This window comes from Nuphar pumila, chromosome 1 (assembly GCF_984573655.1).
Source record: "Nuphar pumila chromosome 1, dmNupPumi1.hap1.1, whole genome shotgun sequence".
Lineage (NCBI taxonomy): Eukaryota > Viridiplantae > Streptophyta > Magnoliopsida > Nymphaeales > Nymphaeaceae > Nuphar > Nuphar pumila.
This window is the reverse complement of record NC_143249.1, coordinates 39598823-39743001: the sequence shown is the minus strand read 5'-3', so window position 1 is coordinate 39743001 and position 144179 is coordinate 39598823. Positions and strand designations below refer to the sequence as shown.

The following is a 144179-nucleotide window of genomic DNA, read 5'->3' as shown; positions in this document are numbered from 1 at the left end:
AAAGAAATGCATACCATGAACCAAACTGTGGAAGTATACATAATTATGAACCAGTGCAGAGGCATGCATATATGCAAATTAGGATGCCGAGACATACGCGACTGTGAGGCTAATGTAGAAGTATGCATGAAAATGAGATGATGCAATGACTGTCTTAAGGGACATTAATGAACACATCTATGTACAAGGTTGAAATGTAATAAAAAGCAAACCATGCAACAAGGAATCATATTATGCTATGAATAGGTTACAGAATATTTTATTGCAAAACAAATGTACATATCTCCTGAAATGAGTGTGCAAGGCGCAGGCCAATTGATGACTATTGAACATGAATGAAGGTATAGCCGATGACAATGAATGCTATAGAAGATACAATCCTAATTTTGGATCGAATCCAATGGAGATGAAATCAAAGCTTGTTGTCAAATGTGAATGCATAGACGAACCATACTGCTGAAGTGCTAAGGTGACGTTACACAAGTGACGCTATGTGAGAATAGGGTGTAGCAGATTCAAAGTAAAAAAGGGAAATGCAGAAAATGCATAGGCAAATGAAGACACAGATGGCTAAAAAGAATTTCAAATGGATAGGATGTTATAAATACAGGGTGCATTGAATTGAGAAGAAAGAAAAATAGAAAAACAGTAAGCAAGATGGATCTACTATAATTACTGATAAAATATGGGATTAATGGAAGATTACCGCAGAGTTGACCCGATCTGATACTAGATCAGATCGGATGCTACTGTGAAGGTCATTTCTGAATTTTATATAGTTGATGCAGGATGGATGAGGGTGAAATTGAATTAGAACAGAGAGAAGAGTCGCATAAATGAAGAAATACAGAAAATAGTATGCTAGAATAAAATGAAAATACAACAAATAATGTAATGTCGCAATCTGCAGAGTATGCTCTTGCTGAAAGAAAATAGAATAATAAAAAAAAAAGGAAAGTGAAGGAAAAGGAGAGCAAACAACATTGTCAAAACAAAATTACAGAGAAAGAAAATAAAAAGAGAGAAGAGCTAACTCTTACCGTGAATCAGTTTGGATTAAGAGGAGAGCAAGACCCCTTCTGAATGATTGTTGTGTGAATTCAAAGGAGAGGGAGCCTCCACTTCTCTATTCACCCTGGGTTGAGTTTCTTCACTTGGTGAGGGAAGAAAGGAGAGCAAGAGGGAGAAAGGGGAATAGGGAAGAAAAGGGATGCGTGTGGATGAAAAATGGATGAAGGATCAGAGGCAAATGGAGAGGTGAAAAGTGGATCATGTGCAGTGGAGGGGTGAAGACGGATGAGTAGATGGCCTCTCGATGGTTGTTTAAATAGGAAGAAACCGTTAGAAAAATTTCAAAACGGGTCCCTCCTTGTTTTAAAAATTTTAAAAAAGAAGGCTCCAAGTTATGAAGATTTTCAAAAGACTAAAGCTTGCTTTTTCTGAAATTTTTTCTTTTATATTTTTGAGGAAAAAGACCTAAAGTACGAGGGAAATATGCGGGATTTTAAAAAAATGGGATCCAGATGAAGTTTTCAAGAAATTTTTGTACGATAGTTGTTTTAAAGATTGAGGTTTTTACAAAAGAAGATTTTGTGGAAATACATGTTTAAATTTCAGAAATTGAGTTTCAAAAAATGGACCTGGATCAAAAAAATGAGTAAATATTCGAGTTTGGATCTCGAATTAAAAAAAAGAGAGGAGTGGATCCAAATGGATGTTGAAATGTCTGAGCTATTTAGAAAATTGATTTTGTATTTTTAATTTTTGAAAACAAGGGAATCTAGCTCAGAATAGGATATTTGATCTGGATCCGAAATTGGATCAAGCTTAAAAGATGAAATTGGATTTTGGATCTTCAAATGAATCCGAGAAATGATTAGAAGTCGATTGGAAGTTGACCCAATTATTCAGAAGATGGGGGCTAGGAGCAAAAAGGGATTTTTTTGGAATTTTGAAAAATTTGGGGTGTTCACAATAGGGAGTATCTTTATAAGGTCCCATGTAAACCTTGTAATCACAAATTTGCACAAAAGAAGAATTGGGGATAAATTGCAACAGTTTAACACTGCAAGGTTTGACGAGTATAAAAGTTGGTTAGAGTATAGCAAATCTAAATATGAAACATTTTTCTTGTATTATCTTTTTAATCCAAATCAGGAACACCAAGAAAGTGGAGAAGCATTTATTTCTCAAGAGTTTGATAATTGAGAAGAGGAGAAGAAGATCTGCATGTTAGAGGTCCTGACAGTCATCATAATGGTACATAAACTAAGTGTGAAAACCTAATAAAGCAAGCACAACAAATTTAAATTGTATTTCACAAGCAATCATATCATCAAAGAAATGAATACCAAGTTCACCTCAATGCAACAATTATCATGATCAAATATGTATTGAGACAAAGATTGTCATTTTGTTAGCATGATGAATCTAAAAAAACTGTTAATAGAGAAAACTTTCTTGAGTTATTGAAGGTTTTTGAAGATATTAATTTTGATATAAAAAATAATGTACAGCAAAATGCTCCAAAAAATCTCAAGTTAATATCACTGACATACAAAAGGATGTTGTAAGAGTCATTGTTGTGAAAACAACAAATGTCGTTATTAAGAAAAGTAAAGATGCATTCTTTTCTATTTTAATTAATGAATCTCAAGATATATTAGTTAAAAAACAAATTACTAATGTTTTGTGATTTGTTAATCAATGATGTCAAGTAGTCGAACAATTTTTAGAGCTTGTACATGATTTGTTAAACATCTCTTAAAGTAGTAGTTGATGATGTATTATCTAAACATAGACTAAGCCTAGAAAATTGTGTGGACAAGGTTATGATAGAACAAGTAATATATAAGGAGAGTTTAATGAACTCAAGACACTTATATTGAGATAAAATAAATTAATTGGTTATATTTATTGTTTTCACATCAACTCTAATTAGCATTAGTTGCTTTCACAAGAAATCACTTGCAAATCGATTCATTTTTTATGCAACTTCTAGTGTATCAAATGTTTTTGCAGCCTCATGCAAACAACTTGATCATCTTCAAGATGAATAAGTGATTCAAATTTCAAAAGCAATTTAGTTAGGTGAACTTGAAAGTGGGCGATGATTAAATCAAGAGAAGACTCTCAAATGACCTGATGATACATGTTGGCGCACTCATTATGATGTATTAATCAATTTAATCAGTATGTATTTTACTATAATTGATGTATTAGAAATCACTTCATGTTTAAGAAAAGTGGGTAAGGCACTTACCTTATTAAGTATTTTGTAAGACTTTGACTATTAATTTTGTTTATATTTGATGTATGATATTTTGAGAATCACTCATAAGTTTTCACAAGTATTTCAGTGAAAAGATCAAGATATTGTTAATGTTATGAATTTAGTTGCAGTATAAAATGAACAACTTCAATAAATGAGAGATAATGGATGAGATTCTCTCTTGAATATAATCTTTATTTTTTTAGCAAGTTTGTGCAAACACCCCATTTAATAACACATTAATTTGTCATTAATAAAAAAAATATCGTTAACACAATTTGTCATAAGTAGATTCTGATCATTGTTTAGAAAGAATGTTGTATCCTCATTCACACGCATTAGCCTTTCAAATTTAAACCTAAATATCTTCTTTTCCAATTCCTAGTTATAAAAATAAAGCCTTTATTCAAGGCAACATGTCGTGGACAAATCCTAGTCTTTTATTTCAAATCCATTCAATAAGAACCATCCATCATCTTTGGATCCCAAATACGCAGAAAACATATCTAGATTCACCATAAAAACTATAAATATGGGGTCACTCCTTATTTTAGATATTGTCATTGGCATCCTAGTACACCCTTACTCTGTCAACATTCCTTCAAAACCTAGCCTAGTTCAAGCTCACATAGAGCCTAGTCTAGGATCTAGATCCCCAATCTCGCACCCATTTGAAGTTTGTGCCAAGCCAAAATGTTGCCTATGCTCCCACGCTCGTCAAACGTAGAAAGGGCTACCTAAGCTCAATGTGAGATTTTGTTTTTTTAATTAGTATTTCATTTATTTTATGTTGTTTTCTAAGTTTCAATAGCCCTAATGTTTCATATATTTTTTTGTTTTCATGTTTTTCTGGCTCCTGACACTGAGTTTATTTTTTTTATAGGATTGCATACAAGGTATGAGTTTTGCAACGCCGTCGTTCCCAAAATGAAGATCTGAGGTTTCGACTTAGACTGATCTCTGCTCATTGGAGGATAAAAAGTACATGACCTTAAAGAACAACCCTCATAATCATTTTAAGTTTAGATCTAGATTTAGATATATTTTATAAAAAAAAACTATATCTTTCATGAAAACCATGTTGTTTTTGTTTTAAAAAATCCAAAGGGGGATCCATAGTGTGATATTGTCATTCATAATATAATTGATTTATATTGACCTCGAGGATTATCAAGGCATAGTATTGAAGATATTACAGTGTTGCATCATTATTGTAATAAATTGTTTTATATAGTTATTGATATGCAACTTCAGGAGTTGAACAACAATTTTATAGAAGCAAATACAAAGATACTTCTTTCAATGACATGTTTAAGTCCAATGAAATCATTTTTTGTATTTGACAGAGACAAGTTGATAAGTCTTGCTAATTTTTATCCTAGGGACTTCTCTACATCAAATTTATTAATGCATAATAATCAATTACAAACATATATCATTGATGTGAGACATAATATGAAATTTTCAAATTTAAAATGTCTAATTGAGCTTGCAGAAATGATCATAAAGACCAGAAAACCTAATGTACTTTCTCTAGTTTATTTGCTTATCACGTTAACTTTGACTTTATTAGTTGTGATGACAAGTATTGAAAGGGCATTTTCAGTTATAAATATTATCAAGACTCGATTGCATACTCGAATGGGTAAATGATGCTTTGGTTATCTACATCGAGAGGGATATATTTGACACCATTAGCGATCATTCAATTATGAGTGGTTTTCAAAATATGAAAAAACTGATGAAGCCAATTGTAAAAGGTATGTGTTAGAGTAACTATATTTTTTTTAACATGTTAGTATATTCTAGTTTCCTATTAGTTTTATTATCTTTTGTTTGTTGGATTAATGCTTTCATTTATTGACCTTATGATAAAGATAAATTGATGAAAGACATAAAATCTATTAAATATGTTTGATGTTCCTAGGAACAACCTAGTTGGGGTCGTGGCTCAGTAGGTTACTGCCATGCAAACCATGGAATACAACCCACAATAGGTTGCCCAGGACCAGAAAGTTGTAGGTGGTGGTATCACCTACAAGAAATTCATGGATATGGATCCAACAACATTCACCAAGAAGACGGATCCAAAAATAACAGAAAACTAGGTACATAAGATTGAGACGATCTTTTGAGTGATGGAGGTTCTCGAGGACTGCAAGGTTAGTTTTGGGATGTACAGACTCAAAGAACATGTTGAAAAATGGTGGGAGACTATCTATGAGGTCAAATTCCAGAACAGACCCATGACCTGGGCCCAATTTCTTGAGGTCTTCAATGCTGCTTATTTCCCCAAGCACAAGCGAGCAAAGAAGATACAAGAGTTATTAGACCTGCAACAGGGGACAATGACATTGTTCGAGTATGTGATGAGGTTCCAAGCATTAAAACATTATTGTCTTAATGTGTATGTGACCGAGGAGAAGCGGGCGATGAAGTTTGCCAAGGGTTTGAAGCCAGTGCTGAGGGTCAAGTTATACACATGAGGGTCGAAGTCCCTAAACAAGACCATAGAGAAGGCAACACTCATTGAGGATGACTAAAACAATGGGTCGAAGCCATAGTGGCAGAAGTCAGGTTAGGGCAACAATGGCAACTCTTAGAAAAAGTTTAGCGAGAAAAAATTCACACCAGCCGCAAAGAGGCACAAGCAAAACAGCAAAAACAAGCCGTAACAACAATAGAACAAGCATTGCAAGAGATGCCAACAATTTCACCATGGATAGTCATGTCCATGTGAGATGGGTGCTTGTCTTCATTGCAAGAAGATGATGTACTATATTCGTGATTGCCGCAAGAAGAAGGCAGATGATGAGAGATGTGCAGCTAGGGGCCAACCCTAACAGTAACACCAACGCTAGCAGCAACAGAGACAAAAGAAGACCATTGATCGCATTTATACTACCATGACTTCTAAACTGGAGTAGAACACCAGCTTCATTGAAAGTACCCTCCCTATCGCAGGTTTTGATACTAGGGTTCTCTTTGATTTAGGAGTGACCCATTCTTTTGTGTTTATAAAATTTTCATGTATGTTAAATATAAATCTTGTAAACTTGAATTATGTTATTAAAATTATAATACCCTCGAGCGATAGGACCATCACTCGTAAGTATTTGCCTAAAGTAGAGGTCAGAATAGTAGAGCAGAACCTATCTGCCAACCTGATCATTTTAGATATGATTGGGTATGACATCATCTTAGGGATAGATTGGCTATACGAGCATTATGCTTATATAAATTGTCACGGTAGGTGAATCAGGCTTGTTCGGCCAGACCAACTTGTCCTATAGTACAAGGCAGAGAAGCTTATGGATAAGGTCAAGTTGATCTCAACCCTGAAGGCTCATAAATAGATTAAGAATAGTTGTGAAGCCTTTTTGGCTAGTGTTACACTATTAGAGCCTAAACCGACCAGCTTAGAAGACCTGGACGTGGTGAACGAGTTCAAGGATGTGCTTCCTGAATAATTACATGGATTACCTCCCACTCAGGAAGTTGACTTTACTATAGAGTTGGTACTTGGGATGACTCCAATCTCTAAAGCCCCTTATCGAATGGCGTCAGCCGAGTTAGAGGAGCCGAAGAGGCAGTTGCAGGAACTGCTTGACAGAGTATTCATACAACCTAGTATTTTGCCATGGAGATTACTAGTCATCTTCATAAAGATGAACAAGATGATGAGGATATACATCGACTATAGGATGCTTAACCAGGTTCATGGATCTCATGAATAGGGTGTTCAGACCCTATTTAGATTTCTCTGTAATCGTCTTTATAGAGGATATCTTAGTGTATTCAAAGGATCCAGAGCATCACAGAGATCACTCGAGGATAGTGTTATAAACCCTTATGGAACATCAGTTGTACGCTAAGCTCTCTAAGTGTGAGTTTTGACTCGAGGAGGTTATGTTCTTGGGCCATGTGATCTCGAAGGAGGAAGTATTTATGGATTCTTCGAAGGTAAGTGGTCTAATTTCAATTAAAATTAAGGATTTAGTTTGAATTTTTAATGATTATAATGAATTCTTAAGAATGATTTGTGGATTTTTGAAGGTGGCGACAGTTCTAAATTGGGAGCTACCTAAGAACATCAGTGAGATCCGTAATTTTCTAGGTTTAGCAGGGTACTACAGGCATTTTATACAAGATTTTTCATGGATTGCCCTACCCATGACCAAGTTGCTACGTAAAGGAACCAAGTTCATATGGGATGCCAAGTGTGAGGAGAGTTTCGGGACTCTAAAGGAGAAGCTAGCCTCAGCTCTAGTATTGACCTTGTCATTTGGGCAAGGAGGTTTCATAGTATACATGAATGCCTTAGTCACAGGACTAAGAGGAGTCTTTATGCAACACAGAAAAGTGATCACATAGGCCTCCCGACAGCTGAAGGTCCATAAGAGAAACTATCCTATTCATGACCTAGAGTTGGTAGCAGTGGTGTTCACCTTAAAATTTGGAGGCACTACTTGTACGGTGAGCAGTTTGAGGTATTCACCGATCAGAAGAATCTCAAGTACCTTTACACACAGAATAAACTTAATATAAGGCAGTGCATATGGCTTGAATTTATAAAAGATTATGAATTCATGATTTTCTACCACCTAGAAAAGGAAAATCTGGTGGCAGATGCTCTTATCCATAAAGCAAGTAGTGTTTTGGCTAGTCTATGAAACCTGACAGAAGATCTTATTAAATAGAGTCATTTCGAATCAAATCAGGGAAGGATTAGCATATCCAGTATGACAGTGAGGACCGACCTGGTGAATTGGATTATCGAGAAACAAAAAGAGGATCTACAGTTTACAAAGATGTTAGATGCATATAAGCAAGACGAGTCAGTCCTGCATCTGGAAGAAAATAGGAGCATATGGTTTGGGCACAGGCTATGGGTGCCCAATGACTTGCAAATTCATGAGGGGCTTCTTAATGAGGTGCATATGAGAAAGTACACCATCTACCCTGCTAGTACCAAGATGTACAAAGATCTGCAAATGAGTTATTGGTGGGCAAGTATAAAAAAAAAGCGGTTGTGTACGTATCTAGATGCTTGACCTACAAGCAAATCAAGATAGAACACCAGAGACCTAGTGAGTTAATGCGGTAAATTCAGATCCCTTAATATAAGTGGAAAGAAATTACAATAGACTTTGTGGTGAGCTTACCCAAGACCCATAGGGGTAAGGATGCTGTTTACGTGATAGTTGATTGACTCACCAAGTCAGCCCATTTTCTCCCTATCAGATTCAGTCAGTCCTTAAAAACTCTGACGGATTTATATGTGAAAGAGATAGTGTGGTTACATGATGTGTCACTATCAATCATCTCAGATAGGGATCCGAGATTCACATTCAAGCTTTGGGGTCACTTGCAAAAGGGCTTGGGTATGCAGTTAAAGTTCAACACGACCTTTCATCCTCAGACAGACAGACAATCGGAGCAGACAATCCATTTTGGTTCTTTTAAACTTGGATTGGATCCAGAAATGGATATGTCAAAATGGACCAGACTATATTAAGGACCAAACCTAGAGTCCTGGTGAGATGCCATGACTAGCAAGTGGGGCCCAGAGGATCACACTTAGCCTAGTGGGGCGTCACGTGTTCACGGGAGGGCCCACATGAGTTGTGGAGGTGGCTAGGGGTATAGTGGTCTTTTACACCCTCTCTATGCCAAGTGGTGAGTCTATAACTCGTAGAGATTTCATGAGTGGGTCCCATAACATTTGAAATTAAGAATAATTATCTAAATGAAGATACTTAGAAATTTTAGTTAAATAGAGAAGTTATTAGAGTTTGGTAATTCTCGCTTTTACCAAGTAGGTAAATATGATAATTTTCAAACCAATTAGGAAGTTAAAAATATTATCAAATAAATTAATATGTTAATTAGTTTATTGGAGGATTCTAGAAGAGGGTGGGATGCCCCCTAGTGGATCCCACATAATAAATTAGGTTAGTTACCTAAGTAACTAGGTTAATGGGGTAAAAAAAATAAAGCAATGAAATTCAAAAAAAATGAGGGATTAGGTGGGTCCACCTCCTTAGAGGGGCCCACATGGTGGGAAAGGAGGTGATTTGGGAAAAAGCACCTCTTTCCTATGTTTGGGGATCATAGTGGGTCGAGTTCCTTAGTGAGGCCCACAAGAGAGAGAGAGAGGTGGTTTGGAAAACCACCTCTCCACAAAAAAGGGAAGAAACCCCCCTTGGACCCCCCCCCCTAGTTGGCCCACATTAGAGAGAGGGAGGTGGTTGAGGAGCCACCTCTTATCAAAAAGTGGACATTTTCTTCTTTTTCCTCTTCTTTCCTTTTTTTTGGAGGAAATCCTCCTTGGACGCCCCCTATTTCTCTCTCTGAGATATCTCTCCTCTCTATCTCTTATATCTTCTCATTCCTTCTTCTTCAAGTCTGGTCAGGTGTTGTCAGTCATTAACATTGCTCCAAGGTATTGAAACGAGAGGCCAAGACGGGAGCTCATTCAGGAAAGTGATAACTATATGGGTTTTCTGACATTGGACCCATGTATGGCCTATCCTACATGATTCACGTGGGAGAATCTATTCCCTATGCATCCTATGGATTTTAAATGGTTCAAATCTAAGTTAAATCTAAGATTGGATGTTTTTCAATATATTTTCATGGTTTTAAAACTCAAAAATGGTTTCAAGAAATTGATTTTTGAAAGATATGTGTTTCTTATGATTTTTGAAGTATGTTATGATTGATTTTATGAAATAATGTTTGGATCTATGTTAGAATCATGTTATGATGTTATTATGCATGATCTAATATTGGTTTGATGATTCAAAGTCATTTTTATCATGTTTGAATGTCAGATCTTGTTAAATGATAGATTCTTGATATAGATCATAATAAAAGTGTTGTTTTCTTGTATTCTTGGATTCAACCCACGAAATTGTAAAATAGATCTAATCAAATCTAACTATTAGCTAAATTTGACATTTGAGGAAAATCTTTTACTCTCTGCGCTGAAGATTTTGGCCCAAATCTTGTATTGATCCATGATTGAATGAGGGAGTTATGTCCTCTGCAACCTAAAATAGTGATTATGTCTGGGACAACGCTCCTATTTTGATTAACCTATATTATAAAATTCATAAACCCATGAATACTATATGATTTTACCTCATTCTTGTTGTGAATAAAATCTGAAATAAAAGGCATATACATTGATTCAATATATTCTGTAAATTAAAAATCAGGCAACAGGCCTTAAGAAAAGTTTTGTCCTAAAACATGGATTATCTAGGGACAAAAACTGGTTATGGTACAAAATATTTAATTAAATATTGACAATAAATTTGGTTCCAATTTTTTATATACTTACTATAGATATGTTAAGCTATGTTGAAAATAATTCTTGAATTTTAGTTCTATATTTATGATACCGTAATGGAGTGTTCAGTGGACAGACAGATTGAATAGAACATGTTCGGTGACAAAAAAATAGGTTTCAGTATCTGATTTACTATAAATTCAATTTTAATTATTTTGATATGAGGTTTGATTATGTATTTAGCTAACACATAGGGATATATAATAAATTTGTATTATGTTCAAATTTGTTATATCTGATTTACTGCAAGTTTTACAAAACAAGAAAATTTTGTTCATGCAGTCCCAAAATTATGAACACTTACTTGTTTGTATGTTTGGGTACCAAAAGTGAGACCCAAGGTCATAAAACGGTTCCAAACTTGAACTAGACCTGTTATTGACATATTTTAGTACAGTGTGTGAACCTAATATGGGTCTTGAAGTTGGACATAGTTTGCTAGCACGTTAGATTGCTAAAGTACAAGCATTGCATGTTTTCTTGTAACATAGCATGAATGCATGTAAATGAATATGATGCATTTTGACTCGCATGAAGAAATTGTGTATAGTATGAATGGATGAATGCATCATGAATCAAATACATGCTATGATGGTGTTGTAAGACATAGGAAAGATGCATGCACATGTATTGGCAAATTCGTAAAACCCATATAGTGTTAGTAGACACAAATTATAAACGACGTTGTGCTGCATGTTTTGTGCTATAAGACATATGAAAGATGCATACACATGAATGCTCTTGCTAAGGGCAATGGGTGCCAAGTGCACTAAGTTAATGAAATATACACATGCATATAACATGAATAATTACCTCAAGGAAGGTTTACCTTAAATAAAGTATGGTGGACATCCGGTTTGAAGGTACCAGGGCATCAAGAATGGATTATTGTTTGTGAGCTTGTGTAAAACTTTCAAAGAGTAGATAGTTGGGCTCATACTAGTGGCATGGTACCATACAAAGGTATTTGGGCTAATACGCGCTCTCTTTTGGTGCCCAGTGATTAGGCACTTGTGTTTAAATGCACTCAACTTGTAATAACAACTCTCATAACTCATTCTGACATGTCTTACCTGGAGAGGGTAAGAGGTACAAACTCTGTGGGACATAATTGTAATCTTGAGAGTCGTGGGCATCTCATTGTTCTCAGTCCTCGGAGTTAAAAGATCGAAACTACCTTCAATGAATCCATGGTGGAATGTTCTAGGACACTACAGTGGTCATAGGTTCTACAACCGAGTTACCTCAATCGTACCAAGTGAGAATCTTCTTTTGACCGTAAGCCACCTACGATGGATCGTGTAACCATAAGTAGCATGAGGTATTAAAATACATAGCATAATAAACCCCCATATGATCTTCTTTGTTGTTAGGGCTTGTAGTACCCAACAAGTTGGTTAATTGAAAGAGAAATAAAAGCCTTAAACTTGCACAATTTGGTTGTTGAACATGTGTAGATACATGCCTTAATATGAAAAACAAATTAAAGGTCTTGTCATGTTCTAAATGTTTATGCATTGAGTTGTTTGCATGGTAGAATTAGTGTATATTATGGATTCACATGTTAGATTGCAATTGCTACACCAAAGTACATGTAGATTATTTCAATTTTTTTGAATATGATATTTTTCATGAATGACTTAATTAATTGTTTGTTGATAGAGTGTTGATTGTTTAAATGTAATGTTAACAAATGCATGTATCTTGTATGTTAAAGTGTATATGTGTTCTTTGTTAGCCTTAACTTACTCATGCCTCGAATGAGTTTGAACCCAATGTTTTTACACAAATGCAAAATAGTGTACTGACGAATGGTGGAATATCGTGGGGCGCTGACTGATCCTTATTCTTGGGGGTTATCGTTTGTTTATCCTGGACGTTTTGAACATTGATATAGTTAATTGTTAAATTTATTGTTAATGACTTATTAATTCAATTTATGAATGTTTGGTTAACTCTGATTCGGATTTGTAATAATAGATTCGTAGTTATTATAGACTTGGACCCAATATCCAGTACAGAAATCAGTGTCAGACAAGAGCCGGTTCAACTTATGTAAATCGCCCAAAGTTTTTATCCAAACTTTATGTCTTTAAATTTTGCTGTGATTTGACTTAGAAATAAAGGCATTTCATTATAAGTGATTTAAAAAAAATGGTCGTATTCTTAGGTTAGATTTTTGGGATGTTACAATTATGACTCTACAGTTTTTCAATAATTTTCTTTTATTACTGGAAACATGCTTAGTTTCAACAAAGGTTCCTAATTATGAACAATTTTCTTTGCACTTGTTAATATAGTTTATTTTTATAAAAATTATTTTTCCTTTTTAGAGTACATTTGTGCCCGCCTTAGTTTAAATTCCTAGCTTCACACATGGTTATAAACCTTCTTTGAAACAAAATCTCAATTAAGAAAATCTTTTAATAGATTAAAAATATATTGAAAAATATCAATATATAATAACAAATACATAAAGTCAGAAAATTTTTAAATTTTTATCACGCTAACCATTGGGATAAAACGTGATATTTCAAAATAAGGGATATTTTAAAACTATTGATTTGTTTTCAAGAATATTCGGTCTCTGACAATATCATGATAAAAGTGACAAGTTTGTGATGTTCTCGAAATATCACAAATATTTGTAACTATTGACTAAAGCTCTGACCAGGCCATTCCAAATAAAATTCAGAGCTAGCTACGTGGAATAATGTGGCAAAGAAGCCAGCTCCTACTCTCTTGTGTTCTGCAATTCCATTGTTTTGTTATAGTGAAAAATCCAGCTCATATATGCTTTTTATTCACATCATCGGTCTGTTTTAGTGGGGAGGTCACATGGGACCCATTTTCCAATGGGCCTAGGATTCCAGGCCCTTGTCCTGGGCTATGGGTCCGGATTGGGTAGGCTATCGATCACATTCTTTGCATCACTCTCATGGGGGCAAAAGATGGGCCAATATATTTCTAGTTTCAAACTCTAATGCATCCAACCGTACAGGCTTCCACTTTGATTGTGAAAAAAATGACCAATCCGAGAACCCTGACTCGAAATGGGCTGGGCCGGTTTGGGCCGTCTTGTGCAGCCGGAAGCTCGATCAACTCGGCTTGGCTCCTTAACTAGTCGGATTTTAAAGTGTCTGATCCAACCCGTTTAGATCGAGCCTGATGAGACAAGGATTTGCTACTAACCTGACAAAGAGTTGAATTGAGCTTTTATGAACTTGGGTCTGAGCCAAGCCGAGCTGGCCCTGCATTGGGCCGAGCCGAGCTGGCCCAACATCTATCTCTAGACTGACAAACTATATCAGAAAGATATGGGTACAACTAACTGGGGAAGGGGGGAGCAGTTAGTGAATGTCACCTTGTGTTGGGATGATGCAAGTTCGAACCCCAAATGGTATGGTTGTATAACTGCTAGGGGTCTGCCTAACCCCAGCTTTTTCCGTCGAAAAAAAAGATATGGGTACAACCCTAACACGTGACATGAGTTCGAGATCATGAGGAAGAGGGCCTGCAAATGTTGTCACAATTGTATCGTTGGCCAAAGATTCAGGTGAATCGGATCGGCCCATATCGATTATCAAGTAAATCATTTTGAATCAGCTAAAAAATAATTAAAAAAGATTTTGTGTCAAGCATAACATGATACGTGTTAAAATTATTAAAATAATGTTAAAAATTAATTTTAAATATTTTTATTTATTAAAAATAACCGATTCAAATTAGTACTATATTGATTTTCTAGGCCGATTCTCACTGATACTGACAACTAAGGGTGTCAACCGGTCGAGTTTGGTTCGGACCTAGGTGGAACCAGACTTGGACTCGATTTTCAGGTATGGCATCGGGTCCAGACTCAAGTTTAATTAGATCTATTATAATAAAAACCATACCCAGACCCGATAAAAACTACATGAATCAGACCTGGACCATACCTAATAAAGCCATATTTTTTTATCATTTTACATTGAAAATTTGTTGGTCTTAATGGGAACTCAGGTCGGGTCTGGGTATTGTATAAAATTTCACAAACTATACCCGGGTCTATGTATTAATCAGATCTTCATATCCAGACCCGGGTCTTAATCAGAACTCAGGGCGGGTCCTATGGTATAAAATTTCACAAACCATACCTGGGTCAATTTATTAATCGAATTTTCAACATACCTGGGTCTTCTTATTTATCACCATGCCTTGACCCTACAGGGTTTTAGTTCGGTTCGGGTTCTGAAAAACCCGACCGACTGACAACCCTAATGTGCGTGCAGTCACGTGCACACACACAAACTGCACTCTGACTCTCACAGATCACAAGACTGAACAAACTCCCTCAAAAGGGTACCTTTTTTGTTTTTATGGGAAAATTTCAATAAGGTGTCACCTTTTGCATGATATTTCAAAACGAATTTCACGTTTTTCTTTCTGAATCTATCGAATTGGAATTACTCGGGCAAAATTTAAGTTAATGTAGAACACGCCCCAATTTCATAATAAAATAAACATAAAACACATTTCCAAACTATTTAAAAATAATACTTTGCATGGATTTTAACCATGAATTTTAAATACTTCTTTTAAAAAAAACGTGCAATTAACTTCAAGTTTTATATTGACAGTTTGAGTTTTTAAATGTTTTTGAGAAAACATGTAGCCCTTTTTGAAGCATTATGCAAAAAGTAGGTCTCTAAATGAAAATTTTCTTCTTCTTTTTTTCTTTTATTAATGATTAGCTGACACTTGAAAATTTGCATGTCAAGGCAGATAGATTGGCCTTCCAATGCGTTTGATGGCAGGTGGCAACAACAGAGCCAAAAACAAAAAAACAAAAACGAAAAGTAAGGGAAAACGAGGTGACTTGAAAATATGGCTGTATTTGTTGACAGTAAAATTTCATACAAACTTTCTGACCAAGTTGTCTGGCAATCATGTACCTTTTTTTCTCAGGGTGAATAGCATTTTTGAAAAAAGTATTAATCTTTATACCCCAAATCATGATGGCGTATGTGTAGACACCACAGTACAATAACAGTCGCTGATCCTGTCAAACGCTGGACGAAATTAGCAATCCCACAAACCTCATCTCACTTTATTGCAGTACAAGTGGGACAGACAGAGGAGTAGTGTTTGTGCTTGTAAACTTTGGATGAGATTACTAATCTTACCCAGCGTTTGACAGGATCAGCTCACGTTATAATGGCAGTGAGAGCTATTGGTTGGTATAAGAGTAAAAGTCCAATGCTGCTAGTGAGATTAGCAGATTCCAGTTCAAGTGCAGCAACTGCTTGTCCCAAAGGAGTTTGACTTACTAGGACGAGGGCCTAAGCAGTTAGACAAGCAATCTAAGTTCGAATTTGATGCGAGTTTGCACAAGTCAAAGCGTGACGACTCTTTGGGGGCAAGGAATAAGTTCGCGAACTTTTACGTGGTGATCGTAAGTGCGGCAGGCAAAGCCAGCACGACTAGCTCTCTCAATCTGTGAGTGGTTTTTCCTTGTAAATATAAAAAAAAAAGTGCAGCCACTGCTCGAAATTGGAAAAGGCAAAAGATTGGATTCACTTCAAGCCTGCTTCTCCCCCAACACCTCGGACCTCTAGATTGATGTGTTTGCATGCAAATTGAAACTTTCTCCTAGATGCTGAGCCATCATAGTTGTTGCTGCAAATGGCCAATCTTATATAACACAGGCAAAAAGCAAATTTAATTACGGACCTGCAAATATTTTGAGCAAACTCCACATATTTTGTTTGTTTGGATGGTATATTTTAAGGGAGTTGAAATATAAACTATATGAAGTGTAATAGCTTTTACAATTATATCTGCTGTATGACCCATTGCCAACCAAACAAGCTTGTCAAGACAAGCTCATTGGTGTGAAAATCTTAAGACGATCAGCTATGCTTTTTTAGCAAACAAAGAATTATGAAAAAATGATAGAAAAATAAAGCAAACTCACTTTCATACAAATTCAAAATAAAAGAAACACTCAACCAGTGTTTTAAAACTCGCCGAGTCAACTCGTTGACTCGGCTCGGCTCGCCCCTCCAGCGAGTCAACCCGGCAAGGCAAACTCGGTTTGCCAAAACTCGGGCTTGACTCGGCCTGACTCGGCTTGACTCGGCCTGACTCGGGCGAGTTTTGGGATGTTTGAAATTTGTTTTTTGAGTTTCAAATTACAGTTTCGAAATATACAAGTACATATATTTTAACAAGGATTACCCTCAGATTTTGTATAAAAAAGAAAATAAAAAGCATTTAAAGATAAAAAAGCATTTAAATCCATAGAATAAAATCGCCATGTTGTTTGAACTACTGTTCACCCTGTGTTATCAACTTATTCTAGCAAAATATTTTAAAGAAATGATTCTCACTATATATGGTGGGTCAACTGTGCCTATGGGAAGTCACATTTAGGTTTCATCATCCATTTGTTATGTGAACAAGCATTGTACATATTCAAATATTAGTAGTCTTTTTATAGTTGTGCCATTAATATATTTCCTGCATAGTTTTATACATGAGAAAATTGCTTATTTATGTTGATTGGGCATTCTGTAAACTTTCAATATGCACATATATCCCTGTTTTACATTTATGGATTTGTTAGAGAGGGAATTAAAACTTTTAAAACAAGCTAGCATTTGTGATTGGCCATTTTAGGAACCTTAGGTAGTAGCAGACTGAACTCATGGTGACCGAATCCTCTAATTCAAGTCATGAATTAGTCAAAGTGCTTGTATAGATATCAAATTCAATTATTCAAGCAAACCTCTATAGCTCTTTGCAGTTGTTTTTATATTCTTACAGACATTTGGAGACTATGTTTACTCAAAAACATGGTTTCAGACAAATTATATATTGTTTTTCTTTTAAAATCAAAAGTTAACAAAACCCGTTCCGAGTCACCGAGTTGACCCGCCGAGTCACGAGTCAATAAAGAACAAGTGGAGTTCCGAGTCACGGGTTTTAAAACCTTCCACTCAACTCTTACTCTTAATTATGGTAAAATTAGATTATCAATACCACCATGGTGGTTACTCATGTGGTCTGTCGGATCTCATTAGTGCACGGGGGATGCCGATGCTTTATCATGGTTGCAGCGCATAAGGCTGGGTGGTTATGTTTAGTACTAGATTATTTACTGATAGTATAAAAAATATATCCTAACTAAATTATGTAAGTATCATTGGTAGTTTCAGTGTGCTCAGAATGGAACTAGAACAGACATGGCATTTAGCATAAGCAAAATTGAATAGTTAAAAATGTGACATTCAATAATTTAAAGAAAAACAGAGTTACAAATATCATTTAGGAGCTAACTAGAGTTAGGTGAAAAAAAGGGGTAACTTAGACCGTTACCTGAGTAATTTCTTAAACCTTACAAAGTTAAAGTGTTGATCATAAATATTTGAAACCTGAGGATGCTAAACATAAATTTACAGAACAATTGGGTAACCCACATAAATTACTGAAACTGTAAGTGTTTGAATTGAGGACTCGCGCGCGGACAGGAAGTGCCGGGACGTTCATGCATGTCTGCGAACAGGACAAGATGCACTGTCCTGCCCTGTTCGCGTGCAAAAAAAAAGTTTTTTTGTTTTGTTTTTTTTGTCTGAGAGTGTCCCTCCGCCACTGTTCTGTATGTGGGGTGGGGCACAGAGCAGTGACCACGGAACAGTGGTGGACGCCAAATAAGCATCGGCGGAACACACCAAAATTGTGTCCGTGCGTTCAGTGTTTGAGTGGGCGCGTGGACGTGCATGGGGCCAGTGCTTGGTGTGTCCGGCGGACGAGTGCGGACTGCGATTCAAACAGCCAAGAAGGGAACATGGTTGCTCCGGTTTTTTCCCGCACAAACCCATATTTCCTTCTCAATTCTCACGTCACATGGTTCGTCTAAGATTCTCAGGTAAATTCTGCGTTTGACATTCGCTCCTGTCAACTTGGCTTCCCTTTCCCCCCTCCCCCCGTCCTTCTTGCACCCTTCACTTTCTGCTCATTTTACTTCTTTTTCTGTGCTGACATTAATCTGGGAATGCTCCTCTCTCTCTGGTTTAAGGTTCTGTTTCCTCTCTTCTTTGAAGCCACTAATATTCCACTGAACTATTCTTCCATGTAGTTTTTGTTTCCTTCTTTTATCTGCTTGAGTGTTGTGATGGTATAGCTTTTCCCGGACATTTCTCCCTCTGTTGGGAGGATTTTTTTTTTGTGGCATCACTGCTTTTCTTCAGTGGAGTGCCTTTCTGTTTTCCGTTCATCTTTTCTCTTTAAGGTTCAATCTTGAGCTATGCCATGTTCGAGTCTTGTTTGGTTTGTTAGTTATTCCTGTCGATTCTTGCCTTCTTTGATGTTTACTTGACATGGATGATAATGCCACCGGATTACGTTCTCTCTGTTTGGGGGATTGTTGCAGGTAGCTTGTGGTACTTGATCGTGGTTGGATTCTATAGTTTGATGTTCTTATGGAGCGCCGTAGTCCGCCTCAGAGAAAAAAAGCCATGTAACAGGACTTCTGGAAATTCTGGGAGCTCAGTTTCACAGCCTTCTCAGTCTGATAATGCTTGAATGATCAGGTAATCTTGCTTTACCAACTAAGCATTTGCATGGACAAATCTTCCAACAAAGTTTTATGTTTTATAGATTCTATCCGTGTAAATTAGCACTTCCTGAATCTGATTTGTACTTGATTTCAGTGTGGTAATTGAATTTGTGGCAATGTATATATAGAGGGAGAAAGGATACCTATGGCAATGTATATGCTCACCTGGCAAGGGAAACTCTAGTTGTTTGAACACTGTGAACTTTATAGACAACTGCTGTCGGGAAAGATGCCACTGATGAACTTTTCGCATATAGACAATTGATTAGCAGGGCCCTTTCCTATCAAGTGAGCAAGATGAGGCAACCAAAAGGATTTATTTTCATTGCATGCCCTTCCAGGCAGGGCCCTTTCCTATCATAATGTTGTGGCTCGTGATCAGTCAAAACTTATATGTGATATGATGCAACATCTTACAATTATGGTTTTTATCTTTTTCAATGTTGATTTGCACTAACTTGCATATCTGCATAATCTGTTGATTTTCTCAGTGTCTTGCATAATCTCTGTTCTCATTTCTACTATCCTTTGCAAAATTTTCTGTAGTTTATATCCTTGTTTATATTTATCTGTCAGATGGAACAAGTACAAGTACGTGGTGTCATACAGGTGTGGCTGATTCAGCACGTTTGTTTTTCCAAATGAAGAGTTTGAGGCATTGAATGACAATTGAGAAATTCATGGAAAGCTGCAATCTCTCTCTCTCTCTCTCTCTCTCTCTCTCTCTCTCTCTATATATATATATATATATATATATATATATATATATATATATATATATATATATATATATGTGTGTGTGTGTGTGTGTGTGTGTGTGTGTGTGTGTGTAAGAACCCATTTGCACCCAGAGCCAGCACCTTGATATACCAGCATTGACATGGGTACAATGGGCATTTTGAAGTACACATGTCATGTAAGTTCTCAAATTGGTTAGAATATAATGATGGGTGGTTCTGCTTGGCCATCTCAGTTTTATCGCTCCTTTGTAATCTATTACTGCGGAAGTGAAAACTGATAAACAACCCTAAGCAGCTATGCTCTAAACAAGTATTTATAATTTTCCCCCTTGACGTTGGAGTACTAACATAGATTTAACATCATAATTGTGTTTAAAAATGATATAAAAACCTAAAATGAATCCAAGAACATGAAACTATTAAAGATTGTATAGATTCACAAGTCATAAGACTCATAACCTATAAGTAGAGACCAGGTAACAGTGCATTTGAATATTTTAAGAGTTGCACTATCCTTACCAAGGATTATTGGTTTTGAATCTCACTAGGGGCTATCCCCAGCTTTGGCCATCCAAAAAACAGAAGGAAAAAAAATCATACCATGAGATTGCACTATGGCAGAACGTAAGGTTCTGTAAAATAAAATGATGAAATTGTTCGTAGGTCTGATCTCAAAATATTCTAAAACATGTACATGTTAGAGGGCTTGAAGGAAATGATGTTTCTCACCTATGAATGGATCATAAGTGACATAAATATCCTCATAAAACTACAGCATTTGATTACCTTAGGATTACCCATAAACGGATCAGAAGTGACATAAATATCCTCATAAAACCACAGCATTTGGTTGCCATAGGATCACAAAGAAATATAGCAGTGCATTTGTACCACTGTTTAACAATGGTGTTAAATTGACTAGGCATGGAGACTAGCTTTTTGGAACATGAGTTGAAAGTTTGGGGCATAGTTTTCAATTTCTGAGCTTTTTAAATAATGTAGTAATATATGGTGTATGATTTAAGGTTAAAAACATTACTAGAAAATATACTAGATGTCCAAAACTCATACTGGATGTGACCAATGGGCTCAATAAATTGTGATAATTTCATTATACGACTTGGAAAGATCTCAAAGATATGTGTTTACTAAGAGCTAATGCGACTATAGACGCTGAATCAGCTTGAGAATTGTCTGTTACCTAAGTATTTTAGTCTCACTTGAATGAATACTGTATTCTATGCAGGACTAGCATCGTTAGCTTAGAGGAACATGATTTTCTGTTTTGAACATAAGCTCTTTAATTTTACTTGCACAGGAAGTTTCAAGAGCCTCTCCAATTCATTCTCAACCATAGATGGAACCATCAAATATAGTTTACGGTGCAACTGATGAGACTACGAAGAGTCTGAGTGAGAGACTATCAGCTGCTTTGTTAAATGTGCGTGCTAAGGAGGATCTGGTGAAGCAACATGTCAGGGTTGCTGAAGAAGCCATTTCAGGTAAATTTCAGTAAGTGATGCCAAACTCTGCACTGTGCATATATCATGACTCAATGTTTGAAATTTCTCAACTTTGCAATTAGTCTTTAGGTAGTCTGAAACTATATGACATCCTACTAGTTTGAATGACTAGTATATGTTAAATTTGAATCATGAAGTATGCTTTATTCTTTATTTGAAGGTTGGGAAATGGCTGAAACTGAAGCAATCTTTTTGAAGCGGCAACTCGAAGCTGTCACACAGCATAACTCAGAACTAGAAGACCATATTGGTCATCTTGACGGTGCACTCAAGGAGTATGTCTGGCAGTTGCATCAGGCAAGAGAGGAGCAACAGCAAAAGATCCAGGAACTCCTTGTTAAGAAAACCAGGGAATGGGATGCTGCCAAGTTTGAGCTTGAGAGCAGGATTCTTGAGCTTGAGACCCAGCTCATGGCTACAACGGTTGATTATCCATCCTCTAACATGACAGATAAGCTTGAGTTGGCTGGGCAGGAAAATGCAGTCCTCAAGCATGAGCTACTTATATGTACAGAAGAGCTGGAAGTGAGAAGCATTGAGAGGGATCTGAGTACTCAATCTGCAGAAACTGCAAGCAAGCAGCACCTTAACAGCATCAAGAAAGTAGCAAGGCTTGAAGCCGAATGCCGGAAGTTACAAGCTTTAGCTCGGAAAATGTCACCTATTTGGCAGATGCCCCAAGCAGCACTGCAGGAATCTGTTGCCTCATCAGTCTCTGATTCTTTTGCTGATAGTCAATCTGATAATGGAGACCACTTACTTGCCACTAAAAATGATTTTCAGGAGCTCCATAATCCTTCTAGTAAGTCAGGTAGGTTGGACTTGAATGACAGAGAATTGGGATGTTCTGACTCATGGGCATCTGCTTTAATTGCTGAACTAGATCAGTTCAGGAATGAGGTCAGTAGCAAGAAAAGCTCAACTGTTTTTGGATCTGGAAATCTTGTTCTGATGGATGATTTCCTTGAGATGGAGAAACTGGCAGCTTCTGAAAATGGAGTCTTGGGAAACAATTTGAGCCAGGAAACTGGCGAGAATACCCTGCCTGCCCTAGCAACTAGCAGCGATATTTTGAAAGAACCAGAAGCCATGCAGCACAGAATGCCAGATTTAGAGGTGCAAGTAGAGAAGTTAAGAGCAGAGAAAATAGGATTAGAGACTGCTTTATCTGAATGCCAAGAACACTTAGAAATTGCCAATAGACGGCTCATGGAAACTGAGAAGAACATGATTGAATTGCAGAAGCAATTGTCATCTGCTAAGGATGCAAATAGAACTTCTGAACTGGACTTTGAGGCCCTACACATACAAAAGATAGCAGTTGAAATGGAGCTACATGCAGCAAATGCTAATGTCTGCACATTGAGAACCAATATAGAAATGTTAGAGGCTAAGCTTGAGGAAGAAAGGGCTTTCACAGCCAGACTTCATGTACAGTGCCACAATCTTAAGGAAACACTGGATCAAAGAAATGTTCATGATCGGGAGTCTGAATGGTTGCGAGCAGAAAATTCCAACTATGATCTGAAAATGAGACAGGTTTGTATTGGTAGTTGCATCACATCTTTCTATTACAAAAGTTTTATAAACTGAACTGTTGTTCTCCACATTTCTTTTCATGTGTCTTATAGGAGAAGGAATTGGCAGTTGCAGCTGCAAAGCTTGCTGAGTGTCAGAAAACCATTGCATCACTTGGTAGGCAGTTGAAGGCTTTGGCAAGCTTTGATGAGCTAATGCTTGAAGCCTATATGGTCGATCGCAACAGAATAGGGTCACCTGTTCCAGAAACTACTATATCTGAGTGCTCTAATCGTGTTCATGTGTTAGAGCCTAATGTAAATGCCAAAGACTTTGAGTCATCATCATCAACATCATTGTCATCCTCGTCATCTTCAGCAATGGCGATTGCAGAAGAAAGTCGCAATGGATTTGGAAAATTGTTTTTGCAGAACAGAAGTGGTGTTCAGATTGAAGGTGGTGGCAAGTAGTACTGCTGTCAGATAGACAAAGATAATGAAAAAAGAAGCATGAAAAGCTTAGCCACTCGGTGTTGCTTATTGCACTGCTGTTGTTGAGTTTCTTTATTAACATGCTTTTGAGCCAGCAGTTTAGGAATCACTGATTTACTGGTTTACGCCACAATTCCATTTTTTATCACTTGTAGTTACAAGGGACACTATTTCAGGAAAGGAGTGAGCTTCTGGATTCTAATGCATGGTTGAGGCTCCTTCCTGAAAGTGCTCCTGCTCTTTCTGGTTCTAATCACGGTCTGCATACACACAGAGGCACCTTTGGTTCTAGGTGCATCACATCTGCTCTGAATGCTTTTTATTATAGAAGATGGCACTTACATGTTTCTAGTGTACAAGAAAATTTTAATTTTCCCTCTAATCATTGTGCAGCTCCAAGATGAATGGGAACTCATGTCATTGCATTCTGGTGGGGATAAGGAATTTTTGGTCTGTCCTGTAATCATTCTACATTCCCAATGTGAATGGCTATCATGACTTGGGCAGCTACTGGTAGAGCTGTGCCAATGACAGTGCTATTCTGCACATCATCATCAAAGTGCAAAACATGGATTGTTTTGTCAAACTGGAAAGAGGAGGCATGTATTTGCATTTCAGTTAGCTCTATATCCTAGCCCACAAGAGCTCAACCTATATGTCACAAGTTAAAAAACCCGAGTGGTGCCCCTTGCCGCAAGGCCGAAACTGGGTGTACTCCCCGGTAGGCAGGGAGGACCTCAAGGGTTTTACCAACGGGAGGCCAACCAATGTGCGGTCGGTGAATTCAGGTAGGGGGGAGGGTGTTTACCTTGGATTATTAAAAAAGAAAAGAAAAAGCTCTATATCCTATATAAGTATTTTCCATTTTCCATGATAGAAGATGAATCATATTTCAAAGTTCAAACATTATGCTCTAAATTTTATATCAATGGCAAGAAAAGCAATTTCAGCTATGTATTATGTCAAGTTTTATCCATAGTTTCACTTGGATTATGTTATTGCAACACTGAGAGAATACTCCCTCTTTGGAAAACATTTTTTAAAATTTAATTGTTTGAATTCATTTTGAAAATCCATATATTAAAACTCTCTCTCTCTCTCTCTCTCTCTCTCTCTCTCTCTCTCTCTCTCAACCCACACGCATCTTGTACGGCCAGCTGTCTATAGACTCTGTGCAATCCAATTGGCGATCATAAGTGCAAGTTGCATCCGACCCAATTTGACCTCATAGATGCATTCAACATGATGTATTTCCTAGGGATCATGCACCAAATTATGCTTTTTCAATGTAAAAGTAATGAGTTTTTGGGTCATGAAATTTTGGTGGATCAGGTCAAGGGTACCCTTGACATTATTACCGTCAGAGATTCTTTGGATGCCGTCCAGCCAACAGATGAATGGCATCCAACCACCATGGACAGATTGCTTTGCTCTTGGCCATCCGTTCCAAGAACTCTAGATCCCGTTCATCTCGAGCTTGAACGGCTTTTAAAATTGTCTGGGGTACCCTTGGTCAGACTCATTCTCTTTATAAAGAGAGTTGATCCGATGAAGAAGAGTGAGGATCAGACCCATTATCTGCTGTTGGGCCCTACAGTGGATAGATTATGTCCTAAAGATGAGAGTTTGGATTAGGTGCAATCACATGACACAAATTTTGTGCCTGATTGCCCTCCGTCAGGCCTTGAGTCCTACAACTCAAGATGTAGGGTGATCAAGTCCTTAATGGTGATGATTTTGAAAATAATATTTTTAAATTAAGAACTGCATACCAAATAATAATTTTAAGACCAGTTCTTGCACCATTGCAGAGTAGCAAGTTGGATCGTCTCCACAGGAAACAGAACTTAGGTAAAATAATTCATAAAAGGGCTTACTTTATTAATACCTTAAAAAGAAAATTGCACTATCTTTAATTATAAGCTAACTAAAAATAAAAATGGAACAAAAACGATAAAAATTTGAACTAAATTTGGGCCCTCAAATAAAATTCAGGAAGTTGTATAATCCTCTCCTTTTATATCCACTTCAGCCCACCCTCCTCCTTATGTTGGCATAGTAAGGACCTATAATATAAAAAAAAATAAAAAGAGACCTTCCAGCTTCTAACAATGTATTAAGGTATATTCAATTAAATAAGGGATAATAGTACACTGTTGAAGGAGAACAATAAATAAAAAGGGAACTCAACTAAAGGGCCTATGAAATAAAAAGAGGGATTATGGTAAGGTTTACAAAATTTAGAAAAACCACAAAGGGTTCTTAAAAAGGGACATTAATTATTCTAATTCACTACCCCATTGAAATTAATTAAATTAAATTCAATCAACTAACTAAAGACACAAATTCAAAGAATGAATCTAACTAACAACTAAAAGATAAAAATTAACTAACTTGAATTACACTAACTAACTAAAACATGAATAAAGAAATCATGCTAACCTTATGACAATAATTAAAACTAACTAAAGCTAACTCACTAAATGACAAAAAATAGCAATTAACCTATCACTAATATAACAACTAACAAATAATAAACATACTGACCGAATTTAAGAATCAATAATAACTAACTTGCTAACTATACTAATTAACTAGACTATCAAGAAGTAAGAACTGAATTTCAAGAATTACTTATTCAATTAATTTGATAAAGAAAGTACCTAACCGAATACAAAGTTCTAATTAATTAATTTACTCTAAGGAAGTCAAAACAAACTAATAACAACTTGAATTGAATAATAAAACTAACCTATTAATGTAATTAATTGAAAACTAGAAACAAGAGTTGGCTAATAATTTATCTAAACTAAAGCTATTAGCAAGATAAAATTAAACTAAACTAACTAAAATTAAATTATGTAAATCAAATGTAATTGACTAACTGAATTAAACAAATATTAATTTGTAGCAAAACACAATAAAAAGATTAATCTAAACTAGGCTAAAACGATAATTAAGAAAAGGAAGGAATCGGCTAAATTATTTTATCTAAATTAGACTAATTTTAATCTAATCTAATTTAACGACATTAAACTAACATAATACTAATTTAACTACTGTGAAAACGGGAATTAACTGAACTAAAGTTGCCAATTAAAAATAAGAAATAATGATTAACTATCCAATTCGGCTATTAATTAAATAATTTAACAACCAGTTCTAATCTAATTTTTAAAAGGTAATTTCTGAAACTAAATATTAATTTTAACTAACTAATAAGAACAATAAATAACTCTAATCTACTCAGTTGAATTAAAAGAATTAAAATAAATAAAGATTTACAGTACTGATTTCAAATTTAAGCTAGTAATTAAATGAAAACTAATTAAAATTAACAAAAACTAATTAACATGCAAGAAAAGTAACAAAAACGTGATTCAATAAATAAATAACTAATCTATTAATAAAAATAATCAAGAAACATTCATATCTAATTATTGAAAATTAAAAAGAATAAAAAATCTACCAAAAACCTTAACACTATAAGAATTCTGCAAATTAGTGTCAGACGCTATCCGTCGCTAAAGTGTTTAGCGATGAATTGGCAACGGCTTAGCGATGGATAGCGTCTGTCGCAATTTCTTGATCGCTAATTAGTGACAGAATTGATTTGTCGCTACTTTCATCGCTAATTCATGATGGATTAGAGAATGTCATAATCTGTCATTACTCCATCGCTAAATAAGCATTGATTTGGTTTTGCAACAAATACATGTCCGTCCCTAAAATTTAACGATGAATACGTATCCGTCTCTGATATTCGTCATCCATTTAGCGATAAATTACATTCTGTCGTAAAACATCAGCTAATTCAATTTTTGAGATAGATAAATATCCATCCCTAATTCGTTGCTAAATTGGCGACAGATATTATTCATCGCCAAATATCATCGCCATTTTGTGACTGAATTTCTTTAAAAAATCCATCACTGAATATTAGCGATGGATAATATTCATCGCTAATCCGTCGTAACATTTAAAAAAAAAATAAAACAATTTTGTTTGAAATATAAATATCGAGAAACAATTTATATAACCTGTGTATAAAAAATAAAGCACACATAAAAATTACATATACAAAGTAGGTAAAACAAATTTAACACAAGTTATAAGTGAAACAAATTTAACAACCCAGTATAATCTTTGCCAAGTTCTAATTATACAAGTAAACATATATAAAGAGTTTTGTTTGAAACAACAAGTACATGAAATAAATTCAACACTTGAAGCTAATCCTCGCCAAGATTCAGAGCATCATCCTCTTCATTGTCTCGATCTGCCCCTCCATCCATGTCTACATTAGCCTTTACGCTGATCATCTTTAGCATCCTACAAGAGAACCGAAATGTTAGTATTGATGAACAAAATATAATGAAATAAATTATATGCAATGCACCTAATCTAAGGCAATCAAAGTAACATGGCTAACTAACACATAGACTAGCAATAAAGTGAAGGACACTAACAGAATTTAGAGGTTGTCAAAAAAAATTTATAGTGATTCAATCATGCTTATATGTGTTCTAAGGTTGTCAAAAAACTTTTATAATGATTCAATCATGCATATATGTGTTATAAGGCTGTCAAAAAAATTTCATAGTGATTCAATCATGCATATATGTGTTCTAAGGTTGTCAAAAAAAATTATAGTGATTCAATCATGCATATATGTGTTCTAACGCTGTCAAAAAAATTTATACTAATTCAATCATTTTATATATTTGTTCTAAGGCTGACAAAAAAAAATCATAGTGATTAAATCATGCAGATATGTGTTCTAATGTTGTCAAAAAATGTCATAGTGATTCAAGCATGCATATATGTTTTTTAAGGTTGTCAAATAAATTTCATAATGATTCAATCATGCATATATGTGTTCTAAGGCTGTCAATAAAAGTTCATAGTGATTCGATCATGCATATATATGTTGTATGGTTGTCAAAAAAATTACATAGTGATTCAATGATGCATATATGTGTTCTAAGGTTGTAAAAAAAAAATCATAGTGATTCAATCATGCATATATGTGTTATAAGGGTGTCATAAAAAATTCATAGTGATTCAATCATGCATATATGTGTTCCAAGGTTGTCAAAAAAAAATTCATAGTGATTCAATCATGCATATATGTGTTCTAAGGTTGTCAAATAAAATCCATAGTGATTCAATAATGCATATATGTATTCTAAGGCTGTCATAAAAATTGTATAGTGATTCAATCATGCATATATGTGTTCTAAAGGTGTCAAAAAAATTTATAGTGATTTAATCATGCATATATATGTTCTAAGGTTGTCAAATAAAATTTATAGTGATTTAATCATACATATATGTGGTCTAAGGTTGTCAAAAAACTTTCATAGTGATTCAATCATGCATATATGTGTTATAAGGCAATGAAATAAAATTCATAGTGATTCAATCATGCATATATGTGTTCTAAGGCTGTCATAAAAATTGTATAGTGATTCAATCATGCATATATGTGTTCTAAAGGTGTCAAAAAAATTATAGTGATTCAATCATGCATATATGTGTTCTAAGGTTGTCAAATAAGATTTAGAGTAATTCAATCATACATATATGTGGTCTAAGGTTGTCAAAAAAATTCATAGTGATTCAATCATGCATATATGTGTTCTAAGGTTGTCAAAAAACTTTCATAGTGATTCAATCATGCATATATGTGTTATAAGGCAGTGAAATAAAATCCATAGTGATTCAATCATGCATATATGTCTTCTAAGGCTGTCATAAAAACTGTATAGTGATTCAATCATGCATATATGTGTTCTAAAGGTGTAAAAAAAATTATAGTTATTCAATCATGCATATATGTGTTCTAAGGTTGTCAAATAAAATTTAGAGTAATTCAATCATACATATATGTGGTCTAAGGTTGTCAAAAAAATTCATAGTGATTCAATCATGCATATATGTGTTCTAAGGCTGTCAAAAAACTTTCATAGTGATTCAATCATGCATATATATGTTATAAGGCAGTGAACTAAAATCCATAGTGATTCAATCATGCATATATGTGTTCTAAGGCTGTCATAAAAATTGTATACATAACTGACAGGCACCAGAGCTCATGCTGAAGGTAGACGAAGTTCTCTTATCCCGAAAAAAGTTGCATAACTCATTATGGATAAGGTTGGGAATGGCTTCATGTAAAAAGTCACGCATTGTGTCCTAAAAAAGTTGGCGGACACCATCCCAATAAATAACAGGGTCAATCAGACATTGGGAGTTAATGCTAGCAGAAGAACTCTGAGAGCCCTGGCTGCAGAAGGCAACGACTGGTGTGGTGTTCATATTATTCCCAAACTCAAACTCATGACCTTTTTTGGGTTCACCGGTTGGAGTCACCCATGCTGCAAGATCAAAAGGCGGATGCTGAGTAGAGTCATCGCCATATCGCTCTACCATCTGTTGCTCGTATAACTCCTACAAAGTAATGATTAAAGTATGAATTAATAATTAAGAATTACAATATTTATGATAATATAATTCATGGTAACTTGTATATTATAATGTTTATTAATACAATAAATACATATCGTTGTCACTCTCACCTTCTCTGATACGAACTCTCTTGTATTCTTACGTTTATGTGTTTCAACAAACACGTCCTTGTAAGGCACATGCCCTCATTTTTCGACTTCCTGTAAGGTTAAATGATAAAAAAAATCAATTAGAAAGTATGCAGAAATACTTATAAATTTGATAATATATATATATATATATATATATATATATATATATATATATATATATATATATTGATGAGTTACCATTTTCTTCTGGTGGCTCTCAAAAGTCATAGAACCACCTGTGTGTAGATGGGCATCGGGCATCTTCACTCAGTTTTATGCAGCCTTTGCTGAGCGGTTTCAAAATTCATGGCTCGCCCACTCATCGCACATTGCATCCCAAAAATTTGACCTAATAGTAGAAGGGTCATGACCCTTCCACTGCAGTGGATTATCTATCCCACCAGCTGCTTTTATTGCTGCAGTCTTCATATTATGAAGCATGTCGGCAAATCAACTGGCAGACACCTTCTGCTACACTAGCCTTGCGTCCTACTCCTTCGCAGTCGCGAAGCGATTCGAAGCCTACAAATAATTTCAAAAAGTTAGTACACATGATTATAACAAAAAATTAAATATGAAACACATTAGCTATGATAAATGATTGTATACCATGAATGAGGACCATAATTTGTCCAACACCTCCTTCGGGTACTCTTTCCATTGAGCGACCAATCCTGGAATATGCTGAACTAGTGACTTTCTAATTTCTTGAATCACTTCTTGTGGCTCAAACCTCACGCTGCATATGAATTGGTACACATTAATAATTGATATCGATATACACTATTTATAAGATAAGTATTAGACAAGTGACAATGAAATACTTACGATCGACTATCGATATACACTATTTGAATGAGTCATCGTGTGTCAAACTGAGAAGACCTTGCATCCAGCATTATCTTGTGACGTGTATGAGTAGGTGGTGTAGGTGGGTCATGTGCAGACAAAACATCATTTATAGAACAATGAGTTAGAAATTCACATAATGCATATTTAAACTAATCAAGTATACAATTATTTAAATGATATACCTATTGAAGTATTACGTGAAGACAAAGGCTCAGACTGGCTATCACTGAGCTGGGATCCTATAAAGACGATTAACAAGTAACAATTTTTATATCAACATATAAGCAAAAACATAATAAATGCTTATATTTAAATATAACACAAAGGCATCTACCTAATATTGTCCCACGACCTCCACTTGGTCCTCAACCACTGGGTGTTCGACCACTGTGACCTCCACAAACCATATTTTAACAAATAAAAATATTATTTGAATCAGTTACATAACTCTTGATCTTAGCATAGACATGACATATGCATGAAATATAAAGATTTAAAGGTCCTACATAAATCAATTTTATAACTATGCATGAACTGTGCATGTACATGTTAAGTATGCATGGAATGTAACATGATATGCAAGATATAATGTTAAAATAGATTGTGCATATGAGAAAGTGATGTGGTATGTATTACAAGATGTATTTTACTAGCTCAAGTATGCTTCCTCATCACTTGTTTGACTTTCATATTCTTTTTTTTCATCATCCTCCTCTTCATCCTCTTTGTCTTCTTTTTCATTGGGCGGCCATCCACTTGATATATCATTTGGATCGCATTCCTTCATACGTGTGCTATCGGACAATGGAGATATGACATGCAAACCATGTGTGACATCGTGATCATAAGAAAAGTCATACATATCATCTGGTTGATAGTAATCACCCTTTTCAACAATCTTGTCTTTCTATGATTGATCATACTCGGAGTATAGTTTAGACTTCATCTTGCAAACCGCCCACCATTGATTTTTATCTAACTTCCTTGTATTCAGATATGAAGTATAGTAAACTTGTTGAGCTTGTGATGCTAATATAAATGGTTCATATGTTTCAAACCTTGATTTATGATTCGCCTCCACAATGCCTCAGGCTTTGTCAACTCTTGTTGTTGTGGGATCAAACCAATGACACTTAAATAAAGTTACCATGTTATTTATGCCTAAGTAAGTCAAGTCCATTATTTCTTCAATAACACCATAGTAGTCAAGTTCATTTTCACCTAACTGATACCCTTGACACACACCACTATTCATTATTGACTTGTTTATACCATAGTCTTTTGTATGGAATAGCTAACCATTTACGATGTACCTATTGTAACATTGCACAACTTTGGTCAGATCATTTTGTAAATCACATATTCCTTGGTTATTAACATCACCATGGCGGACCTACAAGCATAAACATTGACTGTAAACACGACCAATTATGTAACATATTATTGTTTATACAGAAGGAATGCATGTCAGCATCCTTACAAACTCTTTCAACCATGCCTCAAACTTATTTTCACGTTCTTTTTGTACTTCTGAATCAGTGAGATGTGGAAGTTCTCTTCGCAACTCCAAATCAAATTGTCTGCACTTAACAATTATTTATATTATCGAACTATGTACGTAGAGAACTTAGTGTAACATATTATGTATATTTACTTGATGTAGGGGTCGATCTCTGAGCAATTAAAAAAGATATAGATGTGTGTTGCATCTTGCTCTCGATCTTCCAAGAGTCTTGACCGGCAACTGCCAAAAGCATTCCCAAGTAGTTTAAATATCGATAGTTTGTCAGCCACAATAACTTGTTCCTTATCATCATTACAAGGTCTGCAAGTGTAACATGTTGGAATGTAAGGCTCAAAGTACACAGATAAGAAATTTGAAATCTTTTCTAAAGTGTACGCCTCACAAATTGAACCCTCCACTCTTGCTTTATTCTGAACCTTTTTTTTGAGGTCAAACATGCATCTCTCAACAATATACATCTCATAATACAATAAATTTTCAATAGCATTAGGAAGAAAAATATAAATAAAAATATACCTTTCAAATGGGTACATCCAACGATATTGCACAGGACCACCAACCCTAAGTTTATATGACAAGTGTATGATCACATGTTCCATAACGTCGAAAATTATTGATGAAAATATCTTCTCTAGATGACAAATAATATTGACGACAGAATCCTCAAAATTCTTTACCTCAGTTACTACAACTTTCGATGCACACAATGTTCTAAAAAATTGACTCAACTCGGATAATGCCTCCCATATAAGTTTGTCTAACATGTCATGGAATGCTAGGGAAGTCAATTGTTGTATGATAACATGACAATCATAGTTCTTCAACCCATATAATTGTTTCTCATCTATCTTCACAGTCCGAGCAATGTTAGAGACATATCCATCTAGAAATCTCAACTGTCTTTTACATATTACTTTTAAATCCATACAGACCTTCGGATTATCCTTCATTTTTCCTTTAACATTCATTACCGTATTGAACACATTATAAAACACATTTTTCTCTACATGCATCACATCCAAATTATGTCGTATCAATAAGGTCGGCCAATATGATAGTTCCCAAAATATAGATTTTTTTATCCAATTGTGATCCTTCTCAAATCCAAAAAAGGGCGTCGCACTACGGGCATCTGTCAGTCCATATGAAAAGTATTGCAATTGTCTTAAAATCTCTATGTCAGACAACCGTGTAGGTAGACCTTCTATTTCAGTTGTATCTGCTCGAAACGCATTCCTTTGTCGTCGAAACAGATGGTCGCTGGGTAGAAATCGACAGTGACAACCAAACCAATATGGCTTCTTTCCATACGCCAATCTAAAAGATTTTGTATCCTCCATGCAGTACAAACATGCCAAGTTCTCATGTGTACTCCAACCAGATAACATACCATATGCAAAGAAGTGATTAATTGTCCATAGAATAGCAGTCTTCATATTGAAGTTTTGTTTTTTGTGGGCATTGTACGGGAGAACACTATCATCTAGCAATAGTTTCAGTTCATCAATCAATGGCCTTAAATATACATCAAGATTTTGGCTCAGAGACGTCAGACCAAGGATCAATAGAGATAAGAAAAGATTTTGATGCTTCATACACAGGCTTAGAGGAAGGTTGTATGGGGTGACAAATATTGGCCAATACGAGTATGAGGTTGATCTACCCCCAAATGAATTAAATCCATCTATACATAAATCAAGCCTAATATTTCTCACTTCCATTGTGAAGGTCGGATGAGTATGATCAAAGTGCTTTCAAGCTACAGTGTCAACAGGTTTTGTGATCTTGTCTTCATCATGTCGAACTTTATTTACATGTCATCTCATGTGTTTAGTTGTCCTTGAAGACATATACAGTCATTACAATATAGGGGTGAGAGGAAAGTAGTAGAGTGACTTGTATGACACTTCTTTTGACCTTGTGCTGACATTGTCTCTTGTCTTTGGCTTAAACTGAGGATGCCCACATGACGGACATGATCTACAATTTTTTTGATCTTTGAAATACAACATGCAATGATTTGGACAATCACTTATCTTTTGATACCCCATACCTAGAGCGTTGACCATAACCTTCGCACGGTAAAAATTTTGTGGCAATTTCTCATCTTTGGGCAACATACTCTTCACAATAGAGCATTGATGGTCAAAATATGATTGACTCAAATTATACTCTCACTTCAAATTTAGTAGTTGAAGAACTGCAGACAAGACACTACAAGAAAAATGTGTATTAGCGACGACCGCTATCCGTTGCTAAGCCATTACAAATTCCATCGCTAACGTGTTTAGCGATGGATTAGCGACGGATATAGGCCGTCGTATATTTTTAGTCGCTAAATTGTGATGGAATTTATCTGTCGTCAGTTCGTTGCTAATTAGCGATGGATGAGCGATGACTTATGTTTGTCGCTAGTCCGTCGCTAATTTGTGATGGTCTGTCGATGGATAATATCCGGATATAATCTGTCGCTAGCTTTTGGTCGGTAAGTTAGCGATGGATTAGCGACGATTCACAGACTGTCGCAAACAATCGTCTGATAGAAATTGGCGATGACTTGGCGACATAAATAATCTGTCGCTAATGTTAAAAAAAAATTGAATTACGAAACTCGAGAAAAAATTATCTTAATACAATTCATATAACCTGCTTATAGAAAATAAAATACATATACAGGTGAAACAAAATTAACACAGGTTCTAAGTTAAACAACAAAATACAGTCTTTGCCAAGTTATAATTAATTACAAGTACGTCAAACAAATTAAATACATGAAACTAATCATCATCAAAATTCGGGGCATCATCCTCTTCATTTTCTCGGTCTACCCTTCCCTCCATACCTCCGTTAGTTCCTCTACGCTGATCATCTCCAGCATCCTACAAGAGAACCAAACTGTTAATATTTATAAACAAAATGCTCATATGTGTTATAAAACAGTCAAAAAATTATATATTAATTTAATCATGCTCATATGTATTCTAAGGCTGTGAAAAAACTTTATATGTGATTTCATCATTCTCATGTGTGTTCTAAGGCAGTAAAAAAACTTGCATATTGATTCAATCATGCTCATATGTGCTCTAAGGCAGTCAAAAAACTTTATATGTGATTTAATCATGCTCATATGTGTTCTAAGGCAGTAAAAAAACTTTATATGTGATTCTATCATGCTCATATGTGTTCTAAGGCAGTCAAAAAACTTTATATGTGATTCGATAATGCTCATATGTGTTCTAAGGCAGACAAAAAACTTTATATGTGATTTAATCAGGCTCATATGTGTTCTAAGGCAGTAAAAGAACTTTATATGTGATTCAGTTATGCTCATATGTTTTCTAAGGCAGTCAAAAAACTTTATATGTGATTTTATCATGCTCATATGTGTTCTAAGACAGTAAAAAACTTGTATATTGATTCATTTGTGCTCATATGTGTTATAAGGCAGTAAAAAAACTTGCATATTGATTCAATCATGCTCATATGTGTTCTAAGGCAGTAAAAAAAAATTATACGTGATTTTATCATGCTCATATGTGTTCTAAGGCAGTAAAAAAACTTGTATATTGATTCATTCATGCTCACATGTGTTCTAAGGCAGTAAAAAAAATTTATATGTGATTCAATCATGCTCATATGTGTTCTAAGGCAGTCAAAAAACTTTATATGTGATTTAATCATGCTCATATGTGTTCTAAGGTAGTAAAAGAACTTTATATGTGATTCAGTTATGATCATATGTGTTCTAAGGCAGTCAAAAAACTTTATATGTGATTCTATCATGCTCATATGTGTTCTAAAGGAGTAAAAAAACTTGTATATTGATTCATTCATGCTCATATGTGTTCTAAGGCAGTAAAAAAACTTGCATATTGATTCAATCATGCTCATATGTGTTCTAAGACAGTAAAAAAACTTTATATGTGATTCTATCATGCTCATATGTATTATAAGGCAGTCAAAAAACTTTATATGTGATTCAATCATGCTCATATGTGTTCTAAGGCAGTAAAAGAACTTTATATGTCATTCAGTTATGCTCATATATGTTCTAAGGCAGTCAAAAAACTTTATATGTGATTCTATCATGCTCATATTGTTCTAAGGCAGTAAAAAAACTTGTATATTGATTCATTCATGCTCATATATGTTCTAAAGCAGTAAAAAAGCTTGCATATTGATTCAATCATGCTCATATGTGTTCTAAGGCAGTAAAAAAACTTTATATATGATTTAATCATGCTTGAATGTGTTCTAAGGCAGTAAAAAAACTTTATATGTGATTCTATCATGCTCATATGTGCTCTAAGGCAGTAAAAAAACTTGTATATTGATTCATTCATGCTCATATATGTTTTAAGGGAGTCAAAAAACTTGCATATTGATTCAATCATGCTCATATGTGTTCTAAGGCAGTCAAAAAACTTTATATGTGATTCAATCATACTCATATATGTTCTAAGGCAGTCAAAAAACTTTATATGTGATTCAATCATGCTCATATGTGTTCTAAGGCAGTAAAAGAACTTTATATGTGATTCAGTTATGCTCATATGTGTTCTAAGGCAGTAAAAAAACTTTATATGTGATTCTGTTATGCTCATATGTATTTTAAGGTAGTAAAAAAACTTGTATATTAATTCATTCATGCTCATATGTGTTCTAAGGCAATAAAAAAACTTTCATATTGATTCAATCATGCTCATATGTGTTCTAAGCCAGTAAAAAAACTTTATAAATAATTTAATCATGCTCATATGTGTTCTAAGGCAATAAAAAAACTTTATATGTGATTCTATGATGCTCATTTGTGTTCTAAGACAGTCAAAAAACTTTATATGTGATTCTATCATGCTCATATCTGTTCTAAGGCAGTCAAAAAACTTTATATGTGATTCAATCATGCTCATATGTGTTCTAAGGCAGTAAAAGAACTTTATATGTGATTCAGTTATGCTCATATGTGTTCTAAGGCAGTCAAAAACTTTATATGTGATTCTATCATGCTCATATGTGTTTTAAGGTAGTAAAAAAACATAAAGCCCCTCAAAGTTAAAAAACAAAGACTCCAGAAAACTTACCTAGGGACAAGATGTGTACTTAAATGCATTCTTGTTAAGCTCTAATCCTTCAGAATTGAAGCTTTTGTAGGGATCGTTAAACCTAACATGAATGCCTTGAGACATAATCTCATGTCCTTATAAGTAGTTACTTTACAAAAGTAAAAAATATAAGGCATAATTAGAGGAGAAAAATATCAGTGAAGCCGACTGTCATTATCTTAGACCAACCTAAGAAGAGGAAAGTCTAAAGTGTAGGAATCTTAAGTGCGAGAATCAATTTGTTAGAAAGATTTTGTTTTTTTAAGAAAACACAAAAATTTATAACCTTATATGATTAATCATTCATAGTTGTCATAGGCTGCCCACTTTACTACAAATACATAAGTCCCACTGCATATCATAAAAGATCATTGCTTGCATCAAAAAGTCTAGCCATATGGATCCTGAGTTTGAAGAGTACACAGAAAGATCTGCCCTTTCTTCGGTGCTACCAGACCAAAGTATGTATGAGTCCCTCACTAGGGCAGAAAGTTTCATTTCTAAATTAATTATCCTAGGAAGGGCACCTGTGCCATAAAGTCTTACTAGAGAAACTCTACCTTATTTATGAACCCACAAGAGGTGTAGAACTCTTGGTGCTTGTCCTCATAAATTCTCAAAAATAAAATCATTCACAAAGTCATCAAAAATCAAAGCAGACTAAAAAGGCATGAAAGAAAGCTACATTCTTCTTATGCTACCCCTACATGAAGCCCAATATTTTCTCACTCTACTATAAATGAAGTGGTTCCTGAACTAGCTTGACCATGTTTGGTGAGACCCATAATAGTCTCCACATCACACACACACACACATATATATGATGTCATTCACCTCCAAGAAAACTACTGTCAAGCAAAAGTAGTTTTTCACACGTTCAGATGAAATTACAAAGTAGGTTCTATTTTTCCAAGTTAATGGGAATGAAATGATTGATTTCTCCTTGTTGGTTTGTTATAATTTGCATATTGTAGGTCATAAAGTCTTCATTTTTCTTGTTGCTTTTGTTGAGTTAGGTAACACTTTGTCGTGATTTACAAATCTATTAGAAATTCTTGTTTGGTGATTGTTTGTGAGCAATTTTTTTGTTTCAGTTAATGCATAAATTTTCTTCCCCTCTCTGCCACAAACATGCTTAATATAAAATGCAGTTTCATGAACTACTATGCATGCATTGATAATTTAATATTTTCATATATAACACCATCATATCATATTTACACATATCACAAGGATATTTAGAAAGATAAAATCACATTTACAAACACAATACATTCATTTTAAGCATGTTTTCATGATACAATTTTGCATGGAATACATAATCAAATCGAAAACAACTTCATGCAAGTATGGATAGTCATGTCAAACATTGCAATACATTCAATCATTCATATCACAACAATGTCAAACATGTACCTGCAATAAACACACTCCAATTTTCCATTAACTACAACAATGACTAGCATGGAATCCGAACTATAAAAATAAGAGCACTTCTATTCTCATACATTCAAATCATGCTTAACATGATCTCCAAACTACAGCAAAACAATCCTAGATATCCACAACTAAGTGAGTGTGTGAGCAAGAAAGTGTTGCATCCAAAACAATAAATAACATGTGATGCGCTTGCATCACTTACTCACTACGGGTATTTACCCGATTTGCATGCTTTTGCATTTGCATTTTTCTTGTTTCTTTTTGCATGGCATTTTAAGCTGCATGTGATGCTTAGCATTAAGCATCGTGCATTTTGCTCTGCTACGCACTTGCAATGCAAATTTATATAGGCAATGATGTTCGGCAAGCTGAACCTCCTGATAGTGTGGCACTGATGGTGAGGGTGGTCAACGATGATACAGAATCGTCGCCACGCACCAAAAGCAGGGAAGGCAGTGAGGGTTACGGCGGTGGCGCAGAGAGAAATGAGGGAAGAGGGAAAGAGAAAGAAAGGGAAGGTCGGTGACAGCCTGCAATGTTGGTGCCCTTCAGCAAGCAGAGGTGTCGGCGATGATGCAGCTCCAACGATGGTTGACGGCGATGGCATCCATCTACGAACGAGGAAGGGGAGAAGGCATCACGGTGGGTCACGATGGTGGCGGCCTCCAGTCGATGCTCAAACGAAGGGGAGACATCGGAACGACCCAAGAAAGAAAAGGAGAGAAGAAGAAAAGGGGAAATGGAAACAGAGGAGGCGACATTGGTGGTCACGGCAGTGTCACGGCTCCGGTCGATCGACAAACAAGGAAAGAAGGATGAGGAGGTCACGACGATGACAACCACGCTGGTCTTCGACAGGAGCCCAAACTGACACTTCACGGCGGTGGCTCACCCAACTTCTGATGTCAACGGTGGAGGGTTTTGAAAGAGAGGGAATCATCAAAATGGTGAGGTGATGTCGCAGGTTCTAGCAATGACACGACTCGCAACTGAGGTGCCCTCAGGTCGGCTTTCGAATGGAGAAGGAACGAAGGAGAAAGGAGGTGAGAAGAGGGGTCAGTTTGGGGTGTCTGCAATGTCGTTTCTTCGACGAGGTCATAGACAGGGAAAGGCAAAAGAGAAGAGGGAGGAGGTGGCACCGCAGACAAGGCTCTCGACGGTGGCACATGGTGGCGAGAGAGATGGAGTGAGGGAAGAAGTAGGAGGTGAAGGAGAGAACTCGGGCGGCAGCTGCGTGCGAGGGATGAAACAGAAAGGGAAAGAAAGGGGCTCGCGCCCTAGTTGACTGTATAAAAAAGTAGCGACAGATACATTCTGTCTCAAACGTCATCGCAAATTAGCGACGGAGTAGCTACAAAAAAAATTTGTCGCTCATTTGTCGCGAAGTTGCAGCAGAGTTTGAGATGAAACTTTTTTGTTGCTAATTACCGATAGATTTTGAGGCAGAATTGGTTCATCGCTAATTCTGCAACTAATTCCAATTTTAGGGAGGACTAGTTTTCTCTAGCTAATCCATCGTAAATTTATGACGAATTATTTCCGTCGCTAATTAACATTTTTCTTATAGTGTAAATCAACTATTTCAAAAATATAAATAAATTAAATCTAACTGAATCAATCTAACCTAGATATGAACCTAAATTAATCAAAAAGTATGATAATACTAAAAATAAATCAATCTATGCCTAATGATTTGAAGAAAAAACAATAAACTATGCCCAAAAATCAATAAAAACTAATTTTTCTTAATTTATTTTTATAAAAACCTAAATTTAAAATTAAATAAACTCAAATCTATCAAATCAAGGCAAATATAAAAATAAATTACGCTATGAATTCATACGTACAATTTTTACAAATCATAACTTACCCGATGAGCTTTTCCGGTTAAGTTCTTCTGATCAAACGACTAAAGACTCGACCAAAATGTCAAAAAGAAAATGATCAAACACCATAGACTGACTCTAAATGACAAATAATACGTAATATAAAAACCCAAACGAAAACTCAAAAGAAAAATGCCCAAGATTTATTTTCTTTATATTTTTTCTAAAAAAAATAAAAAATAAAAAATAAAAACCAAAAAATAAAAAGGGAGAGGAAAGAATGGACTTACACTTCAGGTCGCATGTCATATACGTCTTTTTCTTGCTGAGATTCTATTTTTATGGTAACACAGCTGAAAACCAAGTTAACAAAGGGGGAGATTGGTGTTGAAAGAAAGAGATCGGTCGGTTGCAAAGGAAAAGAGCTCTCGACCAGTCGATCGTAAAGGTAGATGGTGGTCCGCACCAAATATGAGTTTACAAGCTTTCAGCCATATATACCTGTAACAAATATGAAAAGCAACAAAAAAAAAAAGGAAGAACAATAGAAAACAGGATGATACAGAGAAGCAAAATAGCATAAAGACGGAAAGCACAAAAAAGGGAGAGGCGGGGAGGAAGAAAGGGGAAGGGGTGATCTGGTAAAAGGGGCGTGAAACCCTAGGTATAAGACATTTTTCTCAGTGTTGGATGTCCCCCATATATAGAAAATTATTTTACAAAATTCCAAATCAAAGCCTTTTTAAAACTATTTATAATTTAATACCTAAAACTACTAAAACCCACCCGTGCTAATTCAAGAGGGACTTTTTGGATATTTTTCACATGTGAATCTTGGACTTTAGGTTTGGGGGACATGTGGACCAGATTTGATATCCATTTGGTATGATTTGGATTAGATTTGGATCTTGTTCGCATCGGTACAGATCTTATTTCTTAGAGAATGCTCTAATTTTTTTGTTTTAACTCTGATTCTGATAAAATTTGAACTGTAGCTCCTTCACACCTAAAACAATATAAATAAGGTTATTTAAGCTATAAAAGTTTATATGAATGCATAATTTTATAATAATATGATATGCATTTATGTATTATCAAATGCCCCCATGCTTATTTGTTTGTTAGTATCTGAGCAAACTAAATCTAAACTACTCTTCTAATAAACTAGAAATAAATAATGCATGAATTCAAAGAAAATAATAAACAAATCCTGTAACGCCCCGAAATTTTAACCCAGATTTTTGAGGATTTTTTTTTATAAAGCAGAAACAACTAATAATTTCAGGGTTAAGCATTTCAGAACGATACAGGAAGGTAAAAGCAAACCACACCATTTATTTTTATTTCAATAATAATAGAATCCAACATCAGAGTTTTCACATTATGAGTCTCAAAACAAAGATTCCAATCTGAAAGAAAGTAGGACCGCCAGGGAACAAGTAGATCAAGTCTTGGTCAGCGCCTAATCCCGCGTCGCTCATAGAACTACTCTTTGCCTGAAAATGTTAAAAATTATAGGAATTAGACTACCACGTCTAAGTAGGGAAAATTGTACTCTTAATGCAGGTATGTCATGAATTTGGTATATGATGTGGTTGTCGTGTGTGAATTTTCAGCCTATTAAGAATCTCACAAAGAAGACTATGTAACAGCAGTAACAGACATATATCTAAGCAGGCAAACAGATTATGCAACAGTTATAATTAAGCAATTAAAGCATTTGATGCAAAGACAACAATTAAGCAAGTAAGGCATTAAGCAATTAAAGCATATTCTGCAACAACAATAACAGTCATGCATAACATTCATGTAGCAATCACACTATGAATTTGATTATCTCATATCTACACATTGCAGGATGTCATTTCATCACAAGCTCAGAACATGCTGGAAGAATATAAACATGTCTCCCTAGTAACTTCACTCACTGTGATACCTAACATGTTTTAATTGATGTTTATCTTTTCTTATCCCGCAGGTACACACGGGCCGAGGCAACCATCACGAAAAAGAACGTTCGGGGTATATTATTCAAAGTTGTTTTATTAACCCGAACATTCTAACTGACTGAAATCCCAAGGGAGCGGCCAATGACCGAGAGAAACTCCCAAAGGCCAAAACCAAAACAAGATGCATCCCTAACTTCTGCAGAAGAACAAAAAACTACCACCTAGGACATATTGGTAGTCCGGGTCCCCCAACTCCGAGGACTGGGGACCAACGAGTCACTTTAGCTCGAAACTAATAATTATGTCCCCAGAGTTTTGTACCACCTACCCTTTTCAAGGTAATCCCGAATCTGAGTGGGTAAATCTTTTCATTTAGTTAACCTTTCAGGGTGTAGGGGCATTTTTCCCAAACCTTCTACTACCATAGTAGTAGATTCCCAACCTTAGTCATTTTACCAAGGTGTATAAACCAACACAATCATTTTCCATATTGTTTGCATAAACCCACTCAGAGTGCTCCGGTGCCTTTAAACCAGTCTAGCACAAAAGTTAATATTTAATTTTCTTACCAATATAATTGAACCAGACCACGTACCTACATTAGGTACTTAACCCGTATCACCCATTGGGCAAGGTTTCCCAAACAACCCCCTAGCAGGAGGGGATAACCATGACTAACTTAATCATTTACCCATTTAGGTTACCACTATATTATTTCCTTTCAATTCACAATGCACCAAGGAAAAGAAATTCACATAATCTGAGTACATGCAATACACAATGTCAATACATAACATCTCTTTGATATGTCTCACTCATTTTCTACATGAAGAGATCAAGGATTTATCTTAAGAATTGAAAACTATCATTGAGCCTAAAACAAGCAACCTCACAGCCCTTAAAATTAACTCCTAATAATTTCTGTCAGTAAGACGTTCCAGCCACTATCTTGAATGCCAACTCTCCAATTGTCATTGCTTTTAACAAAACAACATGCTGATACAAAAGTACGCAATATCCAATAATAGCTAAAGAATGAGCAGCGGATGAGATCATTTGATTATTGTACTTATTCAGCAACTACATATATGTTTTCGTGCAATACCAGGTACAATCAAATAGGGCATAATCTGAACGTGTAAGTGCGGCAATATACAACCAAAAACATATATATGTGCGGTTTATGAAATAGAATATAACAGAAAACATCTACTTTGTGTTGGGCATGAAGTAACATATAACCAAAAATGATTTTTCACCCACTGGTCATGGTATAAAATAACATCGAAGTAACCCTATTACACTAGTATTATGTTGTGTAGGCACCGTAATGGTTGAAACGATAGGTGCAGCAACTATGCAACCAAACAGGTGTAACGGGTGTAGCTAGTCAGCATAGCGGATACAATGTGAAAGAAAAAGCAAACCTGTCTACTAAGGCATGTCTTTATAAAAAGAATACTCTAGGGGAGGCTCATCGAAATATGCAGATTGTGATTCTATAGATAGTAGCAATAAAAGAAAAAAATCAGTCATTTATCATATTTCAAGTGTTGCATACAGTTTCAGTTATGGATTAAAAAGGAAAAGAATTACAATCTTAAGTTGATATGAATTGGAGATATAGAACCACAGATGCATGGATGCTAAATACAGACATTTTCAGAATTAAGGTAAAATGCAAAACATAAATTTTTGTTAGTGGACTTCACCGGAAGTATTCTGCTGCAAACACTTAGTCCAAAATTTTTGTCTTAATATCTACTTGCAAAAGAATTTTTCAATGAAACCCCAACGACGCATATTTCTATTTTGTGACTTTCACAGGAATTAAAAAGCGTAATAACATACAGAGACTAAGTGTCAGTTATTGCAAACGAAATTGATGTGCACAGAGACTAATATCATCATTTTTTTTTCTTGTTTGGGTTCATAGCAGCTGACACCCCTAAATTTTGGTTTGGGAATTCACGGCATCGCAAACCCCTAATGTGGTTCATTCCCAACACCACTGTATCACTATACTGTTCGAAAATCCCAAAATTAAAACTAACAGAAGGTTACACAAGCATGCTATGTACTACTTATAGAAACAGACACCAAATTAGATAACAGGGATTTAGCATAAACATGTGTTCACCTAAAGGAATTAGACACATACAACAATCAGTAAATCACCTAAACATGCTTAAGTACTCATCAGGGATTTAACACCAATATGTTGTTTTCACCTAACGGAATTTAGACATATACTGCTAACAATATTCACCTAAACATGCTTATGTGCAGTCAAAGGAAACAAATACAAAATCAAAAAAACCCAAATATGGGGTTTCCCGATACAACAACAAAAACCCCCAAATCGATGGGATTAGGTATTGTCGGGTTTGGCAAGAACCCCCCCCCCCCCCCCAAATCGATTTGATTTGGGATTTCTGGTTTAGGGTTAAGCAAGAACCCCATCTAAAGCATCAAAGCATGCAACATCCGAGTTCTTTCCCCCATCACTGACCCAATCACCATCCAACATCAATCTAAACCTAGCAAGAAGAGGTACAGAATCCTACCATTTTCCGGCAAAGATGTTGCGGCAGCCACGAGAGGAGGTTGGTCGGCCTGGACAGCACCACCAGTAGAGGAGAGGTCGGCTTCTCCCGGCAAAGGCTTCGAGCTGCAGGCCGGAGCTCGGAGGCGATTCAAATGATAGAGAGGCAGATGAGAGTGAGAGAGGGAAAAGAGATAGAGAGAGAGTGGGATGGAAGAGGGGTTCGGGGGTCCCCCTTTGTAGGAGGGTGGCCTCCCGAAAAGAAAGGAAATCCCCCCCCCCCGGCGGCTGCACTGTGCTCCCCCACCTTCCTCATCCTCAGCGTGTTAGGGTTCAAATGAACCCTAACAGGCGATTTATAGTGGGAGGGGGTTTTCCCCTTCTTATTTTTATCGGGCAACCCATATCAGGTTGCCCTTTTTAACCCCCACCTCGTTTTCTTTTGCAGGGTGTGGGCCGGGTCCAGGTCCGAACCGCGACCCTCACTCGGGATCCAACAACGTGTTGGATTCGGGTCTTGTTTAAAAATGTGGATCCATAGTTGGGTCCAAAACCCTACCTAATGATATATATATATATTATTTATTTTCTTATTTACGTATATTGATATTTAATAGGTTTATATGTATAAGAGGTATCACTTAGGTATGGGTTTTGGATCCGAAACTTGGATCCATGCCCAAATCTGCTCATATTACGACTAAAATATTTAAAAAAAAATTTATGGAAACATTGTGGTTATTACAAATCCTAACTCACTTTTGTAGGAATCACGATTGCATTTGTCATATGCAACAAGCTTTTTAAACCCCTGGGTTACCCCAGTGAACGAGTAAGGTCGTGTGAGGGTTTGCAGTGATGCTACCCACAAACATCTCTGTTATGCACAAGTATAAATTTTTTAAAAATGTATTTGGCAATTAAGAAATTAGTCTAAACAAATATTTCATGCAATTATATTCTCACAACATATTTAGAGTTTAACATGCTTCCACAGTAGAAAAATATTTTCTTTCACTTTTCTAAAATTTTTAATTATCTATGTTTTTTCTCAAAAAAATCAAGTATAATCATGGCATTGCCCATTTATCATAACTTGTATATTTTCTGCACAGTTTTTCATAATTATTTCTCTAAGCAATGAATTTTTCATTAAGCTATTGTTATTTTTCTTTCTTTTTCTTTTTCAATTTTCCATACTTTTTCTTCTTCTTTTTTCAGTTGAGCACTATTTTAATTTTAAGGTTTCATGACCCGTGTAGCAAGCTTTGGGTCAGTGACTCCCTGGCCAGACGACCTTAAGGCACCAGATACAGAGCATCCCTCAGACTTAATTGCTCGAGTCACTGGACCTTAGACTTTTATAATTACGTATAGTCATTTTTTTGTCTTGTGCAATGTCTACATCTCTTACGCTTTCTATTAAGTCCATGTAATCGGCTTTCAGGCCAATGGCTCCCAAACTAGATACTTTTAGGGCACCAGGTGTAAACACCCTTCAAGATCTACTTACTCAAACCAAATAGGTCACTGATGTTGACTAGACAAAGAAGTGATTTCTTTAGTTGTCATTTTCAACATGAAAAGTAAACGTTTTAGCTTGTGTCTTAACCCAACTACTAAGGAACAACCAAGATATCAAACAACTAAATGTATGCTCTTTTTCTTTTTTTTTCCTTATTTCTTTCTATATTTCATTTGCTTAGTTTTTTAAAATAGACTGTGCATATTCATACTTGTGATTCAAAACAAATTATAGCATTCATTTACAATCTTTTCTTCAAAATTTACATAAATAATCACTCTTTCTGCAATTTTTTTTTTACATGGAGCTTAAAAATCTCTAAAATGTCAGATTATGTAAAAACATTCATAAATGCTTATGACTAGTTTCTTAAAAACCTAATTTTTATGAGTATTTATAAAAAATAGATACATAGTCAGAAACTTTTTTTGGGTGTGCATCTCATACCCTCTCCCATTCTTGAATGACATTGTCCTCAGTTGCATACAAAAATGTAAACATGCAGATGTTGATGCACACTTAAGAATATAAAAAAAAATATAGGAGGAAGGAAAGATACAACCTGTTTATACGTAGAACCTCTTGAGTGGATTGTGGCCTTGTCTTCGCACCACCACCATGCATATATGAATGCATGATTTTCTATTGGTCTGGCAAATGGGATGCTCCTGCAAAAGTGCTTTGTGCCCTGTAACCTGTAACTCATAACACTACAGCAAAAAAAATGAAAGCATATATGCATGACAAATAATCAAAAGAAAACAAAAATGAAAAGAAAATAAACAATCTAATTCTACTCTTACTTTATACATATGGTACAAGATCTTTGCTCAAATCCTACTCTTTTGTGAGATCCATGACTTTGCACTCTCCTGCATGTGAGCCATCTGAAATGTAGGGCTTCAATCTTTGCCCATTGACATTGAAAACACCTTTAGTACGGGGATTGAATAGGGTTACGGCACAATGTGAAAACACTTCCTGCACTATATAAGGCTCATCTCACCTCGATCTAAGCTTTCCTAGGAAGAGCTGAAGACGAGAGTTAAAAAACCATACTTGTTGATCAGGCTCAAACTATTTTCTTATAATATGTTTAGCATGAAATACTTCGGTTCGAGCTTTATAAATCTTGGCACTCTCATATGCATCATTCCATAGCTCTTTAAGCTCACTCAACTGTAATTATCGCTCATTGTCAGCCCGGGTCATACCAAAGTTAAACTTTTTAATCGTCCAGTAGGCTCTATGTTTCAATTCTTCAGGGAGGTGGCATGATTTTTCAAAGAGAAAATGATACAGTGACATGCCAATAGGGGTCTTGAAAGTAGTTTGGTAAGCTCATAATGCATCGCCAAGTCGTTGGGACCAATTCTTTTGGTCTCGTCAAACTATTTTCTCAAAGATCTTCTTAATTTCTCTATTCAAAACCTCTACTTGTCTACTGGTCTAAGGATGATAAGGAGTGGTGAATTTATGATGCACAGAATGCCTTCTCAAAAGAGAGGCAACCTATACATTCCTAAAGTATTTTCCACCATCACTGATCATAGCCCATGGCACCCAAAACCGACTAAAGATATTGTGCCTAATGAACTTAAGCACTACTTTGTGGTAATTGGTCTTGATTGACATTGTCTCGGCCCACTTGGAAACATAATCTACCGCCACAAGAATATAAACATTATCAAATGATAGCGGGAATTGACCCATAAAATAAATACCCCAAACATCAAATATTTCAATGACAGGTATAAGGAGTAAGGGCATCATATCCCTTCAGGACATATTCCCTGACTGCTGACAACGAATGCAATGCCTACAAAAATCGTGGGCATCCTTGTGGAGGGTCAGCCAATAAACTTGAGACTTCAAAACTTTGTTTGGAGTTTTCTGACTACTAAAATGGCCTTCACAAGCCAGAGTATGACAAAAATTAAGGATGGACTCATGTTCCTCCTCTGGGACATACCTTCTTATTACCTGGTCTACACAATACTTGAATAATTCTGGTTTATCCCAGTAATAAGACTTAATTTGCGATAAGAATCGATCTCCCTCATGCTTACCTCATTGTGCAGGTAATTGTCTGGTCACCAGATAGTTCACGATGTCGATAAACTATGGCAAATGCAATGATCCTAATGCCATAATTTGCTCATCAGGAAAGGAATTGTTGATTGGCTTCTGATCTATCGTGGAATTCATAATCAGTCTAGAGAGATGGTCAACTACTATATTCTCACTACCTTTCTTGTCTCGAATCTCGAGATTGAACTCTTGTAGTAGCAAGACCCACCTAATAAGTCACGATTTGGTATCTTTCTTGTTTAGCAGATATTTCAAAGTTGCATGGTCAGAATAGACAACCGCTTTAGAGCCTAGTAAATACGACCACCTGAACTCGGCTCACTCATGGACTGTCGAAGATTGGGTAGATTATTCATGTGTCAAGCCACTTGACCACCTCTTTCTTCACCACTTCCTTCATATTAGGGTTCAACCTCCTTTGCATGTCTCGCACAGGTTTAAAATCTTTTTTCATAATGAATCATGTGCATGCAAAAGGATGGATCAATCCCTCTAAGACCGGTCATCGCCTAACCTATCACTGCCTTATGTTCTTGCAAAACCTCAATTAATCTTTTCTCTTGACCTTCAGTGAGGTCTGCGGAGATGATAACAGGCAACGTTTGGTTGTATCCTAGATATGTGTATTTGAGTGAAGTCGGTAAAGGCTTCAACTCAAGCTCTGGGGGACACTCAATACAAGACTGGGCTGGAGTCATAGCTAAAGCGGGAAGAGGTTCAAATCCTCCTCTCCGCGAAAGGGTATCTGACACAACAAAAGACATATTTATAAAGTCTCTATCTATGCTATCTTCGAATGTTTAATAAATATTGAGTGGATCAGAAGAGCCTTGGTAGGAACTTTTCCTCTAGATTTATACTCGTGCGTGCAAAGCTCCTTTAAGAATTTGGTGTACGTTGGAATTTGCTAAATAACATCAAGCAAAGGAAGGTTGATTTGCACTTGCTTGAATACTTCAAGCATGTCTTGCATATTAACCCCTTGCTTGCTGATGCCAATGGGAGATTCTAATGCTTTAGAATATGATGGTTTAGGGATATATGTAGGGGGTTCCTCCTTCTACTGAGGAGACTCACCTCTATTCTTTCTCTTATCGGGGGTAGACAACTGAGCAGAAGTAGATGACATGGTCTCATGGGGTTCATCTGTTGTCTCTCTCGAGGCTATATGGCACTCTCGTTCACTCCTAAGGGGTATCATTGTTTTAGCCTATGGTTGATGAAAATTTGTCATATGCAGGCCAGACATGGGATCCTTGCCCTTGGGGTTCATAACAGGTTGGTTGGGTATACTACCCTCAGTTCTCTACGTTAGGGCTTCTGCTAATTGTCCCATTTGTTGCTCAAGCTTGGCTATGGATTGGGTATGGCAACTTAGCACCTGGTTACACTTCTCGAAAGTATTTTGGTTAGAGGTTGTCACATCCTGAAGTGATTGGAGAATTTTCTCCTCAAAAGACAACTGTGAAGCGGTCTCTTAAGGGGTAACTGTAGGAACTTCAAAGAGGTCTGAGGATAGTTCGGCCTTTGGTGAGTATGAGTCAAAGCACTAGGCCTAACATGTTGATTTAGAGGGATAGGAATTGATGCTTGTGAATTTCTCTACGAGAAGTTAGGATGGTTTCACCAACCCATATTATATGTAGAAGAATACGAGTTATTTATGGGTTTGGCGAACCCCTGAGCAGCCTGAACTTGTTCATGAACAAATTCAAGGTACTAAGATGTCGAAGGGTACTCAGTAATGGAATGTGCTGGACTGACACATAGAGCACATACCTATTGAGTAGGTGATGGTCCCGCGAGAAGTTGGTCAAGCTTTTGAGTAATAAGATCAACTTTGCTCCTTAATTCAGCAACTTCTCCAATTTCTAAAGCACCACCTTTCTTGAGAATGCTAGGTGTGGGTATTTCGATACGAGAGCTAGAAGCATTATGTAAAGATTTTTCGCTTAAGGTATCAAACAACTACCATGCCGCATCTTCGCTCTTTAACATGAATGTGCTCACACAGAAAGAATCGATCATTTGACGATTTTGTTCAGATAGACCATCGTAAAAATATTACACCAATTGTCTTCTCGGCAGCTGGTGATGGGGACACTTTCGAAGGAGATCTGTCATCCTTTCTCAAGTCTCATAGAATTTCTCACCCTCTAACTTTGAGAAACTAGTGATGGCTCGCCTAAAATGGTTGGTCCTACCTATGGGAAAATATTTCTTCATAAACTCCTTCTGCATCTGATTTCACAACCTTATTTCTATAGTATCTAAGGACTTTAACCAATACTTGGCATTGTCCTTCAGTGAAAATGGGAAAAGGGTCAGCTTTAAAACATCATCCCTAAAATTTTAGATTTTCACAGTGCAACATATTTCGAGAAACTCGTCTAAGTGCCTATAGGGATCCTCATGACTAAGGCCATAAAAAAAAGGTAACATCTGAATCACGCTAGCCTTAATCTCATATTGTGATGCCCTTAGATCAAGTCTCCTAATGCAAAATGCCTGAATCTACTCTGTGGGAACAAAGTACTCTTTCAGAGGGCGTGTAGGAGCAACAGGCGTCATATCACCCATTTCTCTTGGACCTCGAGTATAATGAATTATTCTCTCAAGATTGTCGACAAAGAGATGCAATTCACAGGATACCCAAAGTCCTATGCCCTTACATATATGTTGAGAAACTCTGTTTTGATGTCACATAATATGATACACTGTCTTATTTGCTTTCATATAATATGATAATATGTCTTCTTGAAAATTGTTATATTATGACTGGATATGCTTTGCCATATATCTAACGAGTATTTGATGCAAGGATATCGCACTAAAAAAGGATGGAGACCTCATGTTCAAGTACAACTTTAGTGCAATCATACTTCTTGAAGAAAACGCTTGTTGAGTCATGAACTCCTAAAGACCATCTAAAGAGATCGGCTACCTCAAGTTGAAGATTTTTTCTTCTTTAGAGTCATATGTAACAGAACCTTCAGAAGCATGCATATTGCATATTACATACTCACTCATAAAAGCTATTTCATAAAAGTATACGATAGTTTCAAAAAGCTCCCTTTTGAAAACAAATAATTGTACCTTCTTACAACCCTTTATGAAAAAGGTATTTTGACATGATTTCAAAATGTAAAAATTGTACCTTATATCATATACAAGACAACTTGAAAAGTAATGATTTTAAAAGTAGGAAAAAGACAAAACATGAAATCGGCTACACAAAAAAAACAAATATAATATTGGTTTTGAAAAGACTCTAGTTACCTTTTTATAAACCCATAGAATGTCGACTTACTTGAAGTCATCATTCTCTTTGTATAGCATTAAATACCTCCTGTAAGAAATCCTTGTTAAATATCCTTCTCAAGAATGTCAACTTACTTGTAGTCTTCATTCTCTCAATAGACTTTGAAAAACACAACATAAAGAAAACTCTTGACATGACTATGTACAAATAAATATCTCAAAGCATTTATTGTACTCACACTCATTTAAAGTAAAGAAGTACTTATGTACCTCAAATCATTAATTAGAATAAAGACAAAACTACATAATAGCCTACAATCCAACGTTTAATGTACTATTGTAAGAAATAGACTTTTTACATAAAATATATAATACCTAAAATGTTACAACGACTAGTGTACCCTATATTTTACTTTTATGGAAAGAAGACTTTCTCGAATTTCTCTAAAGATGTTTTTTGAAATGACATGACATTTCACATCTCAAAAAGGCAACGACTAGTTTTTTAAAGCTATATAAATACACTCAAATGAACTATTCAACAACGAAAAGTCAAAGGAATAGACAAGTGAGCTTACAACGAGAAAAATACTTATTCGATATTTGAAAGAGAGCCTAGAAAAAGAAAGAGAAAAAGTCAAAAAATAACTCTTTGACAAAGAGTATCTTCTGAGTGACAAACAGAACATTCTGAGAATCTTTCATTCGTGCATTCATATCATCCTGAAGGTTCTATAGGAAGTATTGTATCTTTCTGTTATTCACTGTAATCCTTCTTTGTTGAAAGAAGTAGACCTCTGTGAAAGAGGGTGTTGCCCTTCTCTGTTGAGAGAAGAAGACCTCTGTGAAAGAGGGTGTTGTCCTTCTCTGTTGAGAGAAGAAGACCTCTGTGGAAGAGGGTGTGCCCCTTCTCTGTTGAGAGAAGAAGACCTCTGAGGAAGAGGGTGTTGTACTATTTATCCGGTGACTCGGATGTTATAGTGGAAAGCTCAAGTGCTTTGCTTGGAGACTGGATGTAGGTCAGGGTTTTGACCGAACCAGTATAAATCCTGTGTTTATTGTGTTGTGCCTTATTGCCTTATCTTTTATTTTATCAATTTGCATCGTATTTCACTATTCACGCCCCCTCTAGTGGAATTTCAGTTGGTATCAAAGCAGGTTTGTTGGTTTCGACATAACAAGTCTTCCAGCACATATGGCATCTACCTCTTATGCTCGTGATATTGAAGGTCAACACACATCTCGTCCTCCTTTCTTCAACGGCTCCAACTATGGATACTGGAAGTGCAGAATGACTATATTTTTCAAATCCATAGATTTTGATGTATGGAAAATTGTTGAGCATCCATACACATCTCCTTCCACAAACTATAACTTATGGTCTGATGAAGAAAAGAAAATGGCAAACCTAAATGCAAAGGCTATGAATGCCTTATATTGTGCCATCGATCAGAATGAATTCAATAAAATATCTATATGTGAATCTGCATATGATATTTGGCATTCTTTAGAGGTTATTTATGAAGGAACCAACAAAGTGAAAGAAGCCAAAATCTCATCTCTAGTCAGAAAATATGAGTTGTTCAAAATGAACAAAGATGAACTCATCACAGAGATGTTCACCAGATTCACCAACATCACCAACGATCTGAAATCTCTGGGTGTAACCCACTCTCAGACAGAAAAGGTGAAGAAAATCTTGAGATCTCTCACAACTGATTGGGAGAAAAAGACTACTGCTATTGAAGAAGCTCAAGATTTGTCCAAACTTACCCTGAACGATTTAATAGGCAATCTTATGGCCTATGAAGTCCATATGAAGGAAAGAAGGGAAGAGGAACAACCTTTGAAGAAAACTCTAGCCTTCCCAGCCCTTTCTGAGGATGAAGACTCAGAAAAAGAAACTGAGATTGCGCTACTCACCAGAAAATTCCAGCGCATTATGAGAAGAAACTGGCTTCCAAATAAACACAAAGAAAGAAAAGACCCAAAAGAAGATTCTATGTGCTACCAATGTAATAAGCCAGGTCACCTGAGACGTGACTGTCCTCTTCTCAAAAGAAAATCCAAGACTAAGGAACCAAAGAAAAGGTTCTTCAAGAAAAAGGCTCTGCATGCTCAATGAGATGATTCAGAACCATCCATCAGTGAAGAGTCAAATGATGATGAAGCAGAAAACGCCAACATGTGCTTCATGGCAGAAAGCTTTGTAAGTGAATCTCTTGATTTCTCCTTTGAAGAACTTCAAAATGCTTTTCAGGAACTTTTTGAAGAATCAAGGAAAACGATTCTCAAAAATAAACATTTGAAATCTGAGAATCTAGAGCTTATTTTGAAAAATGAAAAACTGAGTATTGAAAATTCTGAGTTACAAAAGAAAAATCTTCTTATTACTTCTGAAATCTCTTCTACCAGCTCCAAGACTAAAAATCTGCAAGTAGAAATTTCAGAATTAAAAAGTAAAACTGAGAACCTTATGAAAACGGTTTTCAAGTTTACTAAAGGAAAAGAGAACTTGGATAAACTCTTATCCTCTCAAAAAGTGTCTTTCTACAAGAATGGTATTGGCTACTCTCATTTCAACAAGCCTTCTTGTATGAATCAAAAGACCACGTTTGTGAAAAGTTCTTTTGAACCTAAAAAGGAGTATTATAATTTTAACTTCTTGAACTCCTCTAAGGCTGTAGACAAACCCAAATCTAAATGGATATGGGTTCCAAAGTCTAACAAAAAGGGACCCGACTGGGTACCAAAAAGAAATTTTACCTAACGTTTTGCAGGCTCCAAACAAGAAGAACAGATGGATACTAGACAGTGGATGTTCAAAACACATGACTGGATATTCAGACCTCTTTGTTGTTCTTCATAAAAAGGAAGGAGGAACCGTCACCTTTGGAGATAACAACAAAGGTTTGATAATAGGTATTGGTAATATTGGAAATATAGATAAACCTCTTATCAAAGATGTTCTCCTGGTTAAAGGCTTAAAACATAACCTTCTAAGTATTAGTCAAATGTGTGATACAGGTTATAATGTTAGCTTTAATCATAATGCTTGTCTTATAGCAGACACAAACGAAAATATTATCTTAAAAGGTATAAGAAAAAATAATATATATGAACTATATCTAAAAAATATCACAGAACATTGCCTCATAGCTAATAATGACTCTCAACATTTATGGCACATGAGAATGGGTCATGTCAATTCTAAGTACATATCTAAATTAGCTAAAGATAAGTTAGTACGTGGATTACCCAAAATATCTTTTAAAAAGGATTATTTTTGTGATGCATGTCAATTAGGAAAACTGTCTAAATCATCTTTTAAATAAAAAAATATTATTTCAAGCAAAAGACCTCTAGAGCTTCTCCACCTGGATCTCTTTGATCCTTCTAGAGTAGCTAGTCATAATCACAATAAATACATTTTTGTCATTGTAGATGACTACTCAAGATTTACTTGGGTAATATTTTTGAAAAACAAAAGTGATACGTTTTGTCAATTTGAAATTTTATGCAAAAGATTACAAAATGAAAAACCTTATTCTATTGTTAAAATCCGTAGTGACCATGGAGGAGAATTTGAAAATGAACTTTTTGTAAATTTTTGTAACTTGCATGGTATTTCTCATAACTTTGCCTTTCCTAGAGCTGCACCTCAAAATGAGGTAGTAGAAAGAAAGAATAGAACCCTTCAGGAATCTGCTAGAACTGTGCTCCAACACAATAATCTTGCTAAATCTTTTTGGGCAGAAGTTGTTAATACTGCATGCTACATAACAAATAGAGTTCTGATTAGACCCTTATTAAATAAAACTCCCTATGAATTATTCTATGACAGGACTCCAAGAATAGACTATTTCAAAGTCTTTGGATGTAAATGCTTTATCCTAAACACAAAAGATAGCCTAGATAAATTTGATGCTAAATCTATTGAAGGCATATTTTTAGGATATTCAAGTCATAGTAAAGCATACAGAGTTTTTAATAAGAGTTCTAATTCTATTGAAGAATCTATGCATGTTAGTTTCTGTGAATCTATTGATCAATCTGTTCATAAGCAAACTAACGATGATGATGTTGAAAGGACAGATTTATTTTTAGATAACACAGCTAAGTCTAATAAAGATGATCATCAAAGAACATTTGTCGATATCAAAGATCATCCTCAAAAGCAGATTTTGGGAGACCTGACAAAGGGGGTTCAGACTAGAGCTCAGCTAGAACGGATTGCAAATATGGCATTCATTTCTCAACTTGAACCAAAGAAGATTGATGAAGCCATCATCGATGAGTTCTGGATGCTAGTCATGACTGAAGAACTGAATCAATTCCAAAGGAATGAAGTTTGGGATCTTGTACCAAGACCAAAGGATCATCCGATCATTGGGACAAGATGGATCTTCAGAAACAAGCTAGATGAAACAGGTAATGTTATAAGAAACAAGGCCAGACTAGTAGCTCAAGGATACAACCAGGAGGAAGGTATTGATTTTGATGAAACATTTGCTCCTGTTGCTAGACTTGAATCTATTAGAATGTTTTTAGCATATGCAAGCTATATGGATTTCAAATTATATCAAATGGATGTTAAAAGTGCCTTTTTAAATGGTTTTATAAATGAAGAAGTTTATGTTAAACAACCTCCAGGATTTGAAAATGAACAATATCCAGATCATGTTTTCAAACTAAAACGTGCGTTATATGGCTTAAAACAAGCACCTCGTGCTTGGTATGACAGACTCAAAACCTTTCTATTAAAAACTGGTTTTTCTGTAGGCAAAGCAGACTCGACATTATTTGTGAAAATAGTGAATAATCATACCCTAATTGTTCAAATATATGTAGACGATATCATCTTTGGATCTACTAACAACACTCTCTGTGAAGAATTTTCTAAGTCCATGCAGAAGGAATTCGAAATGAGTATGATGGGAGAACTCAACTACTTTCTTGGACTGCATATTAAGCAAACCAAGGATGGAGTTTTCATCAATCAATCTAAGTATGCTCGTGAACTTCTGAAGAGGTTCAACATGAACTCAACTGCTTCAAAAACCACTTCTATGAGCACTACTACTGTTTTGGACAAAGATGAAGATGGTAAGTCTGTGGATACAAAGGTATACTGAGGTATGATAGGATCACTACTATATTTAACTGCTAGCCGTCCAGATATTATGTTCAGTGTTTGCTTGTGTGCTAGATTTCTGTCAAATCCAAAAAGAATCACATCTTAAAGCTGTAAAAAGAATAATGAGATATTTAAAAGACAGTTGATTTTGGATTATTTTATTCAAAATCCTCTACATTTGATCTAATCTCATACAACGATGCTGACTTTGCTGGAAGTAAATCTGACAGAAAAAGCACAAGTGGAACATGTCATATGCTAGGGCACTCACTAGTATCATGGTTCAGTAAGAAACAAAACTGTGTATCCTTATCAACTACTGAAGCTGAATACATTGCTGCTAGCCTAGCTTGTATACAAGTTATCTGGATGGAACAAACCTTAAAAGATTTTTGTTTGAATTTTGAAAATACAACTATTTTCTGTGATAATACTAGTGCTATAAACTTATCTAAGAATCCTATTTTACACTCACGAACTAAGCACATTCAAATAAGACACCACTTCTTAAGAGAACAAGTCTTAAACAACATAATTAAACTCGAATTCATACCCACTAATCAATAGTTAGCAGACATATTCACTAAACCATTGAAACATGAAGACTTTACACGAATTAGAAGAGAACTAGGAATATGCAAACTAAGTGACTTATAAATTAATCACACTTATTAAAATTAATACTTCTTATAAGTTATGTTAAAATCTTATTTTAAAAGGTTTTTCTTCATATCGATTTTTTTTAGTCAAACTTGGTTTCCATATTCACGTACACTCTAAACTCTTATAAGACACATTCTTTATGTCTTTCAACTTGTCACCTTTCAAGTACACATCCATAATGACTCCTTGTCCTATTTCCTTTCACTCATATCCATAAGAACTAATTATATTAAAGTAAAAGTTATCATGACATTGTTCACATCACTCATCTCATAACTCCTTTATTATTTTTATCCTTTGGTGAAAAACTTCTCTTACGATAAGTTGGTTCACCTTCAACATGATAACATATTATTTTTTGAGAAATCTTGCTTTTCAAATTTTAGTCAAAATCGAATAATTATTTTTTTTGGTTCTTTTTATCTTCTTCTAAAGATCTAGTTGCTATGTTTTACGTATAATTTTTCCTATATCATTTGTTATATCATATATTACGTACACTCTATTTCTATCATGTCTTCCTTTCCTCCTATCGAGACACTTCACTAAAATATTAATGTCTTTCATGAAAAATTCAAATGATTATCCTCTCGTACAACCTTTTAAGTTGCTATATTTCACGTAAATTTTTACTATATCATCTATTATATCATAGCTTAAGAACAATCTATTATCATCTCTTCATGCTTTACATCTTTTACGAAAAAGTGTTGTAAAATTCTCTTTTCAAAAACTTGTACACCACTCATAAGTACGATTTGTATCACCTTTTTATCTCTCTCTCTCTGCATTATACGAAGTACCTTTCCATCCGTGACCATGACTCTCTCATATATTTTATATCTCTCTCCAATCGAGATTCATTAAAACCTTGTCCTTAACTCCACTTTATGTCATACATCTCCTATCCAACATCAAGTGATTGGTGTCCTTTATGACCACTCTCATTTCTCTACATATCCGTATCACCCTCCTTTATATCTATTCACACTCCTTTCACGTATATCAAAATATACACTTCTTAAATAAAAAATTATTGCATTTCCTCATACTCTCATGTTTGTCCTATTCCAAACTCCCTCTTCACGATTTTGGAATGCTTTCACATAAAGTAAATTCTTGAAAAAGTTGTTTGTTCTTATTAGGCCATTATTCACTCTCTATCTATTCTTCATGATCTTCACGAAAATCTTTAAAAACTCTTGAATCATTCTTTCTCTTACGTTTAATATGACACTCAATACTCAATTCATGACTATTCTCACTATCCAACAAGATTGCCCATAGTAAATTTGTTACATATATAGAAAAATTATTTCGAAACTATGTCCTTAATATCTATACTAATATAATACACTTTCTTCCAAAATTGATTTGATTTGTCATTCACAAGTCTCTTATTTTACAACTCACGCATTTCCTCTTTCCACTAAAATCTAAAAAACCTTCACTTCCAATGTCATTCATTTCTTATCACCATTATTCTTCTCCTTCTATTTATTAGATTGATTCATATCTCATTCCCACGATTTTTTCTATTCTCTTACAAACTCTTACTCTTTCCAAGTCTTTTTCTCTTGCTCGTTCTTTCTAAGCTCTTGCCATGGCTTCCTCCTCAAACACTACAATCACTGCCGCCGACCTAAGGTATCCTGATTTATTTCACTACTACAACTCCCTTTGCTCTCGACCAATTCATGAAGGAAAATTGGTTCACTACGACGACTTCGTATTATTTGACCTAGAAAGATCTCTCCCCGAACTTAAACACTTACTAGGATCTTCATCCCAAGCTGCTTACTATCCCGAACTCGTCCGACTCTTCTACACAATTTTTTCCTCTAATCATGAGCAAACTACCATCACCACCAAAGTACGTGAACGCCTGATGTTCTTTCATGCTTCCTCATTAGGCAGAATTCTAAACCTTCCTTCCACCGGCATAAACCTAGACAACATAGTACCACTCGACCGGTCGGTACTTCGAAAAAATTTTCTCTGTACCAACTGCTCACAACTTCCCTGGCACATGAGGAATCTCCAACCTCATGCTCAACTACTTGCCCAGATTCTTCTCCACAATATCTATCCCAAGCCTCCACGCAAGAGATTAGTACCAAGAAAAATCTCTCTTCTTCTCTACGCAATTTTTTATTCTACTCAGATAAATTGGTCCAACATTCTTTTCGACTTTTTTATTCTCTATCAAAAATTCCAGCCTCTTCTTTTCGGGTGTTTTATAACTACCATTTTAAAATACTTCAAAGTACCCCTTCAAAACGAAGTTATCCTCTATCCCTCTCAGGTCCTCGATGCTACTTCATTCAATCTCAGGTCCCTGCACCTTCCTGGCTCTAATGAAGACGATCCAACATCCAACTTTGATTACTTCTCTGCACTGATGGATGTCCAGCATTCTCAGGATCGCATACTTCGCAATCAAGCCTCGTTGCAGCAAACTCTACAGACCCTCCAGCCGGATCAAGCCAACCGTTCACTTCAATCCTCTCCACCTTCGGAATAAACTCATTTTTTTGTTTGTAATAATTAATCCTTTTTTACTGTAATAACTTTAATTAATTTTGGTCTGTAATAACTCTCTTACTCTGATCCCTTCCTTTTTGTCTATGACAAAGGGGGAGAAAACTTGTCTCCATTATTGGAGAAAAATACTCGTATTTAACATTTTTATGATAAGTATTATTTCTATGCATAATGTCTTTTTGACAGAGGGAACATATTTTGTCATCATCAAAAAGGGGGAGAATGTTGAGAAACTCTGTTTTGATGTCACATAATATGATACACTGTCTTATTTGCTTTCATATAATATGATAATATGTCTTCTTGAAAAATGTTATATTATGACTGGATATGCTTTGCCATATATCTAACGAGTATTTGATGCAAGGATATCTCACTAAAAAAAGATGGAGACCTCCTGTTCAAGTACAACTTTGGTGCAATCATACTTCTTGAAGAAAACGCTTCTTGAGCCATGAACTCCTAAAGACCATCTAAAGAGATCGGCTACCTCAAGTTGAAGATTTTTTCTTATTTAGAGTCATATGTAACAGAACCTTCAGAAGCATGCATATTGCATATTGCATATTACATACTCACTCATAAAAGCTATTTCATAAAAGTATACGATAGTTTCAAAAAGCTCCTTTTTGAAAACAAATAATTGTACCTTTTTACAACCCTTTATGAAAAATGTATTTTGACATGATTTCAAAATGTAATAATTGTACCTTATATCATATACAAGACAACTTGAAAAGTAATGATTTTAAAAGTAGGAAAAAGACAAAACATGAAATCGGCTACACAAAAAAAACAAATATAATATTGGTTTTGAAAAGACTCTAGTTACCTTTTTACAAACCCATAGAATGTCGACTTACTTGAAGTCATCATTCTCTTTGTATAGCATTAAATACCTCCTGTAAGAAATCCTTGTTAAATATCCTTCTCAAGAATGTCGACTTACTTGTAGTCTTCATTCTCTCTATAGACTTTGAAAAACACAACATATAGAAAACTCTTGACATAACTATGTACAAATAAATATCTCAAAGTATTTATTGTACTCACACTCATTTAAAGTAAAGAAGTACTTATGTACCTCAAATCATTAATTAGAATAAAGACAAAACTACATAATAGCCTACAATCTAACGTTCAATGTACTATTGTAAGAAATAGACTTTTTACATAAAATATATAATACCTAAAATATTACAACAACTAGTGTACCCTATATTTTACTTTTATGGAAAAAAGACTTTCTCGAATTTCTCTAAAGATGTTTTTTGAAATGACATGACATTTCACATCTCAAAAAGGCTACGATTTCAAAAAGGCAACGACTAGTTTTTTAAAGCTATATAAACACACTCAAATGAACCATTCAACAATGAAAAGGAAAAGGAATAGACAAGTGAGCTTACAACGGAAAAAATACCTATTCGATATTTGAAAGAGAGCCTACAAAAAGAAAGAGAAAAGAAAGAGAAAAAGTCAAAAAATAATTCTTTGACAAATAGTATCTTCTGAGTGACAAACAGAACATTCTGAGAATCCTTCATTCGTGCATTCATATCATCCTGAAGGTTCTATAGGAAGTATTGTATCTTTCTGTTATTCACTGTAATCCTTCTTTGTTGAAAGAAGTAGACCTCTGTGAAAGAGGGTGTTGCCCTTCTCTGTTGAGAGAAGAAGACCTCTGTGAAAGAGGGTGTTGTCCTTCTCTGTTGAGAGAAGAAGACCTCTGTGGAAGAGGGTGTGCCCCTTCTCTGTTGAGAGAAGAAGACCTCTGAGGAAGAGGGTGTTGTACTATTTATCCGGTGACTCGGATGTTATAGTGGAAAGCTCAAGTGGTTTGCTTGGGGACTGGATGTAGGTCAGGGTTTTGACCAAACCAGTAGAAATCTTGTGTTTATTGTGTTGTGCCTTATTGCCTTATCTTTTATTTTATCAATTTGCATCGTATTTCACTATTCATCCCCCCTCTAGTGGAATTTCAATATACTGGTATATGAACCAGGTATGTAGACAAACCTAATCGAACAATAAAAAAATCTAAATACGAATATAAAAGAAAGTGAGCCTATATATAGCTAACTATGTTCAAACCTGAATCTAACTAATTGTGTTAGGAACTAAACTAACACATATATTAATAAAGCAAGTAGTAAACTATTTCGTTTCACCGTTTCCTGACAATGGCGCAAAAAATTTGGTGACGATTTTGAAAATAATTTTTTTAAATCAAGAATTGTGCACTAAATAATAATTTAAAGACCAATTCTTACACTCATTGCATAGTAGGAGGTTGGATCGTCTCCACAAGCAACAAAACTTAGGCAAAATAATTTACAAAAGGGCTTGCTTTATTAATACCTTGAAAAGAAAATTACACTATCTTTAATTACAAGCCAACTAAAAATAAAAAGGGAACAAAAACAGTAAAAAATCTAATTAAACTCGGGCCCTCAAATAAAATTCAGGGAGTTGTATAATCCTCTTTTTTTGTATCCACCTCAACCCACCCTCCTCCTTATGTTGGCACAGTAGGGACCTATAATATAAAAAAAACAAAAAGAGACCTTCACTCTTCTAACTGTGTATTTAGATATATTCAACTAAATAAGGTATGATAGTACACTGCTGAAAGAGAATAATAAATAAAAAGGAAACTCAATTGAAGAGCCTATGAAATAAAAAGGAGGGTTATGTTAAGGTTTACAAAATTTAGAAAAACTATAAAGGGTTCTTAAAAAAGGGACATTAATTATTCTAATTCACTACCCTATTGAAATTAACTAAATTAAATTCAATTAATTAACTAAAAACATGAATTCAAAGAATGAATCTAACTAACAACTAAAAGACAAAATTAACTAACTTAAATTACACTAACTAACTAAAACATGAATAAAGAAATCATGCTAACCGAATTTAAAATCAAAATTGTTTTTTTAAATATGCCTTTAAAAACCCCTTTACTTTTAAAATCACACATAGGCATCACTTGCCAAGTGATGCCATGTGTCAAATTTTCAAATAAATGTATATTCTACCCATCTACAAAACCAAAAAAAGACACACATGGGCACCCTCTTGCAAGAGGGTGCCATGTGTCAAAATATTTCATAAAAGGCACTTTTGTCCATTTAACAAACTAAGAATCTCACATGGGGATTGGCACCAACCCCTCCCCATGTGAGCCTTGCCACATCATCCCTAAGGGCTTAAAAATATCTTAAATGGGCCATGCCCATAATGCCCCCACCTTGTGTTATAAAAAGCCCCCATGGGGGCGAGTTTTTTAAAGGAGAAAAAGACGCAAAGATCCCCTCTCTCAAGTGCTCCTCCTCCTCTTTGGCTCCTCCCTTGGTGGTTGAAGTGAAGAAGAAGAAAGAAGTCCACTAGCCCAAGGTAGACCCTCTCTCTCCTCTTTTCTAATTTTTCTCTTTTTTTATTTTCCTTTCAATTTCTCAAAATCGCCCCCCCTTTCTTCTCTTCTTTCTTGCAACTTCTTTTCAATATCATGTAATAGCAATGTAGATCTATCTTAATTCCATGTTAATTTATATTTTTATATTTTGATCCATTCAATTTTGCTATTTACTTTGTATATTTTCATTTTAGCTATTTAGAATTGAGATTTAAACTTCAATAGATCAAATCTCACATTCAATAGGCAAAATCGATTTCAATTTATGCCCCAATGCTTTTAATTCCATGTTTAGATGATTTATTTTTGTTTTTACATCATTTTCATTATCATGCATGGTTTGAAATGATGGATCTCATGTTTGATCATTGGATCAATTCATTAATGAGATGTTATTCTACTAAATCATGTTTAGATGATATTTTTAATTCTGACCCATTTTTTATTTTATCATTTCGCATATAATTAAGACTTATTTTAATCTAATTTTTAAACTGCATCTTTATTTATTTACTTTTGGAACCTCCACCAAAAATTATATCAATCTAAGTTGGTTTGATCTCTCAAAAAATCAGGATTCGAACCCTACCATTTTAGGTCATCCGGATTTTCCCTAAAATTGGATCAACTTGTTGGAGTGATTTCTCCCTAACCAAAGATGATATTTCAAATATGTAAAAAAGGATGTCTCTAAAATTGAATCTAGTTTATTATGTAATTTTTTATCAATTTATATAGTATTTTGATACCCGATTTTGGTTAAAAACTGCAACCCTGTTATACTATATCACTTTTATAGTCTGGTTTTTAGTCTATTTTGTCAGAGTCATATCTCCCTAATGGAAGATCATTTTTGAGATTTATAAATGGGTTTTTTTTCATTTAAATGTATCATTCATTTCGGTAAATTTTCATTCATTTCTATAGAGTATTTCTATTTCTTTTATATTTTAAGTTGAAACGTTGTCTGTTTGCAATCTCAAGCATTGCTTAGGCCCAAGCTCAATCTGTTGCATTTGTATCTTCCTAATGGGAGATCATTTTTTAAATCTATAAAAAGAAGTTTTTTTGCTTAGAATGTCTAGTTTATGCATGCCAATTTTCATAAACTTTTATCTTCTTTTCATTTGTCATTCACATCAAAAGTAAGAACCTTGTTGGTTTTTCTTTCACAGGCTTTTATAAATTTTTGGTCAATTGGATTGGATTGGATCTCCCTAATGGGAGATCATTTTCTAGATTTGTAAATTAAATATTTCCCCTTTGCATGTCAAGTTTATCTCTGTAATTTTTTAGCAATTTCTATAGAATTTTAATATTTGATTCTGATCAAAAATCAAAATCTTGTCATTTAGCCTCATTAAGCATTACTTAAATTTTGTTTCAACTTGTTTAGATTAGCTCTCTTTAATGAGAATTTATTTTCAAAATCTGTAAAAAAAGTTTTCTTCTATTTTGAGTCTAGTTTATCCATATTAAATTTTATAAATTTTTATGGTCATTTGACCCTTCATTCATTACATTTTTCAAAACTAATTTTGTAAAAGACATTATCTTGCTAAAATAAAGTTAAATTGGCCATTTTAACACTTTTAAATTCAATTTTCAAATACAATTCATGTATTTCATGAATTAAAAATATTTTTTATCAACTTAGAATGCCCTAACTCCATTTTGAACTAATTTTTGGAGTTTATTTGCTTTTTATTTCAATGTATTTTCATTAAAACCTTAATTTCAAAGATAAATTCATTTTAACTTCAAGTTTCAAAACAAATTTACATGTTTAAAACTCTAATTTTGAAAATTTAAAGCTCCAAAAACATATTTTCAAAATTCTTTTGCAAAGGCCATGCATCATTCGCATTTTATTTTGATTTTTCTTTTTTTTGGGGGGGCATAAAAGGCTAATTTGGATATTTTCTTTAATTTTTCAAATAATTGAAGAAAATTCATAAATGCCTACATTTCTTTTTCTTTCCTTTCAATTATTGTAATTAATTCAAGTATTGTAATAATTCTGTTAATGAGAAACTTATTTTATGCTTAGTTTAGAATGAATGAGCATATAGATTAATTTCATAATCGATTTACTGTATTTTATTTTTCTTTAATTTTTAATACACTATAGAAAACATGAATGGCACGTGCACCATTTAATAAAGAATAAATAAAACTAAGTAAAATTCGTATTTATGGCCCTAGTCGGAATATGAATAATACTTATAGTTATTATTCTTTATTAAATAAAAATTTAACCTACACTTTTAGGTCATTTTCGAAAATCATCATTTCTTTCAAAATTAATTTTCTTTTCTTCCTTTATTTGATTTAAAATAAAGATTAATTTGAAATATATTTGTGGCCCTAGTCATGAATATATTAAAAATTATTTTGTTTTAATTATATAAAGGCACAATTTTTTTTCTTTATTAGAATTTTAAATAAAGATTAATTATTAAATCTTAAAAAATAATAATTAAATAATTTAACAACCAATTCTAATCTAATTGCTAAAAAGTAATTTTTAAAACTAAATATTATTTTTAATTAACTAATAAAAACAATAAATAACTCTAATCTACTTAGTTGAATTAAAAGAATTAAAATAAATAAAGAATTTAAGCTAGTAATTAAATAAAAAATAATTAAAATTAACAAAAACTAATTAACATGCAAGAAAAGTAACAAGAACGTGATTTAATCAATAAAGAACTAATCTATTAATGAAAATAATTAAGAAACATTCAGATCTAATTACTAAAAATTAAAAAGAATAAAAAATCTACCAAAAACCCTAAATTAGATATTTTAAAAATATAAATAAATTAAATCTAATTAATACCAAAAATTAAAAGATCAAATGTGAATCAATCCAACCTAGATCTAAACCTAAACTAATAAAAAATCATGATAATACTAAAAATAAATCAATCTATGCCTAACAATTTGAAGAAAAACAATAAACCGTGCCTAAAAATCAAGAAAATCAATAAAAACTATTTTTTCCTAGTTTATTTTTCTAAAAACCTAAATTTAAAATTAAAAAAAATTAGGTCTACTCTAAAACTAAAATGAATCAAATCAAAGTAAATATAAAAATAAACTACGCTGCGAATTCATAGAGACAGTTTTTACAAATGAGAACTTACCCGATGGGCCTTTTCAGTTAAGTTCTTCAGACCGGACGACTCAAGACTCGAGCAAAATGACAAAAAAAATGATCAGACGATGTAGACTGATTATAAATGACAAATTATACCTAATATAAAAAACCCAAACAAAAACTCAAAAGAAAAATGACCAAGATTTATTTTCTTTATATTTTTTCTAAAAAAATAAAAAATAAAAAGGGAGAGGAAAGAATGGACCTACACTTCAGATCTCACGTCATATACGTATTTTTCTTATTAGGATTTTATTTTTGTTGCAGCATGGCTGGAAATCGAGTTAACGAAGTGGGAGATTGGTGTTGGACAAAAGAAAACGGTCGGTTGCAAAGTAAGAGGGTTCTCGGTCAGTCGATCATGAAGGTAGATGATGGATCACACCAAATCTGAGTTTACAAGCTTCCAGTCATGTATACCTATAACAAATACGAAAAGCAATTACGAAAAAGAAAAAAATAACAGTGAAAAACATGATGGTACAGAGAAGCAAAACAACATAAAGAAGAAAAGCATAAAGGAGGGAGAGGCAGGGAGGAAGATAGGGGAAAGGGGAATATGATAAAAAGGGCGTGAAACTCTAGGTGTAAGATATTTTTCTCAGTGCTGGATATTTCTCATATATAAAAAATATTTTATAAAATTTAAAATCAAAGCCTTTTTAGAACTATTTATAATTTAGTACCTAAAAGTTCTTAAAAATCACCTGTGTCAATTCAAGAGAGGCTTTTTAGATATTTTTCGTGTAAATCTTGGACTTTAGGTTTGGGGACGTGTGGAACAAATTTAATATCTATTTGGTACAATTTGGATCAGATCTGGATCCAGTTTGCATCGGTACGAATTTGATTTATCAAAAAATGCTTTAATTTTCTTGTTTTAACTCTTATTCTGATGATATTCCAACTGTAGCTTCTTCACACCTAAAAAACATAAACAAAAGTGTTTAATCTATAAAAGTTCATATGAATGCATAATTTTATGACATGTATTTTATGGATTATCACTTAATGCACAAATATTTGTGATCTTTACACTAAAGATGATAGGTGATCAGGTGCAGAAGTACACTAAAAGTGTGCAATGACATTGCACCTGATCTCATTTTGGTGAGGTATGCCCTTCACGGTGTTACCGTCAGCATCCCTTGGATGTTGTCTATCCAAGCGATGAATGGCATTCAACCACCACAGACAGATTACGTGTTGTCTTCGAGGGATTTCACTGGGCGAGGGTTGTTCAGAATATTCAGGTTTTATTTGAGAGCTGAGAGTTTATTGAAGTTTATGGAATTGAAAAAGTGAAAACCTCAGATCCTAAAATTCACAAATAAATGAATAATGCCTCTAGAGCTAGCACTTGCCAACTCCACTTTTGGTTCCCAGTAGGAAGCAGTAATTCCCAAAATGCCTCCTTGATTCCTTTCCCTCCTACAACAATTGCTACAGTAGTTTGACCAAACTCCAACTCGATTCCTGCTTCAACTACCAGCTCCCAAACAATCTTTTCTACGCACCACCACTCTCCCTTTATGGCCCGTTTGTTTCAAGACCTTTGGCTTTCATAAGAAGTATGTGTTTTCTCAAAAAGCACCCATGGTCATCTGGAAAAAACTTTTCTTGAAGGAGAAGGAGTGAATTTTTTTTCATAAAAACCGAACATTTTCCTATGAAAACAGTGAGGCCAAGGGACCAGCCTCATCGTGGTTATTAGAGGACACCTCTGATCGTTCCCCTCTAATGTTGTGACTAGGGGTGGCAATCGGGTCGGGTTGGCGGGTCAGCATACCTCAACACGAACCCGACCCGTTTATTAAACGGGTCGGGTAAACAGGTTGGCGGGTCAGGTTCGTATTAGTGGGCGGGTTGGCGGGTAAACGGGTTGACCCACCCGCCTAACCCATTTACGACACGAACTTGTTTAAGCCAAACCCGAACCCGACTAAGAAGCGGGTTGGCGGGTTGAGTTGGCGGATCGTGTCAGATTTTGCCACTCCTAGTTGTGACACGTTCCCTCCCAGTTGGCTAGATAGCTGTCAAGTGGTCTAAAAGGCAAGCTGGGTTAGGCAGACGCTGTCAGTTATACAACTATACCATTGGGTTTTGAACCTGAAACGTCCCAACACAAGGTGACTTGCACTAGCTGCTCCTGCCGGACAAGATGCGCCCTTCCATTGGTGGTGAGGCCCACCATGTGGGTATTATAGTGAGAAATGGCTCTATTTTGTCAAAAAAAATGCGATGCATTAAAGACCATATTATATTGGTACTTGATACAACAACCATAATCAGAAGTATCAAATGTTGAAGAAACTTGTTCTTATTATCAGAGAAATGTGTACCATCGTACATATAAACACGTTTCTGTTACATTATAAATGAGTATCATGCTAGTTTCTATTAATGTTTTTAAATATAAACAACAATTTCACTTTACAAAGTCACTTTTCTAATTAAGATTTTTAAATATTATAATTTATTATACAATAATGATTGATTATATATGTATATTTAACTATTTTAATTTATAAGTATGTTTATGAAAATATATTTTATGTATCAACTTTTCAGAAAGTTGTTCCAATTCTCTTAGAAACCATATCCATGTTTATAAGAAACTTGAACCGATATTTTTAGAAGATGGTATCAATATGCGTTTCAAATAAAAAAACGTACCTAAAACTTTTTAGGCTCTCATTTACCCGTATCCGTTTCTTGCGATTATGCTAAAGAAACATGGAGATAAGAAATCACCTAGCAAATGAGCCCCTAAATCAATCCTTCTTATATAAAAAAAATCTGAGCACAATCAAAGCGGTTCTATGGTGTAGTGGTTAGCACTCTGGACTTTGAATCCAGCGACCTGGGTTCGACTCCCGGTAGGACCTTTCTTTTATTTTTTGCGTTTCTCGTCCTCCCATTTCCTCTTCTCCTTTAATTGTCAGCGAATATAATTTTTATAGTTTCTCAACCTAAAACCTGAGACACGTGAAAAGAATCTGCTGGCCCATCATTATCTGATCATAACAGAGTGCGTATCCGGAACACCATGGTTGGACTCCAGTATTTCCTTTGGATCCCACTTCTTCTTCTTCCATTTGATTTTTTTTTTTTCAGAACAGTTGATGCTCTAGATGAACGGCATCTAGAATTTGAGAAATTAACGGCTGAAAACATAGGTCAGCCATGGTATTCCGGATGCCTGGCTCTGATGGTAACATGTGGCAGAGGGATTCGAACCTGGACCTTCAGCTTGGCACAAGACCCCGCTTACCACATGGGATACCACTTCGGTGGTAGCGGAAAAGCGAATGTTAAAAAGTAGTGTGAAGCGGGATTCGTTTTGAAAGCCACTGTGAAAGGGCGTGAGAAGCTAAAAGGAAAACGTGAAGGAAACTATGGGGAAGCGAGGAGAGGGGATCCTGTAATCTCACCCAGCGTTTACAACCACAAAACCCACCCCTATGTGGGTCCCACTTGTACTGAGTTACAGTACAGTGGGATGGGTTTAGTGGTTGTACACACTGGGTGAGATTGCTAATCACACCCAGCATTTTACAGGATACGCTCTTGGAAGTGCAAAAAAACGTGGAAAAAGCAAAAATAAATAAAATATTGACATAAAAAAACACCAAAAAATAAGGAGGAAGCGAGGAGAAAGCAAGAGGAAAGTGATTTAAGAAGCGAGTGGGAAGTGTGTTTCCCACAAAATGAGAAGCCCATTTCTCATAAATGGGAATCGGGTTTCTCCCACACTTTCCCTCAAAAGGGGGAAGCATGGCGCTTCCTGCTTCGGAAGCACCCTTCCGCAGAAGTGCACTCCCCTAACAGGGGCACTTCAGGTAAACTATGTATAAAAAAATAAGAAAAAAAGATATAAAATATAAATAATTTAAAAAGCCATACAAAAGTGCTTTTTGTTATATTAATATTCGATTAAGACCACGATAGTTTCAAAATAAGTGATATTCTGAAAATATAGCTTTTTGCAGGGTATAATATGATGGCTGTTTCATGTCGTATGTTCTTGAACGACATGAACGACTGGACAGCCCGTATAAAAATTATTGTAATTGAAAATATGAGGAAAATGTTATCAATTTATTACAAAGTTAAGGGGAAAATAAAGGAAAAATACCACACAAAAATAAAATAAAAGGAATGAAAGATAGCAGTGATTATGGATGGATAGGTCCAAAACTTGAGAAAACCACCAAAAGTTGGAAATGAAGATCAATTCCGAGTTCTTTCAAAGAAAATGTAAAGATCAATTCTAAGTTGGTTGGTAGTCAACACTACTATAGCCAACCATATGTGTATAGGTTGTATCCATGGTTGTTTTGATCAGCTTGATCTAGGATTACCAGTAATCTCCACAAGAACACAAACCATTTTTGAAATGATGGAACCTGTATCCATCTCTTATAAAGATCTCCCTCTCAATGACTTCAGAGAATAGCTTCGCTGCAGTATGGCAATCACCACAAATACGAAGGTTCTTGATAATTGTGATAGGTGCTCCAGGGGACATGCTGAGGACTCCATAAGCAATAGCAAGCTTTTCACTGTGAAAGGAAATATTAGTATGTTTATGCTGCTGTTCAACATTATGAAAATCACAGCTAAGGTCTTTGACATAGCCCTTTACTTCAATAAGCTTAATCAATTCATTCAACTTTTCATAGATATCTAACATCTGAGGGTGAGATCTATCTTCCATTTGAAAAGTATGAACCTTCCCTTTCACCTCTATCCAACTGCAGCCAGACTGCACTATCAAATTTTTTGACTTCATCATCTTTCTCAAATTGGCCATCTCTTCCCACCTCTGCTCATAAGCATAAATATTAGACAATAGTGCATAGCAGGAAGCATCCCTAGGTTCCAATTCCATCAACTTCTCCGCAGCCAACTTGCCAAGCTTGGAGTCCCTATGCTTTCTACAAGCACTTAGCAAGATTCTCCACTGCAAGCTAGAAGAAGGAACCTGCATTTCTTGTATAAATTTTACTGCCTCATTGAGATATCCTACGCGGCCAAAAAGATCAACCATACATGCATAATGCTCCATGCTGGGGTTGATGTTATGATCTCTACTCATGGATTCAAAAAATCTTCGGCCTTCCTCTACCAGGCCAACATGACTGCAAGCTGAAAGAATGCCTACAAATGTTACTGGGTCAGGCTCGATACCCGAACTCTGCATTTCATTAAAAAGATCTAGAGCAGCCCTTCCCAGGCCATGTTGTGCAAACCTTGTGATCATGGCATTCCAGGTCACAATATCTCGATCGCTCATATTAACAAATATCCTGAATGCATCATCTATCCTTCCACACTTTGCGTACATGGTCAGGAGAGAATTTCTAATGGATTTATTGGAAATAAATCCAGATTTTTTAACACAAGCAGCAATCTGCTTGCCTTGATCTAATGATGCAATATTCGCAGCTGAACTCAAAATGAGGACAAATGTGAGGCTGGTAGCTGGCACACATGCACGATGCATCCTTCGAAACAATTCAAGGGCTTCTTCATCCATGCCAAACCTCTCATACCCTGTGATCATAGCATTCCATGAGACGGCATCTCTTTCAAATGCAATAATTTCAAATACCTTCTCTGCAGAAGACAAACATCCACAATGGGCATACATGGTGAGTAAAGTATTCCCCACAAATAAGTTCTGCTCATAGCCAGACTTAACAACATATGCATGGATGTGTTCTCCCAAGAGATTTTGGTCTGTCAAGCGAGTATCTACAATTTGACTGCACGCACCCAGTGCACCAGTGAAAGAGATGTGATTACAACGAAGACCTTCTCGATGCATCTGGCAGAACAAACCAAGAGCTTCTCCATGATTCCCGGCTTGAACGTGTGCAGATATCAAAGCATTGAATGAAACAGAATCAATTTCACTGATTTCAGAGAAGACCTTCTGAGCATCAACTATACTTTCACACTTTGCGTACATAGTCACGAGTGAATTTTTAACAAAAGTAACCATCTCAAACCCATTCTTTACTAAGAAACAATGGATCTGTTTACCTCCCTCTAAGCAGTCAGCGGAACTGCAGGAGCTAAGAATTGTGGTAATTGCAACATGATCCATTGAAATTCCTTCTCCTAGCATCCGACCAAAGAGCTCCATAGACAACAATGGGTAGCCATTCACAGCATACTTGCCGATCATCCCTGTCCAACAAATCGCATTTCGCACAGCCATTCTGTCAAACACCTTGCGTGCATGATCCAAACTTCCAGAATCCGAATACATATTGATCAACGAGCACCCGATACACGCATAACCATCCAGCCCATGCCTTACAGTCTGTGCGTGAACTTGCTGCCCCATGATCAGAGATGCCCGAAAAGCAGAGGCGCCAAGAAGATTTACAAAGGTGACATCGGTGGGCTTCAAATCATCTTCAAGCATTCGCTTATACAAACCAAACGCGTTCGACGCATCGACGTTCCCGGACATCAAGCAATTCCAAGAAATCACGTCCCTCTCAGGCATCCAATTAAACACTCCCCTCGCGCACTCTGCCTCCCCAAACCTCACATACATTGATATCAAAACATTCTCCACACATAGACTCGGCATTGCCGCGGAAACCTTAATCACCAACCCGTGGACCTGAGCGCCTTCCACCACCAAGAAAGCAGCCGAGCAAGCGCGAAGAACTGCGGTGGAAGCGAACTCGTTGACAGAGACGCCGGAGCGGAGCATGCCCTTGAAGCAGAGGAAGGCGTCTCCGTGGAGTCCGTCTCCGGAGAATCCGGAGATCATGGTGGTCCAAGAGACGACGTCTCGCAGAGGCATTTCGTCGAACAGTTGGAGGGCGCGCCAGAGACGGCCGCATTTCACGTACATGTTGAGGACGACGTTGTGGATGAAGACGTCGGGGACAAAACCAGATTCGGCCATGTGGGTATGGACGCGAATGCCTTCTTGGAGGGCCCCGAGACGGATGCATTCGTTGAGGAGCCGTGAGTAGACGCCGTAGCTCGCCGGAGAAGGGACTCCGGCCGCCGGAAAGATGGAATCGACGGCCCGACTCAGCTGGCCGTCCCTGCATAGCCTGAGCACCAGAGGGGCGAGGTTTTCCCTTGTTGGCGACGCAGCAGCGGCGGTGGTGAGAGTCCTCTTCCCGGCTGTGGTTCTCCGAAGTCCGACGTCACAGGGATACTTTACATTTTGACCGTGTCGTGTCATTGTTAATGGGAAAGTGCAGAAAAACTCCGTGTCTCGTATCTTCTTGAGCGTGTCTACATGACACAGCCGATGACACAGGCTCCCTAAGGGCCGCATGCTGTGGGGCAGCGAGGGAGCTGGCCTCCCATCAATGATCACGGTGATCGGTCTGAGAATAGGCAAACGGGTCGGATCGGGTCATGATGGATCCAATTTTTGTCTTGTTTGCATAAAGTGGGCTTCTTCTTTTTTTTTTTTTGGGATTCCAAGATAAAACACGGAGAGCAGATAAGGTGATCCGTCCATCGTTGCTTCATCTCACAAGGACTTCGGTGAGGATGCCAAATCACTTTTAACTAGCCTTCGGTTGGTGGGTAAAACCCTTTATACCCAGCTCCAACCTTGTAACAAGGGATGCCACCCGTGAGTTTTGAACTTGTGATGTTCCGCTAACTTGGTGTGTGACATTCACAAATCGCACCTACCAGATAATCAAAGCCCTTGTGCTTGCAGAGGGGCTGGTAATTGAAGGAACAGAACAGCCGTGTTCAAGCTCAACTAGTTTTTGCAGAGAGTCCGGCCGAGCTTGAGTTCATGGCATGACGAAGTTAAACCAGTCGAGTTTGGGTCGGCTCGCTTACAAGAAAATGTATTTTCATAATTGAAAATACTAAAAAATTGGCCTTTAGAACTGACCCATTTACAAAATAAATACATTATTTCAGTGTTGTAAGCAACAAGATTTTAACTCCCCACTTATTGCTTGCAAGCCAAACACCTCAACCAATTCCATGATCACCATCTCTGTCTTCGTCGGTATAAAAACAAGCTTATTACTGTTAACAAGCTTACTTACACTAATCGAGTCGAGTTAAACACTGGTTGCTGGTGGTCAGCTTGTCAAGCCCACTTCACAAGTTTGAACGAGCTCTTTACGAGCTGAACATGAGCCAGACCATGAGTGGCTTGTCCTGTTTCCCAACCCTCTCCCTGCATATGAAATTTCATTAGAATCCTGAATCTGGATGTGATTTTCGCTAAACGACCCCTTCAAGCACAAGGGCTGATAGATAGTTGCATATCTAAAAATTATCTATGAGAAAACAATTCTTGAGAAAAAATGCCTAAAATAAGATTTTTTTCTCAAAAGGATCGACGTGTGTATAAATAATTAGGAAAATTTTCAAATGCCCCCAAACTTTTTAGCCTAATTCATTACACACCCAACTGTCCACCAAAGTTTTTTTATTGTTTTATTAAATCACCCCAACCATAAACTAACGTTGGATTGTTCTTTGAATAACCTAACTCATGTATTAAAGTTACCATTTTACCCTTATAACTGGCAAAATAAAATTATTAGTTTGCCCTTATTCTAAAAGTATGAACAAAATAAACCATGTGCCTTGTCAACTAAACCAAGGGGGGGGGGGGGGGGGGGGGGGCAGGAGTAGCTAGTGCACATTACCTTGTATTGGGAAGTTGCAGGTTCAAAACCCAATGGCATTGTTGTATAACTAGTAGGAGTCAGACTAACCCCAGCTTGCCTTTCAAAAAAAAAAGGTGTGTTGTGAACTGAATGTATTTAGTAAAAAGTTTATTGACTAGAATGATAGTTAACTATTTACCACCCAACCAGAAAAAAAACACTAACCACTGCACCATGAAGCTCATTGTTGGTCATTTTCAATAAATGATTTATATAAAGTTTAAATTGCAATAAGTCAATAAACCGTTATAAGAAAACATGAAAATAGCGACAACTCTTGACTGTCGCTATTGTCAGTTTCAAATCAGCGACAGTTAAGACCATCGCTACATAGACCATCCACAAAAGAAAAAATTACAAAAAGAAAGCCTACAAGTCCCTTAAAGTCCACCATAACTACGGCAATCTATTGCTCTTTTTGTGCCCCTCCAAAAATCTTTCCTATTTTAGCATCTTGAATGAAACCCTAACCATGATCCCTTCATCTCTCTCAGCCTTTCGCATAGGTAAACTCCCTATGACACCACCTTCGTCTCCCTTCCTCTTCAAGAATTTGCTTTTTCTTCTTCTCATCGTCATTGTCACCGTCATCTTTGTGTAAGTTAGGGGTTTTGATGCCCCATTGTGATTTAAGGTTGTTTCTTTAAGTTTCAACATCGAACAAAATGCTCATTTTTTCAAAATCCTAACTTGTTCATCATCATAATTCTCTTTTCTCTTCATTGTTTTTTCTACGTGTGTCGGATCATAAGGTCTGCGGTCAAGGCTTTTGTGCTTCATCGATGGATTAGGGTGTTGTTTCTCATTGCAGCATGTGGTCATCATCTTTGTTGCTTACAAGAGAGCTATGGGTGCTTCTTCAAGGGATTTTTTTTTCTTGTTTTTTGCATTCATTTTTGTTGTTTAATTTGGATTTTTGGTATGGTTTTGGTTTGCACGCTAGGGTTATGATCAAGCTTAGATGAATGTGATGAATGTTCTAGCATGTGAAATATTCTTGTTATTAGTATAAACTTATCTTTTCGAAAGAGTCTAACCTTGTTTTATGGAGTTACATGTGATGAATGAACGATGATGTGATGGTGCGATGTGGTGGTGAGGCCAGAGACCATATTTATATCTTTTTGCCAATCCTAAGATGTTTTGGATCTTAATTAGATTGAAATATTTTTGTGACTCATATGTATGGACATTGTCCAATGATTTGTTATACATTTTAATATATGTTGGAATGTTATTGTATTTTATTTTTATTCTTGCAGTATCAAATTTTTTATAGAATCTCTTAGTGTGTAGCCCTGAATCCAAGTCCAAATCAAAGTTGGATATAATCTTGTCAAAGTTATTAATTTGTATAACCCGCCCAGGGTTGTCCGATTCGAAAACCAAAATCTATTTCCACTGTGTATCGATATTCTCATTCAAGTTGGATTGTATTTCAAAAAAAAAATTTTGTTGCAAATTTTCACATATTTCAAATTGAAATGATGGGGAATTACACACATGCATGAGAGAATTCATCTCATCTTATTACATACCCATTTGCCTACTTTGGGGTTTCTCTAGCAATTCTAAGGTTTCACTTTTTTGTATTCAATCCAAGTGCCCACCACATGAACTTCAACTGCACGATTCAAAAACAATAAACACATGTAATATAATAATGAATAAAACAATTTTCTTAACAATTTATCACTATACATGATACCAATACCAATACGTGAACATTCATCTTCACACATGATGAATGCCACAATGAGTTGTAAAAGAAGACCTAATGTAGCTTCAGATGCATCATATGGAGAACCCAATGATGCTCATTATGACAACATGGAAGAAATACCTACAAGTTATAGAATAATGCAATATAATAAAATGAAAATGTAAGTTTAAGGGTATGTTTTTAAGTACTGCAACAACATACACAACTTATCAAAATAAAAAATCAAACCAGTGATATTATGCTTACATATTACATCAAGTACACCAGGGCTATCAATACAACATTTCATGTAAATATAATATAATAATGTGTATCAATCAAACTACAATAACATAATTTGAATTTCAATAACATTGCATGTTATCATGAAATGTGGTAGGATAAAAGCATGTGTAACATTTCTTGTAACCACGTCACTATGAATGTAGACGTCGAATTCATATATGACATCCTTCTACTTCTTCGTTATATTTATCATTGCATACATATCCTTATCATGTGCAAGTGTTCCTTCGAACGATGAGTCTTCATTGGCAACATCATCCCTTAATTTAAATCTTCTGCATTTTAACAATGCCTTATTGAGCACTCATATCCTTAGAGTGTGCAAGCTCACTCGGTCATCATCTTTGCGCTTCTTCAATTTGTCATCTCTATTACGTGAGATCGCAAGGTAAACATCAATACCACTCAACATGAAAGCCACAACATCATCATTGTTCAATATGCATCAACCTTATATTACTATCAAAATCATCTCTTCGAAAGCTAAAGTGAAATCTCAACTTTCCCTCAACTAACCTAGTTTTTCATTTCATCATTTCAACATCATTAAAGTTGTCACTTCTCAACAACAATAAATCTCGTCAATCCTCGTCATCAACATAGCAATAATAAATCCTTACATTTTTTTGGATATATAATAACTTAATCGAATGACTCAAAAACATTTTTTATAGAATACTTGTCATTAAAAACTTAAGCAACAAGTATGATTATAATACAAAATATATACTGATGATATGTTAACTGGAATAACATGACAAAAATAATTAATAATATAGTACTAAACAAGAAAATACACAACCTCATGACCATCAATTTAACAATCTTCTACATGATTGCATTAAACAATCCACACATGCAAATGGTGATATTACTACACTATGAGCATGCATGTACAGATTCATGCTGTATGATTTTTTCAACTTCTTAGTTGTCAAAACATCAACAACACATGTAGATATGAACTATTAATAATTTGTACAAAATAAGGTCAACAACAAAAGCATATTTATAAAAATATGATACAACTATGAAAGACCCATCAAATTCTTATAGGGACTGACTGAAACATTCCATGAGAAAATATAGATGCATTTTTTACAAGAAAGGCTCCTCAAAATCTCACAAAAGTAGGTTAACAATATCTCACAAAAGAAGGTTGATGATGTTCAAATGAAAATGTGTACAATAACTTTAAACAAGTCCATCAAAATCCATTAGGTGAAAGTGCAAAATGACAATGACCAAAGGGGAACAATGGTCAGATAAACATGCCAAAATAGTTGATAACACCATCACGGGAAAACTTGCTGAGAAAAGTGTCAAAGGGCACAATGACATGGAACATGCAGAAAGCTTTTTCATAGGAACTGGTGTAGATAACCAACAGAGTTCTGCTAAGAGCAAAGAGAGAGACTCATTGTTTAGATGTAAAGGAAAAACTCTCATCCGCATAAAAGTCGAGCTTCACTTGTTCGTGTAACCAAAACCATTGTATGAATTTTCAACATAAGGATGTCATCATGAAGATCTAGACTTTTGCTGTTTAGGTGAAGGCAAATCTCACTTACGTTTTTTATTTGAACTTTCGTAAGAAAGGAGTTTCACGAAAAGGGTAATGAAAGTGAAAGCCATTTTTTAATGTTTTAATGAAAGGGTAAAAATAATAAAAAATACCCCATATTCAGCAAAAATCGTGCAGATGAGTATTTGAGGAATATTATGATATCTCGTGGCTATGCTATGAAATAGCATTATTCTTAAGGATAGTATAATTATTGTTTATTTTAAAAAGAAGTATTTGGAAAAATTATTTTTATTGATATTGCATTGGATTTCAAAAATATCATGATTATATTGCAAAAAAAATGGCAATATTTGTGACATAAATCAGAACAAACAAGCATGAATTCAACGAATTAGATTTGGTTTGGATACAAGATAGCATGATTCGATCCATGACAACCCTAAAATCTTAGATTGACGTGGCTTGATGGGTAGTGCAGCACATTGCAGGTCCCTTCCCCTTATTTTTTCACCTCTCTGATTTAGTAGTTTATACCAATTATTGCAATCATTTAATTTTTTTTTTATGAAAGATGGGGAAACCATACTTGGAATCAGAGACCTAGTCCTGTTGGCTAAGCCTGCAATGTCGCCGTGGCACCCCCTAGTCCCAAGGGAGTCACCACGCTTGGGCTGGGCAAGGGCTTACCCCTTGCCCCCATTAATGCAAGGGGTTGATGCTCATGTGAGTGAAAGCCACACTAGCAATCATTTTATTATTATCATCTTTTTCATAGGCAAGTTGGGAGCTTAGTCACAGATATCATCTATTTTCCTGAAAGTCTTCCTTTTTTTCTTAGAGTTTGTCAAATACCAATATAATCTCAAGAAAAATGGGATAGTTTCAAAATATTGCTTGTTTTGAAAATATCATGTTTTTATCGTGATATTATCATGTTAACAAATTTTTGTTTTAATATCTTCTTATATTTTTATGTATTTTCTTGCCTGTTTTTTAAAAATTTAAGTAAAACTGATACTTTTCTCGAGAAAAACAAATTTTTTCAAATTTATCTCGAGATTTTCCTTTACGCAAAAAAATCCCGATAACGAGTTTTGCCCTAATGGTTGGGACTTGAGATAGACCCCATTGGGATTCGAACCCGAGACGAGACTCATCTTCGTTTTTAGGGCGGGAGGGAGGGAGTGCTGAAGCCCAAGGGGAAAGGAAACCAACTGGCAAAGTCCGACTTCCTCGAACCCCAAAATCTCCTCCTCTAGGTCTCTCTCTCTCTCTCTCTCTACACCCATGGCGGATTCCACTAGTGAAGCGGCAGCAGCAGCAGCGGCGGCGGAGGAGGAAGTGGCTCAAGGCGAGAACTCTTCTTCTCCCTTGCCCGAGTCCGCCAACGAAGCCGATGAGTCCCCAGCCGAAGCCGTCGCACCGGCGGCCGCTACCACCACCACCACTACCACGACAACGGCGGCGGAGAAGAGGTGGCCGTCATGGCCGGGCAACAACGTCTTCCGTCTCGTCGTCCCCGTGCAGAAGGTGGGCAGCATCATCGGTCGCAAGGGGGAGCTCATAAAGAAGATGTGTGAGGACACAAGAGCTCGCATTCGCATCATCGAAGGCTCCCTCGGCTCCGCCGACCGCATCGTCAGTAGCCTCCTCCTCCTTCTCTGTTCATCTTAGTGTGTATTTCTTGTTCCACTTTATCCCTTTTGCATGTTTTCTGTTTTGGGTGTTTGGATGTGAAGAAACTGGTTTTGTCTCGAGAATACCCTTGGATGTTCTGTAGCAGCCTCTGGTCCATCCCAGTTTTCTGGAGAAGTGGTGGATTCAGACGTCCTCTGGGCATGAGGGCATGTTTGGATGCACCCACTTTCTCAAGAGAACTGTAAAATATTGGTCTTTCTGCAATTCATTATCCCGGCTTATTGCATTTTCCTGGATAAGTTGGTGTACCCAAACAACCCCTGAGGTTGCAGATATGGAATCCCTTCTACCCACTACCGGAAAAAATTATAGGTTCGCGCGGCGTGCAGGATAAAATCACTGAACAGATGAGTAGAATGGTAGTCTTGGACGCTTCTTTCTCAAACCATGATATGACTGGAAAGGCGTATCATAGATTTGCAAACCCATACTGAAAGATTTCGGACACGTTCGGTTGGATCATTCTGGTTTACTTTCTCATTTGAATGAGAAAGTGAATCTGATTTGTATAAGCAGCCGAACATAAAAAGTTAAGCTGTGAGAAAGTGAATCTCATTTGCCTTTGCAAATGAGAGTCACTTTCTAATTTGCTTGAGATTCAAAATAACATGAGACCCCATGTGATTCCGAATCTCAAGCAAATTAGAAAGTGATTCTGAATCATGTATTTTGAAAGGAGGAGCCTAACTTAATGCGGAGGACAAGTTTACTGGCAGTGTTAGTTCGACCTGCCAGCTCTGCTTAATGCCCTGTCACGCCTTAATCTGTTAAATCAATTCCATGTTTCTGTTGTTGTGATTCACTTTCTCTACCTTAATAAAATTGTTCTTGTGAGAACTGATATGGTTTGAGCTTGTTATGGGCGGGTTTGCTCACCACAACATTAGCTCTGCAGACCTCCCTGTAGGTTTACCCGACATCAGGGACTTTTAACTGCTTTTTTAGTTGTCTTCAACATACTTTGGGACAATTACAGTTTTTTCTTTTAATTTAATGTTCAAAGAAAGATAAATGCGAGTTTGTTCCTTGCGTTTACACTTATTTTCTGTAAACTGTTTCAGAAATTAGATGCTCAAATTATGTTTATTCTACAACTTTGTGACACATAAAAGGTCAAGAGGGTGAAACCCTTGATATTGATGTAGAAATGTGCACATGCACATCATTTTTGTGTGTGTGTGTGTGTGTGGCGTTCGTTCATGCATATGTGTGTATGTTTTGTTTTCATGTGTCTATTTATCTTTTGGTGAAATAAGACTATTACAAAGTGTCATCATACAATTCAAGAATGAACTGGAGAAGCAATTGAGTTTTCTGAAAACAATTTAGAATAAATTGATTAAGCTAGTCATGCAATTAGCAAACAAAGAAGTTGCTAGGTGCCTAGCCAATACACCAAAAGGCCCTAGGGAGATTAATGTGCGTAAAGTTAAGTCCTTAAATAACCTGGATCCTAACAACCCGCCATGCTCCCCAGCCGACATCCGGTGCATCCCACTCTAGGATGACTTTCACTCTGGTCTCAACTCCAAGTAGCCCTTTCCATCTGTTGGTAGCTCTGACTCTGGTCCAACTAGCCCTCTTCCTAGGTCTCCCATTTTGGGATTCAAACTCGCAACATGGTTGTTGCTCTGATACCAAATGTTAGGTGCCTAACCAATGAACCAAAAGGCCCTAGGGTGATTAAGGTGTGTAAAGTTAAGTCCTTAGACGGATCCTAACGAAAGCCACTAGAGATCACTGTTGCCACCACAGGATCTGTATGGATGTGCCCCTTAATAAAAGATAAGTATGCATGCCTGTAAGCATAGTTATAAAAAACACACCTCAAGGCGCAAATAGTGCTTCTCGCTTTGAGGCGAGGCCCTCTGGGCCTTGAGGTGTAGGTAAATAGCGCACCAAATAAAAAAGAAAAAAAAAGAAAGAAAAGAAAGAAAAGAAAGAAAAGAAAGAAAAGAAATGGAAGGAAATAAATAAATAAATAAAGAAAAATAAAGGAAGGAAGGAATGAAGAAAGGAAGAAAGAGAAAAAAAGAAAGAAAAAAAGAAAGAAAAAAAGAAAGAAAACTATTTATATTTGCAATTTTCTGTAGAACAAGAAGAAAAAATGTTAATTTTGCTATTTATTTGCAATTTTTTGTTTCTTATTAATTGTTACTTTATCAATAAAGCATTTCTATTATTTATTTGTATTTGTGGATATTTTAAAGGTTTTTTTTTAAAGTTAAAGAAAAAAAATTCTGAGGCTTACACCTCGCTTCAGTTTTTGGTGTAGCGGTACGCTACACAACTCTTTTCACAACATTACCTGTAAGATAAATGAAGGAGATGTACTATCTTATGCATTGAGAAGAGCTAGATCACTATAAAGGTTGGATACTATGATTTTTAAGGCAAGAGAGATGGCATGAAAAAAAGTGAAATTATTGTCAGATGAAGTTAAAATTCAGCAATTTGTAGCATTGAGTCTCAGTGATTTTTTCTTCATTTGTTACATTGGTCATAAAAAAAATAACTTATGCATGGGGTCAGCAAGCATCATGGATAACATCCTCCTCATCAAATAATTTACAACGAATAGAAAATCAAAAGTTGCACATGTGATTAAGAATAAATACATATTCATTTGCAAATTCTACCTTTCCTCTCTTTCTCTAAGCATGTGTTATTGGTCCTAGTATCATTTTCATGTGTGCTTCAGCTTAATGTTTCTCGGCCACTTCTCATAGCATGGGCTTTAGTTTCAAGGTTTTGTGCATAGGACTTCACAGTCTCACACAAATGATTGTGGAGCATAATATTTAAAAGGTATGTTGTGTTATATGTTAAAAATGTATATGCATATGTATTTGTGTATATACATATTTATATGTTAAGTTAGTATCTAATTAGTAAATAGTCTAACTAGGTTAGTTTTCTTTTTGTTTATTTTTAGTTTCTTTTCAGCCAAAAGAGGCATTGGAGAGAGAGCCCAACGACTCTTGGAGCCGTTGGGATCTCTCCCAATGTCTTTTTTGGGAGACCTTTGGCTGTGTATAAATAGGGGCGAAGTCCTCTCTCATTTGTAAGCTTCTTCTATGGGTTGACATCAATACAAATATTATTTCTCATTCCTTGTTCTTGTGCCCTTTAGGGGATGTTTGTGAGTGAACCTATTTGTAGTTCTTTGTGTGTTGTTTTTTTGGTGGAACTCTTTTGAATATCCATTTTTGGTGATTTAAGTGAATATCTCCAGAGGAACTCATTTTCTTACATGATATCAAAGCTTGGTGATCAAGCTGAAATTGTTTTTGGTATATTGGGAAGCATGCCACTCCAAATTTGAAAGTGTTAAAGCTCTCTTGCAATTTCTATTCGAAGTGCTCGTGATTGGTGACGTTTATTTGGTGGTAGAGTGCTCGTGACTTCCACCTTTACTCTCGTTATTTTCTCTCCTCTTTCTCTAACTTCTCTCTATTCTTTTTCTTTTGTTTTACCATTGTAAAAATGGATGACAATGAAAATGTCACCATAAAATCCATTAAGCTCAATGATTCAAACTATGTAACATGGGCTTTAATGAAGTACTTTATATGGGGAAAAAGATTGTGGGGACTAGTAGATGAGACCGATCCAGAACCCAAGCTAATCCTCACAAAAATAGGAGAGAAAGAGGTACCTCTTATGGATGGCGAAAAAAATATGGCAATGACCACTTATCAGAAGAAGTGGAAGGAATGGAGAATGGGGCGTGCCAAAATTATGTTTTGACTAATTAGTAGGTTAGACATTAAGAAGTGTTCTAGTCTTGCTAAATTTGAGCATGCAAACGATGCATGAGATTACCTTAAGAGAATGTATTATCTTAAAGATATTGCACATGTGTGCAACTTGCAAGACAAGATACGAAATATGACTCAAAGAGACAAGAATATTAGAGAATACTATAATGGATTGTTCGAATTATGGGAAGAGTTGGATCTTCTTGAACCAAAGTTGCATTGTCCCGAAGATATTGAACTTCGTCAAAATCAAATAAACTTGAAACATTTTTACCAATTTATCAATGGTTTAAGATCATATTTTGAATCAACTAAATCCACTCTTCTTCATCGAGGAAAAATTCTTTCAATAGAAGACACTATAGAATAATTGAGTATGGAAGAGAATAGGCTTAAAAAGCGTATCTCTAAAAGTGATGATGACTCGGTTCTAGCTGTATCTAGACCGAAAAACTATGTTCGTACCTACAAGCCACCACACTATGGGAGGCCAAATGATGACCATTATGGAAAGCAAGGTGATGAGTATTGAAGAAAGAAGGTTATTTGCTACTATTGTCGTGAACCGAAACATGTGAAAACATATTGTCCTAAATTGAAGAAACCTTATGAGAAGAAGATTACCACTCTTGGACCTCCACAAGAGTCAAGTGATACAAAAATCTTACAAGATCCATCCATTGGAAATATGTTCTTATCACAATTAGTGAAAGCTCTTTAACCTCTATTTAAAGGAGCATCCTCATCAACTGGAGCCGCGATTTCTTCCTACGATTTCCTTGTTTACGATAAATCTCTTTGGCTTCCTGATTCTTGTGCCTCTTTTCATATGACACCAAATGGTGATATGTTATCCAAATGTCATAACTCAAGTGAATCAAATGTATTTATTGTTGATGGGACATCTCTTGATATAAAAAGAATAAAAAATTTTGAAAACATTTTTCAAAACTTAAAAAGATTTTTTATTCCAAAAATTAGATATATTCCTAAATTAAATTTAAATCTTTTATATGTTTCTCAATTATCTGATCATGGGTATACTGTTTCCTTCTCCACTCATGGTTGTTGAGTGCAGGATCACAAATTAGAGAAGTTGATTGAGGAGGGTCGTAGAGAAGGAGGTTTATAGTACATGATTTTTTTTGGAAATACCCAGGAATACATTTTTTTTGCAATGTTCAGAAATTAGATTTGGATTTGTGGCATAAGAGGCTTGGCCACCCTAGTATATCCAAGATTCAATTTTTTCTAAAACTGATTTTTTTTGCAGTTATGAAATTTTTGCATGTGAAAATTGTATTCTTGGCAAAACGAAGAGATTACCATTTTGAAAAAGAACATTTGTTTCTTCTTGTCCACTTGAGTTAATATATTTGGATGCATTATGCAATTTTTGTTGATGATTTCACGAGACACACTTGGATTTATTTCCTTCAACATGAATATGAAGTTTTCTTACATTTTCAAATATTTCACAATTTGGTCAAAAACCAATTCAAGAATGATATTTCTATCTTTCACATTGATTTAAGGGGAGAGTTTTTATAAAAAAATTTAAAGACTACCTAAATTTAAGTGGTATTACACATAAAAGATCTTGTCCTTACACCCCTCAACGAAATGACTTGGCTAAAAGAATACATAGGCATATTATAGAAACAACAAAAACTTTGCTTATTACAAACCAAATACCCAAAGAATTTTGGGTTGAAGCCACACTAGCTGCAATTTATCTTATTAGCAGAATGCCATCCTCTTCTTTAATAAAGGTATCTCCTATTAAAAAACTTTTCATACAAGTCCCATATTATTTTAGATTGAGAGTCTTTAGGTGTAAATGTTTTGTTTTTATTGATAAAAATAACAAGCTCTCTCCCCATGCTATTCCTTATCTCTTTTTAGGTTATGCAAATAATAAAAAAGGCTATAGATGTTTTGATGTTAAAAATAACATGCTATATGTTTTAAGAAATGTGTCCTTTTTAGAAAAAGAAAGTTTCTTTGAAATTGAGAAAACAAAAAAAATAATTGAGTATTCTTTTTTGTTGAATCTAATTCCGAAGATTGATTATTGTGATATTGATGTAGATAAGGAGGCTAGTGAAGAAGAATCTCATAATATGAGTGAAGAACCATCTCATAAGGATCAAGGTTGTATCCCATATTACAGGCGTAGTCATTCTGAACATCCATGTGATCTTAAAAAATATACCAATGATGAAAAATATGTAGACACAAAAAACAAGAAGACCGTCTAGAGTATCAAAACCCCCTGGGAAATTTGTGTCTTATCAATCATTTTCACCTAAGTATCAAGCCCACATTGCGTTGATACATTCCTATATAGAACCCTCCAACTATGTTGAAGCAAAGGAACATCCTGAATGTGTAAAAAGCAATGAGAGTAGAATTAGACGCTTTGGAAAAAACAAATACTTGGACTGTCCAAGATATTCCCTCAATAAAGAAACCTATAGAGTGTCAATGGGTATATATGATTAAAACCAAGAGTTATGGAACTTTGAAAATGTACAAGGCCAAATTAGTTGCCAAGAGATACTCTCAAGAGCATGGAATATATTACAAGGAAACGTTTGCACCAGTTGAATGACCGATGTTAGAACATTAGTAGCTCTTGCTTTTGTGAAAATATGACCTATATATCAAATGGACGTTAAGAATGCATTTCTTAATGAAAACTTTGTTAAAGAAGTGTATATGGAAACACTGCCTGGTCTAATTATTCTTAAAAGAAAAACTCTTCGTTTAAATACAACCCTGTATGATCTTAAACAAATACCAAAAGCTTGATATGACAAGTTTAGTTAAGTTATGCTTGATGTTGGATTTCAATCTTGTCTTACTGACACAACTTTGTTTGTTAAGATTTTTGATGCAAATATTATCTTTCTTCTCTACGTGGACAATATCCTCATAGGAAGTGATAAACAAGGAGTTGAATATATTAAAGGGCTTTTCAAGACACATTTTGAAATGATTGATTCGGGGCTTTTAAAATATTTTCTTGGTATAGAAGTTGTTATTTTTTTAGAGGTTATCTGTTGTATATCAGATGATAAGAAGGTTGACACTCTTGAAGTTGTCAATATCAAAATGAAGATTCATGATGGAGACCGACCCGGAAACCCAATACCTTAAAGACAACTTATTGGGGATTGCCATATTTCTTGATTATAAGGCTTAACATTGCACATGCAGTTCACACAACGAGCTCATCATGCTTCCACCACTGTTCATGTGGGAACAATTTTGCGTATTATTAGATATATCAAAACTTCTATTTTTGAGGGCTTTTCTTGTCCGCTTCTTTTTCAGATTTACTTGCTTTACTGATGGGGTAGATGATCCAAATAACCGACACTCAACCACTAGTTTTTGTGTATTTTTAGGTGGCTCGTTGATTTCATGGAGGTATAAGAAGCAACAAAAAGTTTTTTTTTCTCTCTCTCCAATCGAAGTGGAATATCGAGTCATGGCTACAACCACTATGGAGGTGGTCTGACTAAGGAGATTGATGGCTGACATGGGCGTTCAAAGTAAAGGAGCATGACGTCTGTGCTGTGACAACAAAAGTTTCATCTCCATTGCCAGCAACTGAACTTTCCATAAACCAATCAAACACATTGAGATGAACTATCACTATGTATGAGAGAAATACCTACATAGCACTATTGATCTTCCCTATGTTACTTTTTATCAAACCTCTCACTGCTCTTAGGTTCCACTTTCGGTTATTCAACCGTAAGTTTGAGGGGGAGTGTTAAAAATGTGTATATATATATGTTAGGCTAGTATCTAATTAGTAAATAGTCTAACTAGGTTAGTTTTCTTTTTGTTTATTTTTAGTTTCTCTTCAGCCAAAAGAGGCATTGGAGAGAGAGCCCATTGACTCTATTGGAGCTGTTGGGATCTCTCCCAACATCTCTTTTGGGAGACCTTTGGCTGTGTATAAATAGGGGTGAAACCCCCTCTCGTTTGTAAGCTTCTTTTATGGGTTGACATCAATAAGAGTATATTTTTCATTCCTTATTCTTGTGCCCTTGCCGGTGTTTGCGAGTGAACCTATTTGTGGTTCTTTGTGTGTTCTTGTTAGTATTTTGGTGGAACTCTTTTGAGTATCCACTTTTGGTGATTTAAGTGAATATCTTCAGAGGAACTCATTTCCTTATATTATATATAGTAGTGTTGTAAGTATCGTACCGTATCGTACGATACAATATAATACATATCGTTACTCTTGGGTTTTGCGATACGATACACACTCATATCGTAATACGAGTGTATATTGTACCTGTATCGTACGACACACCCTTGTATCGTACGACACACCTCTGTATTGGTCTTAGTATCAATTTCGTGTGTGCTTCAACTTTAATGTTTCTCTGCGACTTCTCATCCCATGGGCTTTAGTTTCAAGGTTTGGCGCATAGGACTTCACGGTATCACACAAATGATTGTGGAACATAGTATTTAAAAGGTATGGTATCTGTTATATATAGCAAGGTTGTATCATATCGTATCGTACGATACAGTACAATACAGTACAATACAATACATATTGTTACTTTTTGGGTTTTGCGATACGATACACACTCGTATCGCATTACAAGTGTATATTGTACCCGTATTGGGTGCATTGTACGACACACTCCTGTATTGTACGATGTCGTACAATACAGAGTGTACTGTACAATACACCTTCGATGCACTTTAAAAGGCCCAAAGTTGTTTTTATTTATTTATTTTGAGTTTTAAATACCTTTTGAGGGCTAACTTCTCTATTTGTTTAGAAGCCATTAAGTGCATTTCTATCATTTTTTCACCCAAAGTTGTGGGTTAAGCTGAAAAAAAAATGCATTTTCATCATTTTTCCACTCAAGAAAATGGGTTAAGGTAAAGAATCTTTATCAAGTTAGAAATCAGTCTCTACATTCCTCCAACATAGATAGCATAAGATGATCTAACTTGACAATGAGGCCGATTGAAAATCGAGTGCAACTATTGCCATAATAGTTTTGTTTCTGTAGTATGAAAGTATGAGTCTTGTGGCATGTTCTTGTGAGATATGCATGCAGTATTATCTATGATTTTATATTAGTTGATGTTTGATGATGTCTTATGTGGCTCATAGAGCATAAATGCTTCATATGTGATTTTATGGTTGTATTTTGTGCAATTCATCATTGTTTCATGTGATGATTTTTTTTTTAGATTTTTTGGCTATTTTTTATTTTTTGGAATTTTTTATTAAAAATTTACGATACGTTTACGATACGGTGTTACTTTGGGCCCGACCGATACGGGTAACTATACGATACTTACAACCTTGATATATAGTTTTCAGAACTTTTTATACTTATTTCATTTGTTAAAACACTAGAAAAAATCTTTTTTTAAGATTTGTTTGATAATCATAGTCACAAAAAACCTTTCTCTTTATAAACTTGAATCTTTAGCCTTTCTCTAATGTCTTATGTGTGCCTGTGGACATGGTTGACAAGAGTGCACATGTATTTTACAATCCGTTCAAGTAAATTTAGTCCCTGATATTCTCAATGCCTCACGCCATGATCGTTTTGGCATGTGGTTTTGTGTTAGGACTGTTTGATTTTATTTGTGTGGTATGTTTTGTTAAAAACAAACCCACCCACTTTCATGAACTGACTTCTGAGTCTTTGAGACAGTTATTTGATGAACTGGGCATCTATTAGTATTTTAGAGAAAACCAGAACTAGCAGGAGCTCATAATTAGTCATAGAAGAATTGCAACATGATTATTTAATTGGTTTATGTGTGCAAGAACCTTTCTTTCTTGCTAGAAGTTAACTTTATTTTTTTGAAATAAAGTATATTTCATTTCAGAAGTAATATGACATAGGGTGATGAGAGGTCACCCAATGCCACAAGATTAACAAAGCCGCAATCAGAAAAAACGGGTAATATCCACTACATTAGACAAGGCCTATGTCACACGGACTCGGCTAGGGGGTCGACGCACCCGCGTCGACACGCCCCGAAACGGGTGCGGACACGGGTGCGGCTTTGGACACGGGGCAGACATGGTCAACCAGGTGTCAGACTCGGTCAACGCACTGGGGGCCGAGTCCATCCACATTTTGGACTCGGTTAACTTTGAACGAGTCTATTTTTGTCCATTTTTAGGGCAAAAAACTAAAAAAAAATCAAAAATTTATATATTTTTTAAATATATAGCCGTGTCTTATCATTGTTATATATATATATATATATATATATATATATATATATATATATATAGCCTTGTCCCCTAATGGGCACAACTTTGACCGAGTCTTATTATTGTTATTATATATATATTTTAAAAATATATATACATATATATAGCCGAGTCCCCGTGTCCAAAATTTTTGAAATTGCGCTGCACCCGTGTCGCACCGTACCCGCACCCTCACCCTCACCCTCACCCTCACCCATGTGACATAGGACAAGGCCTAAACGACTTTCCCCAACCCAGTGAAGAGAGCAGCTTAGTTTCAAGTCCAGTTCTTCAATGAACAAGAACCGCGTCTAACAGAAAATAACAATGTGGATGCCCGTGATGATAACAGTCTTTCTCGAGAGGTTCCCTACTTTTGAAATGTTGTCTATCTAGTATAACTGTATAACTAAAAGAAAATAACTTCTTGGTTACAAGTACAATCTGATGAACATCCTATAAACAGAATTAAATGGATTCAGTGGGTTGGGAATATTGGTGAGCCGATCAGGTCCAAGGGACCTTGGACAGAAAACTGTCCAAGGTACCTTGGATGCACGTCAAAATGAATGGCACCAAAAAACCATCCATGCCTTCTTGTTTTGGACGAATTTCAGCCATCCATTTTTCAGCCGTTGATGCCATTCATCTAAGAAATAAATGTCAGTCAAAATTTTGTGGGACCCATCTAGGTGGGTACTGTCCTTTTTGTTAGTTTTTTGGGGCCGTTCATCTTGATGATGGATGGCATCCAAGGTATCTTGGACAGTTTTTTGTGCAAGATCTCTTGGACCTGATCCGAGCTCGGAATAGTGCAGCTAGACAGGTACTGATAGGCATGCCTGATATATATATATATATATATATATATATATATATATATATATATATATATATATGTGTGTGTGTGTGTGTGTGTGTGTACTTCAAGGAAAACTTCTTAAGCATGTTCATGATGAAATGGTACAACTGATCAATCATCAAGACAAGTATAGAGAGAAAGGCTACCCTAGCGACCACACATGTCCCTATATATATATATATATATATATATATATATATATATATATATATATATATATATATATATAAAGAGAAAGGCTAAAGATGAAAGTGTTTGTCAAGTATTCAGATTATTTTTACTTTCATTCTTAATAGAATGTCAACCTTTTTTACATTTCAATTATCTTATAAGGCTCGGCCATATGGATGGGTCGATTGTCTAGTCTTTCTTAATATGGTTAAAACCCTCATGTCAACATAGAAATTTTGGTTGTGTTTCCGAGCCTCAAAACCTTGAAACCTGTTATAAAAACAGGCAGTCTGCACCTTTGATATATACAAAAACACAACAAAGAATCGTCATTAGGTTCTTTCATTTGCAAAACATGACTGTTTTTCTTAAGATGTATTTTGAGCATAAAGAAAATGTTTTTGGTTTTAAACTTTTAACATGAATATATATATATATATATATATATATATATATATATATAGAGAGAGAGAGAGAGAGAGAGAGAGAGAGAGAGAGAGAGAGAGAGAGAAATCATTTTGTCTATGTATAATATATAACAAATAGTGAAATGTTGATGTATGATTATGCAACTACAATTTATTCTCATCAAAGGGTTGACTGTCCTTAATTTTGTAGTATCCCTTAAATTGGTTCATCCAAGTTTAGGATTTAGTTGCCATGCCTCTTTCTTAAACTAGACTTGGAAGGATCCTTTTTCTTTTTATAGGCAAACTTGGGTGCGGGAGACCTATACCAGTTCATGAATAATAAAAGAACTTTGCATGAAGAACAATTATAAGTCATATGCATTTGTAGCCCAATCAGGAGGCTTGTCCTTCCAAGTATATGTATCACCTCGGATGACATAATGGGCAAGTTGTCTTGTTATGGCATGACTAACTTTGGTAAAGCGATCTACACAATCAATTAAATTGGTACAACCGATCAATCATCAAGCCATTAACTAAATGGGACTGTCCATGCTCTCAGACAAGTTGTTAACAATGCAAACTAAATTTATGCATGAACTTAGTTGTCAAAAGTGGCGCTAGGTGCTGCCTAGGCACAGGGCCACTGCCTAAGCTTATGAGTCTAGTCCGTAGGGATCTATTTTTTGGGGTAGGTTGTCCCCATCTAGAGCACAAGGATATGGTTGCCATTTTTTTTTCTTTTTTCTTCTTCCTTCTACCCCAAAAGCTTTATTTTTTTGTTCTCTCCTTTTCTTCTTCTTTTATTTTTCTTTTTTTCTTCTTCCTCCTCTTTTTGCTCTTTTTTTTCCTTCTTCCTCTTCTCGCCTCTCTACTCATTTTTTTCTCCTTCCATTTTCTCCCTTTTTTCTTTTTTCCTTCTTTTTTATTTTTTGTTGTTTACAAGTATGCACATGTCTCTCTCTCTCTCTCACACACACACACACACACACACACACACACACACACACACATATATATATATATATATATATATATATATGAGAATGAAGTATCCTATCCCCCTTTTTCTTTATCAAAGTTTTAGGCTGTTGCACAAACTCATTAAATAGGCTGCCACAACCACGTCGACTCCACGTTGGTGCGTGTGCGACGAGTGTAGTCAAATACCCCTGGGTGCGGTCAACCCGCACCCAAGGTTATATTTGTCCAAAATAGACTCAATTAACTTTGACTGAGTACATTGTGGTCCAATATAAAAAATGAAATTGGGGGGGGGGGGTAGGGCACAATCGCACCACCCCCAACCTCGACACCTCCTCCTCTTCTAAGGCCAATAACGATGACAATGATGAAGGTGACAACGATGACGACAAGGTGAAATAAGTACATATCTCTCTGTTGCACCTCTCTTTCCTCTTCTTCCTTCTTCCTTCTCCGCATCCTCTTCCTCCTCTCTTTCTTCTTCTTCCTTCTCCTCCTCCCTCCGTCGTCGCTTCCTCTCTTTCTTCTTCCTTTTCCTCCTTGCTTTCTTCTTAATAAATTTTTTATTTTTTGGTTTTAAGGGCGAAAATTGGAGATAATAGGAAGACTCACGAACAAAGAGAAAGAAATTGTGTCATCCTCATCTCCACTGGGTGGTAGTGTTGGTTATCATTCTTCGATTGCATTATGTGATGATGGGCCACTATGGACTATGGATACATGTGGAGAGGTTTGAAAAAAGCTAGTGGAGGTGGTGAAAATATGATATTTTAGTGCAAGCTTTGTGAGAGCTTTTGTTGGGTTTTGCACAAAAGTTAAGGCTCATTTGTTGAAGATACCAGGACATGACATTTCAGGATTGCAAAAGAGTTGATAAGGTAGCTCAGAGACAATACAAAAAAAATACAAGATGAATATGAGAAGAGGAAGTGCATGATTGATTTTTGTACAATCAATATACCCCTTTCAAGCCACCAAGAAGATTCTAAAAAAAGAAAAGTGGATGTAGGAGGTAGAAGAACGATACGAGCATCATTCAATGCATATGAAAGGGAGAGAATGAATAGAAAAGTAGGGAGGTATTTATATTCTAGTTTACTTCCATTTAATGCAGCTAAAAATCCTTACTTCATTGGTAAGTTGTAACTTGAGTGACTATGTATCTCCAAGTTCAGAAATAATATGAACGACAATTCTTGTAGAAGAGAGGCCAAATGTTGAGAGGTTGCTAGTAATTAAGAAATTTTCATGATAACAAAATAGAGTTTTCGTTATTTTTGATGGTTGGACGAATATTCAAAGACGTCTACTGATTAATTTGATTGCTTCTTCCCTTAGTGGAACAATATTCTTGAAAGCAGTTGATGCTTCTGGGCAATATGATGCAGTCGAAGAACGAGAACTAACACTACTACTACCACTACTAGCAACACTAGCACTAGCACTAGGAGCAAAACTTGCATGTGGAGATGAGGGTAACAAGATTCTTTTCCTTTTGTTTGTGAGTTCTTTCTCTTTATCCGTCATTTTCGTCCTTAAAACAAAAAAACATTTTTTTATTAAACTAAAATTTATAGAATAAAAGTTGGCCGAACTCAAAACCCAACCCAAGATTGGGTTCGGTTCTGGTGAACCCAGGCCTGGATTCACTAGAGCTGAACCGTCCTGGGTTCGACCCTTGTGCCAACGAGGGGAGGAGAAGGAAGGATGAGAATGATGAAGAAGAAAAAGGAGAAGGAAGAAGAAAGAGAGGAGGAGTCGACAGGGAGAGGTGGAGAAGGAAGAAAAAGAAAAACATGAGGATGAGGAGAAGGAAGAAAAAGACGAGAGGAGGAGGAGGCGAAGAAAGACAATAGGACGAGGATAAGGAAGAAGAAGGAGAGGAGGAGGAGGTGGAGGTGAAGGAGGAAGAACAGAGGGAAAGAGAGAGACATACCTATTTCACCTCGTAGTCACCACCTTCGTTGTCGCTGTTAGAAGAAGAGGAGGAGAGCAGTTGGGGAGGGGGAGGAGGAATCAGGATCGGGGGTGGCACAATCGTAATCTACGCCCCCCCCCCTTCGCACACACACCACACACACACACACACACACAAATTCATTTTTTTAAATTGAACCAAAATGAACTTGGTCAAAGTTAACCAATTTCATTTTGGACAAATATAACCTTAGGTGCGGGTTGACCGCACCCAGGGGTATTTGACCACACCTTGCGTCGATGCGGGTGCAGTGGCCTATTTAATGAGTTCGTGTGACATAAAATGTTTGGGATTTCTAACCTTCTCCCATACCGATGAAGGTGAGTAGGTGGTTTTGAGTAAAAGACAATTGTAAATGTTTAAAATGCAATCATTTTTTATGATTAAAATGATACAGTGCCCTATTTGCTAGATAAATGACAAAAATGTTTTGTTGTTTTGTTTTCCTTTTGGTTTTCGATGGAAACTCAACCAATATTTTTAGAAAAGGCAAAGAAATGAATCTCTCTCTCTCTCTCTCTCCCCACGCGGTCTTCCTCTCTCTGTTCATGTGGTCTGTCTGTCTTTCACACATGGTCTTGTAATTAGACCCACTTTAATTCCAGTCTAATAGATAGATCCAAATTTATCGTAATGTATTATATAATAATGTTGTAATGTATAATATAACATTTGTATAATGTTTGTAATATGATTAATAGTAATAGTTTCATTAACATAATAATGTTGAATGTTTTATTTTAAAATGTCCATGGATAAAAAAAAGTATGTGTAAGTCCATAATGAAAACCATGGATTAAAAAGAAAAAAACTATGTAAGTGCATAACTAAGCCCGTTGATTAAATAAACATTGTCTACCTGGTGTCATGGATAAGCATGTGGAAGGTCAATGTGTTTAGTCACACTTGGTATTCGTAAATCCATAACAAAAGCTATGGATAAAAAGAAACTGAAGTGCATAACCAAGCCCATGGATTAAATAAAACTATGTTTATGCGGTGTTATGGATAGGCATGTGGAAGGTTGATGTGTTTACATGCTATGCGATGTCTTGATTTTCATCATATAGATAAAAAAGGAAGATTTTGCCGGTGCATAGGCAAACTCATGCGTTAAAAAAAAACTGTGTTCATGCATAGCCAAACCCATGTGCAAGTTGCTTTATGGATAGCGATGTATGTCTATGGGGTGTCATGGATAGGCATGTGAAAGGTGGGTGTGCTTTGTCACACATGGTATATGAGTTGAAACGATAGGTGGTTGTAATATGATGAACTGCAATGTCATGTACATGTCCAAAACGTGGTCATGTCCACATGCTATGTGACATTTTGATTTTTATTCTATGGATAAAAAATGAAGTGTCTGTAGGTGCATAAGCAAGCCCAACAACAACAACAACAACTACGCCTTTATCCCAAAACAATTGGGGTCAGCGATATGAACCAAAAAAGAAATTCATTTTGGGTCTTCCACATGAATCCTTTTCCTCCAATCATTTCTATCCAATGCCATGTCCTCAGTGAGGTTCAAAGCATTCATATCCTTTCCTATCATCTCCATCCAAGTCTTCTTAGGCCTACCCCGACCTCTTTTAACTAATATATTTTCCCATTTCTCCAACCTTCTAACTGGAGCATCATTAGGCCTTCGCCGAATATGTCCAAACCACCATAAACGATTCTCTCACATCTTATTTTCAATGGGTGCAACACCTACCTTCTTACGTATCTCCTCGTTCCGAATCTTATTTTTTATTGTATTTTCACACATCCATCTAAGCATCCGCATCTCAGCTACACATTTTTTGAATATGATGTCTCTTGGCAGCCCAACATTCCGTACCATATAGTAAAACGGGTCTAATAGTCGTCCTATAAAACTTTCCCTTCAACCATGATGGCATTCTACGATCGCACAACACTCCAGTTGCACTTTTTCATTTCATCCACCCAACCTTTATCCTATGATTTACATCTCCATCAATTTCTCCATTCTTTTGAATGATGGATCCCAAATATTTGAAATAATCATTCACCGATATTTCTTGCTCACCAAGCTTCACTACACTCCCATCACTACTTCGTTGCTTACTAAACCGACATTCCATATATTCAGTCTTACTCTTACTCAACTTAAAACCTCTAGCTTCCAATGTTTGTCTTAATAATTCTAACTTAGCATTAACCCCAGCTCTAGACTCATCAATCAAAATAATATCATCAACAAACAACATACACCATGGTACATTTTCTTGAATTGATCTCGTAAGCTCATCCATCACTATCGCAAATAGGAAAGGGCTTAAAGCAGATCCTTGATGTAACCCAACCGTTATCGGAAAATTGGTTGTCACCCCTCCACAAGTGCGGACATTGGTTACTACTCCTTCATACATATCTTTAATTATACTAATGTACTTGAGAGAAACACCTTTCTTCATAAGCAAGCCCATAGGTAAAAAAAAAACTGTGTACGTGCATAGCCAAACCCAGGGATAAAAAAAGCCGTGTAAGTTGCTTCATGGATATTGATGCAGAAGCTCAAGCAGATGATATATGCGTTGAAATGGTGTGAATGGTTAGACTATGATGAACTACATGTCTTGTACGTGTCTAGAATGTGTGCATATGCACATGCTATGTGACATCTTGTTTTTTTTGTGTAATGTATCAAAAAGATAATAGCATCCGAGGGATACGTTAAAAGTTGACCTACATTCAAGTCCTATTAAGGGGTGATTTTTGCTATTGTTGATGGTTGATTTAAAGGAAAGTTAGGAAGGAATGAGAGCAAGACACAAGCTCAAAGCCTGTCTGGGCAGTTGGTATGGATTTAAGTTAAGATATATACATTTGTACGTTATGTTGGTTAGTCTTTAAGTTTTAGAATTCAATAAAAGCTTTACTTTTCTGGTGTGCAAGGTTATGGTAGCTAATGTTTATATTTTAGAATTCTCTCTCTCTCTCTCTCTATATATATATATACACACACACACATACCGATAGATTCAGAATCGAGGTGACATAAATCTTTCCCAAAACTCTTCTTCTTATCTTAATCAACCTGAAGTGGAACCCGATATACACCCAAAACTGTTTGATAGGCAAAATGTGCCCAAGTTAAATCAATTATGTACTCCAAGCTGAACCGGAACCCGAACAAAAATGGATTGAACATGATTTAAATTGTTAGATCCGATTAGAAATTAAGTATGTTGAGGACTGACCCAATTATTATCCAGACATGATCGAGCTCGCTAAGCTACATGCAAACCGGTTTTATACTTGGTCCAAGCCTAACACAAACCGATTATATATATGGGTATTGTTTAAATTCTTGGAGACCTGATTAGCTACACTTTATAATGGTCTACCTAGAAAGAGGCAGGTAGGATGTACTGTGTTTCAGGATACTTGTCGTATATTTAATCTTAAAAAGGTTGAACTCGTGATTTGTGAGTCTATGAAGATCCCCATGGTCCCCCTAAATAATGACTCCGTAGGGACAACTTGCGTTTTGCTTGAAGTTCAAATTGAGTAAATCACAACTTCGGTTGGTTGATGTAGTGATAAAATAGAATATTAGGAGGTAAGGTGTTTCACCCCAATATATGATGATTTTGAACCCAAAGACATTTATTTGAGATTCTCTTTCTCTAACCAAGCAGAATAAATAAAAAAATGAACCAAATATTAGTATTTACATAGGGACGTGTTGTCATATAACAATGTTGCTGGCTTTGGTCTTGTAGAATGGTATTTTTGTGCAGTAGAGAGAGAGAGAGTCCTTATTCAGCAATTAGGTCTAGAGAGAGAGAGTCCTTATTCGGCAATTAGGTCTAATCAACTATTTAAGTAGTGATTAGCCTTAAAAGCAAAAATTACACTTAGGTCTATTATTCATTTTAAAATACAATAAACCACCTTAAGCATGGATAAACTCTAATTGGTCGACTTATCTTAACACTCCCCCTCAAGCTGGAGCATAGATATCAATCATGCTCAGCTTGCCCCAACATTTTGAGAAGCTGGGCCTGACAAGAGGCTTTGTAAAATTATCTGCAACTTGATCCTCAGAGATTACGTGCTTAGTAGAGATGTGTCCAGCTTGAACCATGTCTCGTATGTAGTGACAATCAACTTCAATATGTTTTGTCCTCTCATGAAATACTGGATTATTTCCTATATATGTGGCTGCCTTGTTATCACACATCATCACCATAGGAGATAGGACCTTCACTTGAAGATCTGTCAGCACTATTCGAACCCACATTAATTCAGCTGCTGTTTGAGCCATAGCTCTATATTCTGATTCATCTCTTGACCTAGCAACCACAGTTTGCTTCTTGCTCCTCCAGGAAACTAAGTTACTTCCTACAAATACATAGAATCCTGTGGTAGATTTCCTATCCTCTATAGACCCAGCATAATCAACATCAGAATAAGCGATTACCTCTAGAGTGCCTCCTTTCTTGAATAACAACCCCTTTCCACGAGAGGAATTATCAGAACCTAAGTATCATCATTATAGCATTCCAATGTACCTCAGTCGGTTTGTCCATGAATTGACTAACCTTGCTTACAGCCAGAGCGATGTCGGGTCTAGTGACTGTCACATAAAGTAACTTTCCTACCAATGAGTGATAGCGCTTGCTATCAAGAGGTTTTGACCCCTCATCCAACAAATGAACTTTGCTCTCCATAGGAATATTTGCTGGTTTAGCTCCCAACATTCCTGTTTCTTTTAGTAAATCAAGAACATACTTCCGTTATGACAGAACCACACCCTCACTACCCCTGGCCACTGCTATGCCCAAAAAATATCTAAGGGACCCAAGGTCTTTAGTAAAAAAATGTTTTTGAAGATGAGCCTTTGTAGCTGCAATATCATTCATGTTATCTCCCGTAAGGATGATATCATTCACATACACCACTATAACAACTATTCCTGAGTTAGTTTTCTTAATGAATAATCTGTGATCTGAAGCTGATCTATTAACACCAAACTTTGTCATCACCTCAAACAACTTTTGAAACCATGCCCGAGGACTCTGCTTTAGACCATATATCGCCTTTCTTAATCTACACACCTTCTGACACTCCCTCTCAACCTCAAACACAGGAGGTTGCAGCATGTAAACTGTCTCAGACAAATCTCCATACAAGAATGCATTTTTCACATCGAGCTGGTACAAACTCCATCCACGGTGAACAACTACAGACAGAACAAGACGAATGGTGCCCATTCATGCAACAAGAGAAAAAGTCTCAAAGAAATCAACCCCATATGTCTGAGTATATTCTTTTGATACTAATTTGGCCTTATACCTCTCAATTGAACCATCTTAATTATACTTAATGGTATATACCCATTTGCATCCAACAATGTCCACATTTCTTGGGGAATCAACGAGGTCTCATGTCTGTTGAGACAATAAAGCATCCATTTCATCTTGCATAGCCTGCTTCCATCGGCTATCGAGGACTGCCTTTTGATAACTCATTGGAATAATTTCAGCTGATAAGGCTGAAATAAAAGCTTTCATCAGATTGCCGAGTCTAGCATTTGACACAAACTTAGAAATAGGGTGTAAGGTACATTGCCATGTCCCCTTTCGCAGAGCAATTGGCCTGTCATCATCAACATGAATATCGTTGCTATCAGGAGTACTTACCTCACGGGAAGAATAAGATGGAAGCACCAGAGGAGATGGAGATCTATGCATGTACACCAATGGAGGATTGTGAAACCGTGAGGTAGGTGGAGTTGTATGCGAAAGAAAAGGCACCGATTCCAAAGGAAAAGGTGGAACATGAAGTGAAAAAGAATCATTTTGATCAGCTTGCAGCCGAGTACCAGTACTAGAATAGTATGAAATAGACTCCAAGAAAGATACATCCGCACTGACATACTCCCGTCGGGAGATTGAATCATAATATCGATACCCCTTTTGATTTTTTGGATAACCTATAAATATACACTTAGTGGCTTGAGGTGCTAACTTATCACGATCAGGTCCAAATCTGTGCACAAAGCAAACACACCTGAATACGTTGGGCAAAAGAGGAAAGAGAGGTGCACTAGGATATATGAATTTTAAAAGAATTTGGTCTTCCACAGACGATAAAGGCATGCAGTTAATCAAATAACAAGCCGTGGTAACTGCATCACCTCAATATGAGGCTGGAACATTGTCTTGAATCATAAGAGTGCGTGCTATTTCAAGGAGATGCCTATGTTTTCGTTTAGCCACCCATTTTGTTGAGAAGTATAAGCATGGGAGGTTTGAGGTTGAATTCCATGATCCCGGTAAAATTGCAATAGTGCTGAGGTTTTAAATCGAAATGATTGGAGGAGAAGGATTCATGTGGAAGACCCAGAATGATTTTCTTTTTTGGTTCATATCGACGACCCCAATTGTTTTGGGATGAAGGCGTAGTTGTTGTTTGTTGTAGATGTGGTTTTAAATTCAAGAGCATTGTCAGTGCGAATAATCTTGACAACTGAATCAAACTGAGTTTTTATTTCAAGGACCAAAGATTTTAGGATATTTGGAACTTCAGATCTTTCTTTTATTAAGAACACCCAAGACAACTTAGAAAAATCATCGACAATGACTAAAATAATAACGACATTGGGTCCTGGTAGAAATCTTACTAGGACCCATACATCAGCATGAAGAAGTTCAAAGACCTTATTACTGGACTGACTCTGACTAGAAGGAAACGAACTCCGATGATGCTTGCCCAACTGGCATGCTTTATACTGGAATGATGTAGTAGACGGAATTTGAGGAATGACACGACGAAGCTTCGACAATGAAGGATGTCCGAGACGACGATGTCACTGAATATGACTCGAGGGAGAATCGACTGCAACATAGCTGTTTACCATAAGGTGATGTAGGTAGTAGACTCCATTTTCTTCATAGCCTCCACCAATCTTCTTCCCTGTCAGCAAATCCTGAAAATGAAAACACACAGGATCAAATATCACCCTACAATCTAGCTCTTTTGTAAGACAACTCACTGAGAGTAAACTTTGAGGAAATGGAGCATGGAGGACATTTACCAACTGCAATGAAGAGGAAGCTTCTTAGGTAGGTGGGAAGCTCGCTTCGGAAGCGCGATACTTCTCGCTTCCGAAACTTCATGGGAATCTCGATTCCCCTACGCTTCTTATACGCTTCCCACACACATGGTCTATGCTTCCTATATGCTTTTCTCACGTTTTGTTTCATGTTTTTCATGTGTTTTCTCTCACGCTTTCACTCACTTTCCATGTACTTTCTTTAAATTAGTAACCATTATTGTTAGATTTAAACAAAAATTTAACTTTTACTGAAAAATCACGAAATATAAAAATGATCAATTTTATTTTAATTTTTATTTGTTTCTTGTTCGATTCCTAATCAATTACCATATTGTTTTATTTTTTTTAATGTTTTGCTTTTAAATTCATACTTCGCTTCCCGCTTCCTATAAATTTTAAAATGCCTCGCTTCTCGCTTCCGCTTCCCATATCGTTTTCTGCTTCCGCTTCCTAGTTTGGCAACCTTGGGTTATAGAGACATTTCCCTGACCGATAACCGGGGAGGAACTCCTATCAGCTAATGAGACTCTCCGATGTGTAGTAATAACTTTTAGATCTGAAAAATTTTTAGAGTTTCCACAAAGATGTCTAGATGCACCAGAGTCAATAATCCACTTACTATCATTGGAAGAAAGATGATCTCCAGAAGAGTAGGCCACACCAGCTACAGGAGAAGAAGAACTTGAAGGACGATGAGAAACCAACTCTTCATATTCTGCACGACTGAGAGTGATAGATTCACTAGAAGAATTTGTTTCATGCTCCACCTCCAGTTTGTAGCATTAACTTTAGGAGCATTTTGCTTTAACGGAGAGACTGCTGGCCATCCATGTTTATCCCAGCACCGATCTTCTAAATGTCATGATTTTTCACAATAGGTACATTGGAGTTTACCTCTACCTCCTATACCTCTTCCACGACCTTTCCCTCTAACATTCATAGGATTTCCTTGTCCATAACTAGATGGAACAATCAAAGCAGATGACTGAGATGCAGGTTGAGATTGTGGAAGAGAGATGACAAGTCTACTCAACCGATTGTATGCATCAGCAAGTGTAGGAACATCAGACCCGGTCAACATTTGGACTTTAGCAACTCTAAATTCTGATGATAGGCCTGTGAGGAACCGAGCAACCATAGTTTGTTCTTGATGGTCCTTCTGGATTGAGCAACACAGAGGTCTATGAGCATTCAGTTTCTCAAAGGCAGCCTTAATAGATGCATAGTACTGGGACAAGGTCTGATCACCCTGCTGTAAATTATATATCTCCTGTTCAACTTGGAAAATATGACTCACATTCGTCTCTTGAGAATATGTATCTCGAAGAATATCCCACATCTGTTTAGCTGTATTATAATAAATTAGGCCATCTGCAATATGTGGTTCAATACTATTCATGATTCATGACATAACAATGTCATTATCTTCTTCCCAAGTAGTATATTTTCCACTTTTATCATTTGGCTCAGATTCCAATAAAATGTGCTTTCTACGATGTCCAAACAACGACATCATAAACATCCTGGACCACCTTGCATAGTTTGTTTCATTCAATTTAATGGAAGAACTATATGAGAAAGGATTGGCAAAGGCCTTGTATTCCCCAATAGCCTCATTCTTATAATCAGATTTAGAAGCTTCACCCATAATATATAAACCAAAAGTTACTCAGAATTCAAAAAAAATTGCAGCTGCATGATACACAGATGGACGTGGATGCTTTTTCTTCACCACGACACCCAGATTTGTGTCAGATTTGAAAAAAAAAACTGAACAACCTTCAGATCTGTGTCAAACCTTACACCGATCAACAACGAAAACATAGTCTGCTTCAATAGACGACGATGTTTTTCCTTACACAGATCAATAACAAAACATCGTCTGCTTCACGCTGTCAGACCATCCTCACCAAACACGAACAAAGTTAATCCCTGTCGCCCACTCCATGACATCAGCGTAGTGTGCATATCCACACTCACCAGATCGGGTCGACTAAAGGTCCATTGCTTTGCCACGATTTGTAGATCTGATTACAGATCTGAGTCATGACGTTTGTCAGACTACTGATCTGTACCAAAACAAAACCAATCAAATAAACCTTACCCGATCGTCAGCGTGTGATCTCCTTCATGCGATCTTCAGATTCACACGTGCTTTACTCGATCCTTATACACGTGATCTCCCGATCCACAGTCACATGATTTTCTTCACGCAGGATTTGGAGAAGATCCAGAGGTCACATTACCAGGAGCGTCTGCTCTGATACCATGTAGAATGTACCATGTAGAATGGTATGCCTGTGCAGCAGAGAGAGAGAGAGAGAGAGAGAGAGAGAGAGAGAGAGAGAGAGAGAGAGAGAGAGAGAGAGAGAGAGAGAGTCGTTCTTCTTATTCAGCAATTAGGTCTAATCAACTATTTAAGTAGTGATTAGCCTTAAAAGAAAAGATTACACTTAGGTCCATTATTTATTATAAAATACAATAAGCCACCTTAAGCATGGAGAAACTCTAATTGGTCGACTTATCTTAACATAATGGAAAAACTTGGGAGTGATGAATGAAATAGGGAAGAGATCAAAAGTAAAAACTAAGTTGTCATCGATGCGACCAATATAAAAATGACCCTTGCCAAAATGGAAATAATTATTTTTAGGGTTAATTTAATCTCCATGTTTTTTTTGAATAATAACGCTGGGGTTACCTCAAATTAATATTAAATAAATAAAGAATTACAAATAATCACCCTCAGAGGGTACCCAATCTGGTCGTTTATCCTTCCAAATCAAATCATTACAATTCCGAAGCAAGAAAAGCATATAACTCATAGCCAATAAAGGGCTTTTAAGTAGAACATTTTCACAGACATAGGAACTAATCCTGTCATAAACTGGTCCTGAAATGCATCGCCCTTCAGCAACAACCCTCATGTCCCTACATCATCGTTGATTATTTGAGATAACACGCACATGCGATCGCTGAGGAAGAGGCGATAAGCATTGAAAATATTCACCTTCAATGAGGTTGGTAGTAGGTGCTCTCTTCATCCCTCCCAAACAAATAAATTTGTCTCTGGAGTAGACAACAAAAGAAATGAGATACCAACCTCCATAGGAGCACGATGCAAATCTAATCGCAAAAGAGCTAGAGTCAACTAGCGAAAAGCTATCCACTATCAAGTTTGTTTTGACAAGCAAGGATATGAATTTTTGCTGGGAAATGGACCACTCAAGCACAACAAAATGTTCTGTACATGACACCCAAACCATTTTATCTTTCAGTTCTGCTTGGAATCACTCCCTCTTGATAGAACACATTTCTCAGCTTCCAAATATTCTAACAAACAATATGAAAAGTGATGATCCAACAAGGCTTGAGCCATGGAGGGTGGAAGCAAGTCGTCATCCACCATTTTAGCTCAGAAATAAAGTCAGAACGTAGGGTCCTTTTCGTCCCGAATATTTTGCACACATATTTCCAAATCCTTTGGGCAACAGGACACGAGAACAACAAGTGCGATTGAGATTCTTCTTGTTTGAAGCAAATAGGGCATCTGTTAACTAATGGAAACTTTTTTTGCCCACGTATAACCAAGACCACTCATGGGCTAGGGCATCACTGCAAATGGAATCCCAGATATTCTTGCAATTGATTTCCTCGGTGCATACAAAGCTAAGTCACAGGGACTCGGCAAAGTAGGTGCCGCACCTGCGTCAATGCGATGCAGGTGCGGCATCCGGTGTGGTCAACACGACCCTAGGTGCGGTCAACGCACCCAGGGTCGTTTTCCTCCAATTTTTTAACGTAACTTGTGTTTTCTTCTTGTAACTTGTGTTTGGTTGGTAAATACTAGCCCTGATACATGTTCCTAGGCATCATGGAAAAAACAAGGACGTTACCACTAATGGTTACTTAAAGGGGTTTCATGGAAAATGAAAGAAGAATTAATTCTACATAATTTTTAGTTACTTTTATGTTGGGAATTAATTCTATAAAGGAACGGACTGCTCAGTTCCCATTAATTACTCTATCTCTCTATATATATAAGTAATCAATAAATGCATTAGAAAAGTTAATTGCTTTGACCGGTAAAATATCATGTCCATTTATGTTTTACGCCCTACAGTGTAGGGATGAAAGTGGGGTTGGGTAGACCTGACCCAATTCGAATTGACCTAGCTTGACTCGGTCATGCCCAAGATGAACATTCATTAGTGTTAATGTTGTTAACTGTTAAAACTTAAAAATTATATATATATATATATATATATATATATATATATATATATATATATATATATATATATATATATATATATATTGCCGCACCCCCACACCCAAGGTTTTTGAAAGTGCCGCACTCCCGCACCCGCACCCATGTGACATAGATACAAAGCCTCTCCACTACAACTTATCAAGTTTGGGAGATAGTTGAAATCCTGTCAGATTAGGCCATAGGCTTTCAAGCCCGGGGAGAGCATCTAGACGTTCCATACATAGAGCCAGACCATCCTTTACACATATTTTCTTCGTACTTACTCGCCTGCGTCTTTCCTTCTCAGGAAGGAGAGATATCAATGGGGGACCCAACCAAGGATCCGTCCAAATCCGAGTACCAGTCCCTTCTGCCACCTTGCAAGACATCAATGGTTCAATCAGTTTTTAGTCCCATAAAATCTCCTTCCAAGCTTTAGAACTTTTACTCGAGTTGCACCCCAAAAGCTTCTATTGCGAAAGCATTTGAAACACATAAAATCAGCCCAAGGAGAGTCTCCAAAAAAAAGTCATTAATCGCAAGCTTAACCTGGTAGGTAAGATTTATTTCCTCAATCCTATGAAGCCCAACCCTTCCACTTTTTGCTTTACAAAGCACCTTCCATGCCATCAAGTGAGGTATTTTCCTAGAATCCAAATCTTGCCACAGAAAGTTCCTGAACATGGTTTCTAATTACACTATCACCTTCTTTGGAACTTTAAAAGATAAGATCCAAAACACAGAAATTGCAGTAAGTGTCTTTTGAATAAGAAGCAATCTCCCAACATATGATAAGATTTTGGCTTTCCATGATTTTAGCCAATGCTGAATTTTTGCAATAAGAGGCTGACATAAAACAATCTTCAACTTTCTCACACAAAGAGGCAGACCCAAATATTTCAACGGAAAACTACTAAGCTGTAATCCGTCTAAATTTGAGATTCTAGTAATAACTTTCGAGTTCACATTTAATGATATCATCCTAAATTTTCATTATTTATTTTCATACCTGCGGTTGATTCAAACTCCAAGAAAATATTCACAATTTTTTGCAGTTGGTTCTCAGATTGCTTACAGAAAAACAACACATCATCCGCAAAAAATAGGTGTGAAATGTCCTGGGCAAGGTAAGAAACTTTGATAGATTCAAGGTAATTTTGACATGCACCTAATTTCAGCCTTCGAGATAGCCTTTCCATGACAATTGAGAAATCCCCCTGCCTCAGACCTCGAGAGCTCCAAAACATTTTCCTTGAAACTCCATTCACTAAAACCTGGAAAGAAGTTCTAGCGGCATAAATCGTAACTCTTCTAACCCAAGTTGGGTGGAACTCCAAACTAGTCAGAGAGCTCTCCAAAAAATCGATGATAAGCCTTTGATAAATTCAGTTTTGAACAAAACACATGAATTTTTTCTTTTCATGAGAATCAATAATTTCATGTGCAAGCAAAATACTTTCATGAATATCCTTACCTTTCAGGAAAGCCCCTTGATTCTTAGAGATCACTCTCACGAGGATAACTCTCGTTCTGTTTACCATCACCTTAGAGACAATCTTATATAGGAAATTGCACAAAGCAACAGGTATGAAATTCTTCAATTGATTTGCACCTTGGGTTTTGGGAATAAGCGCATTGAATATGGAGTTCACGTTTTTAACAAATTTTCCTTTCCAGAAAAAATCTTTGACATCTGCAATTATAATTCTACCCACTATATCCTAACATCTTTGAAAGAACAAACCTGAAAACCCATCTGGCCTAGGAGCTTTGTTACCTTTGGCTTGGAAAACTGCTAAGCGCACTTCATCAGAAACCGGAGCTAACAGGGAGTCGTTCTCCTCCTAAGATACGCACAACCCATCCCAAGAGGGGAAGAAATCTGACTTGTCTTCTTCCTCCATAAGCAATTCTTGAAGGAACTTAAAACACTCACTTTCCATACATGAGTGATCCGTAACCTGGGAGCCTTCAATGAGAAGGTGATTGATATTGTTGTGGTGCCTTCTTCCTTTGACAAAAGCCATGAAGAATTTAGTATTTGTCCTCCTCTCGAAGCTAAAGTGCACTAGATTTTTGTTTCCACTGAGATTCCTCTTGTACAAGTGATCTCTCCAGCTCTCTCTTAAGGATAAACCAGAGTTACCGGAAGCGCCTAGGTAAAAGGGGAAGCGCGAAACGTCGCGCTTTCAAAGCGTGAGGGGAAGCGTCCCCTTTTTTGGGAAGTGCGCTTCCCCCTCGCTTTCCCATTTTTTTCATTTTTTTGCTTCCTCCTCGCTTCCGGTTCGCTTCCTAGGTCGCTTCCGGTTTACTTCCTAGGTCGCTTTCGGGACGGTTCTGAATTTTCTTCTAAGTGGTCCCACGCTTCCTCGCTTCCTAAAATTTTGAAAGTGCCTCGCTTCCCGCTCCCGCTTCTCGTATCGCTTCTCGCTCCCGCTTCCTCGACTGGTAACTCTGGGATAAACTCAGACTCAATATCTTCATGAGAAGGGGAGGTACAGATCGAACTTTGAATCTCCAGGAGTTGGCTTCGTAGATCTTTGATTTTACCCTCTAGAAAGCCAAATCTAAACTTCTTCTAAGCTTGCAATTTCACTCTCACATCGTCCATCTTGTTCAAAATACGGAACCTAGGGCATCCAAATTGAGACTGGTTCTAACAGTCTGAAATAATATGCAGCATTCCAGCTCAGATAGCCACCACTCAAAGAACTTGAAAGGCTGATTGAAGCTCTTTGTCACAACCGCCTTAGAGTAAAAAATAAAGACATAATGATCCGTCACCGATCTCGGAAGGTCCTTCAACAAGCTGCCCATCCCAACATCATCAAATCATTGATAGTTGACGAAACATCTGTCAAGCCTACACTGTACGCTATCTCTGCCTTTTTTATTATTGGTCCACGTGTATTTCGCATCTGGATCCTCAATTTTAAATGGGTCGCCTTCTGAGATAAAGTTATGAAACTCTAAAGCGCAATATATATTCGGCGGGACGTCTTCTCCGAATCATTGAGCACATTGTTGAAATCACTATGCTCCAACTCCATCATAGCAAGTAAAACTTCAAACTGCATTGACCAGTGCCCAACATGATTTCTAAGGTAGACCCCTGCAACCTTGAATCTCTTACCTCGATCCACTACAGTGTAGCTAATAACTCCACCATTGATTTGAAAGTCCGAGCACTCCACACGTCCATGGTCCCCAAAACATATAATATACATTTTATCGGACCCACATAAAGCATCAAGAACAACATTAAATTCTTAGTACTTATATTTCAAGGATAAAAATCACTTAAAAGCAATCATAGTGTCAATAATAAAAAACATCTCGTGTTGATAAATTGAGAGAAAAGAACGAAGATCCATATGCGATTGGGGTTTAGCAAAACCCTTAATGTTCCATGAAAAAATCTTCATGGAGCAACTTTAGACTTACCACTTGCGTCACCACAAGGCCAAAGAATGATGTGACTTACCTAGCAATCTGCCCGGGCTTACCTTTCTTGGAATGGCCCACCTTATGTTTCTAATCTACAAACATGTCACCAATTGAAGCAATGGTGTTAAAAACGTGCCTCAAGGCGCAAAAAGCATGCCTTGCCTCAAGGCGAGGGCCCTTGTGCCTTGAGGCGCAACAAAAAAGCGTATGTGCTCTGAGGTATACGCCTCAAGGCAAGGTGTGCCTCTTTAATTAATGGGTCAAATAGGGGTCAAAGCCCCTATTTGACCAAAATTTGAGGACAATTAGAGAGGGGCTCCGACCCTAATTAGGGTCGGGGGCCTCCCTCTCTTTCTCTCGTCTCTTTGGCTCTCTCGCTCTCCCTGTTGTCTCGTCTCTCTCTCTGCCAAAAGGAAGGCTGAAAAGAAGAAGATGAAGAAGAAGAAGAAGAAGAAGAAGAGAAAGAGAGGTATCGCTCTCCCTCTCTCACTGCAAGAAGGACCCTGTCAACTCGAGGTACACAATTTTTTTTTTCTTTTTTTCTTTCCCCTTCCATTTTCTTTTTTTTCATGTTATTTTTTCTCCTCCTCTTCTGAGCTCTCTCCCACCACTCTCTTTGTTTTTCTTCTTTTTTCCATTTTCAGTTTCTGTTATTCGGTTATATACATATATATTCTTTGTTTGGACAAGTGTATATTACATATATATTATTTAATTCATGTATAATCTGTTTCTACTCAGTTATATAATCTGTTTTTCAGTTATATAATTCGACAGGTGTATATTACGTATATATTATATAATTCATGTATAATTTGTTTCTACTCAGTTATATAATTAGTTTCTCAGTTATATATATGTTATATATTTAATTAATTAAATAAATCTGTGTGTATTTGTGTGGAAAACAAATATACATACATGTTAGGACGTTATATTTTGCTGTCAATCTTGTTATGTCGTGTAGTTTTTTTCACATCTATATAATCTGTTTCTAAGTTATATAATTAGTTTCTCAATTATATAATCAGTTTCTCAGTTATATAATCAGTTTCTCAGTTATATTTTTAATTAATTATATAAATATGTGTGCATTTGTGTGGAAAACAGATATACATACACTTTAGGACATTATATTTTGCTGTCAATCTTGTTATGCTGTGTAGTTTTTTTCACCGCCATATAATTTGTTTCTAAGTTATATAATTAGTTTCTCAATTATATAATCAGTTTCTCAGTTATATAATTAGTTTCTGAGTTATATAATCAGTTTCAACATGAAATTTGGTGGATGTTTAATTGGAATTCCTGTGTAATATATGTTGATTCTTATTGAGTATGAATCTGAATTCATTGGATTATATAAAGCATTGGCTTAAGTTCTTTTTTAACTCTGAGCTTTTATAAATTCCCATGTTAATATGTATATTTTCTATCTTAGACTTTTACATGTTAATCTCATATTTTTCGGTATTTATTTGAGATATTCTATTTCTTATTGGTTGTTGTTTCATCAATAAAACATTTCTTTTATTTATTTGTATTTTAGATATTTTTGGAAGTTTTTTTAAAGTTTTCAATTTTTTTTGAGGTTTACGCCTCGAGGCGTACGCCTTGCCTCAGTTTTTGGTGGAGCTCTTTACGCCTTAACGCTTTTCACAACATTGCTCATAGGAAAAGAAAATTTTGCCTGATTAGTTTTGATATGGTATTTTTTTCAAAGTGAAAAAATTTCATTTGTTTGGGTAGCATGAGAAAAATAAAATGAAAAATCTTAAAAAAATGAGAGTGAGGAGGAGGTCGCGGTGAGATGGATGGTGGTGGTGGTAGTGGAGGAGCTTCTCCGACGCGGTTTTTCGGGAGGTGGGTGATAGTGGGTGGTGATGGATGGTGGGGAGGGCTGTTTTTCAGGTGGGTGGTGGTGGTGGAAAAATCATCATGGGGTGGTGGTGGAGTTTCTCCGACACGGGTTTCTGGGAGGTGGGTGATGGTGGGTGGTAGTGGTGGTGGTGAGATGGATAATGGTAATGGATGGTGGAAAATCATCGTGGAGAGCGTGGTTTTCTGAGAGGTGGGTGATGGTTGGTGGTGGTGAGATGGATGGTGGGTGGTGGTGGTGGTAAGGTGGATGGTGGTGGTGATGGTGGGTGGTGGTGGTGGTGATGAGATGCGGTGAGATGGGTGGTGGGGAGTGTAAATCACCATTTTCTCTTGATAGGAAACATTCCTCCACCACCTTCTCCCATGGAAGAACTTGTCCTATCAAAAAGTGTACTCTTTAGAAAAACTCTCTCAGGGAGATTTTTTATCATTTGGAAGTGTCAGAAAAACTGTATGGATTTTCCACTTTGTATCACTCTTCCTACATCTTTCCCACTTCCAAACGTGCCCTTCGATTTTCTGTCGAGAATCACGTCCTCATGCATGATCAATTGGAAGAACTTGGGTTCCCAATAGTGTAGGGATGAGCTTTTTGCTTCCAAGCACTCAGCCACCTTATCGTATATTTTTCAACTGCAGGGTAAGCAATCAAGTGTCAAAGTGTATTACTTTTTTTGGTTGGGATATGGCTTGTCCTTACATAGCAAGGGGGATGTATAAATAACAAGGTGTATTTCTCACAAGTTTCATGGTAACATTATAGATAAATGTTCTTAGTATTTCAGATAATTATATGAAATTATGGCATTTTCACACCAAATTATGTTTGAGGGTCTTCATAAATCAGTTAATCATATATTCTCCACATGTATTAGCTCAACCAAAGAACATGTCCTGCATATTCGCTATGAAAGGAACACATCCAACATCATTATGTAATCATCACACATGGATTTAGTTTGCATTGTCAACCAGCCTATTGAGGGCAAAAATAAGCCACACTTATAATAGTTTGTGCTTAATCAGTGGTATCAGTATAACGGATTTCATATTAACCATGTTCTCAAATCCAGGAATGCCATAACAAGACAGTTCACCAATGGGCTGTTTTAGGTCATGCACACTTGGATGTACAAGGTCATTGATTGGGTTCCTAACGTACATGACTTATAGTTGTTCATGTGAGTTTCTTTATTATTAATGAACCGATAGGAGTCTACCTAACCCCTGCTTGACTATAAAAGAAAACATTTTGTTTTCTTAAAAAAAGTTATAACATTGTTGGACATCTATCTCTACAATATGTAGGATTTGAAGTACCAAGATGCATTTTATGTTGAAGTGGCACCGAAATGGTCTGCATATGTTTTCTTTTACTTGATCAAGATGGGCTATTCTTGTTGTTGTCTAGGTTGTGCACACATTAATGGCCATTATTAGATAGTCACATAGGATGACTGACCTTTTATGGTAGGCAGTTTGGTCAGGGAGAAATGGTTCTGACTTTTCATGGGTCTAAAGTATCATTCAAGCCATTACTGCCTGTGTCAAAAGGGATACAAACATGTTCAGATTAATTAGCAGTCTGTCTGTCTTCTGAGTTTGGTTTTGGGTCCTTTCTTATTTTGCTGATTTCTTTCATTTCTTCTGAGGTTTGTTGTAGCTGTTTATAAATCCACTGCCTAAGTTTGTTGCTCATGATTTCCCTGAAAATATTTGATAATGGCTTAATGACTCTTGTTGAAGCTCTGAATCTTCTAAGTAGTCTGGCTTCTCATTAATAATGTTATACTTACTCTTTAATCCTTGTTATATGTTAGAAAATGATTAGTATTAATATGGTATATTGTTTTCACTAAAGTATAACTTGGACAGTGAGGTTTTTATCATGGATCAGCACTATCTGTGTCTTTTAAGATGACATCCATAGGCTGGAGAAAATCTTGATTATGCCTTAATGGAATAAAGAACTGTGAACAATATGTTGTATACATCCTTTCATGTGTATAATTGAAATGCTGCAGAATGACATCTCTAAGCTTTTCTTCCACACTGCTGTGCTTGATGTTTTTCCAACAAGAAGCTAGCTTCTAATTCCATTCATCCATGCAATACCTATGTTGTGAATTTATTTGTAGATAAGAATGCATCTCTTATAGTTTGCAATTCCTATGGTTTGTTTTGGTTAAATAGAATTTATAATTTTCTGTGCTAATATTATTGTGCTGTCATGCAGAATTGCTAAGGTTGCTGTTTAACAATCTGTATTTGTAAGCAGGTACTGGTATATGGAAGGGAAGAACCAGATGCTAAGATATCCCCTGCTATGGATGCAGCTTTGCGAGTGTTCAAGCGTGTTACCGGACTTACAGATGGGGAAGGTGACGGCACAGCTTCAGTTGCATCTTTGCCTTGTTCGATTCGGATGTTGATTGCTTCATCACAAGCTATCAGTTTGATCGGTAGGCAGGGCACCTTAATAAAGTCCATACAAGAGAGTAGCGGTGCCCATATGCGTGTGCTATCTGCAGGTGTGTAGCTAATTTTTTATGTTTCTCTTTATTTTCTACTTATTCCACAGAAGGTTGCAATTACTTTAACAAAAATGTATACGGTGATTTTTTAGTTATTTTTTAAAGAATTATTCATTTACAACTCATTAATGCACTAACTTCTGATATCTATTACATACTGCTTTACTTAATGGTTCAAAAATTATATGCATAAGGAAAAGTGAGTGTCTGTAAAGTGCTGAAAAGCTTAGAGATGGTGTGAGGTCTTTGCAATTTCTTTTAATATGTTCAGTCTCCTGATTAATGGAGGTGGGTTTGTAAAAGTATGATTAGTAGAAATATTGTATTTAGTTATTGTTGTTGAATAAAGATCTATGAACTTATGCTTTTCAGTATTGTTTTATTTGGTTCATACTTTAAGAACCCGCCGGATTGCTCCAATGACTCATCTGAGTCGACTGAGTCGACTGGGTCAACCAGCTGGTTGACCCAATGTCCACATATCTACCTTCACATTTTCAATTTTTTAGGTTTTGCATGTATAGGAATTATGATGAAGAAATGGAGTTTTATTTTTTTGTTTGTACATAAGTGTATTCATATATTGATTTTCATATAAATATATTATTCTAGCTATTCTCATTATTGTCATCTGCTATTTTAGATTTTTGTTGTTTTTACATTAAAATCTTGTTTACTTTATCAATGTCACATTTTCACACTTAGTGCTCTTTATGACAGTTAATTGCTGAGTTGAACAGTTTATACATCACAATGATTATGATTCATATTTTTTGATATGCAGATCTTAGCTGCATCACTAAATGCTATCTGATTGCTATTTATATGTTAATATTTGGTGTAAAAAATATTGTCATTACGTACTACTTTTTATTTACATAACTCATATATGCATACATATAAGCTAGCTAAACCCTACTGAGTCAAAGTCAGTACTAAGCAAGTTAGCTCATCAGTCGCTGAGTTTTCCAACTGTAGTTTAAGTGTACAAATTTTTACTCAAAATCATTTGCTGAACATTTTCTTCCAACAGTTGGATATCTGTGTCATGTTATGCTGCTCTAGTGTACGTGATTAATCTTTTGTGATGACTTTCTTTTAGTTATATCACACTGTTCTTATTTATTATATGCATACATCTATTTTTGATGTGTTTCTTGTAAGATTTTGGTCAGCCTTTTGTTCTATACTCTTTTATCATGTTTGTGTGTTCCTTTATGAGTGACCCTATTTCAGCTATATGATATTCTTCTCATGTATTCATGACAATGCATTTAATTTTTTATTTTGCAATTTTTCCAGTAGATTTCAGCTGGGAATCATGAGAAGTAATGCTGCCACTACTGGACAGTATCACTCAGCTGTTTTTAGCCATCCTGTTGGCCAGAAAACAACTGAATGTAAGGAGCCTTGTGTCAATGTCCTGCAAGGGCAGCACCACCCCTCTAGTAATTCAGGTTACCATAAGCTGAAATCCTGCCAGAAGAAGGAACCGAGAGAGATGGCACCCTCTTAACCTTTTTAGGCCATGGCAGGAGAAAAACTGCCATAGGCAGCAAGATTGATGATTCTTGGTTTATGTTTGGTGCCTCTTCCTTCCTTTTCTTGGTCATTGAGGCCCCCAATATCCCACTGTTTTCCTTCCTAGCTAGGGAAAACTGCAGAACCTAATTTTCATCCGCATGATAGCTAAACAGGTCAGAAATAAATCCCTATATAAATCAGTGAATCCTATTCTTTTGGGGCCATGGCATTGTCATGAAACTTATTATTTGGTTGTGTTGTTAGTGCTTGGTGGTTCCAACATTTTAATGGCTAAGATGCAGAAGAAAATAGAAGTACCATCATAGGACATGGGTGTGCTGGCTATTTTGAAATGCCATGTTGTAAAGATTGACCTTTTCCTTTCGACCATTGTAATCAGTTATGAGGACATGTGTGTGCTGGCCATTTTGAAATACCATGTTGCATAGACTGCCCTTTTCCTTTCGACCATTGTAATCAGTTATGTTTTCATTTAACAGAACAGCCCCATCATAGTTCCATTGTAATCTGTCAATTGTCTCAATTTCTTTTTTCCACTTGATTGCATCCTTGGCTATTTTGACTACTATAGCCTAATAGTTGCCATTCAAGTCTTGAAATTTTAGTTTCTGTTGCCATTTCTATTTGAGAATTACTAAAAAGAAGTTATACAAAATTGACTGCATTACAGTCACCTTAACAAAGTGCCTAAGCTGTTTGTTATGTCTTGCGGCAGAGGAGACTCCATCTTACGCTACGGCAGATGAGAGAATTCTTGACATACAAGGAGAAACTATGCAGGTCTATAAAGCCCTCGAAGCATCTGTTGGACATCTTCGCAAGTTTTTGGTTGATCATAGTGTTATTCCTTTGTTTGAGAAAAATGTAAGTCTTATGTCTGATTATGTTTATCAGTGCCAGTGAATGTGGATGCTAACACTTGTTGATGATCATTTGATAGTATAATGCACCAAACACTCATGATCGTCTGTCAGACACTTGGGCTGAAAAAACTCAAGGCATTCAACATACAACTTCACAATTTGGAACAGGAGTAGACTACACTCTTCCATTGAAGAGGGATTCTTTATATCTTGACCGTGAAACCCAGATGGATTCACAAGTTCAGCTTCCTGGACTGTCAATATACGGTCAAGATCCTGCACTTGGTGGTGGATTGCGATCTTCAAAGTTAGGGCGAGCAGCTGCTGCTTTGGTTACACAGGTAGTTTTTTCTTGTTATGTGGGTTCTCAAGCAATTCATTTTTTCCTCTTAGTTTTATTTCCTCTGTAAACTTCTTTTGTTATAATAGCATTTTATTGCTATCTTAGCTATAGCTATGAAGAATGCCCCCTCCTTTTAGTTCGTATATGTCACGATTAAACGACATTTGGTATACATTTCTTTTTCTATTTACATGAAGTGTAGTGTGGTATCATTTTGGGAAGGGTTTGTGTATGTGCAGATGTTTATTCAAGTTCTGAATTTGGCATAATATTGTAACCACTCTACATTATAGTGTGAAAACCCACCTAAATATTTATCATTAACAGAATTTGCATTGAGTTATCAACTTATCATGCTTATGTATGCCAGAATTGGAGCTTTCTCACGGTCTCCAATGACTGTTGTGCAATCTTCTACTGCACATACAATATAAAGAAAATAGAAAGATCAAGGGAGGGAGATATAATGTGTTTTGATTTGGGACTAAGGTATCTACCATAATAGGCCTCTTAACTGTCTCTCATACCCTTGTGGGTTTACATGAAATACAGAAGTAGAATAACACAAGAATAGCTAAAATGCGTAATGACCAAAATATATGTGAAACTGAAATTACTATTGTGCCCCTGGAAATTAGTTTAAGTTTTTTCTCACAATGTACTGGTTGGCAATGGTTAACTTGAGTCACTTATCTAAATGTTTTATTCTGATGCCTGGCAGTGCTAGGATGTGTGCAAGGCATTGCTGAGATGTGTTCAATGCTAAAATGCAAGAGAAGGAAGCCATTTGGATATATGTGATTAGACTAAAAATTCAAGTGCATTTGGAACATCCAGGAAGTTTATTTTCAAGCCACTAACCTTTTTATTGCACAACCCTGTTTAGCATTCACAGGTGTTGGTCAATCTTATGATGGAAGTTAACAGGTGTATTTTTGGTATAATGCGTGTTTCTGGATTCATTTGTATGTTGAACTAGTTCACTAAAGATCCAGAATTCCAAATGATGTTTTGTGGCTAGCAGCCAAAGTAGAGAATTTTTGTTACCTACCATTGCCTGGAACCATAGTTTAAAAAGTCACCGAGTCAACCCGGTGATTCGGTTGACTCGTCCCGGATCGCCCAGTCACCAGGTCAAAAACGAGTACAATCTCGTTTTTTGAGCAAAACCTGGCCGAGTCACCGAGTTGACCCGGCCAAGTCATGGACGAGTCAACCGAGTCATGGGCTAGTCATGCATATATATTCATATATAATATTATATATATATAATTACATATATTATATGAATTATAATATAAATATTATGTATATTATATATAAAAATATGATTATACATATATTAATAAAATTATACATTAAATATATTATAAAATATTATATAATGTATATTATATATAATATATTGATAAAATAATAAAAAATATACATAATATATACATATATTTATATATTTTATATAAAATATAAAGTTAACATGACCCGGTCGAGTCACGGGTCATTCAAGGACGAGCCGATTGACGAGTCAACGAGTTTTAAAACCATGCCTGGAACCATTAACTCACAAAGCTTCTTACTGATTGTTTTATTTGTTCTTCTCCTTTGATCTTTATAACTTTTTTGGACCATTCTGTGCTTATCATTTTCCTGCAGCCTTTTGCCTACATAATCATTTCTGAAGCACTTTTCTGTTAAATCCAAAGATGCATGGAGGTGCTACATGCCCCCCCTTCCAAATTTTGATTACTTTGATATTCGCTGGCATCACATTTCTTTATGAACTATTATCAGGTGAACATCCTAACAATGAAACTGAAATGTCTGACTCAACTGTTTTAGTTGCATCATGACTTCCATGTTGATGGCGATATTATTTATTTGCTTCCAACAACAACATGATGTAGGCACTTCCTGCATTTGCTTGCTTACTTAAGTATGCTATACCTACTGAGTGGTCTTACCTTGTCAGGTAACACAAACAATGCAGATTCCTCTGTCTTATGCTGAGGACATCATTGGTGTAGCAGGAGCAAATATTGGATACATACGCCGTACTAGTGGTGCTATACTTACAGTCCAAGAAAGCAGGGGCATGCCGGATGAGATAACTGTTGAGATTAAAGGTAGCGCTTCTCAGGTTCAGGCAGCCCAGACTCTGATTCAGGTAACCTAACTCATGCATTTTGTCTTATCTTCGTCAGCTATCCCTCTCTGAGTGTATCATGTCACTGCTACCAGCTTACTATCGTAATGACTAAGCAATTACTGACAGAATTGTAAACAAGATTTTTTATTCTCATGCATTAATAACAACAAAATTGGCTATAAAACCAGGGAAAATGTACATACTGGAGCTATGAAACAGAAGAAAAATAGGTTTATGGAGAAAATGCAAAAATAGCTCGTATTTTAAATTTGACACGTGAATTTGTTAGAAACATTTGCTTGTCAAAAAGTAGAATCTAATGTTTCAGGTCCCATCGTTAACAAGTGATTAGAATAATGCATTGAAACTTGAAAGATTTGTTTTGAAAATCAATGTTTTTGTATGTGGCTGCCGTGATTAGATATATATATCTCTCAATTTCAATTTAATGCAGGAATTTATGGCTGGGCACAAGGAGCCAAGGGGGGTTGGGAGCTTCAGTAAACTTGATACTGGTTTGAGGTCTTATTCTCAGTATGGTAATACATCTTACCCTTCGTCATCATTGCCATCTCAATCTATTGGTGGATATGGGTCCTCTGGAGTTGGATTCAGCAGCTTTAGGCTCTGAAGATCAGGAAGCCTAGTTTTCACATTAATTTGAATTCTCCTTCATATGCCTTTGCCTGTTTTGTATTAAAACAATTTTCATTATGTTAGTATGTAAAGTGTTAGTTGCGGCAGTTGTTTTTCACTAGGTGACTTCACTTGTTGCAGCCCTTTCATTATGGAACTATTAGTCTAAACGAATGTACGTTTTATACTCGGGTTTGTTTTGATTTGGTAGATGAACATATCTCATTATGTTTGAATTTACACACACTGCATCCTACGGGAGGTCTCTTGTTTTACTGCTTCTATTCTATACATTCCCTCTGCTTTCAGGCCATATCTGGATTACTGCCGGTGCTAAATGTAGATCCATCGAAGTTCAGAATAGGAGTGTTAGTTGGCAAAACCAGGTCTCTGAGAAAGCTGGTTTTCTTCTTGTTTGGATCAACAGAAACCAGTAAAACCTGGTTTTTGGTCATGAAAAATCAAAACAAAAAAATAAAACAATTTTAATCTAGTCTTTATTCAGCCAGCCACCATTAGAAAATAGCTGGATAAAAGCACTCAGCTGATACTGTCCTGGCCACATGGTACCTGGCCGGTCAAAAATGACCGAAAATGCTTTAAAAAATATTCATATTTTGGACAACGAGAGGCAGAAAAATAGCCTTTTTCTGCCAGAATGTGGTGCCCATGGGTGAGGTGTTGGGGAAGGGGATGCGATGGGGAGGGAGGAACAGGATCGCCAAGTTTTTATAAACCTGGGTTTGGAGTTTAAAACCAGGTTTAGTATACATAAATTTGATTTGATACCCAAAACCAGGTTATGAACTTGGTTTTGGATGTCATCTAAACAAGGGGTTAGTCTTAGCCTATGGAGCCAGTTATTTCCAACGAGTTGAGTCATTATTAATCAAATCATCAGCCATGAGAGCACAGATCCAGGAAGATGATCAACCCCCTCTAGAAGCAAACCGGTGTTTGCTTCTTAAACACACATTTGGCATCTGCTTGAGTGATAACATAATTTGCAAACTTTCATTTTAAAACATGTCCGGGATTAGGTGCTAACACATTACATAAAATAAATCATAATTTGCATGTAAGCACTTGCTATATGACAAATTTATGTTTAGCAGCTTCAGTTATCAAAATCTTGAAATAAAAGCTTATCTTTTTGAGAAATTACTCAGATGGATACTTGAGTTACTTTAACCCATTGAAATTACTTGCTTGCCTTTAACTGTCGCTACAAGAGTGTCACTTAACCATTTAAAGATAGGAAAGGAAAGAGTTTCATTTTAAAGAGGGTGTCACTCTTTGCACAAGTCCAAGCGTGGGCAGTGGTTACTCTCTGGGGGCAACGGATAAGCCCAAGGGGTTTTACGCTACCAGGACCAACCGTAATTACGGCAGGCATAACCAGTGCTGTTAGATCTCTGATCCTGGGGTTGGTTTCTCTGTGTAAATATATTTAAAAAAGAGTTAAAACAGAGTTAAACAGAGTTAAAACAGAGTAGGTTATATAAAACATTACTCAAACGGTCATTCGATTAGTTTCTTATAAAAGGTAATTCTTTATCTTAAATATTTGAAAACCTGAGATATTTCAGGTTAATTGTTCTGATTCGGTCTCTGTATTATATAACTCCACAAGTACTCTCCCTTGCCCACTGAGGATAGTTTTCCATTTGGCTTTGGCCGTGTAGCAAAGGGTGCGTACCTCAGGTATCGAACTCTCAAGCTTTAAGCCGACCCACTTAGTGAGGTTTGCGGAGACACTGTGGGCTTTAGAGTACGAAAAGTTGTATTTAAAAAATTATGAAAAAACTCTACTATGAATCCAATTTCAGATATTGAATCCGAGTTACATTGAATATCATGTTCATGTTCATGGTCACTTTTAAAACCAAATTGAAATCATACATGTTATTTGCTAGTGTTTGTAAGCTCATTTTCTTATGCCATTTGTTTTCCCGCATTGTTAAAGCAAAACATTTCTAATCATGTTTTCCTTCTTTAATGATTCTTTTGCTGTTTAATGATTTGGCTGAGAAAATAAATCTCTTTGTTATTTTTAAAAAAAAAAAAAAACAGAATCACATGCTTATGATTTTAATTCACACCCCTACTTTTCCAAACATGAGAAAGTTATGTCCTGAGAAAGACAATCATATGATTCATATTCTCAAAAGCAATTTTTTCAAGTGATTCATCTTCGCAGCTTGCAAAGTGACCTAAACTCCATCCTTTTGTAATGCTGTGCTGACATCTTTAGTTTTCAACAACCCAGTCCACCTTGTTCATCTCTAGGCTTATGAACACTCAGCTGAATAAATACACATGCCATAGTCAAGAAGAAACTGTGTAATATGGTGGACAATTTACAAATTTCATATTCTTAACGTGATATTAAAGTTACTAATATTTTATATTAGATTTGTGCTATTTTAAAAAAGTGGCTTCGATTTTTTTGAGATTTTCTTGCTAAATACTGAATATTGAATATATCATGAGTTTCCCTCGCCAAGATTTTTTTGGCGTTTGTTACATCCCTACACAAAGGGAGCCATTTTCCACATATTGGAGGGAAAGTGCTCTCTTATGAGAGGAAGTATGAACCCAATGGGGGGCCGTTTGTTTCACACCCCACTTTAATGTGAAGGGGATTTTTCACAAAGGCCGAGCAAGAAAGGGCGAGTGGGGTCCACACATTTTTCTCCCTAATAAAGGGTTTCCATGGAAACCCGTGTCACATCTCCCCTCCTGGGGAAGCACTTTCCCTCCAAGGGGGGCTTTGGGGGGATTCTCGTTTCCGTTGATTCTCCTTTCCATGGCGTGAAACAAACGGGCCCAATTGTGATAGGAAAGGCGCTTTTTTGTGTTTATTATGTGGGGTTATCACGTATTTCTCAACAAGATGTTTTTGTTTCGCTTTTCTTAGTAAAGAGCTCTTTTTCCCATGAAAGGGATCACTTTCATAGTAAAGGACATGAAAGAAACGAGAGAGAGAGAGAGAGAGAGAGAGAGAGAGAGAGAGAGAGAGAGAGAGAGAGACGACCCATCCGCCTTTCCCACTCTTCTGCCATTGAGGGTTCGCTTCCTCAATGGCTGCTCGGCTCTTTGCACGCGTTCTCCGACGCCCTTCCCTCGACCAACCCACCCTTTCCTGTTACAGGGCTCTCTCCTCCTCCTCCGCTGCCTCCCCGACTACCCCCATCCGGGCGACCCTCTTTCCCGGCGACGGAGTTGGTCCTGAGATCGCCCAATCCGTCAAGCAGGTCGGTTCCCCACCTCCCTTTTGTTTCGTGGTATCTTCCGCTTCTGAATTCACGTCATCTGATTTTGGCATCGGCTCTTCGTTTTCCACGAGCGTCGTTTACTTTGAAATCCAATTTTCAGCGGTTGTCGATCGATGGAATCGTTTAGATTTTGTGGGTGATTAAAGCCCTAAAGTTTTTCAACAAGATTTTTCCTTTTTCCTTTTCTGAAGAAGAAAGCCCTGAACTTTTTATAGTAGTTCTTTCAAAATTTCCTTTTTTTGAAGAAGAGAACCCTAAGGTTTTCATTCTAGTTAGATTTGGGAGTGCTGATCCAAGGAAAATATGAGGGAGAGAAATGCCGTACTGCCTTTAAGTTTGAACAACTATAATTATGTGCAAAAGATTGTATGAGAATACCGTACTTATTCAAAGGTGTTTGTGGGGGATCACATATGATGCCCCTAATTGGCCGGACCAATCGTCATACAGGAAATTAACTTACATAATCACAAGACAAGCACTTTGATCAATAAAGATGATGGGATTTAATTGATATTTGAAATCTGAGCTGAGTGATTATAGAGTAACAGAAACAATCACAGCCATAATTATCCGGGTGTCACTACTTGGTGAGCATGGTCCACGTGATAGGCTCTAGCTATCCGTTTCGATAAGCATAAATTGTAAGATGATGGATCTTATTTTTTTGTTTTCGCTGTAACTCAAATATTCTTCATGAATCATACTGCTGATTGTTATCTCAGGGACTAACTCTGCTTTCTTCATCCAGTCCTCGTGCTCCTTGTATTTTCTTTTCCTTGATGCATAGAATTATTTTTGCACATTCCATAATTGCATGGTGAGATATATCCACAGTTATTACCCTTTACTGGAATGTATATCACATGTGGATCATTTTTCAGAAACTTGTTATAGTCTATATTATTGAGATGCTGATTCTCTTTAAACAATGATTTAAGTTGTGTATGGATCCCATCGTTTGACATAGGATGGGTTACGTCCTACATTCAGGGTGTGTTTGCATTCCGTGGCACCTTCTTCCGCGGAATACAAATCGGGCCACCCTCCCACGGTAAATGAATCCGTCCCATTTTTGTGTTTTATTGTGGGGCCCGCAGAAATGGTATGGGCGCCTATGCATTTCTGCGGAAACTGCCCACTTTCCATGCAATGCAAACGTGCCTTCAATCCTAGCCGTCAAACAAATGGCTAGGATTGGTCCACATTCTCACATGGATGTGGACTGAATCTAGCTGTCCAGATACATCAGTTGGACAGCTAGGATCAACATATGATCCTTTGTATCCTATGTCAAAGGATGGGATCCTTTTTTGATTAAGCTGCTGTCTCATATTCAATGATCATTAGACAGCACATCTATCAATCTGTTCATAATCAAGTGGCTGCTCTTAAGTATATTAGCATGATCGTGCCACTGCTACCCTGTCAAAAGAAGCCTCTGTCCTGATACTTGCATTGTCAATCATGTACTGCACAATCTGGTTCCTGCCTCTTTCTATGTCATACTAGGGGTACCATTTTATAGGAGGTGTTATTCTTGTGCTATAATATCAGATTTCCATCATCAATTCCTTGAGTGCTTCAATTGTTTTCTACCTTTTCTTTTGTGTTCATCTAGATTCTTAAGAAAATTTCTTGAGGAACCAGAACTTTTTGGATCACCCAAAAAATTGCCCGCACTGATATTGGTGACAACATTTTCATGTCATTCATTCTCTTATCTGGATAGCCAACATGTATGCTTGCTATGAGTATTTTCTTGATCTGTGTCACAACATTTGGCAGTTTGGCTGCCCTTCAACAGTATAGAGCACTGGACCCAGGTCATCCCTCTTCATCTGCTAGCTTCCGCATTCTGCATTTGACATGTGCTGCTATGATTGCTGAATGTAATACTGCTGCCAGTCATGGCATCATGCTGCCACCAGTCAGCAGCTGCCAGAAATATGCCACAACACAACCTGTTGGTACTGGTAACACTAACAGTGATGGTCCTACCATCAAGGTATAATGAAGTATGCGGAATTGCAACAATAAGGTGCAAAAGCACACAAGTTCAATAATGGACATATACAACATCACAAAAGTGCAAAAGCAAGAAGTCCACGATGCGATAATACAAAATGCCTACAAAGGGCAACACCAACAAGTAAAAGAATAAGAGTATTATTTAATAAAGTGCTTGGAGAGCAATGAAAGAAATAAGGGGGAACTCTCCCCTATTTATATACAACACTAGAAGGGAGACCATTGGGAGCTCCCCTCGTTGGGGAGCTCCCAACGACTCTATGAGTGGGACCCCTAATGACAATGAAAAGGAAATAAAAAAACAAAAGAAAATAGAAAAAATAAGAAAAACTAAAATATAGTTGTTTCTAAACAACAACTATAATTACATGTAAAATGACAAAAATATCCCTATCGGACAAATTAAAGCAAAACAAATTTTATATATATATATATATATAGTTTAACACTCACTCAAATTTATGGAGAAATAACCGAAAGTTTGCTAAGGCAAAAACTAAATTGAGGAGCAGGAAAAGCTTTTGTGAAGAAATCCACCAATTGATACTTCGATGTGACATATGACAACACAATAGTCTCTGCCAGATATTCATCACGTACATAATGACAATCCATCTCAATATGTTTAGTTCGCTCATGGAAGGTGTTGTTACTTGCGATGTAAATTGTATTCTTATTGTCGCAACACATATTTGAAGGTGTTGAAATGATTATTCTCATATCACTGAGAAGACTTCTAAGCCACACAAGCTCTATTGTTGTTGTAGTCGTTGCACAATATTCAACTTCAGTTGAGGATAATGATACTATATGCTGCTTCTTGCATCTCTATGAAATCATAGTCACCTAAAAATACACAAAAACTGATAGTTAAGACTCTATCATTGGGATTTTCACCCCATTCAGCATCAGAATAAGCATGTAAATCAAATGAAGAAGATGAGGATAGAAAAATCCCTTTGATTATAGTATTCTTGATGTATCTGACATTTCTCAAGACGGCACTCATGTGCACAGTGGTAGGAGCATGCTGAAACTAGTTGACAGAATAAATTGCATGAGCTATGTCTGACCGAGTGATAGATAAGTAAGTGAGCGTGAAAAGAAGTGTTTTCTCTGGTTACGGGTCATGGATCTGGAGATCCAGACCCGTGACATCCACTTCTCATTAATGGCATTGTGTAATATAAGTTATTGTAATGAGGGTATTTTAGTACCCTAATTTTGTAATCACATGTTAATATAAAGGAGTATACACAACAGCCGACCCTAACACAACAGGGTATCAATTTCTCCCAACTTCTCTCTCCCTTTCTCTATCTCTCTCTCTGTTTCTCAGCTCTCACGCGTGGAAGGACCTGGAGATTGAAAATCTGACATGGTATCAGAGCCACGCTTTAGTTTAAACTGGAATCGATCTCAAAGGTAAGTCTGAAAGATCTATCGCTTCTCGATTTCCTCTTCTAAGTCAAGAAAATATTCTTCTTCTGTCATCTTATCTCATCTGATTTTTTTTCTGGTTCACGACTGACCCATCCTATTCTTTTCTTCTCAATCAGACCTGATATCATTCAGATCTGACAATAATTAGATCTGACTTCTTCTCCCTACAGTTTCCTTTCTGTCTCTTGAACTTGATCAGATCTGACGTTAATCAGATCTGATCAAACCATCTCCCTACCTAATCTAAGTCAACTCAGAGAGGACTGAGTGACTCAACCCAGATTTTCGACCCAAATCTTTTGTTGAAAATACCTTTTCTTCATTCCTCATTCTGTCACTAACATACCCAGTTTATCGCTCTTGATAGCAGCGTGATCTAATCACGCAGGGCCCTATTTTGATTCAGCTGCATCCTTGATCAGATCTGATCAAGCCGATACACTCTCATTTCTTCTATTTTACCTCTTTTAGCTTGAAAGCATTGCGTCAATACAAAGTACGAATTCATATTCATAATTTTTTTGGTGATTTTCATACCCAATATTCCATTTCATATACAAATCAGAAATCTGATAGATATTCAATTTCTGTTTCAAATCAGCAATCTGAATTAGTTTCTGCAATCTGATAGCCATTGATCTGAACTAGTTTCTGCAAAAAAAAAAAGATTACAGAAACTGTAGGCGTAGGCAGGTTGTGCTGAACACACTCTTAATACTGTGAAACATGGATTCACTTCCTAGCCAGTCAGTTCTTTCTTGAAGTTTCCTCAGCCAACTTGTGTCTGAAAAATTAAATAATGGTAACTTCTTGACTTGGAAGAGGCAAATCATACCTTTCATTAGGAGTCAGGATCTTTCTGGACATCTGGATGGATCTATTCCAGTTCCTCCTGAGTTCATATCACGAGAAGAAAGGGACAACAAAGGGGAATCTACTACAGTATATGTTAGAAATCCTGAATTTGTGGCTTGGATGAAAAGAGACCAAGCGCTAGTTGCTTATATTACATCTACACTATCACAAGAGGTACTTGTAGCCATTCCAGATGACTGCACTGCCATGCAACTTTAGAAGAGACTTGTTCAGACATACTCACAGGTTTCTCAGGCCAGGATTATGTTTCTTAAAAGGGAATTTCAAATGTTAAGAAGGGATTCCATGACCATCATGGAATAACAACAACAACAACAACTACGCCTTCATCCCAAAACAATTGGGGTCAGCGATATGAACCAAAAAAGAAATTCATTTTGGGTCTTCCACATGAATCCTTTTCCTCCAATCATTTCTATCCAACGCCATGTCCTCGGTGAGGTTCAAAGCATTCATATCCTTTCCTATCATCTCCATCCAAGTCTTCCTAGGCCTACCCCGACCTCTTTTAACTAATGTATTTTCCCATTTCTCCAACCTTCTAACTGGAGCATCATTAGGCCTTCGCCGAATATGTCCAAACCACCGTAAACGATTCTCTCGCATCTTATTTTCAATGGGTGCAACACCTACCTTCTTACGTATCTCTTGGTTCCGAATCTTATCTTTTATTGTATTTCCACACATCCATCTAAGCATCCGCATCTCAGCTACACTCATTTTTTGAATATGATGTCTCTTGGCAGCCCAACATTCCGTACCATATAGTAAAGCGGGTCTAATAGTCGTCCTATAAAACTTTCCCTTCAACCGCAATGGCATTCTACGATCGCACAACACTCCAGTAGCACTTTTCCATTTCATCCACCCAACCTTTATCCTATGATTTACATCTCCATCAATTTCTCCATACTTTTGAATGATGGATCCCAAATATTTGAAATAATCATTCACTGGTATATCTTGCTCACCAAGCTTCACTACACTCCCATCACTACTTCGTTGCTTACTAAACCGACATTCCATATATTCAGTCTTACTCTTACTCAACTTAAAACCTCTAGCTTCCAATGTCTGTCTCCATAATTCTAACTTAGCATTAACCCCAGCTCTAGACTCATCAATCAAAACAATATCATCAGCAAACAACATACACCACGGTACATTTTCTTGAATTGATCTCGTAAGCTCATCCATCACTATCGCAAATAGGAAAGGGCTTAAAGCAGATCCTTGATGTAACCCAACCGTTATCGGGAAATTGGTTGTCACCCCTCCACAAGTGCGGACATTGGTTACTACTCCTTCATACATATCTTTAATTATACTAATGTACTTGAGAGAAACACCTTTCTTCATCATTGTCCACCAGAGAACGTCCCTAGGTACTCTATCGTATGCCTTCTCTAAATCAATAAAAACCATATGCAAATCTTTGTTCCTCTCTCTATATCTTTCAATAAGTTGTCTAAGAAGATGTATAGCTTCCATAGTTGATCTTCCAGGCATAAAACCAAATTGATTCTCCGATATCATGACAACCTTCCTCAACCTAGACTCAATCACCCTCTCCCAAAGTTTCATAGTATGACTCATGAGTTTTATACCACGATAGTTTGTGCAATCTTGTATATCACCCTTATTCTTATATAAAGGCACCAAAGTACTCTTCCTCCACTCATTAGGCATCTTATTTGTTCGCCAAATCAAGTTAAAAAGATTTGTCAACCATTCTAAACCTTTCTCTCCCAAGCATTTCCAAGCCTCGATAGGTATACCATCTGGGCCAACTGACCATCATGGAATATTTGAACAAAATGAAGGTTATCACAAATCAGCTAGCAGTTGTTGGAAGTACAATTACTGATAAAGATTTGGTACAACAAACCCTCAATGGATTGGGACACGACTATCATATGATTGTCACTTCCCTGTTATGTTTACTTGAGCTGCCCAACTTTGAAGATCTGCGTGCAAAATTGTTACAATATGAGATGAATCTAAAGGGATTTTCTGAAGAATCATCTATGCATACTGGGGCACAAGAAGTTCTTGCTACAGGGGTTACTTATGCACGAGGAAGCTATGATATCAAGGGAAAGGGAGCACAAGGGAGAAGTGGTCATGGAGGTCGTGGATTATTGCCTACACCCAACACATATACCAATCCACAAAGACATAGGCCAATTCCTACCGGCTTTCTGTGTAATAAAAAGGGGCATATCAAAGCTAACTGCTGGTTCAATCCCCTAAATAAAGGAAAATCAACACAAACTGAAGCAAAAAAAGGCACAGACAGTACAAGGACCAACAGAGAAGTAAAAGAGTTATTGTTGTCAGCTTTAGCAGAATTGAATCTGAAACAAAATGAGCAAGGTACTTGGTATGTGGACTCTGGCGCAGCGACTCACGTTACTGGTGATGCAGGTAAGCTCCTAAAACTTGTTCCTTACATTGGTAGAAGTAGTATAGTTATTGGAGATGGATCACACCACTCTGTCTCGCATATTGGAAATTTCATTATACCCTTGCCCGAATCTTCCATCAACCTTTCAAAGGTTCTTTATGCTCCTAATATCAAGAAAAACATCGTTTCAGTTTCTAAACTTGTTGATGATATCAAAGCCTCAGTTGAATTTACTCCCTCTTCTGTTCTTGTCAAGGATCTCTGCACGAAGGAGACGTTCGCTAGAGGAAAACGGCAAGGCAATATGTATGTTTTTCAAGAAGATCCTTCAACACATATTCGCTCTGCAGACCCAAACTTGAAGCTACAATCATCGTTGCCTTCTGAAAATCCTACCTGCGTTTTTAGTGTCTCTGAAATCAATAAGCCAAACCTTTGGCATGGTCGTCTAGGTCACTGCAGTTGTAGTTTCATTGAAAAGCTTGTTTCAAATAACCTCATTCCCAAGTCAAGTTTATGAATAAATGTCAATGACAACAAATGTTCTAGTTGTCTCTTATGTAAGAGTCATGTTTTACCATTTCATTCTATCAATAAAAGAACTTCAAGACCTTTTGAGACTATCTGTTCTGATGTTTGGGGGCCTGCTCCAGTTGCTTCCATATCTGGAACTAGATATTATCTTTTATTTGTTGACAGTTATTCTCGCTATTCTTGGATATTTTTCATGAAACATAAATCTGAGACTTTCAAGTTGTTCCGTAACTTCCATTCCTTTGTCAAAAACCAATTTTCTGAAAACATCCTAAGTTTCCAATGTGACAGAGGAGGTGAATTCTCTTCCATTGACTTTACTAACTTTCTTCAAAGTAACGGGATAAGGAAAAAGGTGTCTTGCCCACACACACCTCAGCAGAATGAGATTGCTGAAAGGAAGCATCACCATATTGTTGAGACTTGAGAGTGCGATGAGCATGATGCATGACAGTAGTTTTCCGATCACTTTATGGACAAAGGCTTTTCATTCTGCAGTTCATGTGATAAATCGATTGCCCATGACTATTTTGGAAAACAAGTCTCCTTGTCTCTTTTTGGTGTACATCCGAACTACTATGATTTGCATGTGTTTGGTTGTTTATGCTATGTTCATGTTGACAATTCAAGGAGACATAAGTTTCAGGACAAGGCCCTGAAGTGAAGGTTTGTGGGTTATGCTGATGACTATAAAGGGTACAGGTGCTATGATCCGGTGAGCAAGCGCATCAAAATATCAAGAAATGTCATCTTCGATGAATTGAATTTTGATTGTTGATGTACTAGTTCTTCAGAATCAAAACCTAAAGTTGAGACTTATTATCCTTGGTTGAATTATGAACTTCTCTCAGGAGCTAGTGATGTTTGCTCAAATTACATTCAAAAGGATAAGAAACCTGTGTCTACTGATGGAATGATTGCTCATGAAAATACATACCCAACTTTGAATCCAGGAAGGTATAAAGGCCTTGTATACACTCGACGATAAAGAGAGCCGTCCACCATAGTTAATTCAGACATGGACACATCCTCTACATCCAACATCGTTGATACTAGAAGATCCACACATTCTCGCCATCCAATTGAAAGGTGGGTCAGTTATGAAAATTTCTCATTAGATTTTCAACTCTTTCTAACAGCTTTGAATAAAGAAGATGAACGCACAACGTTCTCTCAAGCATCAAATTCCAGAAGATGGATTGAAGCAATGAATGAGGAGATGGAAGCTCTACATGAATGTGGTACGTGGGATGTCGTATCAAGACCACCTGTCAGAAACGTTGTTGGTTCGAAATGGGTGTAAAAAAATAAAGTATAAACCAGATGGGACTATAGAGCGATACAAGGCGAGACTTGTAGCCAAAGGTTTTACACAGGAGCAAGGACAAGATTATGATGAAACTTTTAGTCCAGTGGTAAGGATGGGGACAATCAGAGTCATACTTTCTTTAGCTATTGAACACCAATGGACTATTAGCCAACTCGATGTGAAGAATGCTTTTCTTCATGGAGATTTGAGAGAAGAAGTATACATGGAACAACCCACTGGTTACGCAGAAGGTAATCCTACAAAATATGTCTGCAGACTAAAAAGGGCGATATATGGGTTGAAGCAGGCATCTCGATCTTGGTTCGACAACTTTTCTCTTGAAATACAAAAATATGGTTTTAAGAAATCTCTTATTGACCACTCATTATTTATATTTAAGAACCAAGACACAATTACTTTGTTGTTGATATATGTGGATGATATCATCATCACTGGTAATTCCAATGAGCACATTGAAGAAGTCAAACATCTCTTGAATCAGAGGTTCAAAATGAAGGACCTTGGCAAACTACGGTACTTTCTTGGAGTTGAAGTCGACAGTACCTCTGAAGAAATGACTCTCACTCAACATAAGTATACCATTGATGTTCTCAATAAAGCGGGTATGAAAGACTGCAAGCCCTTGAACACTCCTAGCGTTCTTCATCAAAGGCTTAGCTCTCAAGACGGAGATCCATTTGATAATCCCACACAGTACCGTAACATAGTGAGTATGTTACAATACCTCACTTTTACTCACCCTGATATAGTCTACTCGGTGAATCAAGTTTCTCAGTTTATGCATGCACCATGTGAAGGGCATATGAAAGCAGTTAAACGAATACTACAATATCTGAAAGGAACGATTGGGGATGGTCTCATATATAAGCGAAAGACAAATGGGCAAAATGCACATGAGATCACTATTTATTCTAATGCGGACTGGGCGGGAGATCCAGATGAACGCAGATCAGTATCCGGCTATTGTGTATTTGTTGGGATGAATTTGGTTTCTTGGAGTAGTAAGAAACAAAAGGCTGTTGCCAGATCCAGTACAGAGGCTGAATACAGGTCAATGGCAGTCGCCACTGCTGAGGCTACTTGGATTAGACATCTACTGACAGAAGTCGGAGAATCGATATCTCGATCACTTCTTTTGTGTGACAACCAGAGTGCCATTAGTATGTCCTTTAATCTAATCCATCACAGTCGTGCCAAACATATTGAAATAGACCAACATTTTGTGAGACAAAAGGTAGAAGAGAAAGAGATTGAGCCTGAATTTGTTCGAACTACAAATCAAGTGGCGGATATATTTACAAAAAGATTGACAAAAGACAAAATTTGGATGTTAAAAGGCAAGTTGTTCATGGTTCAAGATCATGCACAACTTGAGGGAGGGTGAAAAGAAGTGTTTTCTTTGGTTACGGGTCATGGATCTGGAGATCCAGACCCGTGACATCCACTTCTCATTAATGGCATTGTGTAATATAAGTTATTGTAATGAGGGTATTTTAGTACCCTAATTTTGTAATCACATGTTAATATAAAGGAGTATACACAACAGCCGACCCTAACACAACAGGGTATCGGTTTCTCCCAACTTCTCTCTGTTTCTCAGCTCTCACGCGTGGAAGGACCTGGAGATCCAACTAGTTGGCTGTAATGAGTAGGATCTACAAGCAGAGTCTCATCTCCAACATTAATTTAGCATTAATCACTTCTGGGGTTTCTATCTTCTTATCATATGCAATACTAGACTTGGTACAAATATTAGCAACAAATTTCATTTGAGAAAGAATGTACCCTCTGGGAGAGTACCCAACTTCAATACCTAAGAAATATCTTAAAAAACCTAAATCAGACATATCAATTATTTTTTAAATATTTTTAATATCACTAATTCCTTGCTTATCACTTCCAATGATAATTATATCATTTACATAAAGTAGAAAAATAACAATTATAGAACCTGTACTTTTAACAAAAAGAGCAGTGACATTATAACATGAATGAAAACCCAAATGAGTCATTACATTGCTAAATTTATCATGCCAGGCTTTAGGAGCTTGTTTTAGAGCATATAAAGCCTTTTTAAGTTTAAGAATTTTACCTTTTTCAATACAAAACCCCGACAGAGGATCCTTGTATACTTCCTCATTTAATTCACCATTTAAAAAAACATTTTTCACATCTAGTTAGTAGATGAGCAATTTTTTAATAGATGCAACTGTTGTCCTAACACTACTTATTTTAGCTACCTGAGCAAATGTTTCTTCATAATCAATTTTATATGTTTGAGAGTACCCTTTGGCCACTAACCTAACTTTGTATCGTTTTAGAGACCCATCACTTTTGGTCTTAACCTTAAAAACCCATCTACATCCTATAGATTTCTTTCTTATGGGTAAAAAAGTTATTTCTCATGTTTTAGCTTTTTCAAGAGCTATAAGTTCTATATTCATTGCTTCAACCCATTCTGAAAGATTTTTGGCTTCATTATAGTGTGATGGTTCGTGATAGGAATGTAAAGCTATTAGGGGAGAACTCTCCTCTATTTATATACAACACTAGAAGGGGAGACCATTGGGAGCTCCCCTCATATAGTCGTTGGGGAGCTCCCAACGACTCTATGAGTGAGGCTCCTAATGGCAATGAAAAGAAAATAAAAAAATAAAAGAAAATAGAAAAAATAAGAAACACTAAAATATAGTTGTTTCTAAAAAACAACTATAATTATATGTAAAAAGATAAAAATATCCCTATCAGGCAAACTAAAGCAAAATAGATTATATATATACATGTATGTATATGAATATGTATATATATACATGAGTATATATGTGCAGGCATATAAATAGTTTAGCACCTATGTCACACGGACTCGGCTAGGGAGGTATCGCACCCGAGTCGACACGCCCCGACACGGGTGCGGCTTCAGACTTGGCCCAGACTCGGTCAACGTCGAGTCGGACTCGGTCAACGAGTCAAGGCCGAGTCCGTCCACATTTTGGACTCGCTCAACTTTGACCGAGTCCAAAAATGTCCATTTTTAAGACAAAAAACAAAAAAAACATTTTTTATATATCTTTTTTTTAATATATAACCAGACTGTGCAATGCAGTTGCACACAACTGCACAGTCACTGTGCACAGTTTGTGTGACTGTGCACAGTCTGCACAGTCACAGACTGCATTGCACAGACTGTGTGCACAGTCTGTGTGACTGTTTCACAACTTATGTAAAAATATGTATAAAACACGATAAAAGGTAACCCAACCATTTGAGGTAGCTAAATAAATGCTTTTCCAGTTTAGAAAATACTAGTTTCACAAGTATTAGTAAAGCTAGCTTAAGAACTACCATAAAGAAATGGGAGTGCCAAATTGAAACTTTCTAAAAAATTAAGGTCATAGTTTTGGCTACTTAATTTACTGCAGACTTGAAGTTTACTATTACAAGTCAATTTAAGTCATATCTGTACAATGATAATATCCTTTTATCTTATATAGTTTTGGCTACTTAATTTTAATTGTTTACTAGAATTATTGTTATATATATATATATAGCCGAGTCCCCGTGTCCAAAATTTTTGAAATTGCGCCGCACCCGTGTCGCACCCGCACCCATGTGACATAGTTTAGCACTCAAATTTATGGAGAAATAACCAAAAGTTTGATAAGAAAAAAACTAAATCGAGGAGCAGGAAGAGCTTTCGTGAAGAAATCCATCAATTGATACTCCAATGTGGCATGTGACAACACAATAGTCTCTCCTAGATATTCATCACATACATAGTGATAATCCATTTCGATATGTTTAGTTGGCTCATGGAAGGTGTTGTTGCTTGTGATGTAAATTGCACTCTTATTGTCGCAACACATCTTCGAAGGTGTTGAAATGATTATTCTCATATCACTGAGGAAACTTTTATGCCACACAAGCTTCATTATTGTTGCAGCCATTGCACAATATTTGGCTTCAATTGAGGATAATGATACTTCATGCTGTTTCTTGCATCTTTATGAAGTCATAGTCACCTAAAAATACACAAAAACCGATAGTTAAGACTCTGTCATTGGGATTTCCACCCCATTCAATATCAGTAAAAGCATGTAAAACAAATGAAGAAGACGTGGATAGAAAAATCCCTTTGGTTATAGTATTCTTGATATTCTTGATGTATCTGACAATTCTCAAGACGACATTCATGTGCACAGTGGTAGGATCATGCTGAAACTAGAACTGCATGAGCTATGTTTGGCCGAGTGATGGATAAGTGAGCGACCAAACTAGTTGGCAGTAAGGAGTATGATCTTCAAGCAGAGTCCCATCTCTAGCCTCAATTTAACATTAATCACTTATGGGGTTTCTATCTTCTTATTATATGTAATACTAGACTTGGTACAAATATTGGCAACAAGTTTCATTTGATAAAGATTGTATCCTTTGGGAGAGTACCCAACTTCAATACCTAAGAAATATCTTAAAAAACCTAAATTAGACATATCAATTTTTTAAAAATATTTTTAATATCACCAATTCCTTGCTTGTCACTTCTAGTAATAATCATATCATTTACATAAAGTAGAAGAATAACAACCATAGAACTTGTACTTTTAACAAAAAGAGCAATGGCAGTATAACATGAATAAAAAACCAGATGAGTCATTACATTGCTAAATTTATCATGCCGGGCTTTAGGAGTTTGTTTTAGAGCATATAAAGCCTTTTTAAGTTTAAGAATTTTATCGTTTTCAATACAAAACCCCGACAGAGGATCCATGTATACTTCTTTATTTAATTCACCATTTAGAAAACATTTTTCACATCTAGTTGGTAGATGAGCCATTTTTTAATAGATGCAACTGCTGTTCTAACATTACTTATTTTAGCTACCGGAGAAAATGTTTCTTCATAATCAATTTCATATTCTTGAGAGTACCCTTTGGCACCTATCACTCTTGGTCTTAACCTTAAAAACCCATCTACATCCTATAGATTTCTTTTCTATGGGTAACAAAGTTATTTTTCATGTTTTAGCTTTTTCAAGAGCTTTATGTTTTATATTCATTGCTTCAACCCATTGTGGAAGATTTTTGACTTCATTACAGTGTGATGGTTCATGATAGGAATGTAAAGCTATAAGGCATGACTTATATTTTGGTGTTAATTAGTCATAAGATACAAACCTACTTGGTGGATTGGAGATACAATTGGATATTTTAAGAGAGGTTTCTTCTAAGGACAAATTTTGTGAATATTTTTATAAAGCATTTAAAAGATTTCTTTGCTCATGCCGGGTATAAATTTGTATGGCTTGATAAACAATATCATTATCTCTTATAGATGATTCCTTATTTTCATCAATTGAATGCACATTATCATCACCATTTTTATTGTCATTTAAGGTATTATCCCCGATGTCATTCAAAGAATCATCACAAGAAGTCAACACTTCTTGTGGCAAGAGATCAAATAGAAAGTATAATCAACTTCATTGTTTTTCTTGTTTTTTTCAAAAGTATTTTTATTTTTCAAAAAGATTACATCTTTAGAAACATGGAGTTTGTTACACTTAGGGTCAAAACATCTATATCCTTTTTTGTTTTCTCCATAATTCATGAATACACATTCAATGGCTTTTGGAGACAATTTATCTCTTTTATACAAGAGTACAAAACACTTACAATAAAAAATTTGCAACCGCTTGAAATCGGGTGTTCTTTCTTTTTCATAAGGAGATGTGTTTTGCAAGGATGATAAGGCCATTCTATTTATCAAATATGTTGATGTTAGAGTGGCCTCGACCCAAAAACTTTTTGGAATATCTTTAGAAATAAGTAGTGTTCTAATGGTTTCTATTATATGTCTATGTTTTCTTTCTGCTAATCTATTTTGTTAGAGAGTTCTAGGACATGACTTTTGGTGATAAATCTCGTTTAGTTCTAGATAATTTTGAAATTCATTTGATAAGTATTAACCACCTGAATCAAATCTAAGAATAGAGATGTTGCTTTGAAATTGATTTTTGACAATCATATGATTTTTTTTAAAGAAAAAGGGCACATCGAATTTTAAATTAAGAAGGTATATCCATACATATAATATGAATATCCTTCTTTTGATATGACAGGAGAAGGTCCCTAAACATCCGAATGCACTAATTCAAAAGGTCTCTTAGAGACAAAGTTTCTATTAGGAAAGTGAGTGAATTTCATCTTTCCAAAGATATAATATTTGCAAACTAAATTTTGTTCATTGCAAAATTTTTTCTTAAAAGAAGATGCATATTTGAGAAGCTTTGGTGTCCAAGTTTTTTATACCAAGTTTTAATATCTTTATTTTGAAAATGATTACAAAAAAGAATTTGGAGGAAGGTTTAGATAATTCATGAAGTAGACATCTCCCTTCCTATGGCCTTTCCCAATATGCTTCCCGGACCGAAGATTCTTCATGGAACAACCCTTAGATGAGAAGGAGATTTCACATCCATGTTTGGAAATTTGTGAAACAAAAAGAAAGTTTAAACTTAGTTGAGGAACAACCCTCACTTTTGGCACAAAATTTTTTTGAGAGGAATTTAATGTTCCATTACTTTTAATTTGCAAAGATGTTCCATCGGTAGTTGAAATATAGAAAGTTTTTGAATTAGTGCATAAATCAAATAAACCATTCTCATGAGGTGTCATATGAAAGGAGACCCTTGAATTAATGATCAAAGAAGACATATTTGGAAGAGAAGATGAGGCTATCACGAAACCCGATGTAGATGAAGATTTGAGTAACATTTGAAGTGCCTCCGATAATTGAGCAAGAGAAAAAAAATCTTTTCCTTTGATCAGTTCTTCCTTCCATGGTGTGGTTTCTTGAACAAAAGCTACTTTGTTCTTTGGGGTGTCATATAACTGGGACAATTAAGTCGTATATAACCCGGTTCATGACAGTGACGACAAATAGCTTTCTTGTAGCCACCATTATAGATATTTTGCTTCCCAAAGTGTAGGGGCTTGTAAGTTTTTCCATGATTGCCAGGTTTGGACACGGCTAACACTTCATCACCTTCTTTTATCATACTAAGATGACTCTCCTCTTGGTATATTTTGGCAACGACATCCTCCAAAAGAAGAGACTTAGATCTATGAGGGAGAGAGGATCTAACTTGTTCATATTCGAGCTTAAGCCCATGTAAGAATTTGGAAAAATGTTATTTTTTCATTTGCTCTTTTCTTGGTTCAATATCTTCACTAGCAACCCACTTGGATTCAAGAAGAGATAATTCATTCCATAAGGGACTAAGAGTGCTAAAGTAATCACGGACACTCATGTCCTCTTGTTTGATGGTACATATTTTCTTGAAGAAAAAATTGCCTTGCAAGATCTTTTTGTGTATACGTAACTTTTATGAAAAATCACGCCTCGTTTTCCTTGTGAAACTTAGCGATGTTGACATATATTTTGAGCTCAACATTGTTCATAAACCATGCGAGAATTATGACATGGTTACTTTTCCAATCTTCTATCTTGGATTTATGGTCCTCAATAGCTTTTATGCGAGCATTTCTTTCTAAAGTCTTTTCTTGTCTTCCTTCCATCTTGGTGAGTTTGAGTTGAAGTTCCGAAATAGCGCCCATCACATATCCCCAAAGCTTATTGCTTTTGAGGTTATTTTCCATGGCGGATGCCCACATTATGTAATTGGTACCATTCAACTTGAAAGAGAGGTCAATCTTTTGTTCATTCTCCATTTTGTCTTAGTGAGAAGAGAGAATGAGGAGTATGGAAGAACATGAAAGGGCTCCTTCACTTGAGTTACCGCAAGCACGTCGATCCTCGAATCATGATCTTTCAATGGTCACTCTTTAAGAGACCAAGTGCACAACCTTGCTATGATACCATGTAATGAAGTATGCGGAATTGCAACAATAAGGTGCAAAAGCACCAAACAAGTCCAACAAGCAATGAAAAGGAAATAAAAAAAACTAAAGATAGAAAAAATAAGAAAAAGTAAAATATAGTTCTTTCTAAAAAACAACTATAATTATATGTGAAAAAACAAAAATACCCCTATCGGGCAAATTAAAGCAAAACAAGATTATATATATATAAAATCTGTTTTGCTTTAATTTCCCTTATATATATATAATCTGTTTTGCTTTAATTTGCCCGATAGGGGTATTTTTTGTTTTTTCACATGTAATTATAGTTGTTTTTTAGAAAGAACTATATTTTATTTTTTCTTATTTTTTTTATCTTTACTTTTTTTTATTTCCTTTTCATTGCTTGTTGGACTTGTTTGGTGCTTTTGCACCTTATTGTTGCAATTCCGCATACTTCATTACCTGGTATCATAGCAAGGTTGTGCACTTGGTCTCTTGAAGAGTGACCATTGAAAGATCATGATTCGGGGATCGACGTGCTTGCGGTAACTCAAGTGGATGAGCTCTTTCGTGTTCTTTCATACTCCTCTCTTCTCACTAAGCCAAAATGGAGAATGAACAAAAGATTGACCTCTCTTTCAAGTTGAATGATACCAATTACATGATGTGGGCATCCGCCATAGAAAATAACCTCAAAAGCAATAAGCTTTGGGGATATGTGATGATTTCTATTCCGGAACCTCAACTCAAACTCACCAAGATGGAAGGAGGGCAAGAAAAGGCTTTAGAAAGAAATGATCGCATAAAAAATATTGAGGACCATCAATCCAATATAGAAGATTGAAAAAGTAACCATGTCATAATTCTCGCATGGTTTATGAACAATGTTGAGCTCAAAATATATGTCAACATCGCTAAGTTTCGCAAGGCAAACGAGACGTGGTTTTTTATGTAAATTATGTATACACAAAAAGATCTTGCAAGGCAATTTTTTCTTCAAGAAAAAATATGTACCATCAAATAAGGGGACATGAGTGTCCATGATTACTTAAGCACTCTTAGTCCCTTATGGGATGAATTATCTCTTCTTGAATCCAAGTGGGTTGCTAGTGAAGATATTAAACAAAAAAAAGAGCAAATAAAAAAATAACACTTTTTCAAATTCTTACGTGGGCTTAAGCCTGAATATGAACAAGTTAGATCCTCTCTCCTTCATAGATCTAAGTCTCTTCCTTTGAAGGATGCCATTGCCAAAATATGCCAAGAGGAGACTCGTCTTGGTATGATAAAAGAAGGTGATGAAGTGTTAGCTGTGTCCAAACCTAGCAATCATGTAAAAACTTACAAGCCCCCACACTTTGGGAAGCAAAATATCTATAATGGTGGCTACAAGAAGAGGAAAAAAATATAAAAGAAATGACTCTTGCAGGTTTAGTTAGGCGCTATTAATTTTAAAATATAAAAGAAGAGGAAAAAAAAAGCTCCCATTTGATCCACGTTCAACTCCAAATGCTCTAGGCATGAGGCCTCTATTTCTTTGCTGCATATAGAACCATCTTTTTAGCTTAATTTTCACTTCTGTGAGAAATAAGTTGTCATTTGTTATTTCTATAGATTTTCTGACTTCTCATAATAAAATAAAGTGAACTAATGCATGAATTTTCAGATTGCTTCTGAGGGTAATTTTTAACTAATGTAGGTGTTTAATGCTGCTGAAGTGCCCATAGAATGGGAGGAACATTTTGTGGGTGACAAAGTTGACCCTAGGACTGAAAGTTTTCTGACATGGGAAAGTTTAGAATCAGTGCAAAAAAATGGTGTTGGCTTGAAAGGGCCAATGGCTACACCAATTGGAAAGGGCCATAGGTCATTGAATCTTACCTTACGGAAAGAACTTGGCTTATATGCCAATGTTAGACCTTGCTACAGTCTTCCCGGCTACAAAACTCGGTATGATGATGTTAATCTTGTGACAATTCGTGAGAATACAGAAGGGGAGTACAGCGGCCTGGAGCATCAGGTGATATCTTGTAAACCATATGATTGTCTTTGTTTGCATTCATCTCGGAGCCTTTCATTGACCTTTTTTTTATTATAATCAGGTTGTTAGAGGAGTTGTTGAAAGTCTCAAGATCATCACTCGACAGGCAAGTTTGAGGGTAGCAGAGTATGCTTTTCACTATGCCAAAACCCATGGAAGGCAAAAGGTTTCTGCCATACACAAAGCCAACATCATGAGGAAGACCGATGGGCTTTTTCTCAAGGTGCTTTCAGCTTTGCTTTCTACTTTTGAGATGATGTTTCGTTTCTCACATAATGCCACATTTAGCTTCCTGTTGCCTTTGTCTGCAGTGCTGCCGGGAGGTTGCAGACAAATATCCTGAAATCAATTATGAGGAAGTCATTATTGATAATTGCTGTATGATGGTAACCTACGTGATTCACTGCTTCTGTGATGATGGAAAGGAAAAAATTCTCTTTCTATTTAATTTTAGTACATGATTGCTGATTTCATTCAGTCATCCTACACTATCATAAATTTTAAAACAATATAGTTCAACTTGTTTCAAATTTGTCTTGTACCTTTGATAGAGCTTGACCCAATGATTTGCGCTCTCAGCTTGTAAAAAATCCTGCTCTTTTCGACGTATTGGTGATGCCAAACCTGTATGGGGACATAATCAGTGATCTTTGTGCTGGATTAATAGGAGGATTGGGTCTGACACCAAGGTGTGTAATTTTCACACTTTTGTCTTCCTCAAAGTAACAAATTCCAAAGCTCATTTATTTCTTTTCAGCTGTAATATTGGTGAGGGAGGTATTGCACTTGCTGAAGCCGTACATGGTTCAGCACCTGATATTGCTGGCAAGGTGAGACATCTCGCTCTCTGCATGGCACACGTGAATTAGTTTGCTGCATTGCATTTCTTTTTGGTGTCATATTTCACATCCATAGTGGATTAGTTCCTAATTTCAGCAGTCTGTTACTAGCATATAGTTGCAAATTAGTTAGTGAAGATCAGCTAGTCTGAGTACGTATTTATATATCCTCACCACTATGAATTGTGTACGGTTGGACAAGACTATGCTGAATGTTTTGAGTTCATCAGTTTTAGAGTTGTGCGCCTCAAACAGCTTTTTTAGAGAACATGATTTTATTGTTGCCAATTTGCAGTCTGAGTTGGTGAAATTTCAATAACCTTTGTTGTCAAGTTAATCTGTTCACTGGGTCATCTTTTGATCTGCACTTATTTTGAGTTTTGGTCGAATTTTCCTTTGAAAAGTTTTAAAAATGTGACCTTTTAAGCAACGGCCATAGGTGACAATGGCGTAGGAGTTGACACATAATCAATTGTGCTTTCACACTTGGTCTGCAGATGGGAGACTGAATCTTGAATCGTTGGAGATCAGTCTTCATGTTTCACGTTCACCTAGTGATGCATGCCATGAACGATTACCTTTTCTCAGCTGTTTCTTTTTTTCCGGATGATGACTGCAGAACCTTGCAAATCCTACCGCTCTACTCTTGAGTGCGGTGTCAATGTTGCAGCATTTGGGGCTGAACGAGAAGGCAAACAAAATTCATGGTGCTATCCTCAAGACCATTGCTGATGGAAAGCACAGGACTCGAGATCTTGGGGGCACTGCATCAACAACTGATTTCACAGATGCAGTTTGCAACAACCTTTAATGTTGCTCACAAAGACGGTCACATATGGCAGAATTTTTTGAATAAGTTGGTTTAAACAACTCCTCTGCATCTAATGGTTGCGGATAGTCTAGCAAATGCTGCCTTAGAGCTGTTAATAAGCTTGCATCAGCCAATAATTTGTTTTTGCTGTAAATGACTGCTTCCCTCACATTTTGTTTCTTTTGATGTTTGGAGCTCAATCCTATCCATCTTTTCATTCTTCAAAAGATACAAGTTTTGCTCGTTTCCTGTGTTTAGAACATATCCTGCCAGAGAGAGAGAGAGAGAGAGAGAGAGAGAGAGAGAGAGAGAGAGAGAGAGAGAGAGAGAGTTGTACCAAATCATCGATTCTGATATTTTATGAGGATCCCACCTGGCCTTCGTTTTGGAAAATCAGGTCTTGACAGTTCTATTGTTTGCCAGTAGTGAAGGCTAAGCCAGTTCTTTTTATAGAACTGCAAATCAAGCCTACAATTTTGTATGACCGGCAGCA

The 144179-nt window shown here is 36.3% G+C and overlaps 3 protein-coding genes, 1 non-coding gene and 1 pseudogene across 4 annotated transcripts; 4 read left to right on the top strand and 1 right to left on the bottom strand.

The window, feature by feature from the left end:
- The first annotated feature begins 21324 nt into the window (after positions 1 to 21324).
- On the top strand, positions 21325 to 23478 carry LOC149848762 (filament-like plant protein). Its single transcript, XM_090005205.1, has 3 exons — positions 21325 to 21469; positions 21651 to 23029; positions 23122 to 23478. Exons 1-3 carry the CDS (start codon positions 21325 to 21327, stop codon positions 23476 to 23478), a joined length of 1881 nt encoding a protein of 626 aa, XP_089861331.1.
- A 46483-nt stretch (positions 23479 to 69961) lies between these two features.
- On the top strand, positions 69962 to 70033 carry TRNAQ-UUG (transfer RNA glutamine (anticodon UUG)). The gene has a single exon. It is a non-coding gene; the product is annotated as a tRNA-Gln (tRNA).
- A 1472-nt stretch (positions 70034 to 71505) lies between these two features.
- Positions 71506 to 74367, bottom strand: LOC149848760 (putative pentatricopeptide repeat-containing protein At3g13770, mitochondrial pseudogene; annotated as a pseudogene).
- Positions 74368 to 80569: 6202 nt separating this feature from the next.
- On the top strand, positions 80570 to 120524 carry LOC149848759 (RNA-binding KH domain-containing protein PEPPER-like). Its single transcript, XM_089997289.1, has 6 exons — positions 80570 to 81009; positions 114449 to 114701; positions 116965 to 117113; positions 117190 to 117453; positions 119425 to 119619; positions 120056 to 120524. The coding sequence occupies exons 1-6, from the start codon at positions 80659 to 80661 to the stop codon at positions 120230 to 120232; spliced, it is 1389 nt and encodes a 462-aa protein (XP_089853415.1). The 5' UTR covers positions 80570 to 80658; the 3' UTR covers positions 120233 to 120524.
- A 2633-nt stretch (positions 120525 to 123157) lies between these two features.
- Positions 123158 to 143913, top strand: LOC149848758 (isocitrate dehydrogenase [NAD] catalytic subunit 5, mitochondrial-like). The gene is made up of 7 exons (XM_089997279.1): positions 123158 to 123494; positions 141695 to 142015; positions 142098 to 142259; positions 142348 to 142422; positions 142616 to 142725; positions 142794 to 142866; positions 143495 to 143913. The coding sequence occupies exons 1-7, from the start codon at positions 123321 to 123323 to the stop codon at positions 143684 to 143686; spliced, it is 1107 nt and encodes a 368-aa protein (XP_089853405.1). The 5' UTR covers positions 123158 to 123320; the 3' UTR covers positions 143687 to 143913.
- Positions 143914 to 144179: the final 266 nt, after the last annotated feature.

Bases quoted from the DNA above. Each gene is read 5' to 3' on its own strand.
- LOC149848758 (XM_089997279.1), top strand. From the start codon at position 123,321: ATGGCTGCTCGGCTCTTTGCACGCGTTCTCCGACGCCCTTCCCTCGAC. The intron at 142,260-142,347 runs GTGCTTTCAGCT...CTTTGTCTGCAG, and splicing joins CCGATGGGCTTTTTCTCAAG to TGCTGCCGGGAGGTTGCAGA. The intron at 142,423-142,615 runs GTAACCTACGTG...TTGCGCTCTCAG, and splicing joins TTGATAATTGCTGTATGATG to CTTGTAAAAAATCCTGCTCT.
- LOC149848759 (XM_089997289.1), top strand. From the start codon at position 80,659: ATGGCGGATTCCACTAGTGAAGCGGCAGCAGCAGCAGCGGCGGCGGAG. The intron at 114,702-116,964 runs GTGTGTAGCTAA...GTCTTGCGGCAG, and splicing joins TATGCGTGTGCTATCTGCAG to AGGAGACTCCATCTTACGCT. The intron at 119,620-120,055 runs GTAACCTAACTC...AATTTAATGCAG, and splicing joins CAGCCCAGACTCTGATTCAG to GAATTTATGGCTGGGCACAA.
- LOC149848762 (XM_090005205.1), top strand. From the start codon at position 21,325: ATGGAACCATCAAATATAGTTTACGGTGCAACTGATGAGACTACGAAG. The intron at 21,470-21,650 runs GTAAATTTCAGT...CTTTATTTGAAG, and splicing joins TGCTGAAGAAGCCATTTCAG to GTTGGGAAATGGCTGAAACT. The intron at 23,030-23,121 runs GTTTGTATTGGT...TGTGTCTTATAG, and splicing joins ATGATCTGAAAATGAGACAG to GAGAAGGAATTGGCAGTTGC.